The following is a 130,660-nucleotide window of genomic DNA, read 5'->3' as shown; positions in this document are numbered from 1 at the left end:
TGTGATGACCCAAAAATGTCATCTTTAATTTAAACGTTCATTTTTGTGTTCTATGAAGATATTGAGAGCTTACCTGCTATGAGTTACGTCTCAACTGAATAGTTGATGTTAATGGTGTTCCTTTTCTAGTAATATATTGCTTATGATACAACTGTCAGTATTATTTTCATGTTGTGTTACGTTGATTGGATTATGTATGTGTTGTTAGGATTGACTTCTAGGATTCTCTGGCAGGTGGATAGTCCCGGTTATAAAGAAAACTTTGGCGAAATTTTTGGAAATTTTGGAAGTTAGTAAAAATTCGGGAAATTGAAATGGGTGAAAGAAGAGATAAGTTATGTTATAATAGTACATTAACCGAGCGGCTTCCCCCGTTATTGAAAAAACTTATGTCATGTACATCATGAGTAGAAAAACCTTGGAAGAGGCCAAAACTGGTATCATTGATATTGATGCCGAAATTGCTAAGGCCCGAGAGCTTGAGTTGGCTGCAAACAATGGGCTCCCAGTGCAGTCTGATGCTCCAGGTTCTTCTAATTCCAGTTTCGAGTTTTTGGAAATTGAAGAGGGATTGGAAGGAGATGATCTCGAAGACCAAACTGGGGAAAACGTTGAGCCATCGGTGGAAACACCTACTTTTCCCGGGGATGCGTATACTTCTCTTCCTCCTGGTTCCGGAGGCGCTGCAGTTTAGCTTTTTCTTTCTTTTCCTATTTTGTACTTTTATCGTTTTGGCCCGTTCTTGTAAATAAAGACATATTTTTGCTCAAGTATCGTTTGAGTCTTACTTTCATTTGAATATCCATGAAAGTCTTTAACTTTTGCACTTGCTCAAGCATTCTGCGCATGTTATTCTATTCGCGCTTTACTATGTGTAGTCTCGGATGCCTTTTCTTCGAAGCATTTTGGTTCTGAATATTATCCCTTTTACCTAATGGTTTCTATGAATATTTGCGCAAGTTTTTCTTTTACATGAGGGTTTCTATGAATATTTGCGCAAGTTTCCCTTTTACGTCAGGGTTTCTGTGAATATTTGCGCAAGTATGCTTTTTGCGTCCTTTCCATAGGCGGCTTCGGGTGTATTTTTCTTCGATGACATTTTAGATTCCGGGCATTGATTCTTTCGGAACCAACCCTTTAACGTGAAAGTTTTTATAAGAGAGGGCCCTCTTATGTTTACGGTGCTCTTGAAGAGGATGTTTCCTATTTATTACGGCACTAATATTTGAAGTACTTGTTTAACTTTCAAATGACAAAGTTAGCTTATCGTTCGGACAAGAAACAAGATAAAAGCAAAATGATTTCATTTTATTCCCTGGGAAAGCCTTTCTGCCGAGGTTTCCCAACTCAAAGAAGAACTTAAGCGCCGAATGGCTTCCCTCGTTATTGAAAAAACTTATGCCATGTACAATATGAGTAGAAAAACTTTGGAAGAGGCCAAAGCTGGTATCATTGATGTTGATGTCGAAATTGCTAAGGCCCGAGAGCTTAAATTGGCTGCAAAAAATGGACTCCCGGTGCAGTCTGATGCTCCAGGTTCTTCTAATTCTGGTTCCGAGTTTTCGGAAATTGAAGAGAGATCGGAAGGCGATGATGCCAAAGACCAAACTGGGGAAAACGTTGAGCCATCGGTGGAAACACCTACTTTTTCCGGGGATGCGGATACTTCTCTTCCTCCTAGTTTCGGAGGCGCTACAGTTTAGCTTTTTCTTTCTTTTCCCATTTTGTACTTTTATCGTTTTGGCCCGTTCTTGTAAATAAAGACATATTTTTTCTCAAGTATCATTTGAGTCTTACTTTCGTTTGAATATCTGTGCATGTCTTTAACTTTTGCAGTTGCTCAAGCATTCTGTGCATGTTATTATATTCGCGCTTTACTATGAGTAGTCTCGGATGCCTTTTCTTCGAAGCATTTTGGTTCCGAGTATTATCCCTTTTACGTGAGGGTTTCTATGAATATTTGGCCAAGTTTCCCTTTAACATGAGCGTTTCTATGAATATTTGCGCAAGTTTGATTTTTGCGTCCTTTCCATATACGACTTCAGGTGTATTTTTCCCCGATGGCATTTTAGATTTCGGGCATTGATTCTTTCGGAACCAACCCTTTAATGTGAGGGTTTTATAAGAGAGAGCCCTCTTATATTTACGAGGCTCTTGAAGAGGACGTCTCATGTTCATTACGGCACTAACATTCGAAGTACTTGTTTAACTTTCAAATGACAAAGTTAGCTCATCATTCAGACAAGAAACAAGATATAAAAAGCAAAAGGATTTCATTTTATTCCTTTTATTTCAAATAATACATAAGCATCTTGTTATGCAGAAAATAAATTGCCATTACTTGTGGCTATCTTATACAACTTGGTACCTACGGGGCTGGTTGCGTAGTCCCCGGTCCCGATGATGCATTTTATTTCCGGATTTTTGTTTTCCTATTGACGTGGCAGTCATTGTTGTTGTATCTTCATATTATTCCCCCCCCCCCCAGTATTCGAATACGGAGAGTACGAATTGGAACACTAGAAGTCTTGTATCTTTGAAGTTTTCACCAATGAATTGCTAGATAATCCTTCACTCGGAAACATGCCTTACTTCCCCTTAGGAGTCTATGCTATCGAGCGAAAGAATACCTAACAGTTCTCTAGTGGTTTGTGCTCGTGAATGGTCGGGTAACCTTTATTCGGTAGCAAACTTAACTTCCCGGTGGAAATTTGCTATCGAACCAAAGATTATCTAATCGTCCCCGAGTGGAAGCTTGTTTGTTTGCCTTGTTATCAAAGGTCTTATTGTTGTTGTCTTCGTAGTATGCTTTCTGTCGCTGCCTCATTAAAAACCTATCCAGAAAAATCCAATTGGGACAAAAACTGAACGAAGGGAAAAGAGTGCAGCACATACTTTCTGCTTGAATAATGTTCATCAGCAATAATATCTTTTGAGGTGTGCCACATTCCAGTTGCTGGGAAACTTGTCTCCATTATAGTTCTCCAACTCGTATGAACCTTTCCCAGCGATAGTTGAAATCCAGTAGGGACCTTCCCACGTTGGACCTAGCTTCCCCGCGTTGAGCTCCCGAGTACTTTGGGTTACTTTCCTTAGAACCAAGTCTCCTACTTTGAAATAACGGAAGTTGGCTCTTCGATTATAATATCGCTTCATTCTCTGCTTTTGAACTGTCATCCTTGCATGCTGCGAACAACTAATTTTTGAACACACCCAAATTCTATACTATTTTTGTGTAAATAGTTTTTCTAGGTCTAATCTTGATATTTTAAACTTTTATATTATTTTTTAAATTTTATTTGAGAAAAATTAAAATTACAAAAAAATATTCACATGCTTATAGTATAAATTTTATTTCTATTTATAAAGAGAAAAAGAAAATTTACAAAAATATATGGTTTCTTTTAATTAGAATTATAGTAAATAAGTTAGCTTAGTTTTAGTATATTTTGGGTATCATTTAAATTATAGTGTAATAATTTAGTTTGCCTATATTACTTTAGTCTAAAAATTAGTTAGTTAATTATCTTATCTTTATATTTTATCTTTTAAAGAAAAAAACAAAAAAAGGAAAAAAAAACGAAAATAAAACCAAAAGATTAGCAAATTTCCAATCTAACTAATCACTACCTACACACAGCACTCCTCATGTCCCAACGCCATATCCCCATTTTCTTTCACACACACACCATCAGCCCCCTCTCCCTCACATCTTATTGCCTGCTCCTCCACTCATCACTTTTTAAGCACACACATTCTATATATAGTTGGCATACACTTTATATTAAAGACGAATTTTTCACATATACGGAGAGGAAGCCATTGATTATATTCCACAGAGAACTAAGTGAGAAGGATCAAGAGAAAAAAGTTTTTCTTTGAAAGAGACGAAGTTTTGATTTCGAGTTTCGGATCCGGGTTACGTTTGCTGTCTTCATCCGTTTTCTTGTTATTGCTGGGTGTTCTTTTATATTCTTGAAAGCTTCTGCAAAGGTTCATATCCTCTATCTTTGTTTCTTCAGCCTTTTAATTTGTATGTATTTTGTGTGCTTTTAATGTTTAATGTGATGTTTATCTTATTTAATATTATTTTTATTATTTAGTTATCTCCTTAGTTTCTTTTTAACGTGATTCTGATACCCTAGATAGTGCTAAATAACTTATAGTTAGTTGAATACTCATTTGCTGCTAAAGTTAAAAATTAATTATAGGAAGTATTTTATTATACAACACTAAGTATTTATTATTTTATATTCTAGTATATAATGATTTTTACTTAGTTTTCGTAAAGATTGTTAAATAAAAAATGAGAATATCATTCTTAAAGTTTGGTTAAAGTATTGTTAAGGTATCTTATACCTACTGTTTGATTTAATTTTTGTTCAGAAGTTGAGATGGTCCTTTAGCTAAATGGATAACGTATTTTTGAAGAAGAAGATTCACAGTTTGCCCGTTTCTTTATATTTTCTTATCATGGGTAAGAAAAATATATATATTAATTCAGAGGTCTCCATTAGTCCTTAAAAAGTTTTCAATTTTGCATCGTAAAAAATAATGATAATAAAACTGATTTACCTTCAATGTAGAAATCCATATAAAATTTCGCATAAGGACTTTCTTTTTTGCAAATTGCAGACTTTAGTATAGGTTGAAGTACTCTAATTAGTATATATGTGATGTGAATGTCCTTCTAGTATAACATATTAAATATTCTGTATGTGATTTAGTTTTAAGATGATTTAGCTAGTTAATTTTACTTCTTTGCTTAATTTTCACTTTTAAATCTTTAGAAAGTAATAGTAACAGTAACATATTAAATAGTTTAATCGTAGTGATAATTTTAAAAATTGCAAAAGATGATTAAACTTTAGTTGCTCTTAAATATTTTTAGCAAGTTTAGGTTTGAATTAATAAAGAATGAAAGGCTGAGCTTAAATCGATGAGAAATTAAGTATGCCAAGGATTGGTCTTATAAAATAACTTAGGATTAATAATCAAGTCTTGCATTCCAAAGCAATTAATTAGTTAACTAACTCAAACTCTTTTAATATCCTATAATTCAAGTGCTAAAAGATTATGAGAAAGCGAGATGAATTACGAATTAACTCAAGGCTCGTAGCAATAAGTAAAAGGAAAAATGCATATAAATAAATGTCTTGGATGAGAAAAGATAAATGGAATACTCTAAATATGCTAGTATGCTTTAGGTGTGTGTTAACCAATCAGTTATTGTGATTATGTACACGTTCGCGTGACATATTTACGATTTTCCAAATTAAAGGCAAAGAATGCATTCGCGCAACTTTGACAAAACAATCTTAAAAATAATATTAAAAGAAGACAAAGCATGGTTGGAAATTCCTTTTGAGGAGGAGGAGGTCCTTTATACTATTAAAGCATGCTATCCAGATAAGGCTCCAGGGCCAGATGGTTACATAATTGAGAGACTTGTGTCGCCAAGCGAACTAACTCTGGTTTTTAAGTGGAGAATGGTAGAGGGGAGGGCCCATCATTCCCGAGTTTCGAAGGCTACGGTTGGCCCAAAGGGTCGGCTCGAAATGGATTTCTCGGTAATCAAAGAAAAAATGTCAGTTTACGTCTTGCTCTTCTCCCCAGTCCTCTTCCCCCAACCACCAAAAGAAAGATGGATGGAAAAGGGTATGCTTTGAGCAGTGAAGACTCTGTCGCGATATGAAGCTTAATCCAAATATATTTGGGAAATAAGCTCGTCATTTATAGTACTTGTTTCTTTCACATGATGGTCGTAGGCCTGCCAAGAAATGAGCATGTTAGTCTATCAACATATATTCCTTCTAGTACTCAAAGCTCACTATGTAGGAGTCCATACTTGAATCGACCAAATCAAAGTTATTCAAGTTTGTTCCTTGTCCATTTTAAGTGGTTAACGATAATCTCTTTACTCTTCATGACTGTATAATAGATCCTGTACTTGCAAACCATCTTTCAGCGTCCATTTGATTTTGACTCTTGAATCGCGGTGTCTGAAGCTGTATCTGTTTTCAGGTATCTTGATCACAATCAGTTTTCTGGGAGGATCCCTGATACCTTCTACAAACACCCTATCTTGAAAGAAATGTAAGTTGTAACTATAAGCAACTAAACTTTCTGGGTACCATGCAGATACTGATATTAAATTATGTTACAGGTACATTGAGGGCAATGCGTTCCAGCGTGGTGTAAATCCAATAGGTGTGCACGAAGTTCTAGAACTTTCAGATTCAAACTTCCTGTTTTAGAGCGCTATGCCAATTATTTAGTCATGATCAGCCTAGAGTAATTACCTCATTGAAAGAAACAAAATTCATTTGTCCCTATTCTTTAGTTTCCAGCTGAATGTAGGTTATATTTTTCTGTGCAAATAAGCGTAGTCCAAAATTGTGGTTGGTCTAGCTTATAGTGCCACCTGCAATCAGCTTTCTTTCTCGCTTATTTAGTTATTAGGGTTGGTCTCAATTACACACGGGTCTCTCGTTTCATTGACCTACTCGCAATGACACGCTGATAGGACTAAACATATTGCAGAACAGACTTTAAGTTTTGTGCTCCCTAGCCAAGCTACTTGCGACAGGTTTTGATCTGCAAAATCTTTCTTTGACTTGTATTTATGGATCACATTATGTAATGCAATGTGACAGGAATTTGCTTTTTTCAGGCGTTTTTTCATTTTCTGATGGATCATAGGAAACTTTAGTCACGTAACAGGCAGCAGACTCTAAGGTATGGCTGTCTAATGGGACGGGAAAAAATTAACGGGACGGGACGATATTTAGTCGGGACGGTGGCAGAACGGGACGAACCCGCTAACAAACGGGACAGGACGGTTTCGCGGGCCTTAAGTGGGCCTTTTTTAAAAAAAAAATAATTATTTAAGTATTAAGATTGGCAATAGCTAGTTTTTGACAATGACTAAGTTCTTAAAGTTTGCAACGGCTAGTTTTTTGACTTATTTAATAAACTTAAAAGTTAAAACGGAAATTAGGAAACTAAATAAAGAATTATAAAATATTAAAACAAAAGACTTGTAATAAAATATTCTAGTAATTATAATAGAGTTATAATTTATTTAATATAATTTCAAGCCATTAAGTAACTAAGTAAGAGTGTAAGACAATTCATAAAAAAATTCAACGCTTAGAGCCTTTTATTTTATTAATAGAACTTTCAAATCTCGCATACAAATATAATTCTTTTGAAGAGCACCAAATCTACGCAACCACCTTCTAAGAAGGGTTTTGTTTGAACTAGGCCTCTTAGTAGCCAATTACAAATTATCATACTAATATTTGTAAGCTCCTATATAGCATCGTTGTAACTTATCTATAAAGCACGGTGATAAGGAAAAGTAAAAGGTAAGCCACAGACAGTCACCATTTTTGCTAAGTTCTCACCATCTCTATCTTTGTTATAGGGGCGTAAAATAGCACCAGAAGCAGGGTCAAGCTGCTGTTGTAAAAAATTAGAACCCCCACCAGATTCACTAGGAGTGCCAGTACCGGTGCTAGGATCGAGTATTTTTCCGGCTTCTATTTTAGCTTGTATCCATAAAGATTTGTGCTCCTTAACTAAATGCCTAGTTAAACCCCCCGTCCCACCACTTTTGGTGTGCACAAATCGTTGCTTACATTTTTCACATATAGCACGTTCATTGACTTTATCATGTTTAAAAATTTTTCATACAAGTGATGTTTTGGGACGTTCACCCTTAGGCTTACCCCTTACAGGAAGTATAAGGGGGTAAAGCTCCAGATCGAGATTAACTCTGAGTTAGAGCTTGTGTTGCGGGACTAGTGGGTGTTTCATCTAATTCTTCTTCCTCATTTTCTTCGTCCTCAATAAAAATATCATTGCCAAATTGTCTTTGTAAAGTTTCATGATCTAGTTGTTCTCCGAAATTAATATTATAACATGCGGGGGTTGGGAAAATGGAGTTTCATCAACATGAGTTATTTCATCTATATGTTTTTTAATTTTAGGAGAAGGATTAGGATTAGGATTAGGATTAGAACTAGGATTAGGATTACTACTACTTTTACCTTTACTACTTTTTTTAAATACGCCAAATATATTTTTAGGTGCCATAATTTAAATACGAAATTAAATTTAAAAAGTTAACACAAAAATTAAACACACAAATAAAATACGAAAATAGAACACGTAAAGTAAACACAAAAATTAAGCACTATCATGATAAGAAAAAATTATATATTAAAATTTGGACATGGAACGAGTACACCGTGATTAAATATTGAAACTTGAAAAAAATTGCCCAAAATATTGCTCCAAATACTTGACGAATTAATTTGAAGCTTGAAAGTTGCTCCAAAAATATAGATAGAATATAAGAGATTTGAGAGAAAATATTAATTTTTTATGGAAAAAAATAAAGAAGGATGGGGCTATTTATAGTAACAAAATAAGGCCAAAGTATAAATAAACTTAGGGGTTATATTAAAAATTTGGGGGGGTGGGGGGGAGGGGGAGGGGGCAAATATGGACGTTTTTGGCCGTTGGGAATGATTATATTTGCAATTGTGGCCGTTGCCCAACGACTATATTTCAAAAAAAAAATTAAAAAAACAAGTGGGACGGACGGGACAGATGGGAAGTTAGAGAGGAAAACGGGAAGTTAGAGAGGAATCATGAATGAAGAGTTATTCCATTATAATTAGAGAGGAAAACGGAATAACTCTTCATTCATGATTCTTCCAAATGACAAGTACAACTGACATATTGAAAAATAAAAGAGGGACTAGGAAACAAATAAGAAACACTATTAATAAAGATAAAGGACTAAACTGCAATTCCACTCTTATTTGTAATAATTAATTTCTAACAAACTTAGTACTCTTCTATAAGCCTAAGGTACTGCCTGGTACAGCTTGGGACCTCTCAAAATTGGATCATTACTCCCTCATTTGAAAGCTTCCTTGACCTCAAGGAAGAAATGTAGGAAATCTAGTCTTCACCACAACAGCATCTTCCTAGGTTGCCTGCTCTTCAGGAACTTGTTCCCATTGCATCAACCACTGTGTGATAGCTTTGTTACCTTTTTGAACCATTCTACGCTTTGGGATTTTTACAGGTTTTGGACAATAGGGATTAGAGATGTCTAGTATAGGGGGTGGTTAACCTGCTTAGGAATGTCATAACAAGATTTTAACAAGGACACATGAAAGGTGGAATGAATCAATAGCTCAGGAGGAAGAGCGAGCTTGTATGCAACTGAACCTACTCTGTCTGTGATCAAATATGGACCATAGTATTTGTAAGACTACTCATTGAAGTGGTGCGTAGACATCGTGATCTGCCTGTAAGGCTTCATCTTCAAGAACACCCAATCTCCAATGTTGAATTGTCTATCAGATCTGTGTTTATTAGCCTGAGAAATCATCCTTTGTTGAGACCTCACAAAATGATATTTGAGCAACTGCAATTTGAATTCCCTAGTTACTAGATTCCTGTCCACCTCCTCAATCTCAGAATCTCCAGATACATATGGCAAATAGATAGGAGGAGGTTGTCCATATAGGGCCTCATAAGGTGTGCAATGGATAGAAGAATGGAAAGTAGTGTTATAATACCACTCCGCAAAGATTAGATAATTGAACCAGCCTGCAGGTGTCTCTGAATAAAAACATCTGAGATACGTCTCCAAATATCTATTCAGTACCTCAGTTTGTCCATCGGACTAAGGGTGGTAAGCAGTTGAAGTGCTCAAGGTAACTCCTTGGACTGAAAAGAGCTCTTGCCGTAGTTTGCTAGTGAATATAGGATCTCGATCACTGACAATGTCTGATGGCATCCCATGTAACTTGTAGATGTATTCCATGAACAACTTAGCAAGCTCACTAGCGGTGTAAGGATGAGATAGGGCAACGAAAGGGGCATATTTGGCCAGTCTATCGACTACAACCCAAATAACTGATCGCCCCTTCGATTTTGGAAGGCCTTCAATGAAGTCCATGCTAATGCTACTCCAAGCGGTTGCGGATATTTCGAGGGGTTGAAGTAACCCAGGGTAAGCAGAGGTATCATACTTGCTTCTTTGGCAGATGTCACACTGTTTGACAAAAGTGACAACATCTTCCTTCAACTTCTTCTAGTAAAAGATGGAAGATACCCTCGTATAAGTATTATCAATCCCAGAATTTCCTCCTTGAGGGGAAGAATGCCACATTTTTAGGATTTCACTTCTCAGTTCAGCATTGGCCCCTACGACCAATTTCCTTTTTCTTCTTAGTTGCTGATTAACAAAACTGTACCCCTTCTGTTCTCCAGTTTGGTTTTGTAACTGATGTATGATCGTCTGAATGGTAGTATCCCCCTCCCAGCTATCCATGATTGATTGTAGTAAGTTAGTTCTAACAGTGGACAATGTCAGAGCAGCCAATTCAATTGCAGGCATCCTTGATAATGCATCTGCAGCCTTATTCTCCTTACCTCTTTTGTATTCGATTTCAAAATCAAACTGTAATAGTTTGGTAATCCATTTAAGCTGAGATCCAGTATGCAATTGTTATTCAAGCAAATACTTCAAAGCCTTCTGATATGTTCTAAATATGAAATGCCTCTCTACCAAATACTGACCCCATCTAGTGACAACCATCACCAACGCCAGTAACTCCTTATCATAAACTGAGAGTGACTGATGTTTAATTGATAATCCCTTGCTAAGATAAGCAATAGGTTGTACCTGTTGCATCAACATAACTCCTATACCAACATCACATGCATCGGTTTCCACTACAAATGGAAGAGCAAAGTTTGACATAGCCAACACAGGTGCTGAAGTTAGGACTGATTTTAGTGTTTCAAATGCTTGAGTAGCTGCTTCAGTCCATTTGAAACTATCTTTCTTCAATAAATCAGTCAAGGGTTTGCTCAATAATCCATACCTCTGAATTAATCTTCTATAATACCCGGCTAAGCCCAAGAAGCCTCTCAACTGCTTGAGCGTAGTAGGAACATGCCAATTTTGAACTGCCAGTATCTTTCTAGGATCTGTTGTGTCAGGACTCGAAATTCCCACCTTTGGGGCCGTGATGGCACCTAACATTTCACTTGCTAGGCAAGCCAACATTAGAATAATATTAGCCATTTTAAAACTATTTTAAATTAATTAATAACAAAGAAACAAATGCTAAAATCAAGTGAATAATCCATAATAATAGCAATGTCTAAATACCATCCAAGAACTGGAGTCACAAGTGCACGAGCTTCTAGAATGATACAAATAAAGGTCTAAATAAAATAAAGCTGTCTGAAAGCAAACATACAGCTAAAATAGAGTAGACGGGGACTTCAGAACTGCGAACGTTGTGCAGTTATACCTCAAGTCTCCTCTGGGTAGCTGAAATCCGAGCAAGTCTATGGTACGCCGCTGGGAGCAATTCCGAAATCTGCACAAGAAGTGCAGAGTGTAGTATCAGTACAACCGACCCCATGTACTGGTAAGTGCCGAGCCTAACCTCGACGAAGTAGTGACAAGGTTAAGGCAAGTCACTTACATTAACAAGTCACTTATTTGATTTATGTGACATAATTTCCACTTGACGTTTAGTATACTAATTATTAAAATGCTTATTACATCCTTAATTTTCACAATGAATTGCTATTTGTCATCACTTATTTTTAATAAATCATAATTATTATATGCTTGTTGTCTTATAATTTCATATTAAATATTGCATTTATTGGAGTAATTTCTTTTATAAGAATTGGTAAATGAAAATATTGGAGGAGCGGGTTGCACGCCGCAACGGAAATGAAAGTGAATATATTGGAGGAGCGGGTTGCACGCTGCAACAGAATTGATTGGAATGAATATATTGGATGAGCGGGTTGCACGCCGCAACAGAATTGATTGAAAAGATATATTGGGATCGGGTTGCACGCCGCAACGGAAATTGATCGAAATTATAATTGGTTATAACTGCTGAGTTGGCTTCAACTATTAAAATGAGTTACCTGATTTATCTCTATTATTGTTGTTATTACTATTATAACGTACAGGTTAATGTAAGTGACTTGCCTTAACCTTATCACTACTTCGTCGAGGTTAGGCTCGGCACTTACCAGTACATGTGGTCGGTTGTACTGATACTACACTCTGCACTTCTTGTGCAGATTTCGGAGTTGCTCCCAGCGACGTACCATAGACTTGCTCGGATTTCAGCTACCCAGAGGAGACTTGAGGTATAACTGCATAGCGTTCGCAGTTCTGAAGTCCCCGTCTACTCTATTTTAGCTGTATGTTTGCTTTCAGATAGCTTTATTTTATTTAGACCTTTATTTGTATCATTCTAGTAGCTCGTGCACTTGTGACTCCAGTTCTTGGATGGTATTTAGACATTGCTATTATTATGGATTATTCACTTGATTTCAGACTTGATTTTAGCATTTGTTTCTTTGTTATTAATTAATTTAAAATAGTTTTAAAATGGCTAATATTATTCTAATGTTGGCTTGCCTAGCAAGTGAAATGTTAGGCGTCATCACGGCCTCAAAGGTGGGAATTTCGGGTCCTGACACAACAGATCCTAAAAAGATACTGGCAGTTCAAAATTGGCATGTTCCTACTACGCTCAAGCAGTTGAGAGGCTTCTTGGGCTTAGCCGGGTATTATAGAAGATTAATTCAGAGGTATGGATTATTGAGCAAACCCTTGACTGATTTATTGAAGAAAGATAGTTTCAAATAGACTGAAGCAGCTACTCAAGCATTTGAAACACTAAAATCAGTCCTAACTTCAGCACCTGTATTGGCTATGTCAAACTTTGCTCTTCCATTTGTAGTGGAAACCGATGCATGTGATGTTGGTATAGGAGTTATGTTGATGCAACAGGTACAACATATTGCTTATCTTAGCAAGGGATTGTTAATTAAACATCAGTCACTCTCAGTTTATGATAAGGAGTTACTGGCGTTGGTGATGGTTGTCACTAGATGGGGTCAGTATTTGGTAGGGAGGCATTTCATAGTTAGAACATATCAGAAGGCTTTGAAGTATTTGCTTGAATAATAATTGTATACTGGATCTCAGCTTAAATGGATTACCAAACTATTATAGTTTGATTTTGAAATCGAATACAAAAGAGGTAAGGAGAATAAGGCTGCAGATACATTATCAAGGATGCCTGCAATTGAATTGGCTGCTCTGACATTGTCCACTGTTAGAACTAACTTACTACAATCAATCATGGATAGCTGGGAGGGGGATACTACCATTCAGACGATCATACATCAGTTACAAAACCAAAGTGGAGAACAGAAGGGGTACAGTTTTGTTAATCAGCAACTAAGAAGAAAAAGGGTATTGGTCGTAGGGGCCAATGCTGAATTGAGAAGTGAAATCCTAAAAATGTGGCATTCTTCCCCTCAAGGAGGACATTCTGGGATTGATAATACTTATACGAGGGTATCTTCCATCTTTTACTAGAAGAAGTTGAAGGAAGATGTTGTCACTTTTGTCAAACAGTGTGACATCTGCCAAAGAAGCAAGTATGATACCTCTGCTTACCCTGGGTTACTTCAACCCCTCGAAATATCCGCAACCGCTTGGAGTAGCATTAGCATGGACTTCATTGAAGGCCTTCCAAAATCGAAGGGGCGATCAGTTATTTGGGTTGTAGTCGATAGACTGGCCAAATATGCCCCTTTCGTTGCCCTATCTCATCCTTACACCGCTAGTGAGCTTGCTAAGTTGTTCATGGAATACATCTACAAGTTACATGGGATGCCATCAGACATTTTCAGTGATCGAGATCCTATATTCACTAGCAAACTACGGCAAGAGCTCTTTTCAATCCAAGGAGTTACCTTGAGCACTTCAATTGCTTACCACCCTTAGTCCGATGGACAAACTGAGGTACTGAATAGATGTTTGGAGACGTATCTCAGATGTTTTTGTTCAGAGACACCTGCAGACTGGTTCAATTATCTAATCTTTGCGGAGTGGTAGTATAACACTACTTTCCATTCTTCTATCCATTGCACACCTTATGAGGCCCTATATGGACAACCTCCTCCTATCTATTTATCATATGTATCTGGAGATTCTGAGATTGAGGAGGTGGACAGGAATCTAGTAACTAGGGAATTCAAATTGCAGTTGCTCAAATATCATTTTGTGAGGTCTCAACAAAGGATGATTTCTCAGGCCAATAAACACAGATCTGATAGACAATTCAACATTGGAGATTGGGTGTTCTTGAAGATGAAGCCTTACAGGCAGATCACGATGTCTACGCACCACTTCAATGAGTAGTCTTACAAATACTATGGTCCATATTTGATCACAGACAGAGTAGGTTCAGTTGCATACAAGCTCGCTCTTCCTCCTGAGCTATTGATTCATTCCACCTTTCATGTGTCCTTGTTAAAATCTTGTTATGACATTCCTAAGCAGGTTAACCACCCCCTATACTAGACATCTCTAATCCCTATTGTCCAAAACCTATAAAAATCCCAAAGCGTAGAATGGTTCAAAAAGGTAACAAAGCTATCACACAGTGGTTGATGCAATGGGAACAAGTTCCTGAAGAGCAGGCAACCTAGAAAGATGTTGTTGTCGTGAAGACTAGATTTCCTACATTTCTTCCTTGAGGTCAAGGAAGCTTTCAAATGAGGGAGTAATGATCCAATTTTGAGAGGTCCCAAGCTGTACCAGGCAGTACCTTAGGCTTATAGAAGAGTACTAAGTTTGTTAGAAATTAGTTATTACAAATAAGAGTGGAATTGCAGTTTAGTCCTTTATCTTTATTAATAGTGTTTCTTATTTGTTTCCTAGTCCCTCTTTTGTTTTTCAATATGTCAGTTGTACTTGTCATTTGGAAGAATCATGAATGAAGAGTTATTCCGTTTTCCTCTCTAATTATAATGGAATAACTCTTCATTCATGATTCCTCTCTAACTTCCCGTTTTCCTCTCTAACTTCCCGTCTGTCCCGTCCGTCCTACTTGTTTTTTTAATTTTTTTTTTGAAATATAGTCGTTGGGCAACGGCCACAATTGCAAATATAATCGTTCCCAATGGCAAAAAACGTCCATATTTGTCCCCCCCCCCAAATTTTTAATATAACCCCTAAGTTTATTAAATTATACTTTGGTCCTATTTTGTTACTATAAATACCCCCATCCTTCTTTATTTTTTTTCATAAAAAATTAATATTTTCTCTCAAATCTCTTATATTCTATCTATATTTTTGGAGCAATTTTCAAGCTTCAAATTAATTCGTTAAATATTTGGAGCAATATTTTGGGTAATTTTTTCAAGTTTCAATATTTAATCACGGTGCACTCGTTCCATGTCCAAATTTTAATATATAATTTTTGCTTATCATGATAGTGCTTAATTTTGGTGTTTACTTTACGTGTTCTATTTTCGTATTTCATTTGTGTGTTTAATTTTTGTGTTAACTTTTTAAATTTAATTTCGTATTTAAATTATGGCACCTAAAAATATATTTGGCGTATTTAAAAAAAGTAGTAAAAAAAGTAGTAAAGGTGAAAGTAGTAGTAATCCTAATCCTAGTTCTAATCCTAATCCTAATCCTAGTTCTAATCCTAATCCTAATCCTAGTTCTAATCCTAATCCTTCTCCTAAAATTAGAAAACATATAGATAAAATGACTCATGTTGATGAAACTCCATTTTCCCAACCCCCGCATGTTATAATATTAATTTCGAAGAACAATTAGATCATGAAACTTTACAAAGACAATTTGGCAATGATATTTTTATTGAGGACGAAGAAAATGAGGAAGAAGAATTAGATGAAACACCCACTAGTCCCGTAACACAAACTCTAACTCAGAGTCAATCTCGGTCTGGAGCTTTACCCCCTTGTACTTCCTGTAAGGGGTAAGCCTAAGGGTGAACGTCCCAAAACATCACTTGTATGAAAAAATTTTAAACATGATAAAGTCAATGAACGTGCTATATGTGAAAAATGTAAGCAACGATTTGTGTACACCAAAAGTGGTGGGACAGGGGTTTAACTAGGCATTTAGTTAAGGAGCACAAATCTTTATGGATACAAGCTAAAATAGAAGCCAGAAAAATACTCGATCCTAGCACCGGTGCTGGCACTCCTAGTGAATCTGGCGGGGGTTCTAATTTTTTACAACAGCAGCTTGACCCTGCTTCTGGTGCTATTTTACGCCCCTATAACAAAGATAGAGATGGTGAGAACTTAGCAAAAATGGTGACTGTCTGTGGCTTACCTTTTACTTTTCCTTATCACCGTGCTTTATAGATAAGTTACAACGATGCTATATAGGAGCTTACAAATATTAGTATGATAATTTGTAATTGGCTACTAAGAGGCCTAGTTCAAACAAAACCCTTCTTAGAAGGTGGTTGCGTAGATTTGGTGCTCTTCAAAAGAATTATATTTGTATGCGAGATTTGAAAGTTCTATTAATAAAATAAAAGGCTCTAAGCGTTGAATTTTTTTATGAATTGTCTTACACTCTTACTTAGTTACTTAATGGCTTGAAATTATATTAAATAAATTATAACTCTATTATAATTACTAGAAATATTTTATTACAAGTCTTTTGTTTTAATATTTTATAATTCTTTATTTAGTTTCCTAATTTCCGTTTTAACTTTTAAGTTTATTAAATAAGTCAAAAAACTAGCCGTTGCAAACTTTAAGAACTTAGTCATTGTCAAAAACTAGCTATTGCCAATCTTAATGCTTAAATAATTATTATTTTTTTTTAAAAACGGCCCACTTAAAGCCCGCGAAACCGTCCTGTCCCGTTTGTTAGCGGGTTCGTCCCGTTCTGTCACCGTCCCGACTAAATGTCGTCCCGTCCCGTTAATTTTGTCCCGTCCCGTTAGACAGCCATACCTTAGAGTCTGCTGCCTGTTACGTGACTAAAGTTTCCTATGATCCATCAGAAAATGAAAAAACGCCTGAAAAAAGCAAATTCCTGTCACATTGCATTACATAATGTGATCCATAAATACAAGTCAAAGAAAGATTTTGCAGATCAAAACCTGTCGCAAGTAGCTTGGCTAGGGAGCACAAAACTTAAAGTCTGTTCTGCAATATGTTTAGTCCTATCAGCGTGTCATTGCGAGTAGGTCAATGAAACGAGAGACCCGTGTGTAATTGAGACCAACCCTAATAACTAAATAAGCGAGAAAGAAAGCTGATTGCAGGTGGCACTATAAGCTAGACCAACCACAATTTTGGACTACGCTTATTTGCACAGAAAAATATAACCTACATTCAGCTGGAAACTAAAGAATAGGGACAAATGAATTTTGTTTCTTTCAATGAGGTAATTACTCTAGGCTGATCATGACTAAATAATTGGCATAGCGCTCTAAAACAGGAACTCTGAATCTGAAAGTTCTAGAACTTCGTGCACACCTATTGGATTTACACCATGCCGGAACGCATTGCCTTCAATGTACCTGTAACATAATTTAATATCAGTATCTGCATGGTACCCAGAAAGTTTAGTTGCTTATAGTTACAACTTACATTTCTTTCAAGATAGGGTGTATGAAGAGTAAAGAGATTATATATAACCACTTAAAATGGACAAGGAACAAACTTGAATAACTTTGATTTGGTCGATTCAAGTATGGACTCCTACATAGTGAGCTTTGAGTACTAGAAGGAATATATGTTGATAGACTAACATGCTCATTTCTTGGCAGGCCTACGACCATCATGTGAAAGAAACAAGTACTATAAATGACGAGCTTATTTCCCAAATATATTTGGGTTAAGCTTCATATCGCGACAGAGTCTTCACTGCTCAAAGCATACCCTTTTCGATCCATCTTTCTTTTGGTGGTTGGGGGAAGAGGACTGGGGAGAAGAGCCAGACATAAACTGACATTTTTTTCTTTGATTACCGAGAAATCCATTTGGAGCCGACTCTTTGGGCCAACCATAGCCTTCGAAACTCGGGAATGATGGGCCCTCTCCTCTACCGTTCTCCACTTAAATACCAGAGTTAGTTCGCTTGGCGCAGGGCTCGAACCTGTGACCTAAGACACAAGTCTCTCAATTGTGTAACCATCTGGCCCTAGAGCCTTATCTGGATAGCATGCTTTAATAGTAGAAAGGACCTCCTCCTCCTCAAAAGGAATTTCCAACTATGCTTTGTCTTCTTTTGATATGCTTTAATAGTCTTGATGATCTAGAAAGAATATCAGAAGAAGACAAAGCATGGTTGGAAATTCCTTTTGAGGAGGAGGAGGTCCTTTCTACTATTAAAGCATGCTATCGAGATAAGCCTCCAGGGCCAGATGGTTACACAATGGCATTTTTCCAGAAAGCATGGTTGATCATTAAAGAAGAGGTGATGGCTACCCCGAATTTCTTTCATCATAACTGTCACATGGTGAAGTCTTGCAATGCCTCTTTTATAGCCTTAGTTCTGGAAAAAAAAGGGAGTCATTGAACTCAAGGACCATAGACCAACCAGTCTGATTGGTAGTGTTTACAAAATAGCAGCCAAACTACTTGCAGAAAGGCTCAAGAAAGTGGTCGGTGGTCTAGTTTCTGGACATTAGAATGCCTTTATAAAAGGCAGACAAATCACTGATGCAGCCCTCATTGCAAATGAAGTATTAGATTGGCAATTGAAGAATGGAAATCCTGGTATTTTATGCAAGCTAGCTGTAGAAAAAGCCTTTGATAAGGTGAATTGGGCATATCTTCTAACCGTGCTTAGGAAGATGGACTTTGGTGACAGGTGGATTAAATGGATAAAGTTTTGCATTACCACTGTTAAATTCTCAGTACTTGTCAACAGAGGGCCAGTGGAATTCTTTTCCCCTCATAAAGGTCTTAGACAAGGGGACCCTCTCTCTTCTTTCCTTTTTATTCTGGCCATGGAGAGACTTAGCAAGATATTGGACAAAGCGAAGCAGCTCCAATGGATTAGTGGCTTTCAAGTGGGGCTTAACTCTGGGCCATCTCTCTCAGTATCTCATTTGCTTTATGCAGATGATACTCTGATCTTCTGTGGGGCTGAAAGATCCCAAGTCCTATACTTAACCTAACTTTGAATCTGTTTGAAGCTATTTCAGGTTAGCACATTAACATGGCAAAAACACTATCTACCCTGTAAATGAAGTCAACAATCTGGAGGAACTAGCTGGAATTCTATGTTGTGGTACTGCTGCATTACCTACTATATACCTTGGTCTACCTCTTGGAGCAAAACATAACTCAATTGAGGTGTGGAATGGAGTCATTGAAAATTTTAAAAAGAAGTTAGCTTCATGGCAAAAACAGTATCTTTCAATGGGAGGAAGGCAGACATTTATCAACAGTGTGCTAGATAGCATCCCAACATACCTGATGTCCCTCATACCAATCCCCAACAAAATTGTAAAGCAGCTTGACAAGATCAGAAGAACATTTCTATGGGAAGGAGACAGCAAAGCTCATAAATTTCATCTAGCTAAGTAGTCAAAGGTCACCATGCCAAAGTATTTGGGTGGCCTAGGCATCAAAGATCTTTCCATCCACAACAAATGCATGCTGATGAAATGGCTATAGAGATTCAATCAAGAGGAGAATTCACTATGAAAAGAGGTGGTCAGGGCCAAGCATGGGTCCAAGAATCATTGGTGTACTAAGTTGTCCAGAAGTCCATAGTCCATATGGGGTCAGTCCATGGAAGAACATTAGGAAGCTCTGGAGTGAATTTTCCCGGAACTCCTATTTTAAATTGGGCAATGGCAATCACATAAAGTTCTGGAAAGATAAATGGTTAGGATCCATCCTAATGTTTGACTTTCCTAGCCTCTATCGGATAGCTCAGAATCAAGATTCCACTATTTCTCAAAATTGGCAAGACAATAGTTGGCACATTCTTTTCAGGAGGGATATGCAAGACTAGGAGCTTCCACAACTTCTAAATCTGCTGGCAAAATTGGAAGGCCTCTCAAAGAAAATACTTTTGACAGTATAAGGTGGGGAAGTTCCAAGGATGGCTTTTACACCATGAAAGCAGGCTACACTCACTTTTGCTCCACCAATGAAATCATTGATAGATGGCCTTGGAAATACATTTGGAAGACCAAGCTACCTACAAAAATCTCTTGTTTCAGTTGGATAGCCCTAAATGAAGCATGCCTAACCCAGGACAATCTCAGCAGAAGAAGTTTTCAATTGGCAACAGATGTTATATGTGTTTGCAGCAGCCAGAATCTAACAAGCATCTCTTTCTTCACTGCCTAGTTGCAGCAGATATTTGGTGTATATTCTTTGCCATCTTTGGTTTAAGCTGGGTCATGCCTCAGAACATTAAGGATGCCTATGAAAGCTGGTCTTCATGGAAAGTTGATAAATCCATCAGTAAAGTCTGGCAGATGATCCCTTCTTGTATTTTGGGGGGAGTTTGGACAGAAAGGAATCGCAGATGTTTTGATGGGATATCAACTCCAACATACGCACTTAAGACTAGATGTCTTTTATGGTTATATAGTTGGCAGAACTTAGCTCCTGTCAATTGTCCTATTAATCTTTTGGACTTCGTCAGCTCCTTAGCTTTAGCCTAGTTTTTGTCTGTAGAGCTGACTATGTCTTTATGTATCTCTCTCTTTTGTACTTCTTGCATCTTCTCGATGCCTTTAATGCAATTCTCTTACTTCATCAAAAAAAAAAAGACACAAGTCTCTCAACCTTTGCCAGTTGGAGGCACCTAAACTGACATTTAAACCTATGTTTGGAGTTGTTAGTTGCAATAACATGCTATTGCCTAGGACAATGCATCTTCAATATTACAATGTATAGCCCTTGGAAAGGTCCAGAACAGAGGGCTGCTAAATAACTTGGAGACAAGCTTAAATGTGGGAGGGAGTTGACCATTCATCTGCAACATCATAGTGTATAGCCCAGGTAAGGTTGTGTTGCACGGCACTTTAATGGCAACTACAAATGGTCATTGTACCATGCCTGACCCTATGTAAGACACTGCAGTTGCAGACTAGATGTGCTCTAGTGCAACATGACAGATGTTGGATAGATACATGTTTGACACAAGTAAAGTGTGTCTTAACTTCTTTGATTCTTTCACTACCTAAATACAGATCATTCACATTTCCTAGGACAGTCCAGTTGTCCAAAAGGTAACTAGTAAACTTGGGGATGGAGGGAGATTTAAGCATTCATATATTAAGAGGGATTTAGGGGGTGGAGGGGATGTAACTTTTCAGGCAGCATGTGGGCTTTAAATTTTTATTAATGCAGGTATATTCATCGAACATGTTTCTTGATAAAATATCTATATGTGCATGTACATCTAATAGACACTCTAGTGTATAGTGTCACGACCCGAAATTCACACTTTCGGACCGTGATGGCGCCTAATATTTCACTTGCTAGGCAAGCCAACATTAAAATAATATTAGCCATTTTTAAATAATTTTTAAATTTATTAATAATAAAGAAACAAAATGCGGAAGTAAGGTATGAAATATAGTGAATAATCCATAAAAATAACGGCGTCTAAATACCATCCCATAATTGGTGTCACAAGTGCACGAGCTTCTAGAATAATAAAAATAAAGGTCTGAATAAAATAAAGCTGTCTGGAAATAAACACACAGCTAAGGTACAGTAGACGGGGACTTCAGAACTGCGAACGCCGTGCAGTTATACCTCAAGTCTCCTCTGAGTAGCTGAAATCCGAGCAAGTCTATGGTACGCCGCTGGGACCAACTCCGAAATCTGCACAAGAAGTGCAGAGTGTAGTATCAGTACAACCGACCCCATGTACTGGTAAGTGCTGAGCCTAACCTCGACGAAGTAGTGACGAGGCTAAGGCGGTTCACTTACATTAACCTGTACGCAATATTAGTAACAACATCAATAATAGAAATAAATCAGGTAACTCATTTATAATGGTTGAAGCCAACTCAGCAGTTATAACCAATTATCATTTCCATAAATTCTGTTGCAGCGTGCAACCCGCTCTCACAATATATTCACATTCAATTCTGTTGCAGCGTGCAACCCGCTCTCCCAATATTTTCCTTTTAATCAAGTATGTCATATATTTATTTCAATCAAGTATATATATAGACTTTTAAATAAGTTTGTTGCGGCGTGCAATCCGATCCCCCAATATTGACTTTTCAATAAGTCTATTGCGTCGTGCAACCCGATCCTCCAATATTAACTTTTAAACAAGTCTGTTGCGGCGTGCAACCCGATCCTCCAATATACACTTTTAAACAAGTCTGTTGCGGCGTGCAACCCGATCCTCCAATATATTCATTTCAATCAACTCTGTTGCGGTGCGCAACCCGCTCCTCCAATATATTCATTTACCAATTCTTATAGAATAGATTGCCCCAATAAATGTAACAATTAATATAAAATTTTAAAACAACAAGCATTCAATAGTTATGATTTAATTATGAAACAAACAATGACAATTAGCAATTTATTATGAAAATCGGGGAGAAAATAGACAGTTTAATATTTAATATGCTAAATGTCAAGTAGCAATTAATACACATAAATCAAATAGCATGTAACAATTATTGCAGGAATTCAAGAATTAATATTTGTGAAGGAATAGGAAAGAAATAATTATTATAATAATTAATTCGTGTCTTAGAACAATTTATGATTTTCAAATAATTATGCAAATAATTAATTTGACGACGTATAGACACTCGTCACCTCGCCTATACATCGTTCACATGCATTTCACGTAACAAATAATTTAAGGGTTCTATTCCCTCAAGTCAAGGTTAACCACGACACTTACCTCGCTATGCAAATTCCAATAAATTACTCGACCACAGCTTTTTCTTTTAAATTTGTCTCCAAAAGCTTCAAATCTATTCGCAAATAATTCGATATACTCAATACAAATCGTAAGATTTAATTCCATATGAATTTACTAATTTTTCGGATAAAAATCTAAAATTTACTTTAAAAATTGACAGTGGGGCCCACATATCAAATCTCGAAAAAAATTTCGAAATCCGAACACCCATTCCGAGACGAGTCCAACCATACAAAAATTATCAAATTCCGACATCGGATTGACCTTCGAATCTTCGTTTTACATTTTTGGAAGGTTTTGTAAAAATCTGATTTTTCTTCCATAAATTCATGGATTCATGATGTAAATGAGTATGGAATCATGAAATATAATCAATATAGGATAAGGAACACTTACCCCAATTTTTTCCCGTGAAAATCGCCCAAGCATCGCCTTAATCGAGCTCCCCAAATTCAAAAATAAGTAAAATGGCTAAACTCCCCGTTTTATGGGGTTTCTGGCGTTTTCGAGCGCCACAGGTAGCGTGGGGCGCTGCCTGTGGCGCACTTTCCAGAACACCAATAATTCCCAGCGCTAGGGCTAGCGCCCCACGCTACCCTGGGCACTGGCGGCTACGAAAAATCTTTCCCGACACGAAAATGGGCATAACTCTCTCATACGATGTCCGAATTCGATCATTTTTTTTGCTATGGCTCCAAAATTTCAATACGGATCTAATGCTTCCATCACAACTGAATTTGGAATTCATTTGCTTGATGGGATACCACTTATTCTTGAAGAAACGACGTCGAACGTTCTTGAAATGCCAAAATTAAATTCCGTTGACCACCCGAAATCCACCCGAGGCCCTCGGGATCTGAACCAAATATACCAACAAGTCCTAAAACATTATACGGACTTACTCGGGGTCTCATATCACGTCAAACGACGCTGAAATTACAATTCACACCTCGATTCGATCTTTTGAGTTTTCAAACTTTTCAATTTACAAATCTTGTGCCAAAACATGTTAAATGAATCCGGAATGACTTTAAATTTGGCACACAAGTCATAAATGACATAACGGAGCTATTTTAATTTTCCGAATCGGATTCCGACCCCGATATCAAAAAGTCAACCCCGTGGTCAAACTTGAAAATCTTTAGCCTTTAAATTGCTAGTTCCGTTAAATGGTCATAACTTAAGCTAGGGACCTCCAAATAAAATTCCGGGCATACGCCCAAGTCCCAAATCACGATACGGAGCTACCGAAACTGGCAAAACACTAATCCGGGTCTGTTTGCTAAAAATATTGACCAAAGTCAACTCACTTGAATTTTAAAGCTCTATTTCTCATTTTAATTCATATTTCACATAAAAACTTTCCAGAAAATTTTACGGAAAGCGCACGCAAGTCGAGGAAGGATAAATGGTGATTTTCGAGGTCTTAGAGCATAGAATTACTTATTAAATTTAAAGATGACATTTTGGGTCATCACATTCTCCACCTCTAAAACAAGCGTTCGTCCTCGAACGGAGTTAGAAAAAAAAATACCTGAGCTGGAGAAAAGGTGTGGATATTTACTCCGCATGTCCGACTCGGACTCCCAGGTAGATGCCTCTACCGACTGACCTCTCCATTGCACCCGAACTGAAGGATAACTCTTAGACCTCAATTGTCGAACCTGCCGAGCTAGAATAGCCACCGGCTCCTCCTCGTAAGTCAAATCTTTGTCCAATTGGACTGAGTTGAAATCTAACACATGGGACGGATCACCATGATATTTTCGGAACATAGACACATGGAACACCGGATGAACCGCTGATAAACTAGGTGGTAATGCAAGCCTGTAGGCTACTTCACCCACCCTTTCAAGAATTTCAAAGGGTCTGATATACCTAGGGCTCAACTTGCCCTTCTTTCCGAACCTCATTACACTTTTCATAGGTGAAACCCGAAGCAATATTCGTTCTCCAACCAAGAATGCAATATCACGAACTTTACGGTCGGCATAACTCTTTTGCCTAGACTGAGCTGTGCGAAGTCGATCCTGAATAATCTTGACCTTATCCAAGGCATCCTGTACCAAATCGATACCCAACAACCGAGCCTCTCCCGGTTCAAACCAACCAACTGGCGATCGGCATCGCCTTCCGTATAATGCCTCATATGGAGCTATCTGAATGCTCTACTGGTAGCTATTATTATAAGCAAACTCCGGAAGTGGCAAGAAATGATCCCAAGAACCTCCAAAATCTATAACACAAGCGCGAAGCATATCTTCCAATATATGAATAGTGCGCTCTGACTGTCCGTCTGTCTGTGGATGAAATGTTGTACTCAACTCCACCCGCGTGCCTAACTCACGATGTATAGCCCTCCAAAAATATGAGGTAAACTGCGTACCTCAATCTAAAATAATAGACACGGGCACACCGTGAAGGTGGACAATCTAACCAATGTAAATTTCAGCTAACCTCTCTGAAGAATAAGTAACTGCCACTGGAATGAAATGGGCTCACTTGGTCAACCTGTCCACAATGACCCAAACTGCGTCAAATTTTCTCCGAGTCCGTGGGAGCCCAACAACAAAATCCATTGTGATATGCTCCCACTTCCACTCAGGAATTTCTAACTTCTGAAACAAACCATCAGGTCTCTGATGCTCGTACTTAACTTACTGACAATTCAGACACCAAGTTACATGTGCAACTATATCCTTTTTCATTCTCCTCCACCAATAATGTTGCCGCAAATCTTGATACATTTTTGCGGCACCTGGATGAATAGAATACCTGGAACTGTGTGCCTCTTCAAGAATTAATTCACGAAGCCCATCCACATTAGGCACACAAATACAGCTCTGCATTCGCAGAATTCCATCTTCCCCCATAGTAACCTGTTTGGCATCATCGTGCCGCATCGTGTCCTTAAGGACAAGTAAGTGAGGATCATCATACTGCCTCTCTCTGATGCGCTCATATAAAGAAGACCGAGCGACTGTACAAGCTAGAACCCGACTGGGTTCTGAAACATCTAACCTTACGAACTGATTAGCCAAAGTCTGAACATCTGCAGCTAATGGCCTCTCACCAACCGGAATATACGCAAGACTGCCCATACTCACAGTCTTTCTACTCGAAGCATCGGCCACCACATTGGCCTTTCCGGGGTGATACAAAATGGTGATATCATAGTCTTTCAACAACTCCATCCATCTTCTTTGCCTCAAATTAAGATCATTTTGTTTGAACAGGTACTGAAGGCTGCGATGATCAGTAAATACTTCACACGAGACACCATAGAGGTAATGCCTCCAAATTTTCAGCGCATGGACAATGGCTGCCAATTCTAAGTCATGAACATGATAATTCTTCTCGTGAACTTTCAACTGCCGCGACGCATATGCAATTACCTTGCCATCTTGCATTAATACTGCACCAAGCCCAATGTGAGATGCGTCACAATATACCGTATACGATCCTGAACCTGTGGGTAATACCAATACTGGCGCCGTAGTCAAAGCAGTCTTGAGCTTCTAAAAGCTCAACTCACACTCGTCTGACCATCTGAATGGAACACCCTTCTGGGTTAGTCTGGTCAAGGTGCTTGCTATAGATGAAAACCCTTCACCGACGATAATAACCTGCCAAACCTAGAAAACTCCGGATCTCTGTAACCGAAGCAGGTCTAGGCCAATTCTGAATAGCCTCAATCTTCTTAGGATCCATCTTTATGCCTTCTGCCGATACAACATGTCCCAAAAAGGCAACTGAGTCTAACCAAAACTCACATTTTGAAAATTTGGCATATAACTGATTATTCTTCAAGGTGTGAAGCACACTTCGAAGATGCCGCTCATGCTCCTCTCGACTGCTGGAGTAAATCAAGATATCATCAATGAATACAACCACAAAAGAATCCAAATAAGGCTTGAACACCCGATTCATCAAATCCATAAATGTTGTTGGAGCATTTGTCAACCCAAATGATATCACTAGGAACTCGTAATGCCTATACCGAGTCCGAAAAGTTGTCTTAGAAATATCAGATGCCCTAATCTTCAACTGATGGTAACCAGATCTCAAATCAATTTTCGAAAATACCTTGGCACCCTGAAGCTGATCAAATAAGTCATCAATTCTTGGCAGTGGATATTTGTTTTTGATAGTTGGCCTTGTTCAACTGCCGATAATCTATACACATCCGCATCGAGCCATCTTTCTTCTTTACAAATAATACTGGTGCACCCCAGGGCGAGACACTGGGTCTAATGAATCCCTGATCAAGCAAGGCTTGTAACTGCTCTTTCAATTATTTCAACTCTGGCGGGGCCATACGGTATGGTGGAATAGAAATGGGCTGAGTGCCCGGAGCCAAATCAATACAGATGTCAATATCTCTGTCGGGTGGCATCCCCGGCAGATCTGCAGAAAATACTTCCGAAAATTCACGAACAACTGGTACTGAGTCCATAGAAGGGACATCCGTACTGGGATCGCGAATATAAGCCAAATAGGCTAGACACCCTTTCTCTACCATACGCTGAGCTTTCATATAAGAAATAACCCTGCTGGCAGAATGGCCAGGAGTTCCTTTCCACTCTAATCGAGGTAACCCCGGCATAGCTAGGGTCACTGTCTTGGCATGACAGTCCAATATAGCATGATAAGGAGACAGCCAATCCATACCCAAGATGACATCAAAATCTACCATATCAAGACGTAGAAGATCCACACTAGTTTCAATATTACCAATAGTAACCACACACGAACGATAGACATGATTTACTACCACAGAGTCTCCCACCGGTGTAGATACACACACAGAAGCACTCAGAGAATTACAAGGCACAACCAAATATGAAGCAAAATAGGAGGACACATAGGAATAAGTAGATCCTGGATCAAATAAAACTGAAGCATCTCTATGGCAAACTGGAATAATACATGTGATCATAGCATCAGATGACTCGGCCTCAGGCCTAGCTGGAAAAGCATAAAATCGGGGCTGGGCCCCACCACTCTGAACTGCATCTCTGGGACGGCCTCTAACTGGCTGGCCTCCACCTCTAACGGTCTGACCTCCACCTCTAATGGCCTGACCTCCACCTCTAACTGCCTGACCCCTACCTCTAGCTGGCTGAACAGGCGGTGAAGCAACCGGTGCCGGTATGATGGCACGAAAATCTTGCTGAGATCTATTACTCGCCAATCTAGGGCAATACCTCCTGATGTGACCAATGTTCCCACAATCATAACACCCATCCTGATGCTGTGGCTGCTGAAGCTGAAGCTGACCCAGATGGGCCGGATAACCACTGTAGTAACTCTGGAGTGGTGGTGCACTGATAGGAGCTGAATGTGCACTGAATACTGGCTGCCCAGAGTAAGGCATAATAGGACCGTTACTCCCTGAAGCACCGGGAGATACATGAAGTGCTGAATGAAACAGTCTGGGAAGATGACCCCTACCAAAATTACCCCTGCCTCCAGACGAGGCACCACTGTAACCACCGAACTGACGAGGCCTCTTATCGGACCTTTGCCCTCTTTCCTGTGCAAGAACCATCTCGATCCTCCTTGCGACATTAGCATCCGCCTGAAAAGATATCTCACTTCCGGTCTCCTTGGCCATCTGAAGTCTGATAGGGTGAGTGAGTCCCCCAATGAACCTCCTCATTCTCTCTCCCTTCGTAGGTAGTAAAAGGAGAGCATGACGGGCCAAATCCACAAAACGGGACTCATACTGAGTAACAGTCATACTGCCCTGCTGTAGACGCTCAAATTGCTTGCGGAATTCCTCTCTCAGTGTGATAGGGAGAAACTTCTCCAGAAATAGCTGAGAGAACTACTCACAGGTAAGTGTATGTGATCCGACTGGTCGGGTCAATGTATAATCTCTCCACCACCTCTTGGCGGAACCCGTCATCTGGAATACGGCAAAATCAACTCCATTGGTCTCAACTATACCTATGTTTTGCAGCACCTCGTGGCAGCGTTCAAGATAATCCTATGGGTCCTCAGAAGGTGTACCACTGAAGTGAACTGGAAAGAGCTTAGTAAACTTATCCAGTCTCAATAAGGCCTCAAAAGACATGGCGGGCCTATCACCGGTCTGTGCCGCAATAACTGGCTGAACTACCCCAACTGGCGGGGCTGCTGGAGCCTGATTCTGGGGAGCCATCTGCTCCGGGGCGGGAGTAGTGGCAGTTTGTGCTCCTCCCCCGGCCTGTGAGACGGCTGGTGCCACTGGAAATGTACCATTCTGAGCCACACCCTCCATAAGACTCACCAATCAGACTACAGCGTCTTGAAGCACTGGAGTGGCTATGAATCCTTCCGAGACCTGAACTGGTCCAACTGGTACATTCTGAACTGGGACCTCCTCCTGAAGGTCTACCTGAGGTTCTTCAACAGGTGCAGTTGCTCGAGCTCTGGGCTGAGCTCTACCTCGGCCTCTGCCTCGGCCTCTCCTCGGCCTCTAGCACGACCTCGGCCTCTCCTCGGCCTCTAGCACGACCTCGGCCTCTAGCACGACCTCGGCCTCGACCTCTACCCCTGGCCATAGTTGCCACCGGGGGTTCTGGTCCCTGTCCATCGGTAGAGGTATTACGCGTTTTCACCATCTGCGAGTGAATAAGAGTAGAATGATTCAATCATCGATGATAGAATAAAATCGCACGACAGAATAAGAAAGAAGTGATATTGTTCCTAAACTTCATAGTCTCTGAGAGATAAGTACAGACGTCTCCGTACCGATCTTTCAGACTCTACTAAGCTTGCTCGTGAAACCTATGTAACCTAGTGCTCTGCTACAAACTGTCATGACCCAAAATTCCCACCTTCAGACCGTGATAACGCCTAACATTTTACTTGCTAGGCAAGCCAACGTTAAAATAATATTAGCCATTTTTAAACAATTTTTAAATTTATTAATAATAAAGAAACAAAATGCAGAAGTAAGGTCTGAAATATAGTGAATAATCCATAAAAATAACGGCGTCTGAATACCATCCCAGAATTGGTGTCACAAGTGCACGAGCTTCTAAAATAATAAAAATAAAGGTCTGAATAAAATAAAGCTGTCTGGAAATAAACACACAGCTAAGGTACAGTAGACGGGAACTTCAGAACTGCGAACGCCATGCAGTTATACTTCAAGTCTCCTCTGAGTAGCTGAAATCCGAGCAAATCTATGGTACGCCGCTGGGACCAACTCTGAAATCTGCACAAGAAGTGCAGAGTGTAGTACCAGTACAACCGACCCCATATACTGGTAAGTGCTGAGCCTAACCTCGACGAAGTAGTGACGAGGCTAAGGCGGTTCACTTACATTAACCTGTACGCAATATTAGTAACAACATCAATAATAGAAATAAATCAGGTAACTCATTTATAATGGTTGAAGCCAACTCAACAGTTATAACCAATTATCATTTTCATAAATTATGTTGCAGCGTGCAACCCGCTCTCACAATATATTCACATTCAATTCTGTTGCAGCGTGCAATCTGCTCTCCCAATATTTTTCTTTTAATCAAGTATGTCATATATTTATTTCAATCAAGTATATATATAGACTTTTAAATAAGTCTGTTGCGGCGTACAATCCGATCCCCCAATATTGACTTTTCAATAAGTCTATTGCGCCGTGCAACCCGATCCTCCAATATTAACTTTTAAACAAGTCTGTTGCGGCGTGCAACCCGATCCTCCAATATGAACTTTTAAACAAGTCTGTTGCGGCGTGCAACCCGATCCTCCAATATGGACTTTTAAACAAGTCTATTGCGCCGTGCAACCCGATCCTCCAATATGAACTTTTAAACAAGTCTGTTGCGGCGTGCAACCCGATCCTCCAATATGGACTTTTAAACAAGTCTGTTGCGGCGTGCAACCCGATCCTCCAATATATTCATTTCAATCAACTCTGTTGCGGCGCGCAACCCGCTCCTCCAATATATTCATTTATCAATTCTTATAGAATAAATTACCCCAATAAATGCAACAATTAATATAAATTTTTAAAACAACAAGCATTCAATAGTTATGATTTAATTATGAAACAAACAATGACAATTAGCAATTTATTATGAAAATCGGGGAGAAAATAGACAGTTTAATATTTAATATGCTAAATGTCAAGTAGCAATTAATACACATAAATCAAATAGCATGTAACAATTATTGCAGGAATTAAAGAATTAATATTTGTGAAGGAATAGGAAAGAAATAATTATTATAACAATTAATTCGTGTCTTAGAACAATTTATGATTTTCAAATAATTAATTTGACGACATATAGACACTCGTCACCTCGCCTATACGCCGTTCACATGCATTTCACATAACAAATAATTTAAGGGTTCTATTCCCTCAAGTCAAGGTTAACCACGACACTTACCGCGCTATGCAAATTCCAATAAATTACTCGACCACAGCTTTTCCTTTTAAATTTGTCTCCAAAAGCTTCAAATCTATTCACAAATAATTCGATATACTCAATACAAATCGTAGGAATTAATTCCATATGAATTTACTAATTTTCCGGATAAAAATTCGAAATTCACTTTAAATATTGACAGTGGGGCCCACATCTTAAATCTCGAAAAAACTTATAAAATCCAAACACCCATTCCTAGACGAGTCCAACCATACAAAAATTATCAAATTCCGACATCGGATTGACCTTCGAAGCTTCGTTTTACATTTTTGGAAGGTTTTGTAAAAATCTGATTTTTCTTCCATAAATTCATGGATTCATGATGTAAATGAGTATGGAATCATGAAATATAATCAATATAGGATAAGGAACACTTACCCCAATTTTTTCCCGTGAAAATCGCCCAAACATCGCCTAAATCGAGCTCCCCAAACTCAAAAATGAGTAAAATGGCTAAACTCCCCGTTTTATGGGGTTTCTGGCGTTTTCGAGCGCCACAGGTAGCGTGGGGTGCTGCCTGTGGCGCACTTTCCAGAACACCAATAATTCTCAGCGCCAGGGCTAGCGCCCCACGCTACCCTGGGCACTGGCGGCTACGAAAAATCTTTCCCGACACGAAAATGGGCATAACTCTCTCATACTATGTCCGAATTTGACGATTCTTTTTGCTATGGCTCCAAAATTTCAATACGGATCTAATGATTCCATCAAAACTGAATTTGGAATTCATTTGCTTAATGGGATACCACTTATTCTTGAAGAAACGACGTCGAACGTTCTTGAAATGCCAAAATTAAATTCCGTTGACCACCCGAAATCCATCCGAGGTCCTCGGGATCTCAACCAAATATACCAACAAGTCCTAAAACATTATACGGACTTACTCGGGGTCTCATATCACGTCAAACGACGCTGAAATTACAATTCACACCTCGATTCGATCTTTTGAGTTTTCAAACTTTTCAATTTACAAATCTTGTGCCAAAACATGTTAAATGAATCCGGAATGACTTTAAATTTGGCACACAAGTCATAAATGACATAACGGAGCTATTTCAATTTTCCGAATCGGATTCCGACCCCGATATCAAAAAGTCAACCCTGTGGTCAAACTTGAAAATCTTTAGCCTTTAAATTGCTAGTTCCGTTAAATGGTTATAACTTAAGCTAGGGACCTCCAAATTAAATTCCGGGCATACGCCCAAGTCCCAAATCACGATACGGAGCTACCGGAACTGGCAAAACACTAATCCGGGTCTGTTTGCTAAAAATATTGACCAAAGTCAACTCACTTGAATTTTAAAGCTCTATTTCACATTTTAATTCATATTTCACATAAAAACTTTTCAGAAAATTTTACGGACTGTGCACGCAAGTCGAGGAAGGATAAATGGTGCTTTTCGAGGTCTTAGAGCATAGAATTACTTATTAAATTTAAAGATGACATTTTGAGTCATCACATATAGGCAACCCATAAAGTTGACAATAATTGAAGTAGAGGTACAAAATGTACCATGTGGCAAATGAGTCTTCTGTATTAGTCCTATGTTGTTGCTACATAGATCAAGAAAATCTTTAGTCGATAAGAAGTCCAACAACCAATGGTTTGTGTTATTCTGCATAAATTTAAACCTACTAGGATGTGAACATTCTTATGCTAAACCCTTTTCTGCTAGTTGTTACACATCAATAAATGGTAAGGAATAAAGTACAATAAGGTCGGACGAGCTAGCTCCATGTGCATCTAACAACAAGTATGCCGAAGTGTTCTTAAGCTAAAAAAAATCTTCATATCCTTAAGAAAGAATTTAAGAAAGACCCTTGATGGCATTCATGAAAGGAACTGTTGTAATGTCATAAGCAAAAGAGTTAAGAGAGTAGATAAAACTATAGAGAGGAAGACTAACAAGTTTACTTTGGAATATGAGCAATGCTAGCCGGTATAACTCCAGCCATCTTGTTGTAGGATAGGTATCTGTAATAACTAGAGATATCAAATCTGACACTAGTTGAAAGCTTAAGCATGATAATACTTGTAAATGCTGGATAGAGATAGTGGTTATTGACCAGAAATACACACTTAACATGAAGAAACATAGAACTTACAAGATCTTCAAGTTCGTCAAATTTGCAAGCTGTGCTGGAATGCCACCAGTAAGATAATTATTATTTAAGTAACTGCAAGTCTAAGTGGCAAGATGAGAAGTCCCTTTATTAGCACATCTTCGATCAAGTTAGCTGCAAGTTAAAGAGGCAAGATATTTTCAGGCAATAATCAACTTACAGGTTACGAAGGGCTGGAAAGCATCCTTCACGCGTATGAGTTCCCGAATAGTCCCAACCAAACAATTGTTACCAACATCCCAAGAATTGCATCAGATCACACTGTCAACCATGTTGGAGACAGGTTGGGTTGCTTAATTAAAATAAAGAAAGATAGAAGACACTATCTTACAGGTGCCGAAGATACTGCAAAGTGCCCAACTCAGGTGGAATTCGTCCAGCAAAATGATTTTCATGCAGATGGAGATAACGCAGCTCTGGGAGATTAGCAAGCTCCTTGGGGATTTCGCCTTTAATATTATTAAAACTCAGGTAGCTGAATAAGATCGAAGGGATTAATTATTAGTTATGACCCTAAACAGGTCAGGTCATAGATAGTAAAGACTGAAAAGGTATTGAAGTACTCACAAATGTGTTAGCTGCTTTAGTTCACCAATATCAGGAGGAATGACATCTTGCAGCTTATTCCACCTTATATTTCTGGAAGAGAAAATTCAAGAACAGGATGTAATCAACATGAATAGCAATATACACTTGGAAAGTACAAGGCTCCAAATAGTTTCACTAACCCAACAATATCACTAAAACAGAAGAAAAAAATAGCACAGGGCAAGAATCACATTCGTTAGTCAAAATCTTTAGTGCTAATAAATAACTATTACTCCGAAAGCATTGATCATGTTAATTAATTACCTAATAGTCGTTTATCTAAATACAATACAATACTTTTGATAATGCAAACCACATGAGCCTTTAAATGGTAATGCTATTGTTATACATTTTTTTCCTTTCCTTCCTATCCTTCAAATGATTAACCCCTAAAGGAGGTTGAATGACAGCAGCAAGTAAACCACAAGGTTCTGTAAGAAAAAGTAGACTTCTTACTTACTTGACAATTACGCACTTGATAATAGAAGAAAAGATACTTTTCCTTTTTCACATTAACGATTATATGTCTCCTCAATTATCAGACTACATATGATTTTGACCACCAAAAGATGCGCCTCAAATAGAAAAACTTCACTAGTTGAGGTCATTGCCCCAAGCGCAAGTATCTGATAAAGATTACGTTTGATCAGGTTGAGTTTTCATTTCTTGGCAAAATTGCTATGAATGTGGTCAGTTTGTATGATGTTGATCCAAATTTCAATAACACAGCATAGAGTCTAGACATAGTTATGATGCAAAAGAGCTACAAATTAGAGAGACATCACATGAACATTTAAAGAAAAGATGGTACAATATTTTCAGACGCTTCGAACGGCCAATTTGAGGAGGAAGTGGACCAGTCAGCTTGTTGTTATGCAGATCCCTGCCATATAAAAGGATAAAACACATTATGAATCTCTAAACCAAGAGCGAAATGATAGAACAATGCAAATGCAAAGTCCCCTAAAAGAACATAACAAAGCACTTGATAATTCTTTTTATTGGATTAACAAGTACAAACGACTGGAGAGCATACAATCACATACAGATTGGAAACTTAAAGAAAGTTTATCTGTTTGAATCAGATAAAAAGCTAGTTTAAGAAAAAAAATGGCTAAAGCTCATCAGGAATTAAATTCTGGTATAGAGCGAAGAAGAATCTTACAGCCGAGTAAGATCCAACAGATTAGTCACTGCAGTAGGAAATAGTCCAACAATGGAAACAGCATAAACTGCCATGCAAGTTTAATACTACAAAATTGTGAGGAGATGCGATAGTGATATTGGAATTTTGAAAATGACAACTATTAGATAGATATATATTATAGTACAGGTTGTTCGAACATAAAATAGAGAATGATTGGCAGATATTATATCCAAAAGCAAGAGAATGACTATTTAGAAACAAAGAGGCAACACTTACAGTTCAGTAACTACTCTATAATCACTCTGTGTGATAAATGTAACACCGGACCATGGGGGTAAATCACCATCTCCACAAGGATCATCGCCAACCCATGCATACACTACTCTCCATCCAAGAGATGACTAAATTTCATTCAAAGCTTTCACTACAATCATAAAAAAGAAACATACTTTTAGATTTTACATGAACCAACTTTTCTTTTCATAAATGAAGTGAATGACATGGATCAAATTGTTAAATTTAACATGCTTGAACAAAAACATTGAGTAATTTCACTTCGTCACGGAAAAAGTTACTCCGTATAACAAAGTTTACGTCAGAAGTACTAAAATTAAGTACTCCATTCATTCTAATTTACATGACATATTTCTACATTTGGAAACAGTTTAACTTTAAATTTCTCGTTTTACATTTAATGAGAAACTTTTGTAGCCACACAAATGTCATGACATGTTTACGACCACAAGTTATATTTGCTTTCTTAAACTCTATACTAAGTCAAACTACGTCGCGTAAATTGAAATGGATGGAGTAATTCATACTCTCTCTCTCTCTCTCTCCCTCCCTCTCCCAATTTATACGGCATTCCCAGGATGTTAACTTTTAAGATTTCAAATTCATAAAATTATTCAAATTATAAGCTTTAATGGAATGCTCTCTTCACATCGAACTAACTTTTCGACCATTCCTTTAACTTTTTACTACTATTAGTAGTATAAAGTAACAATCATAAATTAACATCTTAACAACAGTGTCAAGTCAAGTACTTTCATATAACTTTTGATAATCTGAAATGCCATGGTAAAATGGAAAAGAAGGAGTACAATATAAATATGGACACTACTACTAGCAAAATAGCATCGTGATTCGACATCATAACAAGAATTTAAGTTCTATGAACTGACAGTATAAAAAATATTTACAAAGTCAGGTCACTTAAAAAGATAATTGCAGGTGATCTTATTTTGAATAATGGTAAGTAACCTGCTATAATAATTCAAATTACCCAGTGTAAAATTATTATATGTCAGTGTATATAACTTAAATCCTTATAACAATAGCTATACTTTGACTAAATCGTCTAAATGCTAAACCTAGAAACTACTTAATAAAGTAAATTTGAAAACTTGATCAACTAATACGTAAAAAGCAGCATAAAATTTCAATAGACGGAATCATAATTACAGAAGCTAACTAAAAAACTGAAAAAGTAAATGAGGCGAGATGAGGGTGAAAAGGCGAAATACCGTCACGCTTGAAGGTTTTACAGTGAACGACGCCGTTTTTGATGTAAGGAGAGCACGAAGATCAAGAAAAACACTGAAGGTAAACGACAATGGCGCGCCATTTTAGTTAGATAATGTTAATCACACAAATTGTATAATTACACAACTTGACCGTCTCCAATTGGGGGATGGAGGGAGGGAGTGTGGGGCAAAGAATTGGTGGTAATTTAGCTATTGCAATTGCGAATTGTTATAAAAAAAAAAAACCATGAGTAAATAAATCTTGCTACTGCAAGCTGCTACGCAAGCTGTTGTGTAAGCTGCTACTGCAAGTTGCTGTGTAAGCTGCTACTGCAAGCTGTTGTGTAAGCTACTTGTAAGCTGCTACTGCAAGCTGCTGTGTAAGCTACTACTGCAAGCTGCTGTGTAAGCTGCTACTGTACCATATATAGATAATCTTCTACCGGAGTTATGTTTATCTATAATAGAGTACCAAAATGATAAACTTCTTAAGGAGGTTTATTTCCAATAAAGTACTAAATAGATAAATATATTTACGGTGGAGTCTCATATGGATAAACTTCTTCAGGAAGCTTATTTACAACGGAGTAAATGAACATCTATAATATAATATATTTATAACACTCTCCCTTGGATGTTCATTAAAAGATAATGTGGCTCATTAAAATCTTACTAGGAAAAATCCCGTGGGAAAAAAATCCTAGTGAAGGAAAAAGAGTACACATATTTAGTAATACGCATTGCTAGCTGCCTCTTTAAAAACCTTATAAGGAAAACCCTGTGGAAAAAATCTTAGTAAAGAAAAAAGTATATCGCGTATTTTACTCCCCCTCATGAAAACCTTATTTCAAATATTTGAGTCTCCGCATTCCAATCTTGTATACCATCTTCTCAAAAGTTAAAATTGGCAAAGATTTAGTGAATAAATCTACCGGATTGTCACTTGAACGGATTTGTTGCACATCAATGTCACCATTTTTCTGAAGATCGTGTGTGTAGAATAATTTTGGTGAAATGTGCTTCGTTCTATCTCCTTTTATAAATCCTCCCTTCAATTAGGCTATGCATGCAGCATGTCTATATATAAAATTGTGGATCTTTTATCACATTCCAAACCACATTTTTCTTGAATAAAATGAATCACTGATCTCAACCATATGCATTCTCTACTTGCTTCATGAATAGCTATTATCTCAGCATGATTTGAAGAAGTAGCAACAATAGATTTCTTTGTGGAGCGTCATGATATGACAATACCTCCACATGTAAACACGTATCCGGTTTGAGATCGAGCTTTATGGGGATCAGATAAATAACCTGCATCTACATAACCAATAAGATATGCACTACCTTTGTTAGCATAAAACAAACTCATATCAAGAGTTCCTTTTAAATATCGCAAAATATGCTTAATCTCATTCCAATGTCTCTTTATAGGAGAAGAGTTATATCTTGCTAGTAAATTAACAGAAAATGCTATGTCAGGTCTTGTAGCATTAGAAAGATACATAAGTGCACCAATTGCACTGAGATATGGTGTTTCAGGACCAATGAGTTCCTCTTCCTCTTCTAGAGGTCGGAACGGGTCCTTATTCACTTCAAGTGATCGAACAACTATTGGTGTACTCAATGGGTGCGCTTCGTCCATGTAAAAGCGTTTTAAGACCCTTTCTGTATAGGCAGATTGATGGATAAAGATCCCGTCCGCTAAATGTTCAATTTGCAGACCAAGACAAAGTTTTGTCTTTCCAAGATCTTTCATCTCAAATTCTTTCTTAAGATATTCAATTGCCTTTTGGAGCTCTTCTGGAGTTCCAACAAGATTTACGTCATCAACATAAACAGCAAGTATAACAAATTCGGATGCCATTTTCTTTATAAAAATACATGGACAAATAACATCATTTATGTAACTTTCTTTCAGCAAATATTCACTGAGACGATTATACCCCATGCGCCCAAGTTGCTTTAAACCGTTCAAAGATCTTTGTACTCTGATTTAGTACATTTCCCGAGATTTTGAATATGATTCAGGCATTTTAAATCCTTCAGGGATTTTTATGTAAATCTCATTATCAAGTGACCCATACAGATAAGTTGTAACCACATTCATCATATATATTTTAAGCCTTTCACGTAAGGCTAAACTGATGAGATATCGAAATGTTATGGCATCCATAACGAGTGAATATGTTTCTTCATAATCGACTCCAAGTCGTTGTGAGAATCCTTGTGCGACAAGGCGAGCCTTGTACCTTTCAACTTCATTTTTGTCATTCCTTTTTCGTATAAAAACCTATTTATGACCAACTAGTTTTATACCAGCAGGTGTTTGGACTACTTGTCCAAAGACCTCTCTTTTAGCAAGTGCGTTCAATTCTGATTGAATTGCCCCTTGCTATTTTGGCCAATCAGATCTTTGTCGACATTCTTCGACAGATCAGGGTTCAAAATTCTCACTATCTTGCATAATGTTAAGTGCAACATTATAAGCAAAAATATTATCCACCACTATTTCAGATCGATTTAAATTAATCCCATCACTAGTAGAACTTATTAAAAGGTCCTTGCTCACTGAGTCTTGGGTTCATTGATTTCTTCAGGAATCTCAGAACTAATCAGTTCTTGGGTCTCTCCAGGAGATCCCTTCATAGTATCATTATCATTTGTCGATTTTCTTTTTCGAGGATTTCGATCCTTAGAACCCAAAGGCCTACCACGCTTCAGGCGTGCTTTAGGTTCACTAGCTCTCATGCTACTAGATGGTCCTGCCGGAACATCAATTCGGATAGGCATATTCTGTGCAGGGATATGTGACTTAGTTATCCTATTCTAATCAGTAAATACGTCTGGCATTTGATTTGCTATAGTTTGTAAATGGATGATCTTCTAGACTTCCTGATTACATATAGGGGTACGCGGATCAAAATGAGATAACGATGAAACTTTTCACACAATTTCTCTTTTGATTTCCTTTATCTATCCCCCTAATTTTGGGAAATTTATTTCATCAAACCGACAATCTGCAAATCTAGCAGTAAATAAATCTCCCGTTAATGGTTCAAGATAGCGAATAATAGAGGGTGATTCAAACCCAACACATATTCCTAACCTTCTTTGTGGGCCCATCTTACTGCGTTGTGGTGGTGCTACTGACACATATACAGCACATCCAAAAATTCGTAGATGGGCAATATCTGGTTTATGACCAAAAACTAATTGTGACGAAGAATATTTATTATAATGTGTCGGTTTGAGACGGATAAGTGATGCTGCATGCAAGATAGCATGGCCCCAAACAGTAGTGGGCAATTTTGTTTTCATAAGTAGTGGTCTTGCTATCAATTGCAGGCGTTTAATAAATGACTCTACAAGGCCATTTTGAGTATGAACATAAGCTACAGAATGTTCAACTTTTATCCCAACTGATATACAGTAATCATCAAAAGCTTAAAATGATAAATCTCCAGCATTATCAAGGCGAATAGACTTTATAGGATAATCTGGAAATTGTGCCCTTAATCGAATTATTTGGGCTAATAGATTTGCAAACGCCAGGTTGCGAGATGATAGTAGACACACATGAGACCATTTTGAAGATGCATCTATTAGGACCATAAAATATCTAAACAACCCACTTGGTGGGTGAATAGGTCCACATATATCCCCATGTATACGTTCTAAAAAGCAGGGGATTCAATACCAACCTTCATTGGTGATGGTCCAGTGATCATTTTGCTTTGATAACAAGCATCACAAGAAAATTCATTATTTGTAAGAATCTTCAAGTTCTTTAATGGATACCCACTCGAATTTTCAGTAATTTGTCTCATCATTATTGATCCAGGATGGCCCAAACGGCCATGCCAAAGCATAAAAATATTTGAATTAGTAAACTTCTGGTTTATGATAGAGTGTGCTTCAACTGCACTAATCTTTGAATAATATAAGCTGGAAGATAAAGTTGGTAACTTTTCTATAATGCACTTCTGGCCAGAAACATTCTTTGTAATACAAAGATATTCCATATTCATTTCATCAGTCATCTCAACATGATACCCATTTCGGCGGATATCTATAAAACTCAACAAGTTTCTTCGGGACTTGGAGAAGAATAATGCATTATCTATTATAAGTTTTGTTCCCTTAGACAGAAATATAATGGCTCTTCCAGAGCCTTCAATCAAACTTATATTACTAGAAATTGTTGAAACATTTGCTTTTTCCTTATGCAAATAAGAAAAGTATTTCTGATCCTTGAATATGGCATGAGTTGTTCCACTATCAATTACACAAATATATTCATGATTGGTCTTTGATCCAAACATAATTTGAGGATTATCCATATTCTTCAAAATGACATAAATAAAATATGTTATAGTAAACATCATTATCAAAGCATAACTTTTATTTATGTACAACAATTACATAACCATACTATCTATTACAAACAACCAAAATTAAAATATTTACATTTTTACAGATTCACCACCGATCATATGACTTGTTTCTCCTTCTGGGAGTGCAAAGTAATCAGCCACATCCAAATGCATGAAGTCTAAATTATCTTCAGAAATAAAATTTATTTCAGCATTTTTCTCTGCCTTCTTCAGGGAGGTTTGATAAAGCTCAACCAGGTGCTTTGGCGTACGACAGGTACGTGACCAATGCCCCTTTCCTCCACATCTATAGCATGCATTTTCTGGCTTTGCTGCTTGCATCGCTTCATGCTTTTGTTCCTTCCTTTTCCACCGCTGGTGGTGAGGAGGGTTCTTTGGTGCATTATTATTACCATAATTAAAGTTTCTTCCCCGACCACGGCCATGACCACGACTGGGGTCACGTCCTCTTCCACGCTTAGCTTGGTGGAAGTTCGTCTCATTCACTTCAGGGAATGGACAAGAACCAGTAGGTCGGCTTTCATGATTTTTCATTAATAGGCCATTATGTTGCTCGACTACAAGAAGATGTGAGATAAGTTCAAAATACTTTTTGAATCCCATCTCTCGATATTGCTGCTGCAGGAGCATATTCGAGGCATGAAAAGTGGTGAAAATTTTCTCCAACATATCATGATCAGTAATATTATCACCACATAATTTCAATTAGAAAATAATTCTGAATATAGCAGAATTATACTCACTGATAGATTTAAAATCTTGTAGCCTTAGATGAGTCCAATCATAGCGTGTCTGTGGAAGAACGACCATCTTCAAATGGTCATATCTATCTTTCAAATTATTCCACAGTATGACTGGATCTTTAACAGTAAGATATAGCTCTCATCAAGGTGATGGCGTAGAAATATCATTGCTTTGGCACGGTCTTGGTTTGATGCCTGATTTTTGTCCTTGATGGTGTCTGCCAGACCCATCACATCAAGATGAATTTAGGCATCAAACACCCAAGACATGTAGCTTTTGTCCGATATATCCAGGGCTACAAATTCAAGTTTAGAAAGATTTGACATTGTTTAGAAAAGGAAAGTTCATACCTCTGATACTTTCAAAGTTTTTGCTCGAGATGGCAGAGTCTCGTGCTGATAACGTATTATAAAATAAAAACTGTAAAGTAAATAAACCGAAGACAAGTATAGAGAGAGATTGATATATTATTCAAACTTCAAACTTATGTACATAATGAACTGAAAAACTCCTCTATTTATAGAAGAAAGGAAGTTGTTGTGTAAGCTGCTACTGCAAGCTGCTGTGTAAGCTGCTACTGCAAGCTGTTGTGTAAGCTGCTACTATACCAGATATAGATAATCTTCTACCGGAGGTTATGTTTATCCATAACAGAGTACCAAAATGATAAGCTTCTTCAGGAGGCTTATTTCCAATAGAGTACTAAATAGATAAATATATTTACGGCGGAGTCTCATATGGATAAATTTCTTCAGGAAGCTTATTTACAACGGAGTAAATAAATAACTATAATATAATATATTTATAACACGAATGACTTTTTAAATTCTTTATTTTTTTCATTTTTATATTTCTTATAGACACATTTTTTTTGTCACACATTACAACTTATTTACATGTTTATATGAAACTAGTAAATTTGTTCGCGCTTCGCGGCGATTGTAATCATAATGAGTAAATTTTCCTAATTTTATGATTTTATTGAGATAAAATTTTAATTTAAATGCAGGCAAAAATTAATTCTATGAACTAATTTAAGAACCAAAAATAATATTTAACTTCATCGAGATGATCAATTTTGCTCGAGGATGTTACTTACCTCGCTTAATTAAAGTGGATAGTTTGAGCATTGGCTTGACAATAATATTGAAATAGCCGACCTCTTTAATCGACTTTGTGAAGGTATCGCTTATACGCATCTTTAATAGGTTCTACCATACAAAATGTATGTTCTAATGTATACTTCTAGAATTTTAATGAATTTGCTGATTTGGTTATTTAGAAATTTCAAGCAAGTGTAGATGAACTAAGACACGAGAAGAGAAGATGTTGCACCACTGGTTATAGAAAGAAAAATGTATGACTTAAAGCCATTTAACCTTCCCTTCCTAATTAAATGTTGTATAAATAAGATAAGAATGACATTTATTAGTAACTGTATGAGACGTATTGGGTATACGTACATTATCTCTCCTTCATTTCATGTTTAAATATTGTCAAAATAATAATATTCATTATTAATAAAATAATTAATATGTATTTATACGTAGTTGTATTTAGCTACTTTGAAATAGAGAACAATAATCTATTTTGGATATGTTTAAATTCAATAAAAAAGAGAGACAAACTTAGTAGAGTAGTAGGTTTTTGCATTCTTACAATGTTTAAAAATAAAGTTGGGTGCAAACTTTTTCTCAATAGAATAAATTGAAGTAGTTCTCTCTTGTCAAAATGAAAAGAGAAAATTAATTTTCATACGAGAAAGAAAAGTAAAAGGTAAATCGACTTAAGTTTAAAAAATAATATCAACAATGTCATATCCCAGTAATTATAACCATAATTAAGTTGCAAAAATATGAGCTTGACCCAAAAATTAAAAGAAGAAAGAACCAATTTGTGAAACAAAAAATATTCCACTCCTTACCTTATTACAATTAATCTTACAACTAATGAGCTATTATTACTTATCCGTGAACCAAATGGCCACCCCCAAGTAGAACTATTCTATTTCCAGATACCATGGTGTTCGCTTTTTATATATTTGAATAGAAAATTGATATTGCCCAATATTTAAACGCAAAAAGGAAAATATGACAACAAATGCACACCAACAAAATGCATGGATAATGAGATTATTTAACAGCATAAGTTATAAGTGCATGAATTAAATTTGTCAATTCTATTGCAACTTACTCTAGAATTTCATCCCTTGTGACTGGTTTTGTGCCAAATATAATGTCCTAATGTTGATGTCTTGCATGTACAAAAAAATAAAAGATTATCATTATTTCTAACGGAGCGAACACAAAATAATAAAAGGTGATTAATAACTGAAAAATAATCATTTATTCAAGTATTTATTTTTTTGTGGATTAATATTGTACCCCACACTACAATTGCACAAAAATCTGGGCATTTCAAATGACACATTTGTGAGTTACTGGAAGAAAATGACGGCAACGCATATGTATTGATTTCTTGCAACTATAAAAACAGAAAATAACGTAGCATCAATATTTCTAAAGGAGCAAAGCACTTATACCAAATAATAACAATGGAGCTGAAAACAGAAAGCCATGAAATCCACTAACAGATACAAAACCAAGCTAAAGATGAGTCTCTATATATAGTGGTGGACTAATGTTTTATGTTTAATAACGGAGAACCTGTTCAATTCCCTTAATTAATTGATGGACCGTTTTCGTCATCAAATTGATTGTAGAATTTGTTTAGTCATTCTCTCTAAAAAGAAAAAGCAAGTATAATTTAAGCCTTTCATAAATGACAGTAATAGGGATGACATAAATATGATATATTTACTGTTGTACAGATTTTTTAGACATCAAATAATAGATAAAAGCCAAAAAAAGGAGAAAAAAGATAGAGGACTTTCTTGAGCTATGAGAGGTGCCACATCATCTTTCCTATTCCTAGATAGATAGATAGATAGATTTTTTAATTTAGTGTTAATTTAAAATAAAAGAACATCAAACTAATAAAAAAATATGTGTCTATAAGAAATACTAAAAATGAAAAAAGAAAGAATTTAAAAAGTCATTAGCAATTACACCATATTTACATATTTATATGAGAAAGTTAATTCATAATTTATTTGAAATAAAAAAAACATCAAACTATGTAATTTTCATGTGCAACTAAATGTAGCACTGGGAATTTAAATGTAATTTACTCGTGTAATCAAGCATGACATTCTAAATTAAATTGTAGTTATATTATGCCAAATAAATAAGTCATTGCAATTATTATACTATGTCATCAAACATTTAGCGGTATCATTCCCATCTTCCAAATCAATTAAAGCACTTAATATCCAAACAAAATAATTGCAAAAACCATATGAACTAAGTATTACATAAGTAAAATTTCACCATTATTGGAAACTTATTTTATATTCATAGCCGCACAAAGATTTTGACAAAATTGGAGAGCTTTAATAAATTTTGACTGGAGGTTTTTCTGGCAAGCCTCCATTTTCTCCTATTAATCTTCAACCACTTTCATTCATCGTTCCTACAATAATCTCCTTTTCAATGCTACTGTATTCCTTGGTCAAGTTGGAAAATAAATGAGGAGTTTTTATTTCTTAAAATTTTTGTGAATTTTTTTTTAAAGGTTTTTCTCTTACATGGAAGCTAGATTGGGATCGGACCATCCCTTCTTCAATGTCTATTGATACTAGCTATTTGAATCGATAAGGGTATTAATTCCACTCTAAATAAAGTTAGAGCCTTAATTAGAGGTATAAGAAGACTGAAAATTAAAGGCTGCAATTGACTTTCGATACAAGTTTAGAAGTAAAATATATATATGTTCATTAATTTACTTTTTTGATATAGTAATCTTTAGAGATGTATAAAGCAGTTTACTGGTTGAATCAAATGTTAATGTGCTTGTGGTCCCACATCCCAATAATAGGATTGAAAGAAATAATATAATCAACCAAGAGCTCACCACCTCGTTTACTCTAATCCAAAAATATTTACTTGCTTCCAATGTTTACATTAAATCAAAACTTTTAATTTTGGTAATTAAAATTTGAAATGAGGATACATAATACTTATCCATTGATGTGATAAATGCATATACTCCTCCCATTTCAATTTGTTTGAACCTTATCGGAGTACGATGGTCAAATTGACTAATTTTCGAGGTAAATTAAAACATACTTTCTTTAATCTTTTGAAATTAAATTTACATATTGAGAAACTACATAAAAGTAACTATAGTCACAAAAGTTAATAATTTAAAATACTTAAAACTAATTGCATGATCAAAGAAAATTTTATTGGACTCTCAAAATAGTAATATATTTATTCTTTTTAAGATAGATGTAATGCATTTTTTAGTTGGTGTAAATGCTAATTGCAACTAAGTTTTGTTTATACTCTTAAAAAAGTAACCATATCGTAATATATTTTTTTCTTGATAAAAAGACTTTGGAAAATATGGCCTTGGGTCAACGGCACAATTGTCAATTGATTAAGCAGCTTATATTCGTTTAACAAAACTAGAATTATAGATTACTTGTTTGACTCTACTTTTCTTGTTGCCTTTCTTACAAGTTACTCCCTCCATTTCAAATTAGACGAAATACTTTTCTTTTTAGTCTGTTTCAAAATAAATGATATATTTTTAAATTTAAAAATAATTTAATTATAAACCCTTTATTTTATTCATTTTACCCTTAATGAGAAACTTTTATAACCACACAAATGTTATGGTCCCACAAAGCTTTTAAGACCACAAATTTCAAAAAAAAAATAATTTAAACTTTGTGTCAAATCAAACTAGCTCATCTAAATTGAAACGGATGGAGTAATTAACTCTACAATATCAACAAACTTATTCAAATTAAGATTAGATTAAAACTGGAAGTATATATACGTCTCTCTCAGCCAAAACAATGATCCAATATTAAAAATTGTAGCTTCTGACAGCCAATTCATAAATGCCAATACCTAGGAATCTCATGCAGTGCATGAATTCTTTTACTGACACATTGATTAATTTCTCTACATATTTGTTCCTCTCTTTTCTCTTTATGCCACGTAACCATAGGAAAAAATAAATAACCAAATAGCTTTTTTTGTTTCCCACCCATTGTGTTCTTGCATTAGGGCTCGGATAAATTCGAATTCATATCGAATCCGATTAAATTCGAATTCGCACTAGAAAATTTCGCATTGCAGGTAAAATATTTTTTAACAAAGGTAACTCCATAATCAAACATTATAGTTTTTTTTTTGTTTCTCATCCGTTGTGTACTAACATTGGGACCCGACTAAATTCGAATTCGCACCGAAAAATTTTACATTACGGGTAAAACGCTCTCTAGCAAAGGCGACTTTATAATGAAACATCGTATGAAAATACAGAAAGTGAACTCATAATGGTAAAACTTTGAACTAAGATTAGAAATTCAAGTTGAATAATACAGGTCAAGAAACTATATATACATGACTCTATTTAATGTACTAGTAGTAGTACTACTACTTAACTAATCCATTAAATTGGCACCACTTGATACCCCTCTCAAACAGCTACCTCAAATTTAATGTAACTCATGGACTTCTCTTGAATAACTTCACCTCCAATATCACAGAAGCTAATACTTTGATTTCTTGACCATACTTCAAATAGTAATAATTCCACTATTTCCAGACTTGTTTTTGCCATTAATATGCCATAAAATGCAGGTCTAAAAACAAAAATGGAAATAGCTAATTAGTTATAGTACAAATTAAATACAAACAAAACAAGAACTCTGACTTACTATATTACTGACAAATAATAAACCTCTGATGACATAACTGAATCGGTTTCTTCTTCAACTTTTCTGACTTTGGCCTTCAATGTGAAATTCAACTAAGTAATATTTATGCATTAAACTGAAAAGGGTATCTAAATAATCCAAGAAAAGTAAAGAAAATGACCAAGAAATGAAGTAATTTAGAGCTTTCTTGAAATTTAGTTGTGTAGAGGATTAGGACCAGAAGGGACTAATCTTTTTTCAACACCATATCTTGGGTCAATTTCATCCAGTGATGAAGATGACGGCGGCGACGGCGGCGACGGAGACAGCGGCGGAGAAAATGGGGGACAGTGGCGAATTCTTTGGAGTTGATAGCAAATAACAGCAGCTGAATAGCAATTTTTTTGGTCAGTATTGCAAGAATGAAGATGATCTTCATCATGTTTTTTGGTTAAACGTGCAATTGGGAATTTTTGTGTTTGTGATATAGCCATTATAGAGAAAGGAAAAAGGATCAAATAAGCAAGAAATATACACTTATACGCCATTCTTGAACTTGAAGAAGAAGGAGCTGTTTTCATGGCTATTTCTGCAATTTGAGAGGCAAAAATAGAGAGGAAAAGAGATCGAGAGAGAGGTTTTGTTTATATGTGAAAAATAAAGAGAACGTTTTTATATATGAAAAGGGAGAGAGTTTTTGAGAACTACACGTATCCAAAGGGAGAAATTAAGAGTTTCTTTTTTTATCAAATAAGTCACGCAATTTTCCGGTTGAGTTGAATTCTTTGAACTTTGTAATTATTTAGAGATCTAATCTTGGGTTTGAACTCATTTATAAGTTTATAAAATAATGTGAAAATGCCCTCTTATTTAATTATAGCGACTTAAAAATGACTTGTAATTAAGGATGTGGGTGCAATATGAGAGTTGTCAAAGGCTAATTAATGAAATGAAGATTATTAGTATAATCTCTTGTAATGAAGTTGATCTAAACTTTCTCCTATTTTCTCTCTCTTATATTGATTAATATGTGGTGAGAATTCACATTAGGAATTTTCAAACTTAGAAATGGTACTTATTGTGATAGCTGTTTGTTAACTTGTTTTTAAACGTTTTCTCAAGTGTTTAAGATAACCTAAATTACAAATTACAATTAAATTATAGGATTTGAAGGCGACAAAGTTTTCACTAATTTAATGGCATGTCTTTACTATCTAGTCTTAAGCAGACATTATGCGTTATTTTGACATTAGCATCATTAATCCGCTACTTACCATCATACTTGGTTAGTAATATATTTCGAAACTATACGTTTTGGAGCGAAAATAGTGCTGGTAGAATGTAATTGCTACCCGATAGAAGCTATAGGTTTAGATTTTTACCCAATCATACTTGGCTAAAATATTATTGTAAAAAACAAAAAAGATGTATATCAAAATAGTTTAAAAAAAGTATCTCGCACCGAGTAATATATATAACACTTGGTAAATAGCTGTATGTATTTACTCTGAGCTATATAGTATGTAATTGTTGATTCATATAGTTGCTCCACGGTAAATATTTAGTCAGACACTTTATCTTTATCAAGTCAACCAATTTAACTTTAGCAATTAAACATTGAAGTGAGAATATAAATGACCTAATCATGATTAAGTGAGAATATAAATGACTTAATCATGATTAAGTGAGAAATATTGTATAAAAGATAAGTGTGTTGAATTTATTGATCTGGTGTAAATATTAACGATCTCATGCCGGGGCGTTCGACTATGAAAGTCATTCACTTTGTGAGGAGATTGGTAGAACGGTAAAGGGAGATGAAGAAGGACTTGCATATGGCGTTCATTGATCTAGAAAAAGCTTATGACAAAGTCCCGAGAGAGGTACAATTTGGAGATGTTTGGAGGCTAAAGAGGTCCAGTAGCATATATTAGGGTGATTAAGGACATGTATGATGGAGCCAAGACTTGAGTTAGAACATCGGTAGGAGACTCAGAATACTTTTCGATTGTGATAGGATTGCACCAGGGATAAGCTCTTAGCCCATTTCTATTTTTCTTGGCGATGGACGCATTGACGCGACACATTCAAGGAGAGATGTCATGGTGTATGTTATTCGCTGATGACATAGTTCTTATTGACGAGACGCAGGGTGGTGTTAACGAGAGGTTGGAGGTTTGGAGGTAGACCCTAGAGTCTAAGTGTTTTAAGTTGAGCAGGACCAAGATGGATAACTTGGAGTGTAAGTTCAACAACGCTACACAGAAGCAGATATGGAGGTGAGGCTTGATACACAAGTCATCTCCAAGAGAGGTAGTTTCAAGTACCTTGGATCTATAATACAAGGTAACAGGGAGATTGATGAGGATGTCACGCACCGTCTCGGAGCAGGATGGATGAAGTGGAGGCTCGCTTCCGGTGTCTTGTGTGATAAGAATGTGCCGTTGAAACTTAAAGAGAAGTTCTATAAGGTTGTAGTTAGACCGATTATACTGTATGGAACAGGGTGTTAGTTTGTTAAGAACTCTCATGTCCAGAAGATAAAAGTAGCTGAGATGAGGATCTTAAGGTGGATGTGTGGGCATACCAGGTTGGATAAGATTAGAAATGAAGTTATTCGGGATAAGGCGAGAGTAGCCCATATGGAGGATAAAATGCGTGAGGCGAGGTTGAGATGGTTCGAGCATGTTAAGATGAGAAGTATAGAAGCCCCAGTCAGAAGGTGCGAGAGGTTAGGCTCAGTGGATATCAGGAGGGGTAGAGGTAGGCCTAAGAAGTCTTGAAAATAGTTTATTAGGCGGGACATGGCGAAACTGGAGCTGACTGCGGACATGGCCCTAGATAAGAAGGTGTGGAGGTCGAAAATTAGGGTAGAAGGCTAGTAGGTAGTCGATCATTTTTCATTGTCGTACTCAGTTCACTAGCATTAGTATTAGTATAATATTATTTTATTCATAAATTGTTATTACTACCTAGAGTTTAACTGCTTTCTTAGCTTCAGTCTTTTTATCTTGTTGTTATTCCTACTTGTTGCTATTACTTTTTTCATTCGTTATCTAACCGAGAGTCTATCGAAAACCACATATCTATCCTTCCATGACAAGAGTAAGGCTGCGTACATCTTGCCCTTCTTAGACGATCCTACTTGTGGGAAATTAGTGGACTTCTTGTTGTTATTGGTGTAAATATTAAAGTCGGTGAATCTTTACCGTTGTTCCACATGGGTCGTATATTTTAACCGGTAGAGGTCTTATGCCACTCATGGCGCGCCGATTCGCCGAACCATAACGCCACTAAAGCCAAGGCTTTAAACACAAAATAATAAAGGCCCTACAATTTATCTTACTATTATAATAATTGTTATTATTAAAAAGGTTTTGAATTTTATTTTTTTTGGTTGGATTTGGATGAAATTTTTCGAATGAGTGAGCAAAAATCTTTTATTAATTAGTACATGTAGCTCTCTCTCTCTTTATTCTTCCGCAAATTCATTCGTTTTTCCTGTTTAAAATGGATTTACTTTTTAATTTCAGTTTGTTATAAATATAATTATATTTAAGGTGAATGTCTATATTTTAAAATATCTATTTTAAAATGTCTCTCTTTAGGGTTTGTTACTTTGTGGTTAGTTCTTTTTTCCCCTATAAATAGAGGGGTTCTATTCCATTGTAAATCATCTCAAATCAATAAGAATTCTCTCTCCCTATTTTTCTTTGTAATACTCTTCTTCTTCTTTTATTGTTTTATAACACGTTATCAGCACGAGACTCTAACCAATTGAGTAGAGGACGGTTGTTTTAATTTGTGGATATACTATTAATTAGTTATCTAGCGTTTGATAAATTAAACCCTCTTGGAGAGAAGACATAGAAATTTGCGTGAGACTCTTGGGTGAATACATTGATATTCCTATACTAGGAATCTGCTTCGGTCACCATGCTTTGGGATACATGCATGGTGCTCAACTTGTACATAATATTGAGCATAATGATAGTCAGTTGTTCCATGAACTTCCTTCAAAAATAAATTCTTGACTTAAGGTAAGTATTTTAACATATTTTTCTCTTTTAAATTCTTGAAATTTTATAATTTGATTTTAAATACAAGTAAAGACAATAAATTTTGATATAACTCTAATGGAGTTTGTAAGAAATTATAACCACCAGAAGTGATAAAAATTCTCTGTCTTGCAATGATCAAATTCATGTATGATTGTAGGCACAAGAAGTGAAAACTCGTCCCATTGAGTTTGCTTCATTCTCATTCCCTTAAGAGAATGTGATAGCAGTATATGATAAGTCTGAAAGAACACAAAATTATTACCATGAAGGTATCAATGTGTGAACGTGGCAATAGACGAAATTATAATCGCCATCATTGTGGTAATGAGAATAATAAGGATTCTCAAAATAATCTTTCACTCTGTGAAAGTAATATTTGTCATTGATTTGACATGAGATTTTGTAAAGCACATATAGGTGATTATGGTCCATTCATGATGTGAATGCGACAACATGATTTATGAGTACATATTTATTTTTGTAAGCATATGAACGTGCTAGTGGTAGTGAATATACCACACTCACCTCTAGAAGAAGGTTTGAGATGAAATAAGAAAATAATTTCATTATTATGGCATGAATGGTCATTGATCACGTACCTATTGTGATTATCCCAAAATATTATAGCAATGTGATTATTACATGGCATAAGTAATGGAAGAAACATATCTTGCCTATAATGATTTTGACCATGACCATAATGGTATAACTTTCTCCTTGAAAGAGATATTCACCATATGAATATTGATGAATATGTGGTAGTACAAAAGTAATCGAGAGCTCTAGAAGAGCCAATTATTACTATTTTGGAGGAATAAAATTGATTATCAATAAGGCATTGTGTCGTACTAAGTCTCAAAGAAACTTATTGAGTTTCTAAAGTATTCGCGAAAATAATTGGTTATATTGAGACTATAAATAAAATAAAGATTTAATATCGTTTATTACTACAACTTGTATCGGGGTAATATGTATGTGAAAAACTACCCGTTTTATTCTCCAATTTATACTACACAAATAAAAGAATGACATGATAAAGTAGAAATTTATTGATATAAAATTTATATCATAATAAACTTGAAGTTTATTGATAATTGCACATGTCATGGTGTAAATCTGAAATTTATCAATATTGATAATTTATTCAGTTGGCATAATTGGTTTAGCCATGTTAATTTAAGTATAATGTGCAAAAATAAAAGAGAATCCATATGGGTAAATATTAAAGAACTAGAAAGTTCTTTACGAATTCCTTTATGTTACTTGCTCTCATTAATTAATAGACCAACTAAAATTGGGATTGAATCTCATGAATGTTGGAAATATCAAAGGTGAATATGAGCCAATTCACGTGTCATGTATGCCACATAAGATGCATCTATGAGATGGTTACATGTGCGATTATTATTAACCCACAACATGGTGTTTGCAAGGTATTTTGCTCAATAATTTAATTTAGAGCCTAATTTTCAGATTTTTTATTCAAGACAACTCATTTTGATAAGTTGGTTTACATCACATTTAGTTTAGAAAAATAATTTATTGAGTGCCTCCACTCTTAGCTAAACTATATCTTATGAGAACAAAGTTATCTATATCAGTTTGATATACGTTATATATGAAAATATATTACATTCCCCCCTCATAAGTAATTTACAGTCATGAACCAAATAATTTCATCTTATTATTTTTGACGTGCGGTATATATTTTAATTAACACCATAACACATAAATGTGGATTTTCAAGTTAAGAAAGCAAGTTAGTTTTTCTAACATGAAGGGAGATATATAAACAGTTGAGAAAAAAGTTACGTAAAATGAATTATCATTTGTACATCTAGATCCTCGAATAAGATAATTGTAACGACCCGACCGGTTATTTTGAGAATTTAAGCCCCGTTCAGCAGCATAAGGTCTTGAACAGCTTCGTATTATGTGTATTGACTTGCGTGCATCGTCGAGTTTAGTTACCGGATGATTCGGAGTCAAATCGAAAGAAGGATTCAAGTTTTGAAAGTTTAAGCGGTAAGAGTTGACCGAAATTTGTCTTTTGAGTAAACGGCTCCGAAATGGATTTTTGATGATTTCAATAGCTTCGTATGGTAATTTTGGGCTTAGGCGTGCGTCCAGATTTGGAGGTCCGTAGGGTAATTTGGAGCATTTAGGCGAAAGTTAGAAAAGTTGAAGTTTTGAAGGTTGAGAGGTTTGACCAATGGTTGACTTTGGTGATATCGGGGTCGGAATGCGATTCCGAGAGTTGGAACAACTCCGTTATGTCATTTGGGACTTGCCTGCAAAATTTGACGTTATTCCGGGTTGGTTTGATTAATTTCGGCACGAGTTTTCGAAACTGGAAGTTTTGGAAGTTCATAAGTTCGATTCATGGTGCGAATTGTAATTTCGGCGTTGTTTGATGTGATTTGAGACCTTGAGCGTGTCCGTGTTAGGTTATGGAACTTGTTGGTGTGTTTAGACGGGGTCCCGGGGGCCTCGGGTGTGTTTCGGATAGGCTACAGGCCATTTTCTCATTGTTTGGTATAGCTGTGCTGATATCTGGTGTCCCCTTCTATGCGATCGCGTAGCTGAAGCCGCAATCGCGAAGGCTTGTTTGGTGGGCTGACCATTCCTTCTTTGCGTTCGCGTAGTCCTGTTCGCGATCGCGTACGTGTGCTTCTGCCTTCTTCGCGTTCGCACTTCATTGCCCGCGTTCGCACTTCATTGCCCGCGTTCGCATAGCTCAGCTGTAGCAACTGGTGATTTTCCCCTTCCCCTTTCGCGATCGCATGCGAACTTACGCGGTCGCATAGTGTAATACTGCTATTCCCGAAATCTCACCTGTCGTGATGGCGCCTATTTCAATACTAGGCAAGCCGACAATCTCAAATAACCACCATATCTTTTAAGTTTGAAAAACATAATTTCTAAATTCAGCGGAAGAAAACTCACAAATACATATATAAATACTCACAAAACCCGGTGTCACTAAGTACATGAGCATCTAAATGAGTACAAGGTCTGACTGATAAAATCACGGTCTGAAAATACAAAATAGTACAATAATTAAAAAGGAAGGGAGTCAAAGTCTGCGGACGCCAAGCAGCTACCTTGATAATCTCCACAAAATAAATTCAGAAATCTAGCAACCGCCGTATCCGGGAGCACCTGGATCTGCATACGAGGTGCAGAGTATAGTGTGAGTACAACCAACTCAATAAGTAACAAGACTAACCTTTGGGCTAAAAGTAGTGACGAGCTCAGCAGGTACAGTCCTGTATAAAAATAACAATACAAAAATGTAGGCATGCTTTCAAGTTCAACAGTTACTCTCAGTACAAATAAAGTAGATCAATTCTGAACAATGTGAGGTGTATGACATCTCTGTATCTATATGCCAATGCACATACTGTATGTGATTCACCTTAGTGAAAACTCTGTGTACTCACGATCTAAAATACTCAATCACTCAGTACTGTATATGACCAATCCAGCCCAGGGAAGATCCATCCCAAATATATATATGTATATCTATCAACTGACAGTCAGTCACTCAGTACTGTATAAGGTCAATCCAGCCCAGGGGAAGATCCATCCCCAAATATCAATGATTCGGACAAGATCCATATCCAGGGAAAATCCACCCCTCAATATAAATACTTCGGGAAAGATCCATGCCCAGGAAAAATTCATCCCTCAATATATATATCTATGGCAAGATCTATGCCTAGGGAAGATCCATCCCCCATATATATATATATATATATATCAATTACGCTCATTGTAGGGGTACAGACTCCGGAGGGGCTCCTTCAGCCCAAGCACTATAATAGCCACATCCAGGCATAGATAATTAAACATAACTATCACTCAGAATCTCCAGTCTCTCGGGCTCTCAATGACATGAAAAATCAACCCGACATGATGATATGAAGTATCAATGAATGATAACAGAGACTGAGATATGATATGCAAGTGATAGATGTGACTGAGTGCAACATTGTAAATTTAAACAAATAGTTCAATAACAATATGACCCATGTGGGTCCCAAAATATATCGGCGCGTAGCCAAATCATGATCTTTAATATGAGTCCCAGCTCATTTTCTCTAACACGTGGAAGATGTGCGGATAATGTCATTTATGTAATTATGCAACTCCACGGAATCAATTAAGTCACAATTCCTATGATGCACGCTCACACGCCCTCAACTAGCGTGTGCCTTATCTCCAAACATACAACATGTAATTCAGGAATTCATACCCTCAGAACCAAGTTTAGAAGTATTACTTACCTCAAACCGTGTAATTCTTAATTCCTCTATGCCATTGCCACGAGAATTAGTCTCTAAAAGCCTCGTATCTAGCCACAATCAATTAGATTCAGTCAATACTAATTATTGTAATAATTCCATAAGGAAATACTAATTTTTCAATAAAAATTTGAAATTAACTCAAAAATCGCATGTGGGGCCCATATCTCGAAACCCGACAAAAGTTACAAAATATGAACGCCCATCCAACCACGAGTCCAACCATATAAATTTTACCAAATTCCGACATCAACTAGACCCTCAAATCTTAAGTTAAAGTCTTTGAAGATTTCTACCATTTTCAACTCAATCTTTACCCATTTGAACTCAACAATCTTTTCACAAACTTTATTGGTATATGTATGTATAAATAATACTTTCACACCCAAGAATCATACTCTTAATCACCCATCTTTTACTGCAAACCCGGAATTGAAGAATTGGGGAAAGAAATTCTTACCTCTTTGAAGCCCTAGCAAGATCCTTGTGAAATCTTCAAACTTTGAACAAGAATTGATAGATAAATGACTAAGTCTTCATTTTCTCTCTCTAAAATGCTCTCACCTCTCTCTAAAATATTAGATGAAACCCTTCAAAATGACCCCCAATAGTGTTTTATAAGAATGGGTCGGATTTATAAAATCAAAAAAAATTAAGCCCCGAGACACACTATGCGGTCGCATATGCGATCACATAACGCTTCTGCGGCTCGCGAAATGTGACCTCCGGAACTGGGCAAGGCTGCCTCGGTATGCGGCCGTTATGCGGTTCGCAGACCTGTTCTGCGGTTGCATAATGCGCCGCAAACCTTTGTACTAATTAATCTACCTCGGCACCACAATACCTTTTCAACTTAAGTTTTAAACCTTCGAACTAAGTATTCTAAATCATTCCAAACTTCACCAGAACCGAACCAATTAACCTGATAAATCATAAAATAACTGAAAAACATAACTTGAGCAGTAAATGGGGAGACGGGGTTGTAATACTCGAAACGACCGGCCGGGTCGTTACAAGTACCTGACCCCAACATTTTTCCCTCTTCGCGATCGCACTGTTCCTTACGCGATCGCATAATTCATTTCAGCCGTTGCTATTTTTCTTCTTCACTATCGCACTATTTGTTCTGTGATCGCGATGTACAAATATTTGGGCAGAATATAAAGTTCTCTATTCCGAGGGTTATCCATTTTAAATATTTTTGGAGTTCTAGAGCTCGGTTTTGAGCGATTCTTTGTGGGTTTTTTAAGCAAATCGATTGAGTAAGTGTTCTTCACCTAGAATTTATTATATTTCATGATTTTATATTTATTTTTATCATTTAATTTGTGTTTTGAGTTGAGAAAAATGGAGATTTTTGAAGAACATTTTCAAAATGAAAAATCATGATTTGGGGGACGAATTGGTATCGGAAATTGATAATTTTAGTATGGTTGAACTCGTATCGGAATGGGTATTCGGGTTTTGTAAAATTTATCGGGTTCCGAGGTGCAGTCCCGGGGGTCGACTTTTGGGTCGATTTTTAGATTTTGATAAAGATTGAGGCTTTATGATCCGGAATAGTTTCTTATGAGTCTTATTTGTGCTTTGAAGTTATTTTGGTTAGATTTGAGCCGTCCGGAGGTTATTTCACCCGAGAAGTTTATTTTAGAGTATCGGTTTGTCTTCTTTGAGGTAAGTATCTCACCTAACTTCGTGTGGGGGAACTACCACTTAGGATTTGAGTCTTCTATCCTAATTGTAGTCCGTGTACGTGAGGTGACGAGTACGTGCTCAGACTTATTTGTGAAAAATTAGCCTTTTAGGGTTCTTAGGCCCTTGTATTCACTGAATATGCAATTGCTCTTGTTATGATTACGCCTCTTAATTATTAGTTTCACCTCTACCTACTTAATTAGAATTAATTACTTCATGATTCACTCTTATTGCTTATTTGATTCATATGTGCCTTAACTGAAATTGTTACCTTTCTATTGCCATGTTATTCTTTCCTTAACTGTTTATCTTTATTTGAAATTATTACTATCTCTTCTATAATTATTTAGCCTTAATTGAGGTTATGGTTATCTTTCCGCTGCTTCTTCTTAGCTGAATTTGTTGTATCTCTTTCCTAATTGCCCAACCTTGAAAGAAGTTAGATATCCTATATTTTAGTTGACTTGTCCTTATTTGAAATTATTCGACTTGTGTTAGCTCCCTCGTTGTCGAACTGTATATTGTGGACCGTTGTTACATAGTATTTCCTTTCTTGTTGAGCTGTTCTTATTATGACTAGCATTCCCGATTGTGGCTACTCCTTGTAAATTAGTTCCTCCGTTTCTTTGAGTTCTGGAATCTCTGAGTTGAATTATTTATCATACCCTTGTATTATTGTCATTGTTGCTGTTGTACTTGTTATTGTGATGCACAATTTTTCTGTCGTGTGGTTGTTGTTATTGTGATGCACGAGGTTTCTGCCGTGCGAATGTTATTGGGTTGCACGAGGTTTCTGTTGTGCTATTATTACTATTGATATTTGCACATGCGACGTGACAAGGCGGGATATATATATATGTGGGTTGCGCATATGGCGAGACAAGGTGGGAACATTATTATGCACGTGTGGCGAGACAAGGCGGGTACTTACTATATTATTGCACACGTGGCGAGACAAGGTGAGCTGTGTCAGGGATTGATTTGTGATGACTTGAGATGGTCTGGGGCATTCTTGTTGTTGATGTTTGTGTAGTGGTACACTTATCTGTATGAGTTTTATCTTGTGGAAAGTTATGAGAAAACATTTTACGTGCTGTTCTTTTCCTATACTTACTAGCTGGCATGAACCATGTTAGGACACTTGCACAAGCATACATGTAGTTAAGCACTCATATCGGCTAAAGAAGTTTTCTTGATATTGTTGAGTATAGATGAACACTCGTGTTTACTTTCCTTCTATGTGGGAATGGCTCTATTTGGCACGTGAGTCGTCAGTGCAGTTATGAGTGAGGGCACAGGATGCTAAGTGTTAGGGTTCAGGTATTAGAACCCGTGAGTTGTGGATCGTATGAAGTTCGGTACCCCGTGGAGTTTATTGACTAAAACCCGGTGTGAAAGTTGTCGTATTGTTGAGTTGTTACTTGTCCTTTCTTTATTTGTGATTATCGGACTTAGGCCGTATTTTCGTTCATTCTTCTATGTCATTATTATGGTGTTACGCTGATAGTTGTTGTTTTCCTTCCTTATTGCAATTACCGTATTAATTGCCACTTCGCGTAGTCTCTATGTAGATATCATACTTTGTTGTTTCTATACTTATACTTATTCTGGTTATTTAGTCCAGTAGGTGTCTTGACTTTTTCTCGTCACTACTCTACTGAGGTTAGTCTAGATACTTGCTGGGTACTGCCATGGTGTACTCATACTATACTTCTGCATATTTTTGTGCAGATCCAGGTATTTCGAAGTCAGTTGATCATTAGCTAGTTGTGCGGACTATTGTTGTGGAGACTCAAGGTAAACCTGCTGCTGCGTTCGCAGGCTTCAGACTCACCTTCTGATTTGTATTCATACAGTTACTTTATTTTATACAGTTGTATTTAGAAAAATTATAGCAAACTCTGTAGAACTTATGACTTGTACTACCGATTTTGGGAATTGTAAGTTTTATAGAGATTTCTATTTCAAAAATTGTTAGATGTTACATAATTATTGTTGTTATTCAGTAAATGTTAGGCTTACCTAGTCCCTAAGATTAGGTGCCATCACGATACCCAACGGAGGAAAAATTGGGTCATGACAATAATATGGACTTGAAGTTCATTAAAAAAAAGAAGATAATTCATCTGCAATATGTTGCAAAGCATGCCAGACACATTTGCTGACCCAAAGAAAGTAACATATTCTCACTATAAATGTTCCTATTAGAATAAATCCTAGAAGGATAAAATCTATGGTACGCTTAAAGCATAAAGACAAATCGGTTTCAAATAAATTTCTTGAAATAGAAGATGAGCAAATGATCATAATGATTATAATAAGGAGGCAAGTGATCTAGAAGATCACATGACATAACATTTCATAAAATTTCAGTAGAGGTTCAGGTGACTGAAGATATAAATGAAGAGATCTTTATGTTATGTCATTATGAGAAAATATTAGAACAAATATAAAATGTTCGTCGATAACATCTACCATAGCGCTAAGTATAGATGAGGACCTTAAGTCTGTCGAATACAGACACAAAAATATTTGCCAAATGGAAGAGATACAATTCGAATAGAATTGGTTTCATATGAAAGACATGTAGTTTTGGACATGTAGTTCAAACACGTGAAAGTATAAAGTCAATGGGGTGTGCAATAACTTTTATCTATCTAATATGTCTAGCATGACATGAAAACTTGATATGCATCTAAAGTCGATTTGTATGGATTATATGACAATCTCTTAAGGATTTAAATCGCTTAAAGCATATACAATTCTTGATTCTGATGTACCACATCCTAAGTGCAATTTGTGCACATATATTTCTTGCTATAACTATAAGCATGATAATATGATAGCGGGAATCTCTGTGGAGATATTGAAAAGGCCATTTCACGATATTATATGAAGACATTATATATCTATCAAGAATGATAATTTCAATGTGCAACATATTCATACAAGTTGATATGGTTGATTTGTTTATCGAATCTCTACCAACGATCTTTTGAAGATGGTGCACAAGATTGGAATGCAAAGACTTAAAGATATGAATTGATGCTCTGATTAGAGGGAGTTAATGCATGTTATACTCTTTTTCCCTTACAAGATTTTGTACCACTGGGTTTTCCTTGCAAGATTTTTAACGAGGCAACCAAAAGGCGTATTGTTAGATATGTGTACTCTTTTTCCTTCACTAGAATTCTTTCCCACTGGATTTTATTTTAGTTAAGGTTTTAATGAGGCACATTATCTGTTGAATAGACATTCAAGGGGGAGTGTTATAAATAGAATTATATTTAAGGTGAATGTCTATATTTTAGAGAGATTTTAGGGTTTGTTACTTTGTGGTTAAGTCGCATTTCCCCTATAAATAGAGGGGTTCTATTCCATTGTAAATCATCTCAAATCAATAAGAATTCTCTCTCCCTACTTTTCTTCTTCTTTTATTGTTTTATAACACAATTCGATTTTTATAGATTAACTATTTTCAAAAATTGGAGAGCAAGTCCTTTGAGATTATAAAATCAAGATACTTGTTTTTATATCTCAATGAATTCAAGCATAAAAATGTTGTAATATAGTTGTGAAACTCAACTTGCTTTTCTCCAATTTGAATTCGACACTATTATTTTTTTGGTCATACTTTGAGATACACAATACTAGAACGTATACTGATAGTTAGATATATTATTAAGAAATAATGGTTATAATTTCTATAATGTTGACTTAATAAAACCAATTTTAATTTTTAAAACTAAAATTAATAACTTCTTACCTAATTTCAAAAATGTCTTAACGAAGTGATATAATTGTATTGAATATATTGTAATTGTAAAGAAATTTTAAAAGAAGTTGAAAATTTAATGACTTTATATTTCAAAAATATAGAAGAATAATTTCAAAGAAAAGTCTATAAGAATTTTGTTAAATAAAAAGGTTAAAGCATCTCCTTGAACTTTGTCTTTGGGCTACAAATTCGTTCAGCTACCTCTGTTGACACTAAATTCATGAGTCTTTAATTTTTGATTGGATGATCAAATACTCTCACATTGTATCACAGCCTAGAGCCAACCCTATACACTCAAAAGTCCGCATTAAAATCCATTTGAATTACTTACAATTTCTTTACTCCTTTTTTTGCTTAACTGTTCGATATTCGATAAACAAGAGGACTTAACCCTATGTTTCAAGAGGGAATGAAAAGAAAGGAACATAAAATAGTAAGGAAGAAGTAGAGGAAATTTGGCCCAATAGGAAGCTTAAAAAATGAGTTTGCCCAAGATAGGGTGTCGATGAATATTTAAAAATTCACTAAACCGACGGAACCGTATCGCACCAAATCGATTTTTAAGTTTCTTTTAAAAAAATCGTAGGTTTTTATATAAATCTATAACCGTACAGATAATTAGGGTAGGTTTTTCATTTTACAAAAATAAACCGAAAAAATACTGAACCATACCGACATGTGAAAAATATATTTATATAGTAAATTTAAAAATAATAAAGTATTAAATTTTTCTTTGGACCTTGGAATTATGAAAGCGGTTATAAGTCAACGAGTAATTATTTAACTCAAAATATTAATTCTTAAAACCTATTATGCTACTTCTACTTAAACTAAGTTATTTCCAGCATCTTCATTAGCAAGACACAAAGTATTTTAGTGATTATGAGTAGCAAACTACAATGTATTGAATATATTTCCTTTTATAAAATCTAGATTTATCTTTTTGAATATTTAATCTTCTATAGACTTTATTCTTGAGTCTCAGCTTGGTTAATACCTTTCCGCTCGTGTGATTTATATTTTCTTTGTCTTTGCTTGGTTTCTTTTATGTTGCTTTAGAATAGTTGATGGATCTATACTCTGGCCATCTTTTATGTTTTTTTAATTCATCACTCTTTTAACAATAAAAATATCTAGAGAGTTTTGCTAAGTCCTATAAAAGAACATATGTGATTGCATTCTAGTTCTACTGATGACTTTTACATGACATTTTAAAAAATACCGAAAATTAACCGAACCGTACCGATACCGAAGAGAAACCGACATGATTCGGACGGTTTCGAAAAGTCTAATTTTGGTTATAAATAATAGAATAACCGAAAAATTGATATGGTACAAATGTTATAAAATAACCGGCCGAACCGAACCATTAACACCCCTAGCCCAAGAGAAGACTTACTTCTCTCCCTCTCTCAATTTCCTTTCCCGTTCCTACAGTTAATTAGGGCAGTCCGGTGCACTGAACTCCCGCATTTCCGCAAGAAGCTATTTTCACGGCTCGAACCCGTGACCTCCTGGTCACACAACAACAATTTTACCCGTTACGCCAAGGCCCCCTTATGTTCCTATAGTTAATTATCCAACACAAATTAGAAAAGAAAGGTTATGTGGTCATTCTCCATTCATTTCTCTTCTGTTCTCTAAGTTCCAAGGAAAGCATAAATGATTGTTAGTATTCCTTTTTATTGTCTTTGTTGATAAAATGTATAGCTATATGCAGCATCCTTGCTGCTACAGTAGCAAATGTACAAAGGCCTATTTGATTATTTTATCCACAAATGAACAATTAAACAATCCAGTAAACTAGGAATGGAAAATGTTATATTAATGACAAAAAAATGAATGGAAAAGAATACAAGAAACAACCAAAACTTCAAATAGGACTTGAGCCAAATGCCATAAACTTCAGTAAATCTGATGTTGTAGCAAGAGTTCTTTCTCACTTCCCAACTATTTGACGTGCACGTCGATTGGCACCTTTAACTCGAGAGTTTAATTCCTCCACATCTTTGTCAAGATCATCAATAGCTTTGTTTTGCCTGCATTTATCAGATTTCAATAAAATCTGTTATTAGGAGAGGAAAAAAAAAACAAGACTGCGAAAAAGAAGAAGTAATGCCTTAGTCAAGCAGAAACACAGCATACACAATGCTATATTTGATAAATAGAGTACCATTGCCACCACCCCGAGCTACATAACCCGCCAACAGAAAAAGAACACAACAATAACAACAACAACAAACCCAGTGTAATCTCACAATGAGAGGGTAATAATGTGTATGCAGACCTTACCCCTACATTATGAAGGTAAATAGGTTATTTCCGATAGATCCTCGACTCAAGGAACAGTGAACAACAGAAAAAGAATGAAATTACATTTTCACCAAATGCTATAGTTTAGTTCAGTATCACATACTAAAGTTGACAGTCGATTCACGGCTTCCCTGTTGAACCACATTTTAACTTCAGAAAACTATGGCTTAATAAATCAGATTCATGCTTTATGATTTTGTCACAAGAAATTAGCACTTTATCACATTTCCTTTAACAGTTAAGTGAATTAAGAGGTTCTTGTCGAAAATAGTTACGAAAAAGTTGATCAGGTTAGTAGGATTATCCTTCCATCTACCTTCAGGATGAAACTTAACGACATGATAAAGAAGAAACACATCAGGATTAATGCTAGTCAAGTTCAAGGAAATTTACTTGTCAAGCTCAGATCCCATGTCAACAGCCATGCCTTTTAGATCTCCCAATATGTTGCTCAGATCGGAAAGCGCATCATCTTGCTTCGCCTTCTCCAACTGGTTAAACATAAACATGGGAAGAATATAACATAAGTTAAGCCGCAAATTGCTATAGATTTTGTAAATACAAAATGTACCTCAACTTGCTGCATAGCGTTCATCGATTCAGGAGGAGGTGTACTGGAGGCTGACTTTCCTTTTTTACCATTCGACAAACCTAATTTTTCTCTTTGATTTGCACTACTTTCTTTCCCTCTATAATTATCATCTATAAAAGCCAAGAGATGAAAGTCAGAAAAATTATTTACACTTAGAAGTAACTCACAAGTATTATATCCACTGTTATATTCTCTGTTAGCAATTAAAATTAGAGAAAGAAGAAGAGTGAACATGATATGAAGGATAACAGAAACCTTTTGAAGTTCGAGGCCCTTTTATGTCGTGGCTCTTCTTTGGCTTCCAAGTCATAGAGAACATACCACCAAGATTGTTCAATAACTTCTCCCCCTAGAATGCAGAAAACATGTTTCGTCATTGTCAACCTAATTCATGTCACATGGAACATTTGTCCAACTAATACCAAATAATAAACATATCGAACGAGCTAATTAAAGCTAATTAAGCCACGCCCTCAGATTTAAAATGGTTGCATGACGCAAATTGTTTTGACTTAGATTCCTACACTTCTGTTAAAACCCATGAATTCAGAAATTGAACTTGTAGTGAAGAGAAAGAAAAAGGAACTCGCATTGGCTAAAGAAACATGAAAATTGCAAAAGATTGATAAGCTCAACAAGATAAAGCTTTCCCATTAGTGATAAGCTGAAGAAGAATTCAAAATAAGATGACTCGCAACGTTTGAAGGACAAAGAAACTCATTGTTCACAGAGAGTATTACTACCAGTTTTCACTGCAAAAAGGATTTGTGTTAACTTTATATTACACTATCAAAATTGTATTTTAACATGTTACTTCAGGTTATTTGATGTATTTTCTAAGTTGTCATATTTGACTTGCTAAGAATAGTTACCACTTGTCTTAGGTAACTTGACCTGTTGGTGTAAAATATCTATATAATGTAAGTGCACAAGAAGTAAATTGAACTCTTTAAAAAAATAGAGAGCAATAGTAATTGAAGTGATCGATACCTTGCTTAAATCGCGGTCCATATCAACAGCCATCATGTGAGTACGATGAATTTGCTCGCCTTGCTTATGCAATGTATCGAGTGTCTTAGCACCATCCTGTCTAATATCCTCAGCTATCTTCAAACAGTTATTCACCGAACTCGTGGTCTCCTTAGCTTGATTTACAGCATAGCCTTCCAATTCTTGCATAGACATGTTATCGAAGTCCTGTGTCGTACTTTTATTTTTGTTCCTTGTACCTGACGATGATGATGTTCCAAAATCATCATCATCTGGTGTGACAAGAGCTGGTTCGGAAGAAGTTCTACGAGCATTTTTAGTTCCATGTTTTTCATCAGAATGTGAAGGGGTTGTATTTGTAGTAGCAGGGTCTGGTTTAGCTTTTCTGAAGCCAAACATTTTTGGAAATGAGTGGAATCTGCTTTTTGGAAACTAAAGGGATTTCTCTAAAGGATCAGTATTTTACACTTAATGGGATCACCTGAAAAGCAAACAATTTCAAGATTACAAACAAAGGGCTCGCATTTGCTTGTAAACCAAAAAAATATCCCTTCTATATCACACATAAAAACCAATAGCAACAAAGTAGTAAGACTTCAAACAATACAACAGCTTTTCGGCCAAACGATTAGTTGGAATTTCTGATAGTTTAACATGCTATTAATGCAGTGGCGAAATGGTCTAGTGCACAAGCATCGTAAACTACTACAGTTCAGTATATAGAGGAGATATGCATTTGACCCTTCAACAATTTGCATATAGAGAAGATATGCATCTAATATCAATTAAGCCGTTAACAATTTCATAGAGAGAAGATATGCATGAATAAACAAGTCACGTTACACGGATTAACATATAGAAAATATATCTACCGTGGATCATTTCATCAAGTAAAGTAACATATAGAGAAGATATATATATAAGGCATGTATACATTCCGGAGCTAACATATAGAGAAGATATGTAGCAAAAAATCATGTATACATCCAAGGAGTTTGTAAATAGAGAAGAGATGCAAAGTCCAACCACTGATCAGTTTTCCATAATCCACGTCAACCAGAAACCTGTCGTTTTCTCACAACCCGTGTGTACGCCATCAAGAGAGAGAAATATGAGAGGGAGACCTTAGGGGGATGAATCCTTATCCACACGCTGCACGGACAACTCACGTGCCATAATCATAACAACCGCACGGATAACTCATGTGCTATAATCATGCCATAATAACTCAACCCGCACAGACCACTCACAACAAGTCAAGTGAATGAATTTTAGCAGAAGGCCATCATTTGCACAATAACGAGAACCATTCGCAAAATTCGTGATAAAAATGACCAAGATAAAAAACAAAATACACATACCACAATGTTGAGTTAGAAATGATCACCAAAATATGAATTCATTCGAGGAAAAACCCATCATAATTAGTCAAGGAAGGAAGCTAACATCAACAAAATGAAAAAGGAGAAAAGGGCAGTACCCAAATTTCAACAAAATTTAATTTAGAAGACGCAGAATTCATAGATTACAACGTGACTAAAATGAGAGGAAATGTACATACGAGCATTGATGCACAACAAACCATGAATTCATTTGAGAAACCCATCTAAATTAATCAAATGAGGAAATCATCATCTACAAATTAAAAACAAAAACGAAAAAAAGGAGAAAAGGGTGGTACCCAAAAATGTTGTCTATTTGTAGAGGTATGAAAATGGAAAGAAGGGAGGCAATGGAGAAGAAGAAATACTGAAATTACAGAAATTTCTTCCTCTCCAACGCGCAATTAGAATGAAGAAATGATGGACGCAAAGAGTCTCTCTTTTTGAATGGATCAAATATGAAGGGAGAAAAGTGGAAGGTCCCGCGAAAAACCAGGTTTTCTACACTTTCTTGACCGTTGGGATTTTTACATTTCTGTTTCTACATCACATTTTCACCTCTTTGTTTTTTTCTTTTCGGGCTAATTCGAGAATATTATTTTCCCTTTAATTCAATGTGACTTTTATTTGGGCTCCAAATAGCAGCCCACCCAATCGTTTAAACAAAAAATAGTGAGTTGGGGTATAATATATGCATAATTTATGTATTATATGTAGTGACAGATCCATGATTTTGTGCAAGCGGATTCAATCTTAGAAGTACATAACTTTAGTCGTAAAATAGTAGTTGTCAAGTGGGTTCAAATAAAATATTTATACAAAAATTATGCAGTTTTAATCGTAATTTATACATATACACAGTATTTTTTTTGACGAATCGGGTTCAGTTGAACCCGCTATCCACCATGTGCATCCGCCACTAATTATATGTATATAATTGTGTATAATCAATGCATATGACTAAAAAAAGTAAACAATAAATATGACAAGCTATTTGTTTAAAGGTTCCATGTAGTCAAGTGTATGTACTATAGAATTTAAATTGTATGCATTTTATAAAATCAAGTTACTTAAAAGATAAATGCATAAGTACCCCTGACCTATAGTCGGGTTTTTAACTACAATACTTAAACTTTGCGAGGGTCCTATTACCCCTGAACTATTTAAAAATGGAATAAATTTACCCTTAAAATATCACAAACACATCTATGTTGTATGGTGGAGTACACGCGCCTCAATGTTTTTTACCACTAAATTTTATTTTTATTTTTTTTCAATATTCTACTTTCTTTCTCTATTCTATCCCTCACCTCCATTATCAACAACCCCAAAAATCACCATTATCATACTTTCTTCACCGGACACTATATCTTTACCCTCTCCAAGAGAAAATTTTGACTTCCACTATTTTTATTTTCACCTATCATTGCATCCGCCGCCTCCATTCCCCCTGAACCATAAAACTTTGTTAAATTAATACAAATATAATTCCAACTAACGCCGATCAATTAAAGTAAAACATAAAATAAAGGCAGATCTTTAATCCTCGAGAACTTTTTAGAGGATAGTACAAAAATAAAAATAAAAATTAGAATCATTGTCGTTGCCGGAGACAAAATCGTCGCCAATGATTTTATATTCTCAAGTTTTGGATCGGAGTTCTGTCAAACCATTATTATCTTCATATTTCAATTTCATAGTTGGTAGTTTTTATTAGATCTTTGTTTTTGCTGCAAAAGGGGAATATGCGAGTAAAAATAAAAAGTGGAGGAAGATGAAAATGGTGAGCTGCATGGACTCCATTTTTTCCGTCGAGGAGTTCACCGGAGTTCTTGTAGGAATCCTTATAGCGAGCGGAAAAAATTAAATGGGTTAAAGATCGTTTTATTAATAAAATGTAACTAATTGTAAAGTATCCAATGGTAAAATGACACATATAGACATTAATAAATTTTAAGGCAGTTCTATGCTCTCACATGTCTCCAAGAAAGTGAACACACTTTTTGTGCCATGCCATCTCTCTAGCAATAGGACCCCTGTAAAATTTAAGTGTGTAGTTGAAAATCCAGCTATAAGTTAAGAGATCGCTTATACATTTTCCCTAACCAAAAATAAATGGTAAGTAATATGCAATAACATGTTAAATTGTAGTATTAACGTAAAAAAGTTATTGTCTAATTTGTTTTTCACCTCATTGTTGTACTCGTGTAGCAATTTTTTTTGTGATGATTTATGACCCTTCTTTTCACTAATGGTAGTAATATACTAACATAGTTTGAGAAGTACTAGTGTATAGCAATTACTTTCATCGAAAAAATAAATAAGTTCATAATGAATATTCTCAACCTCTAGAAGCATACTTCATACTTGTAACAAGATATCGTGTCTAAATTTTGTCAAAACATTGTCCTCTAAAGGCTTCTTATGCCATATATGGTGTAGCATACGCATTCCCTTCAGTAATATATAGATTAGTCTAAGAGCAGAATCTAATATTTAGTGTGAATACGAACTCTCTTTTTAAGTAAAGTGAAAGTGGAAAATTGGATAATAACAAATTTTATTTATTTAAAATAGTTTATATAGCTTCTAACAAACACTAGTTGAGGGGAATTTGTGAAATAAGAACTTCATCTTTCTTATTCTATCCTTGTAATATGCGGATAGGAAACTCTTCTTATATTTGTGACTTGATAAACATTATAGCTAGTAATTCCACTTTTCATGATCCATTCCGTCAAAGGATAATTCGGTACACTAAATTTCCACGCACAATTTTATTAAAACCATATTATATTATGGTACACAATTTTACATTATATTTTTGTAAGAGACCTATGGAATTTAACTCAGTAATTTCTCCTCTGGTCACCATCAGCTTGTAGAAATTAAGCAAAATTCTAACTCCCATAAAGTAGCAAAAAAAATAGAAATATCTACATGGCCAAAATGGTTTGATTACTACTGTCCGCACATTTCCAAAAATATCAAAATCAAACAAAGATACCTGTTTCCAAGAAAACGACGAATCCGATTTAATATCTCATTTTCAACATGCAATACTCAAAAGAGTGTTAACATTCACTTGTGCTTTGCCCCAAATGTTCCTCCTTCACCAACTCCAGTATCTCTCTGCTCTTAAAATTATTCTTTTTAGTTAGATTATTATATCTGAAATAGTGAGAATTTTAGTATTTTGGAGGCATTGGAGTGTAAAAAAGAAAACTGTTCAGAGACATGGCTACTTCGGCAGTCTCAGGAGTGAACTCAATTTCATGCACTACTTCCATTTCAAGCATTTCTAGCTTTAACAATTTCAGGAGCAAAAACCCAAATCTTTTGTTGGGGAAAATGAGTTTTTTATTATATAATTGGAGAAGAAGAAGCTTTTATGTTAGCAATGTGGCTAGTGATCAAAAACAGAAGATGAAGGATTCTTCCTCTGATGAAGGTACTGACATAATTTTCATTGGTCATGTACTAAAATTTTTGAAATTTTGGAGTTCATGTTTTAGAGTCTAACATTAGTTAAATGAATGAGTTGTTGTATTCTTAGTATGATTTTTCGGACAATCCACCTCATTAGCTAATCTTTAATGTTGACTTATGCCCAAGATTCATTTATTTAATATGACATCAGAGACTCATCCTAACTTTTTATTTATCCAATGTTGGGTCCCCATTTTCAGAGTCCTTGATTCAGGATTTTAACTTTATGGATTCGAGATGCCGTTGAACTCACTAACCATTTGAGTTATTAGATTCGAAATTTAATATTTGTATGTATTTAGCTGATTTCCTAACACATATACATTGTCTAAGCCAAAGCCGACCCATAGCTAATATGCTACAATAGCTCATGTTCATCTTATATTATCCACACTCTAGATGTCCCGCATGGACATGCGGGGTGTTAGACTCTTGCATTGGTGGGATGTTAGAGTCCTGCATTGGCGGGGTGTTAGAGTCCTGCATTGGCGGACGGAATAAGTTGTTATCTCATTACATGGTCTTTGGAAATTCTCATTTCATGAGCTAGCTTTTGGGGTTTGTCTCTTTATATAGTCTTGGACAATACTCATCTCACTCACGAGCTAATTTTTGTTGTCCCCTTGACTGTTACAAATACTATTGATTCAAATTTCACTTCTATAGCCTTGTAACTTTAGTGTGACTGATACATTCTTGTCTCTACATTATCGGGGATTCTACTATAAACTGAATCTCACTCTCTTTCATGAGCTAAATTTTGTGCTTGTTTAGCGTGGTGGAATTTGAGAAATTCAAATACAGTGGCATTCTCACTCCTTGGTGGCTATTAACATAGAGGAAGTGGAGAAGCAACAAACATTATTTGGACCCTTTGTTAATTGGAACAATTGAACACCTTCCAGTTATCTCTTTTTGGTTATTTCAGGATTCACATTGGATGTTTTTCAGCCAGACTCCACATCTGTTTTATCAAGTATAAAGTATCACGCAGAGTTCACACCATCCTTCTCTCCTGAGAAGTTTGAACTTCCCAAGGCATACTATGCAACTGCAGAGAGCGTTCGTGATATGCTCATTATAAATTGGAATGCAACATACGACTTATACGAAAAGATGAATGCAAAACAGGCATATTATTTGTCTATGGAGTTCCTTCAGGTTAGATTAGCCTTCCTTTTATTCGGAGTATAACTTCAGAGATTGTTCGTTGGATTGAGTTGTTTTAATATGCTTTTGGTGCTTACAGGGAAGAGCTTTACTTAATGCAATTGGAAACTTGGGGCTAACCGGACCTTATGCAGATGCTTTAACTAAGCTCGGATATAGCTTAGAAGATGTAGCGAGACAGGTCTGATGTCTAAACTTATTTTTGTTGATGGTTAGCCACTAAACAGTAGTTTCTGTTCAATTGAATCTGTGTCTTGTTTTTATACAACCTGATTTGGCTATTACTGACTCTTAAACTTTGCTTTAAAATGAGAAACGTTGAAGAGCTACTAGCTTTTGTTTCTGAATAGCACAAGTTCTTGATTGATATGCTCTCCGGAAAGATCTAAATAACACATCAACATAGTTGAGGACGTGTACCTTCCACTTAGGAATTGAAGCATAATCTGATGTGTGACATACTAGGGATAGTAGTCTACTGAAATTAGCTTAAGCTGTTCAATGTAATGACTGACAGGAACCAGATGCAGCTTTAGGGAATGGAGGTTTAGGACGACTTGCTTCTTGCTTTCTGGACTCAATGGCGACGCTAAACTACCCTGCATGGGGTTACGGACTTAGATACCGATATGGACTTTTCAAACAGCTTATTACAAAAGATGGCCAGGAGGAAGTTGCTGAAAATTGGCTTGAGGTACGATATGTCGACTATTCATACTTGTCGCAATTTCAAACACTGAATGATATGTTGACTTTTCATATTTCAATAGATTTTATATGTTCTTTGGCTATTCTCCAAAGTAATAGTACTTTTTATCTTAGATGGGAAATCCATGGGAAATTGTGAGGAATGATATTTCATATCCTGTAAAATTCTACGGGAAAGTCATTGAAGGAGCTGATGGGAGGAAGGAATGGGTTGGAGGAGAAGATATAACTGCTGTTGCCTATGATATCCCAATACCAGGATATAAAACAAAAACAACGATTAACCTTCGACTGTGGTCCACAAAGCTAGCTGCAGAAGTTTTTGATTTACGTGCTTTTAACGATGGAGACCATGCCAAAGCATACGAGGCCCAGAAAAAGGCTGAAAAGGTGTACTTCTGTTTGTCTTATTAATACTGTGCTAATCCAAAGCATGAATTTGCATCTACTGCAAATTCAGTTTATTCACCAAATGAAGAGTATCCACTAAAGTTCTGTGTCTTGTTGTATTTTGGATCAGATTTGCTATATCTTGTATCCAGGTGACGATTCACTTGAGGGAAAGACGCTTAGGTTGAAGCAACAATACACACTATGTTCTGCTTCTCTTCAGGACATTATTGCACGGTTTGAGAGGAGATCAGGGAATACAGTGAACTGGGATCAGTTCCCTGAAAAGGTTGCAGTACAGATGAATGACACACATCCAACACTTTGCATACCAGAAATATTAAGGGTATTGATAGATGTTAAAGGTTTGAGCTGGAAGCAGGCATGGGAAATTACTCGAAGGTTCTCTCTTTCCTTATTTTCTTCAGACAAATGCTTTTTAGCTGAATAATCAGTTCAATATTGTGATTATATTGCCTTTGGATTTGCTTGAATCACCTGCACTTGGCCTACAAATTCATCCAAAACATAGATTGGAAGTCTTCAATGATCAAGTAGTTTTAAGATATGAGCATATATGATTGTTCACTTGTAAGTATTCAAGTAAATTCAGCAGCTCTATTCCTGTGACACTGTTTTATCTTTGACAGAACTGTGGCATACACTAACCACACTGTTCTACCTGAGGCACTGGAGAAATGGAGTTTGACACTTCTTCGGGAACTGCTTCCTCGGCACGTGGAGATCATAGCAATGATAGATGAGGAGGTAAAAGTTGAAACTTCATTTTAGTTCTAGGATTAAGTTGATTATACATTTTCAACAATAGCTATTATATATTCAACGCCACCACCACCTTCTAAGGATGAATTTGGTGCTGCTGCATATTATTTTTGCTTCTTTCTTTCTGAGAACTATTTCCTGTGGATAATTCCCTGGACTTCGTGATGTTTGCTCATACGTACAGTATGCTTTTAGAGATTTTTCCTTGACTTCTTGATCTATAAAACTGAATGGGAGGGGATGGTTTTGCAGCTCTTGCATACTATAGTTGCTGAATATGGTACTGAAGATCTTGACTTGTTGCAAGAAAAGCTAAACCAAATGAGGATTCTGGAAAATGTTGAAATACCGAGTTCTGTTCTGGAGCTGCTTATAAAATCCGAGGAAGGCAAAGAACAAGCAGAAGAACAAAAAGAAGAAGAACAAGAAGAAGGTAAAGATGACAGTAAGGATGAGGAAACTGAGTCTGTAAAAGCAGAAACTACGGCCGAAGAGGAGGAAACTGAGGTTAAGAAAGTAGAGGCGGAGGATCCTCAAGCAAAAATAGAACGGATATTTGGGCCGGATCCAAATGGACAACAAGTGGTTCGCATGGCAAATCTATGTGTAGTTGGTGGGCATGCAGTTAATGGTGTTGCTGAGATTCATAGTGAAATAGTTAAAAAGGAAGTTTTCAACGAATTTTACGAGGTACCAAGATTATATCACACGCCTAGAAGTGGCGGATATCATTTCAGTTCTCCACTACAGTGCTGTTTTGAATGATCCAAACACTTCATTTCTTGACAGTTATGGCCAGAGAAATTCCAAAACAAGACAAATGGAGTTACCCCAAGAAGATGGTTAAGTTTCTGTAACCCAGAGCTGAGTGAAATTATAACCAAGTGGACAGGATCTGATGATTGGTTAGTAAACACTGAAAAATTGGCAGAGCTTAGAAAGGTAAGGAGTTGTATCTGGCTTGTCGGTTTTCAACAGCTTTTTGAATGATCCTGTTCAGTAGAGCTTTTTCTTTTCGTTCTTTATTTTGGTCCTTTTGAGTGGAACAAGATCTAAATAAACATGATATGAACATATCAAATGTTTGAGTAAGTAAAGCTCATGAATTGATCAATACAAAGCTGTCTTACGAAACTTGTCAATTGAATTTTCCTTGTACTTTCATAATGTAAGCATAGGCTAGCAGTTAATCAGTTATCTAAACTAATCGCAGTTTAGTCAGTTGCTATAGCAGTGAGTAGTTTGGCCATTAACTCTTCTACTTGGAAGAGATGAGCAAGAACTTGGTGTAATAAGGCCTTTTGTTTGGTTATCATTTGACAGTCAAAACCATAAAATGTTTAGACTGTTATACAATTATTACAGCCAGGTAAGTGTAGCTCGTACGAACTGAGTAATTACTCTATTCTTTTTATCATAAGTGAAGTATCTTTCTCAAAACAATTTACAAAGGACACCCTATATTGTGTATCCATTTATACAAAATTTACATGAAAGAGTTATGTACTAACTTCAGGCATTTAACTTTCAACAGTTTGCTGATAATGAAGAACTCCAGTCTGAGTGGAGGAAGGCAAAAAGAAGCAACAAAATGAAGATTGTCTCTCTCATTAAAGAAAAAACTGGATACGTGGTCAGTCCTGATGCAATGTTTGATGTTCAGGTGAATAAAATCTGTTGTCTCACTTGCCAATTTTACTTTCAAATATTTTGACTCTTTGAAAACTAAATATTGAATCTATGTGACACTTTCTTCCTCTATTGTTAATTCTTTCTAGATTTCAAACATAACCATGCTTCTCTATTTCCAGATCAAGCGCATTCATGAGTATAAGCGGCAACTACTAAATATATTCGGAATTGTTTATCGCTATAAGAAGATGAAAGAAATGAGCCCTGAAGAAAGAAAAGAAAAGTTTGTTCCTCGAATCTGCATATTTGGAGGAAAAGCATTTGCTACATATGTTCAGGCCAAGAGGATTGTAAAATTTATCACTGATGTCGGGGCAACAGTGAATCATGATCCTGAGATTGGTGATCTTTTGAAGGTATGATTTGGACGAGTCAAACCAATGTTTGCTTAAAGATTTCAAAGAACTTTCTAACCATTTTACCATTAGTTAACAATATATGCCTTAAAAGTTTGTAACCTTTCAAATAAAAGTATGATAATCTTTTAGCAAAATATAGCATGCTGCGGTTGAAATTATATGCTTATGTACATCTGCAATTATAGAAGTACTTGAAACTGGATGTTGTAATCTGGTAATCTGCTCGGGTAACAAATTAAATTCTTTTGAGGTTTATCTATGTGCCTTGCAGTCTTGTAGAATGTGATTTTTATGATGGTTTCTCATTGAATCAGTACCTACCTCATATATTAACTAGTAACACTCTTGTGGTTATACCTCTTATAAGTCGAAGATGGTACATTAGATTTGAAAGTTTATTTGCTATCATTTCAGGTTGTCTTTGTCCCTGATTACAATGTCAGTGTGGCAGAAGTGCTAATTCCTGGTAGTGAGCTGTCCCAGCATATTAGGTACTTAATTCACTAGTTCATATATATATATATATATATATATATATATATATATTTTCAGTTCGCATCTTAAGTTTAATGGTTGAAAATTTGTCACATGTGTCTATACTTCATAATGAGCATTACCATACCTTGAAGAGATTCGGCTTTGTGCATTTTGATGCATTTTTTGTTCATTTAATTAGCTATGAAAATATGGGAGCATTGCACCAAGTGCACATTGCAGTTTTATCTGCAGTTATTACTGGCCTACACTTCTTTAGTATGGTATATACATCAATTTGCATACATACGTTATACTTCAAAATTTGAATGCTAAATAGTCTCATTCTAGAATAGTATGGTTTAAATACTTAGAACTTAGAGAGAAAACATGCAATTGCACATCCAAATTGGTTATGTATAATAGGCAAGGCGAGTGTACTGTAGGACTTATGTTGCATAACAAACTGACTGCTATATACCTATTAACTTATAATACAGCTTTTTGCATGAAGTCACTATTTTGTATTGAGCTAACATGTCATATACCTCTCTGATATCTCGATATTACTTAAAATAGCACTGCTGGTATGGAGGCTAGTGGAACCAGCAACATGAAGTTTGCAATGAATGGCTGCCTCCTCATTGGGACATTAGACGGTGCCAATGTTGAAATAAGGGAGGAAGTTGGAGAGGACAATTTCTTTCTCTTTGGAGCTCATGCTCATGAAATTGCTGGCCTACGTAAGGAAAGAGCCGAGGGAAAGGTGAGGTTGACCATAATGAATAGTTTTTCATCCTTCATCAACAAATTATATTGCACAAGCACAAGCTCATAACAAAGCTATATATTTTCAAGTGAATTCTTGAACCAAAACAAAAGCTTACCTTATTTTTCTTCATGTAGTTTGTACCGGACCCTAGATTTGAAGAAGTAAAGGCATTTGTTAGGACAGGCGTCTTTGGCCCCTACAACTATGAAGAACTCATTGGATCCTTGGAAGGAAATGAAGGCTACGGCCGTGCTGACTATTTTCTTGTAGGAAAGGATTTCCCTGATTATATAGAGTGCCAAGATAAGGTTGATGAAGCATATCGAGACGAAAAGGTATACCCTTTCTCATAATAACTCACATCCCCGTTGCATAATCTGCGTCTTGTCTTGACTACATCCCTTCCCATAAAGCATAATAGTCTTCTAAAAGTCAATGCTGTTAAACCATGTCTTTCTCTGTTTCATATTAGTTGCTCAGAACAGTTGGCCAAGCACAATGGTATCTGTGGCTGGCTGTGTTGGGCTCAACTAGCCCGAAGATACTTTTAACATGGTGTGATATTGTCCGCTTTGGGCCAAGCCCGCACGGTTTTTCCTAAAAGGCTTCACACCAATAAGAGATCCATATACCTTATATATAGGCTACCAATCTTTTCAACTACCAATAAGGGACTTTGTTCGCATACCCAATTGGCTGCTGTAGAGGATTGGATTTCAATGCTTTTCTTTTCTTCTTTTTCTATAATCAAACTGGTTGTCACTTTTATAGCTACTGCTATAAGTAGACAATTAGAAGTCAAATGGAAACACCTGCACCATATGATTAGCATTGCATTAGGGTACTATCAAGCTTATCTTTTCGAAAGATCATGCCTATGATTAGGAAAGAGTTCCTTTATGTCATTCATTCGAACGTGAAGAGAAGCTTGGGTAGCAATTGGTATTGTCTCTAAAACATGTGTCGTTGAAATGAATGCAGAAATGGACCAAAATGTCGATCTTGAACACAGCTGGATCGTCCAAGTTTAGCAGTGATCGAACAATTCATCAATACGCAAGAGATATATGGCGGATTCAACCTGTTGAATTACCTTAAAGTTAGCCAGTTAAAAGGGTGAAGCCAAATTTTTTCTGAGGTTCTTCTCCCTATCCATAAAGATGGGAAAATCTTGCCAACTCTTGTTACCATAAGAGAAGCTCCTAAGCTACTGAAATTTAATCATGTGTTAAAGAGTTCATTTATTGTTTTTCTATCTATTTTCTGGTTCTTACGTTGCTGGTATTATCTTTCTAGCTTCTGTTATCACTGATCTACAGTCTCTTGTCGTCTTCTTGAGCCTAGGGTGTATTGGAAACAACCTGTCTACTCCTCCGGGGTAGGGGTAAGGTTTGCATACACACTACCCTCCCCAGATCCCACTTGTGAGATTTTACTAGGTGGTTGTTGTTGTTGTTGTTGTTGTTGTTGTCGTTGTTGTTGTTGTTGTTGTGTTAAGAGTACATTTGAACTTTATTGTCAATAAGAGCAAATTCAATTTGAAATCAGTGCATTTTGCTTTGAACAGTTCCAGTTTGAGCAGTTTAACATTGCATTTCCTTGTAAATTAAATAAATCCAAATTGGTTAAAGTAACTGCAAGTGTCTAATGGACATAAAGGCAAAAACATCTATAAAAATATATAAACAAAAGGATATTCTCAACATTTTAATTTTATATTTAAGAAAAGTTGCAATGAGAAGAAATTTTAACTGTTTCATTCACTACCTAAACAAATATTAATACTGGTAAGAATAAACATGACATGTGTTTACAAATAGTGAAACCCGAGAAGAATTTATCCGTACAAGTGTTTATACCAAACTAATTAATGAAAGACTTGTTTCTTATATATACTACATATAATTTACTTTTTTAATAAATATAATTAAAATCCCATCTCTTTACCCTATCTTATCTTTTTTTATCATCTTTTGCATATTAGGGCAAGTATCTGGTTAATACATTCACACCAGATTTTGGAAGAAATTCATGAATAATCGTATTTAGAACCTGTTGAAAAATAATCATAGTTAAGTCACCATCTTTATTTGATTTCCATTCACCAGCAGGACAACCAGAATTCTATGGACGAAAGCCCTCCATTTCCCTAGATTCCATTTCAAATGCAAAGTTTCTCTTATGACTGCTACTCGAGAAAGATACGTCATGTCTTCTTCTTATTATCAAAAAATAATTTGATGCTCTATATATGTTGCATAGTTCATTATTTTATTTTATTTTCGTTCTAATACTCTATCCGAGGGTTAGGTCGACTGCCCTTTATTAATTTCGGGTGGCACATTCATTTGTTATATATACAATGCCTAGTTATTTTTAAGTAACCTAATTGTATTGTAAATCTATCCATATCTATCTATATATTATTAAAATGAGAGAAAATACCCCCACATTAAGTCAAGTAGCAGCCCCACAATAGGCTACTTGATATTAGGACAAAGTTAGTAATGTTAGGTAATAATTAGTTTCTTTTTTAATTTGACTTTTAAAAAAATAAATTATGCATTATGTGTTGTTAATAATTAGTTACTATTTTTGAATATGAATTTAAACATTCTTAACTATTTTTTTACGGAAACAATAATTTTTATATATTAAAAATTATTTATTCTGAAACTTATTCTATTTTAAATCGGGAAGTTGCCAACATATAATATAACTTCATATATTATATTAAAAGAATGATAGTGAAGCGTGATCAAGCCAAGTGTCATATCGAGAAATGCTACTTCGCACTTTAAAGGCAAAATTTAACTAGATTTTATGACAAAATCTAATATAAATATATATATTATAGATTTGTATATACAATTTGAAATGCTAAGAGTAATTGAAATAAGCTAAACTACATAATTTTTAATATTCTTATTAAGTTATTATTAAAAGAAGAGGAAAAAGCCCCCACATTAAGCCAAGTGACAGCCTCACAATAGAGCACTTGACAATTTAGGACAAAGTTGGTTAGGTTAGGTAATAATTTTTTTTTTTTGAATTTAAAAGAATTTAAGTAAATAATAATTAATATATTATTGATAAATTTAGACAATTGAAGAATTAAGAAAGATTGAAAGTGAAGCCAAGTGGCAGTCAAGCTTGATATGAAGATATTATATTAAAAGTTATCTAAATTATATTAAAAGGATAGTAGGAAAGCTTGATATGAAGCCAAGTGGCGTATTGAGAAAAAATAAAAAATAAAAAATAAATATAGAATGATAAGACTTATTTAAATTTGAGATGAGAAAATGATTTTTGAATTATGAAGAAAAAATACAATAGATAATATCACGTAATTAAAATCTTAATAAAATCAAAATCAAATAATATTGAACAATGAAAGAATTTGAAGTAACGGATAAATAAACTTACTCATAAGAAAAATAAAAAATTTTATTACAAAATTGTAGAGATAAAACTTATTTGAATTTGAGATAAGAAAGCATCTTTTAAATATAATGACAAAATTCATACAAATAATACAACATAACTAAAACTATAATAGATAAAGTCAAAAATAAAAAAGATATAGAACAATGAATGAATTTCAAGTAAGAGAGTAATAAATTAATAATAAACTTTGTTAGGAGTAGGAAATCTAAATTATTTATGTTATATTAAAGGAGATAATAAGCAAGTACATTAAATCTAAAGACAAACTAATAAAAAATTCACATGATAGTGCAATCATATCGAGCAACGAATAAATCAATAACGATAATCGATGAACAAAAGAAGAAAAAATGCTACAGAATATAAAATGATAATACAACAACATACCCAGTATTATCCCACATCGTGGGGTCTGGAGAGGGTAGTGAATACGCAGACCTTACCCCTACATTGTGAGGATTTCAAATTACAAAATGATAATATGTATTAAAATTTCAAATCAAAAAGCATTTTTGAGTTATAATGACAAAACTCATGCATATCTAAAATATCGTATAACTTAAATCTTAATAAATAAAGTCAAAATTCAAAAATATTAGATAATAAAAGAATATCAAGCAATAAAGCATAATTTTAAAAAGTAATTAGATTTAATAATTAAATCTTAAAAATCAAAATTTTAATAAGAAGTCAAATGAGAAGAAAAACTTAATTTCTAGGCATATAATACAAAAATACCAATTATTTAAAAAATTGGTAGATTCATAACTAATAAAGAAAAATTAGTTTATATTTTTGACGAATTCAAATGAAAATGTACAATGGAAAAAGTGTTTCAAGAAAAAGTTTTAGGAGTAAGAAATATATATATATATATATATATATATATATATATATATATATATATATATTTATATATATATATATATATATATATATATATATATATATAATATTAAGTCAAGCAACAAGCTAATAAAACGTCATAATAACAAATAAAATATTAATAAATATAGTAGATTATGTAATAAAGAAAAGTAAGGAACTGAAAAGTTATTCGATGACCACATAAATCTTTTTCTAGTTTCATCTTTTTTTCTTCTTATTGGTCATGTTTCATTAGATAAGAAAAAAAAAATTGAAATTTAATTCAAGCAATATGATATAATATTGTCAAACAAATTAGATCACACAACATGATTTATATTCTCCGCGCATCGCGCGGGTGCTATACTAGTTAAATTATTAAAAGGAGAGGAAAATGCCTCCACATTAAGGCAAGTTGTAACGACCCGACCGGTCGTTTTGAGCATATGCATTTCGTTCAGCTATTTGAAGTCTTGAGCAGCATCGTATGATGTATTATGACTTGTATGAATCTTCGATTTTGGTTTTCAGGTTATTCGGAATTGATTTGGAAGAATGAATTTCACGATTGAAGATTTAGATTTGGAAGAGTTGACCAAGTTTGATTTTTTAGTATTTGACCTCGGATTGGAGTTTTGATGGTTCCGTTAGGTCCGGATGGTGATTTAGACTCGGGTGTATGCCCAGATTTACATTTGGATATTTCAAAAAGGTTTCGGTGCTAATTGGCGAAAATTAAAAATTTAAAGGTTTGGAAAGTTCATAAGTTTAACCGAGAGTTGACTTTGAAGATATCGGGTTCGAATTGTGGTTCCGGGAATTGGAATAGCTTAGTTATATCATTTGGGACTTGTATGCAAAATTTGTGTTCATTCCGAATTGATTTGATATATTTCGGCGCGAGTTTTCGAAGTTGAAAATTCAAAAGTTCATTAAGTTTGATTTGTGGTGCGATTGGTTGTTTCGATGTTGTTATGCATGATTTGAGGCTTCGAGTAAGTCCATGTTATGTTATGAGACTTGTTGGTATGTTCGGACGGGGTCCCGAGGGGCTCGGCTGAGTTTCAGATAGGTTTGGGTTGTATTGCACTCGTTTTTTATGTTTCAACGTCGTTTCTTCAAGCATAAATGGTACCACATTAATCAAATGAGCTCCAATTTCTATTTTTATTGAAGCATTAGATCTGTATCGAAATTTTGGAACCATAGCAACTGGAATCATCAAGTCTCGCCATCGTGTGAAGAATTTATGGTCATTTTACTAAGAATTGAGTTGCCAGTTTTTTAGAGTAATTACAAAATTGCCACTGAATTCGTATTTAAAAATCTAGCCTATTCCCAAATATTGAAACTAACACATCTCCTTCATTATAAGTGTAACGATCCGACTTGTCATTTTAAGAATTTACGCCCCGTTCAGTGACTTAAGGTCTCGAGCAGCCTCGCAATATGTATTATGACCCGCGTGTGTGGTCGAGTTTGATTTACAGATGATTCAGAGAGATTTGGGACACTTAGTCCTTGAGATGGAAGCTTAAGCCTTGGGATTTTTATCGTAGTCGGAACTGTGTGAAGACAACTCCGGAATAGAGTTTTGTCGGGTCCGTTAGCTCCGTTGGATGATTTTGGACTTAGGAGCATTTTCGGACCGTGAATCTGAGGTCTGCAGCCAATTTAGGCTTGAAATGGCGAAAGTCGAATTTTTGAGAAGTTTGACCGGGGGTTGAATTTTTGATATCGGGGTCGGAATGCGATTCCGCGAGTTGGAACAACTCTGTTATGTTATTTGGGACTTGCCTGCAAAATTTGAAGTCATTCCGGATTGATTTGATGTGTTTCGGCACAAGTTATAGAATTTAAAATTTTCAAAGTTTATTAGACTTGAATTGGGGTATGATTCATGGCTTTGATGTTGCTTGATGTGATTTGAGGCCTCGAACAGGTTCGTGTTATGTATTGGGACTGGTTGGTACGATTGGACGGGGTCCCGGGGACCTCAGGTTTGATTCGGGGTGGTTCCGGACCAAGTTTGGGTGTTTTGATGTTGTTGGTTGCTGGTTCTAGTGTTGTTCTTCGCGTTCGCGAAGAAGGATTTTGCAGTTAGGACTTTGTTCTTCGTGTTAGCGAAGAAGGAAAGTTTATTGTTCGTTGTTTGACTTTAGAGGCAGATATTTCACAATCTATAACGAATTTGGAGATATCCAAAAATGAAAGTTGTAGTCCTTTGTGTCTAGTTTTCAGAAAGGTAAAACATTTGACCCGGTATTCCAAGTGCTTGAGCATCTACTAAGGAGTACAATAATAATACCACATATGTCTGGAATATAAAATAGACGGGATAAAGTAAATACATAAGATAGACACTCTGAAGGCTGCAGTGCGTAGCATAGAATACAACTTATCATAAATTCCTCTCATCAGCTACGCCCACGCGCCAAGATGACCAACAAAGGAACCTTTCAAATCCTACACATAAAGTGCAGAAGCGTTGCATGAATACGTAAATCAACGCGTACCCAATAAATATCTAGCCTAACTTCGGATAAATAGTGACGTTGGAGTTGTGTACAAAAGGGTATGGTTGATATACTATAGGCTATCCGGGAAGAGTTTGGAAATCTCTGTTGCACAAGGCTGACTTTGGAAGCTTATATCTCATAATCTATAAGGAATTTGGAGATGAGCAACAAATAAAAGTTATAGCTCTTGGACTCTAGTTTTCAGAAAGTCAATCCATTCATCATTTGGAGGTTTGTACAAAACGTTATGACCATTATACTAGAGGCTGTCTAAGAAGAGTTTGAAAATGACTTTTGAAGAATTTGTTCTTCGCGAATGCGAGGGGAGTCTCGCGAATGCGAAGAACAAACCCCTAGGCAGTAGAATAAAGTCCAAATTCGTGTAATTCTTCCATTTTTGGATAAAGGAAGCTCGGGTGAGGCGATGTTTCGAGAGTTTTTCAAGGAAAACATTAGGGTAAGAATTCCTAACTTGATTTTGGTTAAATTACATGAATCGATTGTTGTTTTTATCACTAAATTAGTGAATTGAATTGAAAAATTTAGAAAACCCTCTTGGTTTCAATTTAAGATTTGGAGGTCGATTTGTTATTGGAATTCGATAAAATTGGTATGGTTGAACTCGTATCGGAATGGGTGTTCGAATTTCATGAAAATTATGTCGGGTTCCGAGGGGTGAGCCCCGCGTTGACTTTTGTTGACTTTTTGGAATAAATTTTTAAGTCGACGTATTATTATCCGGAATTATTTTCGATGAATTTTAATAAAGTTATACAATTAATTTGGATAGATTTGAGCTGTCCGGATGTCAATTCAAGCAAGAAGGCTATTTTGGAATATCGGCCTAACTTCAAAAAGGTAAATTTCTTGCTTAACCTCGAGTTGGAAAAATTTCCCTTAGGCATTGAGTCTTATGTGCAACTTGGGTAATTGAAAACCATGTACGCGAGGTGACGAGTACGTACTTGGTTTATAAGTGCAAATCTTATTGAGTTAAAGTCTTGAGCATATTGTGTAGTAAATTAGATAATTATTGGCATATATTTAATTATCTACTTGTCGTGCCTAAACCCTTGTTGTTGACTCTATTGTTATATTACAATGTGATGTGATTGTTATTTGATTATTTATGAAATTTCGTGAATTTGCTTGTTTGATAATTATTGGAATTTAATTTCATCTTGGATTTTTTCCTCTGCAAATAATTAATTAAATGAGCTTAAGAAGATTTATTTATATAATTATTGAAAATTTGATCTTTTATGAAAACTTTGCTTTATGTTGAGTAATTTCTATATCTATTGATTGTTTTTGGGTGTTGTACACATTGTGTGGAGCATTTGGCTATTTGCTGTGAAATTAATTGACTTGGTTGTAACTTTGAAATTTGGTTGTGTCCATTGGGCAAATTGTGATATGAATTAATTTTTGTTATGTTGTTGTGATAACTTCCTGTGTAAATTGTTGTGTTGTGTGAGTTGTTATTTTGGGGAGATAAGGGTGGCATTTCACCGTTGATATTATGCGATTATAAGGGTGACATTTCACTATTGTATTTGTTGGCTATTGATATTGTCTGGGTGGAGCGATAAGGGTGGATATAGGAGTGATAATGATGGCAATATGAGCGATAAAGTGGCTATTGATATTGTCTGGGCGGAGCGATAAGGGTGGTTATAAGAGCGATAAGGGTGGCAATAGGAGCGATAAGGGTGGCTATTGTCAGGGACGATATGTGATGATGTGGGGTTGTGGTGTTGACATTTTTCATATGATGTTGTGATTTTCTTGTGTTTATTTTATACCTTGTCTTGTTGTTAGTAAATTGATAATAATTTGATTTATATTGAAATTGGGAGCCTGTGGCTATTGCCAGGCAGTTTATAAAATGAAATGTGGGCACGAGGTGCCGTGAATTATGATATGAAATTGGGATATTGACACGTGAATTGTCTATGCAGTTGTGATATAAAATGTGGGCACGAGGTGCTATGATGAAATGATAATGATATTTGGCACGTGAATTGTCAGTACAGTTGTGATATGAAATAAGAGCATGAGGTGCCGGGCAAATATGATGATTTAATTATGGGCACGAGGTGCCGTGGAAATATGAAAATGGGCTGAGACCCGTATTTTGATGATTCTGAAATGAGGTGTCACATGGTGACTTTTTAATTGAAAGAATTATATTCAAAATATTTATTTGAAAAGATTTTTACTTAGAAAGTATTATATAAAAGAATTATATTTTGAAAGATATTTATTTGAGAAAATTGTATTTGAAAAGATTTATGGAAAGAATTATATTTGAAAAATAATTATTTGAGAAAATTATATTTGAAAGAGAGTTATCTGGAAGAACTATGTGAAAGACATTTATTTGAAGGGCTTGATTTAATTGGGTGTAATTGTGTTTATTAATTGTTGAGTGATATTAATGGTATTCTTGTTGTCTGTTCTGCATATCACTGGTTGTTTTATCCTGCCTTTATTATTATTTATTTCCTATTATTTTGTATATTATATTGCACAAGTTATTAGACTAGTGAGTGTCTTGACTGTACCTCGTCTCTACTCCATTGAGGTTAGTCATGATACTTACTGGGCACCGTTGTGGTGTGCTCACTCTACACTTGTGCACATTTTGTGCAGAGCCAGGTATTGAAGATAACAGACTTGAGCAGAGTTAAAGCGGGATCGTAAGGATTCAAGGTAGAGCTGCTTGGTCGTCGCAGTCCCTTGGATTCCTTTCATTTCATTGTACTGCTAATTTGTAATCAAACAATATTGTATATTCACTCCTCGTGATCATTCCATGTATTTAGTTAGAGTTCGTGACTCAGTACTACTAGTCTTGGGAGGTTGTATATTCATATTTATTCCGCACCTGTTGTTACCCCCGGATTCCAGGAGACCTTAGCACAATTCCTGAGTATGTTTGGTACATTAACCCAGGCGGGATTGATCTCTGTTGCACCAAATATTTCACAGATTGGGGGAGTAGCTCAGACTCCTACCACAACTCTAGAGCATCAGGTTCACGTTGGTCAAGTTTCGGGTGAAGTACTGGTACAACCTGTTATTTCGATTCTGCCTGAGGTCAGGCCCGAGGCATCAGAAGAAGAACAAAAGAGACTTGAAAGGTTTAAGAAGTATGATCCACCAATTTTCAGTGGCACAACCATAGAGGATGCCCAAGAATTTCTAGAGAATTGTCACTGTATTCTCCGCACCATAGGTATTGTGGAAGTGAGCGGAGTTGCCTTTACTACATTTCAACTGTCAGGCACGACGTATCGGTGGTGGCAAATCTATGAAGAAGGTAGACCAGTCGATGCCACACCACCAACTTGGGCTCAATTTTCGAAAATGTTCTTAAAAGAGTTTGTTACGCAGGCTCTCAGAGATGCGTGGCGCACAGAGTTTGAACGGTTGCGTCAGCGTACTATGACAGTGTCAGAATATGCTATCAGGTTCAGTGAGTTAGCCCATCATGCACCTATCTTAGTTCCGACAATCAGAGAACAGTTTCGTAGATTCATTGAGGGGTTCGATTATGATATTAAAATATGCATGGCTAGAGAGTTGCAAACTGATGCTCCATTTCAACAAGTAGTGGAGATTGCAAGGAAGATTGAGGGTGTTTTAGGCGAGGAAAGGGAGTCTAAGGAGGTCAAAAGGTCTCGAAGATCTGGAGGATTCAGTGAGTTTTACTCTTCATCTAGAGCCCATTATAGCGGAGGCTCGAGCAGTCGGTCAGCTCAGTCCATACATCATATTACTCGGAGTGCTCCAATTTATAGTGCACTACCTACACAAGATTATTACAGTGGTTATTCCAGTTATACGATACAGATTCAGTACGAGCAGCCGCGACCTCAGAGGGGTTGTTATGAGTGTGGTGATACTAGGCATATCATGAGAGATTTTCCCAGACTTGAGAGGGGTGGATTTCATCAGAACACTCCAGCTACAAGCTTTATTCCAGTTGATACTCCACATGCACAGTCAGCTAGAGGTGGAGGACAGACGGGTAGTGGGCGCCTAAGAGGTGGAGGCTCGACCTGTTGATTTAATCACTATGATTTGGCCGAGGCCAATACACCAGATGGTGTCGTTACAGGTACGATCCTGATTTTTTATTATAAAGGATAATTTCCCTTAATTTTATTCGGTTCTGAATATTGAGGTGAGTCCTCCTATTATGCTCCACTTATGGGTGAGCTTCATAAATTTGTGACTCACTTATATGTTTATCCCTATGGGTAGATTTAAAGATGTGAGCCCGTGTATGTCATTTTATTTTTGGTATACCATTAAGGGCTATAAGCCCAAAAGTAATTTTTATTATTCACTACAGTGGGTTTAATGTATTTTAGAATAATTGATTCCAATCTGTTTTATGAATTATATGCCCTACCGGTAGGAGGGTTCATTATATGTTGTGAAAATTATTTATGAAATATATTGAAAAAAAGAAAGAAAGGAAATTGAAAATTTTAGTTGGCACAATGTGCAAAAATACTTGTGATTAGGAGTTGAGGACGAGATCCTCGAATTTTATATATGATGTGAAATATTTAAACCTGGCTGCAAGTCGCGATGGAAGTTATGTAAGGACGAGGTCCTTGTGGTGAAATATTTATGAGTTTAAAATTTTTCCCTTTGTGAAATTTATTTGTGCAATAATATTAATAGGGAGTCATGCATGTTAGGCTTATTTGATAATGCTTGTATATTTTCTGTTCATATTCATCCATTTTGTGTTGTAAATATTGAGTTTTAGCCCATGAGGTGAGTGCCCAGGTGGCGTTAAATGTGACTCATTAATCCGAGTAAGTAATCATGAGGTCTTCATGCCTCACGTACTGTTGTCAGTATTGTGAAAATTCGAAATGAGGTGATGGTTAATATGAGATTAATTGATGATGTTGGAATTAATTATGAACAGCTTTTAAGACTAGAGATGTGGTGATGAGCATACATATGATGTGCTTCATGTCCTAATATCATTATGATCAAGCAATGCTGAGATTAATGTTATTGATATATACCCTGTGATATTTTGTTGGGTTGTGGATATGTTGTTAGGAGTTGTTTGGGTGTTACTCTGGCAGGTGGATAGGATAATTACAGGGGAGACTCTGCCGAAATATTTGAAAAATTTGAAGGATTGAGAATTGCAAAAGAAGAGATAAATTATATTATGTGTTTGAGGGCGAATGATCCTAAGCGGGGAATAATGCAGTACCCCAAAGGAAGTTTTGAATTACTTCAACACTATCGAGAAAATTGATGTGTGCATAGGCACGAGTTGCTATTGCCAGTTGAGACTAATATTGTGCGTTGTTGTGAGAAATCATGCCTTTTGAAAATATTGGAGCGTAAGAAAATAGCCTTAAAGTTTACAAATATGGATAAAAGAAATAATCTCAAGTGAGATGATGTTGTAGGGCTTATCTCAAATGCGGTAATGTGGAATCAACCGTGAGTTTATGTGTAAAAGTAAAATTATCAACTCTGTAACCTCAGAACAATTCTTAGCACGTTTGAGGACGAACGTTTGTTTAAGGGGTGGAGAATGTAACAACCCGACTTGTCGTTTTAAGAATTTAAGCCCCGTTCAGTGACTTAAGGTCTCGAGCAGCCTCGCAATATGTATTATGACCCGCATGTGTGGTCGAGTTTGATTTACAGATGATTCGGAGAGATTTGGGATACTTAGTCCTTGAGATGGAAACTTAAGCCTTAGGATTTTTACCATTGTTGGAAATGCGTGAAGACGACTCCGGAATAGAGTTATGTCGGTTCCGTTAGCTCCGTTGAGTGATTTTGGACTTAGGAGCATGTCTGGACCGTGAATATGAGGTCTGCAGCCAATTTAGGCTTGAAATGGCGAAAGTCGAATTTTTGGAAAGTTTGACCGGGGGGTTGAATTTTTGATATCGGGGACGGAATGCGATTCCGGGAGTTGGAACAACTCTGTTATGTTATTTGGGACTTGCCTGCAAAATTTGAAGTCATTCCGGATTGATTTGATGTGTTTCGGTACAAGTTATAGAATTTAAAATTTTTAAAGTTCATTAGGCTTGAATTGGGGTATGATTCGTGGCTTTGATGTTGTTTGATGTGATTTGAGGCCTCAAGCAGGTTCGTGTTATGTATTGGAACTGGTTGGTACGATTGGACGGGGTCCTGGGGGCCTCGGGTTTGATTCGGGGTGGTTCCGGATCAAGTTTGGGTGTTTTGATTCTGCTGGTTGCTGGTTCTGGTGTTGTTCTTCGCGTTCGCGAAGAGGTTCTCGCGTTCGCGAAGAAGGAAAGTTTACTGTTCGTCGTTTGATTTTAGAGGTGGATATCTCACAATCTATAGGGTATTTGGAGATGATCCAAAAATGAAAGTTGTAGAGTTTTGTGTATAGTTTTCAGAAAGGTAAACTATTTGTCATTTGGAGTTATATACAAAAAGGTATGGTGGATATACTATAGGCTGTCCGAGAAGAGTTTGGAAATCTCTGTTGCAAAGGACTGTCTTTGGAAGCTTATATCTCATAATTTATAAGGAATTGGGAGATAAACAACAAATGGAAGTTATAGCCCTTGGAGTCTAGTTTTCAGAAAGTCAAACCATTTATCATTTGGAGTTTTGTACAAAACGTTATGGCCATTATACTAGAATCTGTCTAAGAAGAGTTTGAAAATGACTTTTGAAGAATTTGTTCTTCGCGAACGCGAAGAACAAACCCCTGGGCAGTAGAATAAAGTCTAAATTCGTGTCATTCTTCCATTTTTGGACCAAGGAAGCTCGGGTGAGGCGATATTTTGAGAGTTTTTCAGGAAAAACATTTGGGGTAAAAATTCCTAACTTGATTTTGGTTAAATTACATGAATCTTTTGTTGTTTTTATCACTAAATTAGTGAATTGGGTTGAAAAATTTAGAAAATCCTCTTGGTTTAAATTTAAGATTTGGAGGTCGATTTGTTATTGCAATTCAATAAAATTGGTATGGTTGAACTTGTATCGGAATGGGTGTTCGAATTTTATAAAAATTATGTCGGGTTCCGAGGGGCGGGCCCCACGTTGACTTTTGTTGACTTTTTGGAATAAATTTTTAAGTCGACGTATTATTATCCGGAATTATTTTCGATGAATTTTAATGAAGTTATACAATTAATTTGGATAGATTTGAGCTGTCCGGAGGTGAATTCAAGCAAGAAGGCTATTTTGGAATATCGGCCTAACTTCAAAAATGTAAGTTTCTTGCTTAACCTCGAGTGGTAGAAATTCCCCTTAGGCATTGAGTCTTATGTGCAACTTGGGTAATTGAAAACCATGTACGCGAGGTGACGAGTATGTACTTGGTTTATAAGTGCAAATCTTATTGAGTTAAAGTCTTGAGCATATTGTGTAGTAAATTGGATAATTATTGGCATATATTTAATCATCTACTTGTCATGCCTAAACCCTTGTTGTTGACTCTGTTGTTATATTACAATGTGATGTGATTGTATTTTGATTATGTATGAAATTTCATGAATTTGCTGGTTTGATAATTATTGGAATTTAATTTCATCTTGGATTTTCCCCTCTGTAAATAATTAATTAAATAAGCTTAAAAAGAGGTGTTTATATAATTATTGAAAATTTGATCTTTTATGAAGACTTTGCTTTATGTTGAGTAATTTCTATCTCTATTGATTATTTTTGGGTGTTGTACACATTGTGTGGAGCATTTGGCTATTTGCTGTGAAATTAATTAACTTGGTTGTAGCTTTGAAATTTGATTGTGGCCATTGGGTAAATTGTGATATGAATTAATTTTTGTTATGTTGTTGTGATAACTTCCCGTGTAAATTGTTCTGTTGTGTAAGTTGTTATTTTGGGGAGATAAGGGTGGCATTTCACCGTTGATATTATGTGGTTATAAGGGTGGCATTTTACTATTGTGTTTGTTGGCTATTGGTATTGTCTGGGCGGAGTGATAAGGGTGGATATAGGTGCGATAAGGGTGGCAATAGGAGCGATAAGGGTGGCTATTGATATTGTTTGGGCGGAGCGATAAGGGTGGCTATAGGAGCGATAAAGGTGGCAATATGAGCGATAATGGTGGCTATTGTCAGGGACGATATGTGATGATGTGGGGTTGTGGTGTTGATAATTTTCATTTGATGTTGTGATTTTCTTGTGTTTATTTTTATACCTTGTGCAACTTGTCTTGTTGTTAGTAAATTGATAATAATCTGATTTATGTTGAAATTGAGAGCCTGTGGCTATTGCCAGGCGGTTTATAAAATATAATGTGGGCACGAGGTGCCGTGAATGGTATATGAAATGGGGATATTGGCACTTGAATTGTCCGTGCAGTTGTGATATAAAATATGGGCACAAGGTGTTGTGATGAAATGATAATGATATTTGGCACGTGAATTGCCCGTGCAGTTGTGATATGAAATAAGGGCATGAGGTGCCGGGCAAATATGATGATTTAATTATGGGCACGAGGTGCCGTGGAAATATGAAAATGGGTTGAGACCTGTATTTACAAAAAATATAAAAATGGGCTGAGACCCGTATTTTGATAATTCTGAAATGAGGTGTCACATGGTGACTTTTTTAATTGAAAGAATTATATTCAAAATATTTATTTGGAAGGATTTTTACTAAAAAGTATTATATAAAAGAATTGTATTTTGATAGATATTTATTTGAGAAAATTGTATTTGAAAAGATTTATTGAAAGAATTATATTTGAAAAATAATTATTTGTGAAAATTATATTTGTAAGAGAGTTATCTGGAAGAACTATGTGAAAAACATTTATTTGAAGGGGTTGATTTAATTGGGTGTAATTGTATTTATTAATTGTTGAGTGATATTAATGGTATTCTTGTTGTCTGTTCTGCATATCACTGGTTGTTTTATCCTGCCTTTATTATTATTTATTTTTTATTATTTTGTATATTATATTGCACAGGTTATTAGACTAGTGAGTGTCTTGACTGTACCTCGTCTCTACTCCATTGAGGTTAGTCTTGATACTTACTAGGCATCGCTGTGGCGTGCTCACTCTACACTTGTGCACATTTTGTGCAGAGCCAGGTATTGAAGATAACAGACTTGAGCAGAGTTAAAGCGGGATCGTAAGGATTCAAGGTAGAACTGCTTGGTCGTCGCAGTCCCTTGGAGTCCTTTCATTTCATTGTACTGTTAATTTGTAATCAAATAGTATTGTATATTCGCTCCTCATGATCATTCCATGTATTTAGTTAGAGTTCGTGACTCAGTACTACTAGTCTTGGGAGGTTGTATATTCATATTTATTCCGCTGTTAGTTTTGGTTACTTATTTAATTTTTTTTAAAATAGCTTTAGAATGTAATAGAAATCGGCTTACCTAGTCTTAGAGACTTGGTGCCATCACGACGCCTGTGGTGGGATTTTGGGTCGTGACAATAAGGTCAAATGATGTGAATATGGCCGAACAAAATGAGGCACTTGGGCCTGAGAATGGTTTTAGCTGGGGTCAAATGATTAAACAACCCAAAACAAGGTTATTGGACTACCATTGGGACCCAGGTTGAAGTAGACGTGTCAAAGAGTTACTCTGCTAGAGGAAATGTAGTTGTCAAAAGAGGGCATGCGAATGGTGATTATTCTTAGGCAAGGTCTTTGCTCCTCATCCTTCTAATATCTGAAACTTCTCATCCCCTTCTATTTATCCTTTTCTTGTTCCGTTAAATCCCAGTTAATTGTAGTTGTTCATTCTAATAGTATTTCCTACTTGAGTGTAATTCCGTCCAGCCATTATAATATACAAGTCTGTGTTTGTGTTGAGAATTGATTTGTTACATTGGTGCTTTCATTCACCGTACTCCAATGGAGGTACTAGATCGATTCAACGGTAGCGGCAACCTCGAGAGTTGGATTTGTTGGGCCGGCCAGTACTTTGCCTACCTTGGCTTCTCCGAGAAAGATTGGCTATCTCTTCCTTACTTCTACCTTGATGGTGAAGCTCTTACTTGGTTCACTTTGTTGCATCGGACCAAACAATTCCTGGATTAGAAGCATTTTACGACAAAATTGTGATTACGATTTCCACAACGGAGCTTGGCAGGTCTGGTGGTGAGTTTGGCCGATCTGTCACTGGTCTGGTTTACTACTGAGCGATCAGATTCTAACGTCCTTGCTGATGCTATGGAATATGATTCAAAAGATGCATCTTCAAATGAGATCCAGGTGTTCGATAAATGCTCTCACCAAAATGAGGTTCGTGCTTTCATTACACAATCTACCCATATCTCTGAAGATCTCGTTTTGGAGAGTAACGCTCCAATTAAGGGCAAGGTGTTTGATGAAATTCTCCAGAGTACTGAACCCGACATGCCTTGTCTATTTGCAAGCGATAACGCACTACTCATTTCTCTTGCGGGACATGATCATCTTGTACCTAGTGAAATTGAGCCATTTGCTTTTTCTAGGGGTTTGTTTGTTGAATCTAAGGAGATTTTGAATGCAACAATACTTATCTGTCTGATGAAGTCTGATTTGGAAACTGAAAATTTTGGGAAAGCCCAGATGTTTTCTCTAAGTCCTCAACGAGAACAACTCAGTCACTCTACAACTATGTTTATAGATCCTTTTGCTTGCTTGGTCCCAAGTGATAAGTTTCATATCAGTCAAATACTTGTTGTGCCTGTTAGTGACACTTTTGACGTTGGTCGTATGCTTGATACTTGTCTTGGCTGTCATACAAGGGCTTGCACATATCTCTACTATGCGTCCGAATCAATAATAAGGACTATCACATTTTCTAATTCCATGGACTATTGGCTTGACACATGGCAAGGTTTTAAGGATGATCCATGTGTGCTTTTATCTGTTAAATATGTAGATTTTAAAACATATTGATGGATTTGTTCCACTTATCACCAAAACGGATTTAGATGGTGAATGTGACGAGATTGCACAGTTTTCTCCTTGCTTATTAGATCGATCATCTGTGTCCTTGGTGCCTGATGGTTTTCGGAATGTCGCAACACATGAAAGCTTGAAAAATAGAGGGGTATTCTCTGTATGCCAAGCTTCAAGAGGTACACAAATTTGTATAGTGTCACATGAACAACTGGACCGCAATATGTCATTGAGGTACATAGATGCCTCCTCTGTTGATAGCAGCCCTCCTATATGGATAATTGAATTGGAAACCTTTGTCGGCATGTATCTTGCTGAATTTTTTATGGACCCTATAATTTTTGAAGATCAGTATCTTGATAATTTTGTTATGGAAAAAGAGGGTGCCATTCTAAGTACAAGGCATTCTGTTAAAGTACTTCTTGAAGATGTGAATGGTTCTACTGGGGGATTCATTGATCAACATATTTTGAGTCAATTTTCATTTGTTCATTCTGCTAATTTCTTTTTAGTAACCATTCAAGCAACTACAGTGGCTCTTTGTGTATGGGATCCTGGAATAAATTTCGTGCTCTTAACAGAGACAGGTTCTACAGAGAATGTGGAGGCACTACTGTTGCTGGGATGTACTGGGAAAATTTGCTTCATCGCTTATTCTAACTCTAAGACTAGAGTGTGGGATCCCGGATAACCATGGCTTGTGAAATTCTACAATTTGCACTCTGATTTGGCACTGTTAGTTACTCGTTTAGCATGCTCTACTCAATGTTATATTGTTGATTGGATTTGTGTGAGGTCTCAAGCACCTCTGGCATTTGCTTTACCTGGTAGCTCTTCTTATGCTGACACAAACCAGCTTTTTCTTCCATGTTCACTGAAGATAGTGGTATTCCTTCTTGTAACTGATTCCTCTGGTGAATTATTTTTGGCCAATGATGACATTGAGTTGTTACGAAACGTCGATTGTATAAGTACACGAGTTGCTATAATTGGGGACATGCTTGCACTTGGTCCACCTAAATCCACGTTCAATGAGCTGATGTTACAAATTTGATGTGATGCCCATTTTAATGTCGTTGGACTTGTTGGAACTAGGTTTTTCACTGCAGCTGGGAATATAAACTATGCTGAGGAGATAAAACTGGTATACACCAATGATGCTCATTGTATGACTTCTGAGATTATCAAATTTCTACATAATAGTGATGTCTTCTTTGTCAAAGGCTGTTAGTCAACGGCAATTGGGAGTAACTTTGGCTTTTGTAAACTGTTGTTCTCCTAAAGAACTATGTTGTGCATTAGTGAGAGGGAATAAGTCCACTGAAACATATCTATTAAGTGTGAAATTTTGCCAAATGAGCGTAATACATGTATCTATTCTTGGGAGTGGTCATATGTCATATGTACACGAGGGTTGCTCTCCTTTTATCAATATATATAGGTGCCATGATCCTATGTGGACAAAGAGTTCTTTTACATCACCCCAAGATCACCCTTCTTCTTAAAGCAATCAATGCTCTTGATGCTGGTTGAGAGAGAATTATCCATGAAGCTTAAGTCAAGTGTGACCCTCTCCTTGCAAAGCTCCTCACTTGCTGCCTTATGGTTTGGAGAGAATTATCCATGATTTGTGGTGATGTTGTGCCAAAGGTTGTCAATACTACAATGACAACCATATCATGTCACATTGCCAAAGTTGTGATAGATCAACTCTTTTTATTCTAAAGGCAATTAGCGGAGTGTATGCTACTAACACTATTCTTAACCCGAAACTTGAGGACAAGGTTCTTATTGAGGGCGGAGGTATTGTTGTGAATATGGCCGAATAAAATGAGGCACTTGGGCCTGAGAATGGTTTTAACTGGGGTCAAATGATTAAACAACCCAAAACAAGGTTATTGGACAACCATTGGGACCCAGGTTGAAAGTACATGTGTTAAAGAGTTACTGCGCTAGAGGAAATAAAGTTGTTATAATTATCAGATTGTGTAAGGAAGAGGGCATGCGAATGGTGATTATGCTTAGGCAAGGTCTGTGCTCATCATCTCTATTCTTCCAATGTCTGAAACTTCTCATCCCCTTCTGTTTATCCTTTTCTTGTTCCTTTAATTCCCAGTTAATTATAGTTGTTCATTCTAATAGTATTTCCTACTTGAGTGTAATTCCGTCCAGCCATTATAATATACAAGTATGTGTTTGTGTTGAGAATTGGTTTGTTACATCAAATGGAGTAATTCAAAAGCCTAACTTGACTGGAATTTCACAAGGAATCCATTGGAGGCATCAAAAGTAAGTTTTTGGGATCGTTTGGCACATGAAATGAGGCAGAACAGCCGGGCAAAAATATTTGATATCGAGAGTTTGTTCATTTGGTCATATTTTGAGTTGGGGAGCTCGGATTTGGGCAATTGTTTAGGCGATTTTCACCATATGGATTGGAGTAAGTATTCTCTACTCGGTTTTGGTTATATTTCATGAATCTATCTTCATTTTTGGTAATTGGATTGTGAATTTTAAAGAAAAATTAGCGGTTTTACCTAGAGTGAAATTTTGAGTTTTGAACGTCGATTCGGAGTCGGATTTGAGTGAAACTAGTATGGTTGGACTCGTAATTCAATGGGTTATTGGATTTTAGTTGATTTTGGGGTTTTGATTAAAGATTCGACCTTTATCATTTGGAATTATTTTCTTGGGCTTTATTTGATGTATTTGAGTTAGTTTTGGCTAGTTTCGAGCCATTCGTAGGTCGGTACACGCGAGATGGCATTTTTGGAGCATCGTTTGGCTTGCTCGATATTGGATTTGGCTTGTTCGAGGAAAGTAACACTTCTAAATTTGGTGCTGAGGGTATGAAACTACGAATTACGTGTTATGTAATTAATGTTGAGGTGGTGCGCATGCTAGGTGACGAGCGTGTGGACGTGCACCGTGTGAATTGTGATTAAGTCGATTCCGTAGAACTGTGTATCTATCTTATTTCAATATTTTTACTGTATTCTATGTGTTGAAGCACTTGAGTTGTAATATATGCTAGAAATCACATTTAGGCTATATGCTGGTACTATTTGCTTAATTGCAGTTATGTACCCAGTCGCATTCATTATTTCATATCATATCTCAGCCTCTGTTATTGTATATTATCACATCTCATATAATTGATTTGGGTCGCTAAGCATGAGTGTTGTGATCCTAAGAGACTGAAGAGATTGATGACTGAGTGAGGCCGATGACCTAATTGTGAGGTTATTGATACTATAGCACGTGAGCTGTCCGTGCAGCATGTGACTTGTCCGTGTGGATCCTGATGTTGATACTATGGCATGTGACTTGTCCGTGCAGCACGTGAGTTATTTATGCAGATTCATGCCATGATTGGATCATTATAGCGCTTGGGTGAAGGAGCCCCACCGGAGTCTGCACACCCACAGTGAGCGCATGTACATATTGAGTGCGAGTGCCGAGTACCAAGGGATTGGGAGGATTGAGTGATTGTGAGGACTGAGTGGATTGATACTCTGAGAATATGTATATGGTTATTCACTATGTTGTATTGTATTCGACATGCACACTTGACATACATGCATAGAGATGCATTTTTCCTCATGATGTACGGTATCACGTCATTCATGACTTCTCATAAACATTGACATGTAGGCATAGAGATGCATTTTTTCTCATTCCATTTGATGATGAAACATTTACTTGTTGAAAGGTTTTGGAAAGAAAATCATGATTGTACAAACTTACTCATATTTTGGTGCTTTCGGTAAAAAATTTGGGTTTTTCACTGTGATACTTGAAAAGCATGCCTATTTTCTGGAACTGTGAACGAGCTGAACATTATATCTCTGAGTTATTTCCTGTACCACTTTTATTATATTATTATGAACTGTCGTTGGCTATTGGTGTTGGACCTTGACCTTTATCCCAACTCGTCACTACTTTTAACCTAAGATTAGGTTTGTTACTTATTGAGTACATGGGGTCGGTTGTACTCGTACTACACTTCTGCACCTTGCGTGCAGATGTTGGATATTGATGTTGTTGTGCACGGAGGGAGCTAGATTTGAAGTTGTACTGGCGTTCCAGTTACAATTGCCTATTGTTCATAGTAGCTCTAGACTTATGAAAATCTGTTTATGTACATTCGGACATATGATGTATTTATTTCATACTAGCTTTGTAAACCCTAAATCTTAGAAGCTCATGACTTGTACTACCAATCCTTAGGGAGTTGTAGAAAATTCAGTTATCTCATCTTTGATTCACTTCATTGTTATTATATTATGTTATTTTGTTAACTGGCTTATCTAGCGGGTTGGGTTAGGTGTCATCACGACGATTTGGATTTTTGGGTTGTGACAAGTTGGTATTAGAGCTCTAGGTTAATAGATTCTACAAGTCATGAGCAAATGTCTAGTAGAGTCTTGCGGATCGGTATGATGACGTCCATACCTATCTTCGAGAGGCTACATGGAATTTAGGATAAACTTCCTATCTTTCTTTCCTTATCGTGCGACATTGATTCAACTTCAAGCGTATCTTATTGAATCCCTTCCATGCATTCGTATGCGCATGTGAGCGCTCAGTATCAGTTGTACATCGATGGCTTGTGATTCCATAAATGAGATGTGAGATGTGATTTTGGCGTGCTGATGATAGGCCAATCTGGAAGACTTGAGGCCGGGTTTTGGCCGTAGATTGAGCATGGGGATTTCAACTGTGTGAGCACGTGCTTTTGGACTTATAAGTCCGATAGGGTCCCTATTAATAAAATTTGTGGCTCGATGAGTGGTTGGATGACCATATGGTGAGTATGATGTGACTGCGGGATGTGTTCAGATGGTTTGAATGTGATGGGAAGAGTTTTCTTGGGATGTGAGAAGGACTATTGGGTGCTTGATTTTCATCTTGATGTGACGTATAGTCTCGAGTTACAAGTGTGTTAAAAGATTTTTCATGTTGTTTAATTGTGGAACGAAATAGATTTTCGTGTCTTGTTGTGAGTTCAGACTCAGGAAGATTAAGTGATGGCGTAGTAATCGTGGTTGCGAAAGGGTATGGCAAGATTCCAATTTGAGGCTAAGCATGTGGGTTATCTCATGCAGAGTAATCTACAGAGGTGTGATCCTTATGATGTTGTGTGGATAGTTTATTTTCTATCAGCGGGGTATATGTGTTGAGATTTAAATTTGAATTTGGTTGAGAAAGTTGACGTGATCATCATGTGGATGTCTGCGAGCTTAGTAGATGATTTGAGGTACTATAAGGTTTGTGTTATGTGAGCTTATGAAGGATTTAGTTGAACTTCGGTTCGGAATTATGGCAGTAATAGAGTATGGGTATTATAAGTTATCGAGTATTTTGTTCTATTGCTTTGATCCAAGTGGGGAAGTCTATTATCGACGATTTGATTGCGTGGTTATGTGTTGTACTGGTTTCGGTTTGAGGCATACTTGTCAATCGGATATGACTTGCAAAGATTAAGATCGAGGGTGACTCAAGTAAAGGAATTTATGGATACGGGTTATGTTACACTTTATGGGTATATGGGAATCATGGAATGATTGAGTTGTTATTGTGGAAGATATAGTGCACATGGAGTAGGACTTTGCTCGGTCGCGTTAAGGCGGGGTTACTTCTTTGGGTGTTGTCATGGTAATAGGGCACATATCGTTCAACCCATTTGATCAGTGCAATTGAGATTTGCGTGGAGTGGATAACTCTCGAAAAGGTTCTAGGGGATTCAATATTTATATGTAGCAATTGAGAATTTTGTGGATTGGTATATGGTAAGAAACTGAGATTTACATTGGATGGTATCGGGACTCGCAATATTTCTATATCATTATGGATTTTAAATTTCAGTATCAGAAGGTGAAAGAAACGACTTTAGACTCACAGAAGGTCTCTTTATAGTTGGTGTCTCGGTTGTGATACTTTTGGGGTACTTAAGGGGGAATACATCGGCTTATGGGCCTTAGGGCGGTGTGATTTTATTCTAGGATCTTGTGGGGTGAGTTTTGGTTAAGGATCATGGTGTTCTGGCAAGGAGAAGTGTCACCTTGAGGGTAATTTGGAAGGAACTCAGAGAAATATGACAATTTGATAGTAGGTTGGATCAACACGATAATGGGTATGATCGGTTCTTTGGGTACTTATGATGTGGTGAGTCTCTACAGGTGTTTCATGGCAATGCTCTTAGGTTTTGGCGACCTGCGTGGCTTGGTTGAGTTAGAGGGATTCGGTTCTGATAGCTTGGTTATGTGCAAATGGATTCCAAAGAGTTCTTGATGAATTCTATCACGGTTCAAGGTGGATATTTCCTACTGGCATGAGGAACATGTGGCGTATTGGGATTTTCTCCTGGATGAGATCAAATTAAGGGTTTCTGGTTGGCCGAGTCTGTATTCTGCTTGTGACTCAGAGTTGATTATGAGGTTCTCATACTTTTCATATGATGGCATGATATATGCATGTGCAAGGTCATGGTTTAGTTTTGAAGGGAAGGTCACGAATTCTTAGATAACATGGACGGTTTCAGATGACTAGATAAATGCTATTACTACTTGGTATTGCCTGAGAAGGGTACGCATTTCAGAAGGAACACTGTGTTTTGACTTACGGATGCTTCATTGGTATTGCGGTACTCTCCTGGTTTCTCATGGGGATGATTATGTAATAGAGATATGTTATTCATTGGAGTGGTGGAGTTGGTATCAGCTATGGTGATTCATGTGTTCTATGGATTTGGAGACTGGGAGTTCTCAGAAGCAGATTGTTTTGGGTTGAGGACTGTAAAGATGTGGACAAAGTTAGCTAGATGGTAGTACGTGCTACAGTTAGGTCATTATGGACTTTTGGAGGGCCAGTAATCCCTTTGAGGATGACCGAGGTTGATTTGGGGGCTCAATGAGGATGTGTATTATATACCAGATCGGATTTGTTGACTCAACACCGTTATTGTTGAAGGGTGTGTTATTCGGTTAGAGTTGAGCTTGTTCGTGTTCTAATATGTTCTATGTGTTACTCTTCTATGCTACGAAAGGTTGTGATTTGTTGGCTATATGCACACATGGTGTTTGGGCCTTATAGCGGACTTCGCGTGATTTGGTGATTGGGGTGTGGAATGGTCAATTACGCCTTGGTTATGGTCCTTTCGGGTTTGTGGTATTAAGTTATTTGCTTCTCCGTGATTATGGTCATGCACCTTGGATACTTGATGTCGATTTGCATGTAGTGGTTGATTTTGAGCATGGTGGCTTGAGGTATTTCATATGGACCAGTGTTTAGATGGGGTCACATATTGCATATGGGTTATGTTAGGATATGATCCCTTGTGTTAGATCCGTGTGTTTTTGTCCTACGGTGTGATAGGTTCTTAGCATTGTGTTGTGGTGGTACTTGTTGAGTTTGTGGGACGATTCTCTCATTTGAGTTATTTTCCATGATTGAGTACATTTGAATTGTTGCTTATTGGTGCACAAATTGCACGGTTTGTGTCTTAGGGTTGTATTGGTGTGGCATGTCAATAGAATGGTTGTGTTTGATGAGATGGGGTCATTGGACCTAGAATGGGTACTATCAGATTTGATTATAGTATGGATGGGAAAATACTATCGAAAGTCGGCTTAGCGTTTGGCTTTGTTTCTTATCGGACGAGAGAGGTATCCATGACTTGTTGATCCGATAAGTGGTTACGAGTTTCTGCGTGTTTCTTTCATCATCGGCAGTGTATGAAGGTTTTAGAATGGGTTTTTGTTCGATAGGAGGTTTATTGCAGGTATTGGGTTATTCTGAGCAACTACTGTGATTAGGAGTTATTGCTATGAGTAATGGAGTTATGTAGTATATCATGTGATTGTGCCTTGGGTTATGGTTATGGCTTGATGCAACTTGTTCATGTTTATATAGGGTGTAGATGCGAGATTCAGGCCTTATAGGAAATTCCAGATATTGGAAATTCGATTATAAGGTTTATGGGCTAAAGTTGAATTAAGGATCTTCAGATAGGTTGTGTCGTCAGGCGTATATGGATTAGGGTGACATGGGATCACTCTCGAGTATGTGCATGGTAAGGTTACACAGTGATTTGACGGCTTAGGAACAACTCTTGGCACGTTCGAGGACGAACGTATGTTTTAAGTGGGGGAGAATGTAATAACCCGACCAGTCGTTCCAGTCGTTTTGAGTATATGCATTCCATTCAGCTATTTGAAGTCTTGAGCAGCATTGTATGATGTATTATGACTTGTGTGAATCGTCGGTTTTGGTTTTCAGGTTATTCGGAATTGATTTGGAGGAATGAATTTCATGATTGAAGCTTTAAAGTTGGAAGAGTTGACCAAGTTTGACTTTTTAGTATTTGACCTCGGATTGGAGTTTTGATGGTTCCGTTAGGTCCGGATGGTAATTTTGGACTCGGGTGTATACCCGGATTTGCACTTGAATATTTCAAAAAGGTTTCGGTGCTAATTGACAAAAGTTGAAAATTTGAAGATTTGAGAAGTTCATAAGTTTGACAGAGAGTTGACTTTGAGGATATCGGGTTCGAATTGTGGTTTTGGGGATTGGAATAGTTTTGTTATGTCATTTGGGACTTGTGTGCAAAATTTGAGTTCATTCTGAGTTGATTTGATATATTTCGGCCCGAGTTTTGGAAGTTGAAAGTTCAAAAGTTCATTAAGTTTGATTTGAGGTGTGGTTCGTTATTTCAATATTTTTATGAGTGATTTGAGGCCCTGATTAAGTTCATGTTATGTAATGGGACTTGTTGGTATGTTCGTACGGGGTCCCGAGGGGCTCGGGTGAGTTTCAGATAGGTTTGGATTGTGTTGCACTCGTTTTTAATGTTTCGACGTCGTTTCTTCAAGCATAAATGGTACAACATTAAGCACATGAGCTCCAATTCTATTTTGGTTGAAGCATTAGATCCGTATCGTAATTTTGGAACCATAGAAACTGGAATCATCAAGTTTCAACATCGTATGAGGAATTTATGATCATTTTACTAAGAATTGGTTTGCCAAATATTTTCAAAGTAATTATGAAATTGTCATTGAATTTGTATTTAAAAATCTGCACTATTTCCAAATATTGAAACCAACATATCTCCTTCATTATAAGGTCCAATGGAGTGATTCAAAAGCTTAACTTGACTAAATTTCACAAGGAATCCATTGGAAGCATCAAAAGTGAGTTTTGGAATCATTTGGTACACAAAACGAGGCAGAATAGGTGCACAAAAATATTTGATATCGAGGGTTTGTTCATTTGGTCATATTTTGAGTTGGAGAGCTCGGATTTGGACAATATTTGAGGCGATTTTTACCATAATAATTGGGGTAAGTGTTATCTACTCGGTTTTGATTATATTTCATGAATCTATCTTCATTTTTGGTAATTGGGTTGTGAATTTTAAAGAGAAATTGAGAGGTTTTGCCTAAAGTTTCATAGAGTGAATATTTGAGTTTTGAACGTCGATTCGGAGTCAGATTTAAGTGAAACTAGTATGATTGGACTCATAATTCAATGAGTTATCGGATTTTGTGAGTTTCATCGGGTTCTGTGGTGCGGTCCCGAGATTGACATTTTGATTGACTTTGGACTTTTGATTAAAGATTCGACCTTTATCATTTGGAATTATTTCCTTAGGCTTTATTTGATTTATTTGAGTTACTTTTGGCTAGTTTTGAGCCGTTTGGAGGTTGGTACACATAAGATGGCATTTTTGGAGCATCGTTTGTCTTGCTCGATATTGGATTTGGCTTGTTCAAGGTAAGTAACACTTCTAAACTTGGTATTGAGGGTATTAAACCTCAAATTACATGTTATGTGATTGATGTTTAGGTGACGCGCATGCTTGGTGACAGGCGTGTGGGTTTGCACCATTGTGAGTTGTGATTTAGTCGATTCCGTGTAACTGTGTAGTTATCTTATCTAAACATTTTTACTGTACTCTATGTGTTAAAACACTTGAGCTGTAATTTATGCTAGATTTCATGTTTAGGCTATATGCTGGTACTATTAGGACCCACAGTGGTCGTTCTCGGTTGTTGAGTTATTTGCTTAATTGCAGTTATGTACTCAGTCGCATTCATCATTTCATATCATATTTCAGTCTCTGTTATTGTATATTATCACATCTCATATTATTGATTTAGGCTGCTTAGCATGAGTGTTGTGAGCCCGAGAGACTGAAGAGATTGATGACTGAGTGAGGCTGATAGCCTAATTGTGAGGTTATTGATACTATAGCACGTGAATTGTCCGTGCGGATCGAGATGGTGATACTATAGCACGTGAGTTATCAGTGCATCACGTGAGTTGTCCGTGTGGATCCAGATATTGATACTATAGCACATGAATTGTCCGTGCGGATTCATGCCATGATTAGCTCATTATAGCGCTTGGGTTGAAGGAGCCCCTCTAGAGTCTGCACACCTACAGTGAGCGCAAGTACCTATTGAGCACGAGTGCCGAGCGATTGGGAGGATTGAATGACTGTGAGGATTGAGTGACTGGGAGGACTGAGTGGATTGATAATCTGAGAGTATGCATATGGTTATTCACTATGTTGTATTGCATTCGACATGCACACTTGACATACATGCATAGAGATGCATTTTTTACCTCATGATATACGGTATCACGTCATTCATGACTTCTCATATACATTGACATGTAAGCATAAAGATGCATTTTTCCTCATGCCATTTGGTGATGAAACATTTACCTGTTGAAAAGTTTTGGAAATAAAATCACGATTTTACAAACTTACTCATATTTTGGTGCTTTCGGTAAGAGATTTGGGGTTTTCATTGTGATACTTGAAAATCATGCCTATTTTTCGAAACTGTGAACGAGCTGAACATTATATCTCTGAGTTATTTCCTGGACCACTTTTATTATATTATTATGAACTGTCGTTGGCTATTGGTGTTGGACTCTGACCTTTGTGCCAGCTTGTCACTACTTTCAACCTAAGGTTAGGTTTGTTACTTATTGAGTATATGGGGTCGGTTGTACTCATACTACACTTCTGCACCTTGCGTGAAGATATTGGATGTTGATGTTGCTGTGCACGACGGGAGCTGGATTTGAAGTTGTACTGGCATTCCAGTTACAGTTGCCTCTTGTTCATGGTAGCTCTAGACTTATGAAAATATGTTTATGTACATTCGGACAGATGATGTATTTATTTCATACTAGCTTTGTAAATCCTAAATCTTAGAAGCTTATGACTTGTACTGCCAGTCCTTGGGGAGTTGTAGAAAATTCAGTTATCTCATCTTTGATTCACTTCAGTATTATTATATTATGTTATTTTGTTAACTGGCTTATCTAGCAGGTTGGGTTAGGTGTCATCACGACAATTTGGATTTTGGATCGTTACACAAGTGGAAACCTCACAATAGGGCACTTGGCAATTTAGGACAAAGTTAGTTAGGTTAGGTAATAATCGGTTTCTTTTTTAATTTAAATTTTATAAAAATCAAATTATACATTATGTGTTGTCAATAATTAGTTACTCTTTTTGAATTGAGTTTAAACATACTTAACTACTTCTTTTATGGAAACAATAATTTTTATATAATGAAAATTATTTATTCCGAAACTTATTCTATTTTAAATTGGGGAGTTGCCAACACATAATATAACTTCATATCATTATATTAAAAGAATGATAGTGAATCATGAGGTCAAGCCAAATATCATATAGATAAAATGCTATTTCGCACTTTAACGACAAAACTTAACTAGATTTGTTTACCAAATCTAATATAAATCTATATTATAGAATTGTATAGACAATATGTAATGCTAAGAATGTATTTGAAATTGAAAGCTAAAATAAACTATCTTTAATATTCTTATTAGATTATCATTGTATATATTTGAATTGATATACACAAATATTTAAATTGAGATAAAGCTTATAAATTTGAATCGAAAGACAAAAATATTTTAATTTAAAGAATAAAATACATTCTCCTCTCTTCCCCCATTTTTATTGGTCTCGCAAGTCATTATCAATTCATACAAAATAAAGGTTATATAATAATAAAATAATTACAAGCAACATAGTAAAAATATAAAAATAAAACTTTATATTAAAAATAAAATAGAAGAAAAGTCTAATTGGTTATTTCATATAGTGTTAAAAACAATTAAAAATATTGATATATTTTATAAAAAAAATAATAAAAGAACATATTTTTTTGGATGAAGTAACAAATCAAAATTAGTATCAATTATGAAATTATTTTAATTATATATTATAGATAAAATATTAAATTGAAAAAATAAAAGTAAGTAAGTAAATAAAGTGATATAATATTGATAAATTTATAAAATTGAAGAATTAAGCATGCTTGAAAGTGAAGCCAAGTGGTAGTCAAGCTTGATAAGAAGATAATATATTAAAAGTTATTTAAATTATATTAAAAGAATGGTAGTCAAGCTTGATATGAAGCCAAGTAGCGTATTGAGAAAAAGTTTCCCGTGTGTTAATTCTGTAGCCAGTTTTAGGGGAAATTATGGATCTTTACATAAATAGTCGGTCATTTTTATTGTTTATTTTTCTTAATCGTTATATATAGATTATACACTAATTATACATAGTTAAATATATATTATAGATATACTATACATCTGCCAGTTATTTTTAGTCTAAGCAATGGGATTAGAGGCTATTAACGTTAAATTCTTCGAAAAGAGGAAACTATAGCTTAGGCTTGAGGTTTGATTATCATAAATTTTGGGCTCCTAAACCTAATTGTAACACTTATTTACTGGGCTCAGAATTGATTACCAATTCCATTTCCCAGGTATTGGAGTCTTAGCTGGAATGGGCTTCTTTCCTCATTCAGAAGGTTAAATTATGAGGCCCACATTTTTCACAGGTTATTACTAATCTCTTAATTTCGTTTTAAATCTGTCACTTTCCTGTAATCGATTGAATTTCTACAATGGATAATAATTCTAAGATGAACTATTCAACCTTAGACGTTAACTTCTTCGGGAACTATTGATACATAAATGATAAATCACGTCAAAACTAAGACCAGTTAACGTTTGAACAATTTAATTGCCATATATTACGCATTAATTAATACTCCCTCCGTTTCAAATTATATGCGGTACTTTTCTTTTTAGTCTGTTCCAAAATAAATGATACATTTCTAAATTTGAAAATAATTCAACTTTAAACTCTTTATTTTACTCTTTTTATCCTTAATGAGAAATTTTTATAACCACATAAATGTCATGGTCCCACAAAGCTTTTACCCCCTAACCTTTTAAGACCACAAGTTTTAAAAGTTCTTTTTTTTCTTAAATTTTCTACCGAATCAAACTACCTCGTCTAAATTGAAACGGAGGGAGTAATTTTTTTGAGCCGATGATTTATCCGAAACAACTTCTCCACGACCATAATATACTATTCTTCCCAGATTTCAAAAGTTATATATTATGCATTAATTGATTTGGTATACATATAAAGCGGGGTAAGTTTTTCTCATGATTTGAGTATTTGAAAAGTTAATGCGTTTAACTTGGTAAATTCTTTTAATTTGATTATAGTAAAAAACTAAAAAGTAGGCTGTTTGACTCGTAGGAGTGTTAGGCATGAAAAGACTTTGGGATTTGCGGTTCACTTTTGGTGCATTTCAGTTCCCAGCAGACACGCATAAAGTGGAATCATTTGCAAAAACATTACTACACACTTTTGGATGTTGAAATTTGCACCAGAAAAGATATCAAAAGGGAACAATGGTCGTCATTAGCGGGGAAACTAAACTTTACTTTCCCCGTCCCCTTAATTGATTTTTTTGTTTTTTTTGTGATTTATAATATTTGATTTTATAGATATTAAAAAGAAATTAAATTTTTTTTTAAAGTTGTCATTGGAGTAAAAAGTCAAGCAGTATTTGTTATATTTTAAATAAACTAATTAAGGTTAATATGATTAATTTTATTACTAATTAATGTTAAAAGATAATTTCCTTAATACGTGTAAAAACAAAAAAAACATAAAACAATTAAAATGAAACAGAGAGTAACAATTTGGATTTGTGCAAAAACACATACGAACATTGGAGAATGACCCTAAGTACAAGGCAATAAAGTAGCTTGAAGACACAAAAATAAAGGTACCATTACCAAAATTTAATTAAAGACAGTAAAAGATATTTAACCCTACCTTTTGCCCCCTTTTTAATGTCAAAATATCATTAGGAAACATTGAGAGTGCTATTACTGAAAATGAAAAGGTGTATTACTCATTTCTTCACTATTAAGTCAATGAAACCAAAAATAACCACAATCAAAATTATGGCTGCAGAATGTTGAGGCACTAATGGAGGAAATGGGTATCAAATGGTTACTTTTGGGTCAAAACTTACCCGCATCTTTGTTTTCACTAAACCGTATTATTTATCATAATTAAATCATAAAATTAATATAACAATATGTATTAATTAAGTAAGTATGATTTAGTGATACTCCCTCCCGTCTATATTATTTGGTGTTTTTGCCTTTGGCACGCCTTAAGAAATTACTTAGTCCTAAAAATTAAAAAGAATTTTTACTACATTTTCCTTAATTAAATTTGCATTTTCCTAAGTTGATAAGTATAAAGAGCATAGGAATTTGTATTTTTCACGTTGGAAGCATAAATAATCAAGGATAAATTTGAAAACATAAAATTAATACTTTCTTGATTATATAAGATACCACTTATTTTAGACCAAAATGAAAAGGTAAAAATACCAAATAATATGAACCGGAGGGAGTAAGAATATACAGTCAATCCTCTCTATAGCAGCCTCGTTTGTTCCGATTATATACACCTATAACAACATTTGACATTTAAATATTTTTTGGGTGAAAATTATTTACACCCCCTAACTTTACCTTCAAAATCAAACTCCCCCTCAATTTTGAACAATAATCATTCTTCCCCCTTTATGTTAATTATTTTTTTAAAATACTCATTTTACTCTCACATTCTCAAAATTTGTCTTTCTTTTCTCTTTATTTATAATTATAACTTTTTCCTTTATTTTCAATCTATGTAACAGACTTAAAAAATAATTTCAAGAAAAAATTGTGAAAAATAGTATATTTAGTTATATTTGTAAATAACATCCTATTATAAAATAAATGAGCAGAACAAGAAAAACTTAATTTTATAAATACTAATAAAAATATAATATTTATTTACACAAATAAAAAATAAAAGAGAGTGAGAACTGTACAAACATTTTTCAATGTAGGTAAAACAAGATAGTTAATAAGATTAGAGGTAGATTTTAGAATCCTTTGTTTCAATTTTTATTAAAATAGTTGATTGGGCACTGAACATAAAAAATAAGTGAATACTTTTGAAACTTGTGGTTTAAAATGAGTTAGAGATTTTTGTATAGTTGTAAATCATCTCATAAAGTTAAATATTATTCAAATATAGAAAAGGGATCATTCTTTTAGAAACTGACTAAAAAGAAAATAGGTTCACATAAATTGAAACGGGTGATGTATGAAATTTATATATATATATATATATATATATATATATATATATATATATATATATATATATATATATATATATATATATATATATATATATATATATATATATATATATATATATATATATATATATATATATATATATATATATATATATATATATATATATATATATATTATAATAAAACAACAATAGTAAAAAAAATAACGGTAGATTAAAACAAATCATAGAATGATTATTCTACTTATAATGTTAATGAATTTAAATAATATCTATAATAAGATTTAAAAAAATTATTTATTCTATATATAAAATACCTAGGTTAAAAAATAAAATATCATATACAATATAAAAAGGTAGTGCACAGAACTTAGAAGAAGGATTAAATATGACAAAGGCAAAATAGACATTATATTGGATAAAGGGGGGAGAATGACTATTGTTCAAAGTTAAATAGGGAGTTTGATTTTGAAGGTATAGTTGGGGGGTGTAAATAATTTTCACCCAATAATTTTTGGCTGTTATAGATAAAAATTATCCAAAAATCAATTATCTTTTCTATTTTAATGTTACATATAAAATATAAAAAAATTATTCAAATTTAAAATCTCAAAAGATATGTATATTTCACTAGTTAAATATTAAAAAAATCTAATACATTATTAATAAATTCATAACTAAATGTATAAAGATTTAAACTCTAAGGCAGACATTTTAAAACTACCTAAAAAAATAAATTCTTTCAAGATTGAGGGAAGAAATTTGTAATTGTAGTTTGTTTCGTAGATTTCATTCTCTTACTAGCGATATAACGCATGAATTGGCGAAGATTGGTTTCCAAAGTTTCATAAAAAAGGTATCCAATAGCTTTCATAAAAAAAGGTATCCAAGAGCTTAACACTTAAATTTTCTTTCTAAATATTTTTTGGAATTTGTCCAATAGAAAAGATATCATGTGCAAATCTTCAAATCTTATATCTTATGCAAGATAGAAACTTAGTTTAATGAAAATGATTGTGCGCATATTTTTAGAATTACTAGTAGTAATCTTAAAGATGATATATGGATGTTATAGAGGGGTAATTTTACAAATAGCGTTCTGCTATAAATATGGTTGTTATTGTTATAGGTGTTTACCCTAAAATTTGAGTGGTAACTAAACTTATATTGTGATTTTAAGGATATGTGATTTAACCCATTACCAATTGATAAACAACGAATTAAATAGATAAATTGGACAATAAAATAAATCAAACCGGTCTGCAAACAATGCCTCGACCTCGATTCGAGATAGTCTCGAGGTTAGTTAATAAGAACAGTAGAGGATGGAACAAACAATGATGAACAGTGATGAACAGTAAGTAAAACAAAGAAAGCAGCAAACAACAACAACAACAACAACAACAACAACCCAGTATAATCCCGCTAGTGGGGTCTGGGGAGGGTAGTTTGTACGCAGACCTTACCTCTACCCTGGGGTAGAGAGGCTGTTTCCGGTAGACCCTCGGCTCCCTCCCTCCAAGAACTCCCTACCTTGCTCTTGGGGTGACTCAAACTCACAACCTTTTTATTGGAAGTGGAGGGCGCTCACCACTAGAGCAACCCCTTCTTGTCAAAACAAAGAAAGCAGTGTATGTGTATATTCTTATCAATGAATAATGATTATCCTCCTTACAAGTGAATGAAATCCCTTTTTATATAATAGAGGAATCCTAAATAAGGTACAACTCTAATAACGGAAGTAGATCCCATGATTGGCACTAATAACCGCTTTGATTTGATCTGTTCCGGGATTTTTGTTGTGATCTTCGACCGGTTACTGATATCTCGCCATTCCGTTATTACTCCTTACTCGAAGTCAGTCATGCTTGATCTCGATTGTTGCTGGCCTCGATCTCAATGAACAATTCGATCTCCAGGCTTGACGTTCTATGATCGAGCTCGAGTCCGATCTATTATGAGGTTACCCTCGGGGCAATTCCCCTGCCAACGAAATCAGGTATGCCCGATTTCGATCGTATACAGATAGTCCCCTCATTTTTTGGAGTGTAACGAGAAAAAATAAATTTGAGACTTCGATTTAATACCTCGATCAATTATGACATCAATATTGTGATGTAAGCGACAGAACCGATTGAAGCATCGCGTCTGCACAGTTCCCAAGGTCATTAATTAACGCAAGCTGATGGTTGGCCACCGGTGCTTTCAAACCTTCAAAGTGGATATTATAAATAGACCACCTTCATAATCTTCTCAAACTTTACTTTTAAACTTCTTCTAATCTTCAAAAGACCTTTGTTTACTCTAAAAATTGAGTAACAACTAAACTTATATTGTGATTTTAAGGATATGCGATTTAACCCAGTACCAATTGATAAACATTGAATTAAATAGATAAATTGGACAACAAAAAAAATCAAACCGGTCTGCAAACAATGCCTCGACCTTGATTCGAGATAGTCTCGAGGTTAGTTAATAAGAACAGTAGAAAATGGAACAAACAACGATGAACAGTGATGAAAAGTAAGTAAAATAAAGAAAGCATCGTATGTGTATATTCTTATCAGTGAATAATGATTATCCTCCTTACAAGTGAATGGGATCCCTCTTTATATAATAGAGGAATCCTAAATAAGGTACAACTGAAATAACAGAAGTAGATCCCATGATTGGCACTAATAACCGCTTTGATTTGATCTGTTCCAGGATTTCCGCCGTTATCTTTGACCGATTACTGATATCTCATCATTCCGTTATTACGCCTTACTCGAAGTCAGTCATGCTTGATCTCGATTGTTGCTGGCCTCGATCTCAATGAACACTTCGATCTCCAAGCTTGATGTTCTATGATCGAGCTTGAGACCGATCTATTATGAGGTTACCCTCGGGGCAATTCCCCTGCCAACGAAATCGGGTATGTCCAATTTCGACCGTATATAGATAGTCCCCTCGTTTTTTGGAGTGTAACAATAAGAAACGAATTTGAGACTTCGATTTAATACCTCGATCAATTATGACGTCAGCATCGTGATGTAAGCGACATAAGCGATTGAAGCGTCGCGTCTGCACAGTTCCCAAGGTCATTAATTAACGCAGTTGATGGTCGGCCACCAGTGCTTTCAAACCATCAAAGTGGCTATTATAAATAGACCACCTTCATAATCTTCTCAAACTTTACTTTCAAACTTCTTCTAATCTTCAAAAGCTCTTCTATTCTCTTCAAGTTCATCAACTTTGCCTGTTTTCGTTTGCCATTCCCTTATTAAAACACAAATTCCGCCTTCTTCTTCCTTAAACCTCATATAGCAATGGCAAAAACATCAAAGACCATTCCTCAAGAAGAAAAAACCTCTTCATCGCGGACGGCCGGTGATAAAACACCGGTGGAGCTACGTATCGAAGTGTGCATCCCCGGGCCATGTGAACTTATTTTCGACTTTAAAGTCAAAAAACTCTCTTCGGTTCCTGGCCGATGCGAGGCCATGTCTAGATACATTTGTTCGATATCCGAAAGTGATCTCGAGCAGGTGAAAAAAGACTGCCACTGGAAGAATAAAGAGATGGTGGTTCCTACCCCCCAGGAGGATATCACCATTTATGTGAAAGTGTTCTTAAGTGTGTATACTTACCCTTTCACACTGGGTTCCATCGATCCTGTCATAATCGACTTCTGTCGCCAATACCGGGTAACCCTAGGCCAGATCTACCCCTCTTTCTGGCACATTGTCGTTTTGCTTAGATTTTTCTCAAGCAAGGTCGAGGGGATGTCTTTCACCCTCGATCATATCATTAGGATAGATAGCCCGTGTTTATCACCGCCGAGAAGATGCCATTCCCCGAAGAATGGAACATGAAACGTAAGTAGAACCTTACCGATAACGTTTGATTACTTGTTATGTTTCCTTTACCTCTTCCTATCTATATTCTTCTTTATGGTGCAGCTTCCCCCTGGTTTCCTGGTGCAGTCCCGGACCTTGCAGGCTGGGTTCAATAACTGGTTTCAACCTCTTCGTATGCTGAGCGCTCGTGGCGCGATTTGGCCAAGGGTCGATGGGAGGACAAAAATCATGGTAAATTCCCCTTTCCGTATTTGATGCTTTCCTGTGAAATACTTATTTTTAACTTGATTTATTCTCATACAGGTCTTAGAGACAATGTTGTCATGAGGCCGCCTCCCCCCGGGGAAGAGGAGGTCCCGAAGCCGACCAAAGACAAGAAAAGGAGAAGGGCCTCGCCTCCAGATACCCCAAAGCCCAGGAACTGTCTGTCGATGTACTCCAAACACTACGAGATAAAGATGAGGAGTGAGAAGATGTCGACTACCTGCTGGTGGCTCGGAAGAGGGGAGGCATCAAAGCTTCGAGAACTGTTGAGCCGATGTCGGTCGAGGAGGTTCAGCCGCAGACCGAGGTGATCTCGGAGGAAAGTCCGAGCAGAGTCCCCGAGTCATCGGGTATTGATGATGCCTCCTGCCGTGATGAACAACCAGTGGATTTGCCCGAAGGGTCTAGTTCTGAGGCCCTTCAAAGAGAAGAGAATGCCCCAAGTGACTCGCTCGGGGCAATTAACATTGATGATTCACCGCCCGGCCCCACGTTCTCTAAGGAGAAGTTTCAAGATGCCCGGTCCATGGGGATCCCCGATGTGGGGATGGCCCCGAAGGGGATGATATATTCTATGGCTGCTTTGTGGGGGTCGATGATGTTCCCGACCTGGACGCATCACTCATTTTTGATGAGGCTCAGCGGCTTGTGAACCAAGTGAGGTTTAGCCCATGTTACCATGTTTGTGTTTGTTCTTTATTTCTCTAAGTCTGATTTTCTTCATTTTTGTACAGGCTACAACGCTCCATCGAGAAGTGTCCTCCAAATATTGAGCTGAGCTGGCCCGATGTGAGGCTGATCTCATAAATCTTACGGAGGAGAGAGACGCCCTCAAACTCCTCTATGTGCAAAATGAAGAGGAGATCATGAGTATTCGAGCCGAGCTGACAAGATCTCATCAAGATCAGACCGAGCTCATTAAACGGATAATGTAAATTTTTGGGAGCTTGTTATATATTAACTTGATATTGGCGACTAACACTTTGATCCTGTAGGTTCAGCAGAAGGCCAAATTGGTTGAGCAGCTTCGTGAGGAGGCCAAGATGAAAGAGGTAGAAACTTTGTGGTGGAAGCAGAACATGGATCGTCTCGCCTTGGAGAAAGATGCATTTCGGGCCTAGCTGTCTTCGGTTGAGCGTAAACTCCAAAATGTGGAGGAGGAGAACTTGGCCCGAGCCCAGAAGGTTGAAGAGCTCGAGACTCGGTTGGCCGCTGAGCTTGCAAGGTCCACATCCGAGGCGGAGGCGCTCGTGGCTTCCTACCGAGCCGACGCTGAAGTCGCTAACACTCGGGCAAAGGAAATTTTTGACGCTGCTGAGGTTAGGTTATCCCGTGTTGCCGAGCATGCTCGGCGCCAGTATCTAAGAGAGACTCTTGAGGAGGTACATGCTTGTGGATTCGACCTCACTGCTGATATCAAAAGTGCGAAGGTTTTGGAGGGCTTCAAACGATGCCTAGCCCAGACCCCTTCGCATTCGAAGCACCGTATATGAAAAGGGTCCATACCCCCGATGATGTACCTGATTTTAACAAGAGTTCCTTTTCAACTTCGGGTACGAGGGTTGGCGTGAAATCGGCCATGAAGTCCGTTAAAATTTGAGACATGATGGTCGTCCGGGGTTGATATTCGATATCGTACCCACTAAGTGCGACGTCGCATTTGGCCAATCGTCCCGATCGTACGGGCTTGTGCAAAATATTACGAAGTGGACAAGTGGTTAAAACGCATATGGGGTGACATTGAAAGTATGGTCTTAACTTTCTAGAGGCGCTTATCAGTGCAAGTTCCAAGCAAAACCTGTCTAAATGGGACCAAGCAAAACAATCTATGTTATCAATAAGAAATTGAATAAGGTTTTTCCTGAGTTCGGGGGTTAATCCCGTTCCTAGGTATACCTTTCGCTCAGACAGGTACTCGATCAATATAACCTGTTCTAGCTCTTCGGCCGTTGATTTGGTGGCGTCAGAATCTTCGGGAACAATATAAGTTCGAGGGGTCAGAAAATCCTCCTCTTCTTCTTTTATCTCCTGCTTCCCCGATTCGGTCGAGGCTAGTGGCTGTGATTGCTATTTGACTTCCTGTTTACCTTTGATGCTCGACCTTTCCGAGGTTTATAGTGTCGATATCGGCGTTACCTCATCGACCGCAAATATTTCCTTTGCAGCATGCTGCTCCCCGTATACTATTTTACACCGTCCGACGTCGGGAATGTTATCATTTGGTGGAGAGTCGAAGGGATTGCCCTCATATTTTGAATCCAAGGCCTTTCGAGTAGGGAATTATACCTCATGTTGCCCTCGATTACGTGGAACTTGGTATCTTGAATGGTTCCAACCACGTTCACCGGTAGAATAATCTCCCCTTTAGTTGTTTCACTGACCATATTGAAGTCGTTTAAGACCCGAGCTGCGGGCACGGTTTGATTTTGTAGGACGAGCTGCTCCACGACCCTCGATCTGATGATATTTGCCAAGCTACCTGGATCCACTAAAACACGCTTAACTTGAACTTTATTTAATAAGATAGAAATTACTAGAACGTCATTGTGGGGCTGAGAAATGCCTTCTGCTTCTTCGTCATTGAATGATAAAGTGCCTTCGGGCATATAATCTCGGGTTAGGTTTTCCCTAGTGATTGATACCTTAGTGCGTTTGAATATGTGTCCCTGTGGAATGTCGACCCCACCGACGATCATATGAATGACATGTTGGGGTTCCTCCTATTCATTTTTCCTATTGGCGTCCCTTTCTCTGAAATGATTCTTGACTCGATCGCTGAGGAACTCTCGAATGTGGCCCTCATTGAATAGACGGGCTACCTCCTCCCTTAATTGCCTGCAATCCTCGGTCTTGTGACCATGCGTGCCATGATACTTGCACATCAAATTTGGGTTTCTTTGGGAAGGATCGGTTTGTATGGGTCTGGGCCACCTAGTATCTTTTATCCTTTCGATTGCCGATACAATGCCCGATGTATTGATGCTAAAGTTATATTTCGATAACCAAGGTGACTCTGTGGGATCGGTATACTTGTCAAAACCACTTTTGCTCATAAGTCCCCGAGAATTCTGTCCTCGATCACTTCTTCGATCGTTCTGGGCGGAATTACGCCCTGAACCATTGTTGCTTCAATATGCGGTATATGGTTGATATCGGTCTCTGTTCGATCTTGGCTCCCTATCGACGTCCCTCTGGTTTTTAACTGCCAACCTGTTTGGATGTACTGAACCGGAAGGGGCTCCTAATTGGTCGTCCTCGACCCTGATCTTCGATTGATATTGATTGTGCACATCTTCCCAAGTTACAGCTAGATACTCGATCAAATTTTGTTTCAACTGACGTGATGCTATTGAACTCCGCTCGTTCAACCCTTGGGTGAAATTTTGAACGGCCCAATCATCTGTGACCGGTGGCAACTCTATGCGTTCCATTTGAAATCGGGACACGGACTCCCTCAGCATTTCATTATCCCTTTGTCTTACCTTAAAAAGGTATGATTTCCTCATTGCGACCTTTATGGCCCCGGCGTGTGCCTTTAACAAAGAATCTACTAACATGTCAAATGAGTCGATGGAATTTAGGGGCAGGTTGTGATACCAAATCATTGCTCCCTTCGAAAGGGTCTCTCCGAATTTTTTCAACAGCACAGATTTGATTTCATCATCTTTTAAACTGTTACCCTTGATGGCGCATGTATATGAAGTAACATGCTCGTTGGGATCGGTGGTTCCATTATATTTGGGTATGTCTGGCATACGAAACTTCTTTGGAATATGCTTTGGAGCCTCACTTGGAGGAAATGACTTTTGTACAAACTTCTTCGAATCCATCACTTTCAAGATTGGCGTTGCCCCCGATATCTGATCAACTCGAGAGTTGTATGTCTCCACTTTTTTATCGTTGGCTTCGATTCTCTTATCCCTTGATTCAATTCTTTTGGTGAGCTCTTAGAACATTTTTATTACCACAGGATCAGTCCCCGATTCGTTACCATTCGACCTTTCTGGTACTGGCTCGGTACGACGAGTAATTTCTGGCTCGACCCTATTCAGAGCTCTATGTTGATTTTGTAACTAAGCAATAGCGTCTTCTGAGCCTGAAGCATCTCGAATATCACTTAGATACTGACTCATTCGTCTCTTCTGCCCTGTATTCCTTAGTCACTAGATCGGCCTTCTCTGTGTACACTCCCATCGAGATCTCCGCCTAGGTCCGTATTTAGAGCAACGTGCGAACTGACATCGACTGGGTTGGCAACTGGTGCTCCCCCGAGATTAGTCTGTGGCACCTCGACTCCTGAAGCAATCACATTTTCGTTTTCACCATGGAATTCGAGGCCATTGTCACCGTGTGTGGATGAGTTTTGTGAGTTTGACATGTTTTAACCTGACAGCAAAGATACTTGACAAGAACAAGCGTAAAATAGTGTGTTTCACCAGAATCACTATTGAACAATCACTATTATCCTTAGCCCCACGGTGGGCGCCAAACTGTTTACCCTAAAAATTGAGTAACAACTAAACTTATATTGTGATTTTAAGGATATGTGATTTAACCAGTACCAATTGATAAACAATAAATTAAATAGATAAATTGGACAACAAAATAAATCAAACAGGCCTGCAAATAATGCCTCGACCTCGATTCGAGATAGTCTCGAGGTTAGTTAATAAGAATAGTAGAAAATGGAACAAACAACGATGAACAGTGATGAACAGTAAGTAAAACAAAGAAAGCAGCGTATGTGTATATTCTTATCAGTGAATACTGATTATCCTCCTTACAAGTGAATGAGATCCCTCTTTATATAATAGAGGAATCCTAAATAAGGTACAACTCTAATAACGGAAGTAGATCCCATGATTGGAACTAATAACCGCTTTGATTTGATCTGTTCCGGGATTTTTGCCGTAATCTTCGACCGGTTACTGATATCTCGTCATTCCGTTATTACGCCTTGCTTGAAGTTAGTCATGCTTGATCTCGATTGTTGATGGCTTCGATCTTAATGAACACTTCGATCTCAAGGCTTGATGTTCTATGATCGAGCTCGAGCCCGATCTATTATGAGGTTACCCTCGGGGCAATTTCCCTGCCAACGATATCGGATATGCCCGATTTCGACCGTATATAATAGGTAAAATACTATTATAGAAAGGTAAAATATAACTTAAAATCGGTTCTTAGAAAAATTTAGCTTTTATAGTGAATGACTGTTATATATGAATGATATTATAGAAAGGTCTGATTGTATAAAAATACATGTGCCATATATTTATTGATTTAACGTAAACAACGAATGACAGTACATTTTTACCTTACTCTTGTTTATAATGAAAGCCAGTTGAACATTTCAACGAGCTAAAAGATACTACCTTACATCCTTTTTATCACCCTCTTTAATTTAAAAAAAAAATAGAAAATCAAGTAAATATTAATTTTTTCCCCAATTCCAATTATTATTCAAGAAGGGACATAATTTTCATTTCAGGAAAAAATTAGATAAAATAATATTGTTAAACATCTCTATCGATGTTGTTAAATATATTTTTCGATAGGTGTACCGAAGACCTTAAAAGACAGATAAAGAAGGACCCAAAACAGATAATAAATAGATGGTTATTATGCTTCAAAGTACAACAGTATTGACATCGGAATTTGATAATTTATATATGTTTGGACTCGTCTCAGAACGGGTGTTCGGATTTCGTAAGTTTTTTTGAGATTCGAGATGTGGGTCCCACTGATGATTTTTTAGATAAATTTCGGATTTTAATCCGAAAAATTAGTAATATCATATGGAATTAATTTCTATGATTTGTATTGAGTATATTGAATTGTTTATGACTAGATTTGAGGATTTAGGACACGAATTCGCAAGGCAAAGGTTTATTAGGTTCTTGAATTTGGTTGTAAAATGAGTAAGTGTCGTGGTTAACCTTGACTTGAGGGAATAAAACCCTTAAATTATTTGTTATGAGAAATGCATGTGAATGACGTATAAGCGAGGTGACGAGTGTCTATACGTCATCAAATTAATTATTTGCGTAATTACTTCAAAAATTATAAATCATTTTAAATCCTGAATTAATTATTATATTAATTGTTTCTCTCGTGTTCTTTGCTCAATATCATGCCTTGAATCCATGCTATAATTGTTACATGCTTATTTGATTTATGTGACTTAATTGCAACTTGACGTTTATCATACTAATTATTAAAATATCTATTACATCCTTAATTTTCATAATTAATTGCTACTTGTGATCACTTATTTCTAATAAATTATAATTATTGTATGCTTGTTTTCTTATAATTTTATATTAATTGTTATATTTATTGGAGTAATTTCTTTTATAAGAATTGGTAAATGAATATATTGGAGGAGCGGGTTGCATGCCGCAACGGTAATGAAAGTGAATATATTGGAGGAACGAGTTGCACGCCGCAACAGAATTGATTGAAATGAATATATTGGAGGAGCGGGTTGCAAGTCGCAATAGAATTGATTGAAATGAATATATTGGTGGAGCGGGTTACACGCCGCAACAGAATTGATTGAAATGAATATATTGGAGGAGCGGGTTGCACGCCGCAACATAATTGATTGAAAAGATATAATAGGATCCGGTTGCACGCCGCAATAGATTTGAATATGAATATATTGTGGGATCGGGTTGCACGCCGCAATGAAAATTGATTGAAATAATAATTGGTTATGACTGTTGAGTTGGCTTCCACTGTTAAAATGGGTTACTTGATTTATTTCTATTATTGTTGTTATTACTATTATTGCGTACAGGTTAATGTAAGTGACCTCCCTTAGCCTCGTCACTACTTCGTCGAGGTTAGGCTCGGCACTTACCAGTACATGGGGCCGGTTGTACTGATACTACACTTTGCACTTCTTCTGCAGATTTCGGAGTTGGTCCCAACGGCGTACCATATACTTGCTCGGATTTCAGCTACCGAGAGGAGACTTGAGGTATAACTATACAACGTCCGTAGTTCTGAAGTCTCCGTCTACTTTATTTTAGTTGTGTGTTTGCTTTTAGACAACTTTATTTTATTCAGACCCTTATTTGTATCATTCTAGAAGTTCGTGCACTTGTGACTCTAGTTCTGAAATGGTATTTAGATATCGCAATTATTATGGATTATTCACTTTACTTCAGACTTTATTTCCTCATTTGTTTCCTTGTTATTAATTAATTTAAAATTTTATTAAAATGGCTAATTATATTCTAACGTTGGCTTGCCTAGCAAGTGAAATGTTATGCGTTATCACGGTTGCGAAGGTGAGAATTTCAGGTCGTGACAGAATCCGAATTAATCGAAGTCCAATAAAAATATTAGCCACCGAATGAAAAACAACTTAAAAAAGAAGACGACACCACTCTCATATTGGTAGTAGTTTTCATAAGTAGTATAACTTTTATACCGGCGTTACATTTAAACTTTTTTGCAATATCGAGTAATAAATTAGAGAGTAGAACAGCACACTATAGGTTAATTAAAATACAATGATGATTTAAAATTGTTAGGCTATCAGCATATACAAATAAAATTTAGTTTCAATTGATGATTTGATATTGGCTTTGGGGAAAGACCTTTTTTGAGAAACTAACTTATAGCCTATTTGGCCAATATTCATGTTTGGTCAAGCTTCTCCACGCAGAAAAACATCTTTTATCTTCAGAAAAAAGTATATATTTTTTTTAAAGATAAATTGTTTGACCAAACTTTTAGAAGAAAAACAAGTATTTTTGAGTAGAAACAGAAGCAGTTTTGGAGAAGCAGAAAAAAGTAGTTTCTTTCGAAAAGTACTTTTTTGAAAAACACTTTTGAGAAAAATACACTTTAACACCTTAAAAGTTTGCCCAAATATAAATTGCAACTTAGAAGTACTTTTGAAAATAAAACATTTCTCAAAATAAGTTGGTTTTTCCAACTTTGCCAAACAGACTCTAAAATCTGCTTAGTTTGAGAAGTGATTTTCAAAAAAGCATTTTTTATGAAAAATAGTTTGTGTTTGGCCAATTAATTTGAAATGCACTTTTAAGCAAAAATTATTATTTGGTCAAACTTTTAAAAAGTGATTCTAAGTATATTTGTCTTTAAAGTGATTTTTAAAAAAAAGTGCGTTTGGAGAGAAGTTTTTTTTTTTTTTTTAACTTCTACTCAAAAATATTTTTTTCCTTCAAAAAGTTTGGTCAAACACCTTAATTTTGGCACAAAAGTACTTTTGACTGAAAAAAAAAAGTATTTTTGCCCAAAAAAAATAATCTTGGTCAAATAGGTTATTAGCAATAACACATTATTCACCGGTAAAAAGCTATGCAAGTTTTGACATATATATGTGGTCCATCAATAATCTTTTCAAGAGTGACCCTTTTTGCTTAAATGGATGATGATTTCTTTCTATGTAAAGTTGACGAAAATTCATAATTTTTTAAGAAGAATTAACCTAATGCTCACTTAATCAGTTAAATTAAAAATAGCTACCAGATATATAATATATGTATTATTTATACATAAAATGTGTATAACCGTGTATAGTTATTGTATAATTTTTATATACCGACTAGAAAAAATAAATAATAAATTCGGCCGGCTATTTGTGTAAAAATCTCATTTTTTAATTCTTCGCAAGTCTCGCATGATTATTGGCTTTTCTCAATTCTCAAGTTTCATGAGTGTTTATGTACCAGACTAAGATTGTTGTTTTTTTAAAAACAAATGTGTGTATGAACACGCTTCAGTGAGGTATCTTGACAATTAATCTTATTTTGAAAATAAAAGGTAATAATCATATGCAACAAGAATGATAAGTTTTAAATCAAATGGTAAAGAAATTATCAAAACGTTAAGATTCCGTTTATACTGGAAAAGTTTTCGAAATCGATCTAAAAGACTAAAACAAAGTTGAAATGTTTTTTTTTCTTCTTGTTTCATCTATGTTGAATGAGAAATAATTATAATACCTCCATTTTCATCTTGTTTCATCTATGTTACCAAATATCTCCATTATATTTCAAAGTATTGAACATATATTAAGCAAATAAAAAAGTTTTATCTCTATTAAATTAAAATTTAAAATAAAATGCTCATCTATTTCAATATAGTATTATTAGATCGCAAGCAAGCGATCCTAATTTTGATTTTTGAGTCTTATTGTTATCCATTATTTAAAACAAAAATCATGTGAACGTGTTACTCCCTCCGTCTCATATTAATAGTCATGATTACTAAAATTAGTTGTCTCAAATTATTTGTCATTTTAGAAGTTCAAGACAAAATTGATTGTTTTTTTTACTTTTTTACCCTTAATAAAAATTATTCTTGAAGATAGAGATAACAAATAAATAGAATAAATATTCAATGAAGAGAGATTATATCTTAAGATATAAATAAGGGTAGAATAGTCTAATCCATTTCTTAATTAATATTTCTTAAGGGATGTGTAAAATAAAAGCATGACACATAATATGAGACGGAGCGAGTAAAACATAATTAAGTAAAAGCGATACACATGTGCACTCTCAAACTATCAGATGAAATGATCACATAAATTTACATATAATTATGATATTTTCAGGGGTAATGAATGACAGTAGAAATGTCATTTTCAGAAATAGTTTAATTATTTTTCCCTCCAAGGGAACATGAGATGGTCATTCAAGAATCATCACCTTAGCACCACTAACTAATATGATACAAATATTACTATCTTATACTTAGCACCAAAAGATACGCAAAACAAAGAGAGTGAGAGGAAATTAATGGATTAATAATAAATAGTACTAAATCAATTGTTATATCATTCAAGATTCAATGTCCCTGCCTATGACACCATTATATTTTTATGCCCCACATATCTTGTTAATTAACTTTCATTAATTACTTTTTCTTTTGTGGGTGTCGGCTGGAGCTTTTCCTCCGTCTGATGTTTCACACATTTTTCTCACTTAATTATCCTCTTTAATTAGCGTCGATAATTAAGTCGTCACTGTTGATAGTATTACATATTTGTTTGGATTTAACTTGGATGCATTGATAAATAATGTAATCTTTAAATTAATAGTATGATTTAATCTAGAAAATATTGACGAGTCAGGTAAATTGATTTTTTCTTCTTATTTTTTTCCATGAAGGAAGGCGGAACTAGCCTATTAAGTGCGAGTTCGGCTAAACACAGTTACTTTTGCTTAATTAATATATTTGTATTAAAAAATTATTAAATATGTATAAATATTTAATTATAAACTCAGTAATTAAGATAAACTATGAGTTTCCTGACAAATTCAGAACACGTGAACTTTAAATGATGACTATGCCTTTGGTTCCCTTGGAGCTGCACCTGCAAATTGAATTTGTTGTCCATAAAGAGTTGACAGACAGAAGTTGGCAAATTAATCAATACCATTACAACAATAAAGATTCATGTACCACTTTGTAATTAATCCATTAATTGCTGCGTCTTTCGGTGTCTAATAGCTTACATGGTGGCCAATTCGCGTTTCACGCATTCACAATTACTATAATCTAGAAAATTCTTTAATTTGGCTAACGGAACGTTCTAACCAGTGTTTTGAAAGATTTTTTTGGGAGGAGACACTATCATAACGTCCTTTGACTCATGCGTGAGGCTTAGATCCTTATGCCTTAAGCGTCATACTGTTCGTCCTAAACACTTCTAACATCCAACGCTCGGGACTCGCTCAATAATTTTTACTTAATCATGCATTAAATTTGATAATTAGTATTGTTGACCCTCAAAATTCTTTAACAAAAGAATGATCATAGTAATATTAACATTATTAATTGTTTATGTTGGTAAAAATATGCTAGATGGCTGACACATGATTTGAGTAATAACTGTTGGGCAAACCTCGATGGTCTAGGCGTTAGGTGTATTTAAGGCACACAATCGGATGTTTGAGGCGTAAGCCTCACAAAACTAAACCCACGTACAAGTCTCAGGGCGTTTTGATAATGCCCCATTCCGAAAAGAATCCCAAAAAACCTTTTAAAACACTATGGCTGATAACAAATTACGTATATGCATAGAGTTCCAAACTCGAAAAAGATCACACTGATTTCCATAGATCTTGTACATGAATACAAGATACACAAAGTTCTGAAGTGGGGGAGCCCCCACCCAACTTGCTAATATATCTGAGTGAATGTCAACTAGTTTACTAGAGGAAGGTACATCGGTGAGGGAGATCATGAGTTACGTTTTTTTTTTTCTTTTTTTTCTTTTTTGATCATGAGTTACGTTAGTTTCTTCCATTGCCTTAAGGCTTGACGTTAGGTACTTTTTTTTGGAGATCTTTATATAAATAGCCAGCTGGATTTACTGTTTACTTTTTCTAATCGGTATATATAAATTATATAATAATTATATATATATTATACATGATTATAATATATCTGTCAGGTATTTTCAGTTTAAGTAATTATATATTGTTACATGTGGTTGTGATCCACGTTTAAAGTTGATAATCAGATTACAAACATAAATAGCCGACTGGTTTTATTGTATACAGTGTGTTTGTCGACGATCGAATTCTTGGCCATATGTATGACAGATTGACAGCTTTGTTGTCGCATAGGTGCGATGTAGAGATCCCTAAACAAACATCTCAAGATCTGTACTCTACATTAGCTGAGCAGAGAGATACAATAGTTTTTGTTTTTTGGATTTCCAATATATGGGACTACAACGCCAAAGCACAAAAAATGTTATGGAAATTGGAAAAGGATAATAATACCGGGGTTACGATTTTGAGATGATTGGTGGAATAAGGGATTACAATTTTGAGATGATTGTGCAATTATTTTATTCCATTTGGTACAAGCTTTGATCCAGAGATTATCAGTCCCATGATTGTTTATATCACAATTATGCTATTATTTCTATGCCACATACTCAATGTTGGATAATAATACCGGGGTGTCACGATCCGGAATTCCCACCCTAGAGATCGCGATGACCTCTAACATTTCACTTGCTAGACAAGCCAACGTTAGAATAATCTTAGCCATTTTAAAACCAATTCCATTAAACGAATGTCAATTGCTGAAATAACTGTAGTGAAACTGAAATAAAGTGTAAAAAACCATAACAACTTAAAAATTTATATACATGCCCGAATCTGGTGTCACAAGTGCACGAGCTACTAGAATAATACACATAAAGGTCTGAATGAAGGTAAAACTGTCTGAAAGAAAATACACAGCTAAGGTAAAGTAGAAGGGGACTTCAGGGCTGCGAACGCCGAACAACTATACCTTAAGTCTCCGTCTAATAGTCAACCCGAGCAATCTACAGATCGCAGCTGGGACCGACTCCAAATCTGCACAAGAAGTGTAGTATGAGTACAACCGACCGCATGTACTCTGTAAGTGTTGAGCATAACCTCGACGAAGTAGTGACGATGCTATGCTAGAACACCTACGTAAACAACCTATACAAGTATATATATATATATATATATATATATATATATATATATATATTAAGCAGATACAAACACAGTGATTAACAATGTACAAATTGGGAGAGAACATGCGAAAGGGAAAAGAGTGATTATGATGGTCGGAGAAATATCACGTAACAGTCAAATAAATCATCAACAATAAAGACAGGTAGCTAATAATATAAAAAATGGCACGACACCACCCTTCGTGATTTTACTCTCATTTTTATCATGAAATGATGTCATAAGTAAAATGAAATGGCACGGTATCACCATTCGTGCTTTAACTCTCTTCCTTGCCACAATATAATGAATAATTGACATAACTGGCATGGCATCACCCTTCGTGCTTTAACTCTCTTCCTCGCTTTATAAATCAATAAATGATAATATAAAAATGGCACGGCATCATCCTTCATGCTTTTATACTCTTCTTATCGTGGAGCAAGGATTATATATCTTCGGGAAAATAATTTAAATGCGGGGATTTGTATATACCGTTCAATAACATACCAGGGTACCAACCTCAACTTCCAAAATATTTGGCAATTATTAAATGAGAAATAAATACAAGAATTAATATTCAAACAAGTATTAGCCTAATCTAAACATAGATATCGTAATTAAATAGGCAATAAATTACAAAGACACAAGTTTCACCCGCATGCTTTAATTCAACTACAATACATAAGTACTCGTCACTTCACATATACGTTGTACCCGCATTTAATCACCTAGCAAATAGGCAAACAAATCTTATTCCCTCAAGTCAAGGTTAACCACGACACTTACCTTACTTTACAATTAACTCAAAATTCCAATAAGCCCTTGCCTCGCGAATTGGTATCCGAACGCCTCGAATCTAGTCACAAACAATTCAATATACTCAACTCAAGCTATATGAATCAATTCCATACGAAAATGCTATATTTCCAAATAAAAAACCAAAAAGTCAACTCAAAAGTCAACATAGGGCCCACATCTCGGAACCTGACAAAATCCGAACATCCATTCCGATATGAGTCCAACCATATAAAAATGATCGAATTCCAATATCAAATCGCCCTTTAAATCCTCATTTTCGTTTTTGAAAGATTTTTACAAAAATCTCATTTTCTTCCAATCAATTCACTAATTAATGATGTAAATAAGTATAAAATCAAGAAATATAACTAATTTCGGATATAGAATACTTACCCGATTCAAACTCGTGAAAAATTCCTCTGAAATGGCCCAAAACCGAGGTCCAAAACTCTAAAAATGAACAAATATGTGTGACCCTCGCACTTAAGAATTATGCCCAGCCTTTTCACATCTGCGGACTGGTTTGCGCTTCTGCGAGCTCGCATTTGTGAAGCCAGCTTGCCAGGCCAAAATCCGCACTTGCGGAATTTCAGTCGCATTTGCGACTGCACAAAAGCGCTGATGAAGCCGTATAAGCGACAAGTTTCGCTTTTGCGATCCTTGCACCGCAGAAGTGAGCATGACACTTGCGCTCCAAGCTTTGCAGAAGCGAAGCTTCTTCCTGGCCTCAAGGTCATAGAAGCGACACATTTCATGAAAAGTGGAGCTGCACCTGTGGTCCAAAAGTCGCAGGTGCGAAGCACTAGAACCACAATTGCCTCCTTGACCAAAAATGATCTGAAACTCGTCTGAAACTCACCCGAGCCACTCGGGACCCCGTCCAAATATACCAACAAGTCCCGTAATATAACACGGACCTACTTGAGGTCTCAAATCATGTCTAACAATGTCAAAACTACAAATCGCACCTCGATTCGAACTTAATGAATTTATATAATTTTCAATTCTATAACTTGCGTCGAAACATGTCAAATCAATCCAGAATAATCTCAAATTTTGTATGTAAGTCCTAACTCACATAACAGAACTATTCCAACTCTCGAAATCGCAATTCGATCCCGATATCAACAAAGTCAATTTGTGGTCAAACTTTAAAATCTTTAAACCTTTAAATTTTTAGCTTTCAACAAGTGGCGATAATAAGCTAGAGACCTCCAAATTTAATTTCGGGTATACGCCCAAGTCTCAAATTATGATACGGACCCATCGGGACTTTTAAAATACTGATCCGGATCCATTTGCTCAAAACGTTGACCAAAGTCAACTCAAATGAGTTTTAAAGTAAAAGTTCAGATTTATATCAATTTTTCACGTAAAAACCTCCCGGATTAAGACACGGACTGTGCACGTAAATCGAGAAAGGCTAAATAGAGATATTCGAGGTCTCAAAATATATAAATGAAGGTTAAAATTAAAGATGACCTATCGGATCATCACACGGGGTTACTAATCTCGAAATAAAATAATAAAATGATAATTTTGCCCTTTTTCAAGGCTTTTCGTCCAAAGTTTTGAAAGACAAGGTTAAAATTGACAAAAGTTAATTTATCCCAATTTATCTAGTTTAAACTAAGCACATATTTTACATTATATCCCATGATCTCTTCCAATAAATCAAACACCTACCAATTAAAATTTACTCACTAAATAATTTTAGCATTATTTAATCTTGTTGTTATAATCTCGAAATAACTTAGTTTACACCAAACGACCTTAAGGTTCTTATATATCCCTATGTGGGATGTTGACTCCTTACAAGATTCCAAAAGCACTTTAAGAAGAAGTCATCTTTGAATAATTAATCAGTTATTATAACAATGTTCCCCTGTCATATATTGGTACGTGCCTGTTTACTCTCAAAATTGGATAACAATTGAATTTGTAAGTGGTTTTAAGGATATGTGGATTAACTTGACACAGAACAATAAATTAGATTGCAATTGAAATAAAATATGATAAAGTAAATAAAAACCACATGAATTGAACAGTCTTAGCTTTGGAAGGTTAATCACCCTCGACCCAGGTGCGCTTCGATCGGTGTCAGGATACAGAAAAACAAGAGTTTAAAGAATAATAATGAAATATTTCTTTGAGATGCGTGTTACAACGTGTTCAATGAATTATCAGACCTCCCTTTATATAGTAGAGGAGTCCTACTTTAGGTACAATTCTATAAAAGGAAAAAATCCCTTGATTTGTTGATTTTCAGTTCCTCACTGATACGCGTCGAGATTCCCGCCGCAACATCTGCCCTGTTACGAATATTTCGTTCTTCCATTGGTTATGCTAACAATGTTTCTCCGAGCTCGTTCGGGGCTAGGGTCAACTCCGGGGTCTCGTACTGAATATTCTCGAAGGCAGGTGTCCTGACTCCGGGTTCTAGCACGGTGCGACTCGGGGCCGATCTTCAGTCTTGCATTGTCATATTCCGAGCCTGTCCTTTCATGTCGTAGGCGAACTTGATCTTGACCGTATACAGATAGTCCCCTCGATTTTCGGAGAGTAGATGACAAGAAACGACATGAGCTTCCGATTATTTATTCGACACCACACGACAGAAACGATAAAACAGTCGAAACGTCTTGTCAGTCAAGTTTTAATGGCATTAAATGTTCGTCAGTTGCTGGTCGGCCACTCCTGGATGCGAACCGTCATTTGGAAAACTATAAATATCCCCTAATTTGCTTATTTAAACTTTACATTCAAACCTTCTGCCCTCGTACCTTAGCAATCTCAATATTTTCAGGCACTTATATTTCGGTTATTTGAGATCTTTTTATAAGAACTTTTGTTTCGTCTTCATCCTAAACCATCAAGTGTACTCTTTTAACTTCCTGTTCTTCCTCTTTTTTCCTTTATTTTCAATGAAATGGCGAAGACTTCAAAAACCGTTCCCCAAAAAGAAACTCCTTCTACCTCGCGGCTGGATACCAAAGAGACCATTTCGCGTACTGCTATTGAGGAACCAATACCGAAACCTCCTCTAAAAATGTTCATCCCGGGGGGGTGTCCCGGTCAACGCTGATTTTAAGGTCGAAAAGCCCTCCTCCGTACCAGGACGGTGCGAGGAGGTCTCGAGGTACATCTGCTCAATCACCGAGGATATTCTTTTTCAAGATAAAAAGGATTGTAACTGGGTCGACAAACATGTGGTAGTTCCCAAACCTGACGAAGTCATCACCACCCACGTCGAGGGATTTTTAAGTGTTTACTTATCCCTTCACGCTGGGCCCCTTGGACCCGGTTATCATCAACCTTTGCAAAAGATACAAGGTAACCATCGGTCATATTCACCCTTCTTTCTGAAGGATCTTAATCCTCCCCCGTTTCTTTGTAAGTAAGATCGAAGAGTGCCATTTCACTATCGATCACCTCATGCGTTTATACAGTCCCCGACTATACCGGGGGGAGTGATCAAGCTCGCTCGTTAGGCCAGTAAA

At 36.0% G+C, this 130,660-nt stretch overlaps 3 protein-coding genes and 1 long non-coding RNA gene across 14 annotated transcripts; 2 read left to right on the top strand and 2 right to left on the bottom strand.

The window, feature by feature from the left end:
• Positions 1–21,548: 21,548 nt before the first annotated feature.
• LOC107773401 (uncharacterized) lies at positions 21,549–36,823 on the bottom strand. Of its 11 annotated transcripts, none has more exons than XR_012706792.1 (10): positions 36,613–36,823; positions 35,363–35,510; positions 35,105–35,190; positions 34,751–34,822; positions 33,919–33,990; positions 33,683–33,826; positions 33,512–33,536; positions 33,334–33,413; positions 33,135–33,202; positions 21,549–21,732 (listed from the first exon to the last, which is right to left on the bottom strand). XR_012706792.1 is itself a non-coding variant. In XM_075248327.1 (8 exons), exons 3-7 carry the CDS (start codon positions 35,176–35,178, stop codon positions 33,515–33,517), a joined length of 384 nt encoding a protein of 127 aa, XP_075104428.1. In that variant the 5' UTR covers positions 35,179–35,190; positions 35,363–35,510; positions 36,613–36,823; the 3' UTR covers positions 32,765–33,413; positions 33,512–33,514. The 11 variants fall into 11 exon arrangements, 2 of the variants coding, with proteins under 2 accessions (XP_075104428.1, XP_075104429.1); XR_012706793.1 differs by lacking the exon at positions 21,549–21,732 and adding an exon at positions 29,581–30,122 and having other exon boundaries at positions 33,143–33,202; XR_012706789.1 differs by lacking the exon at positions 21,549–21,732 and adding an exon at positions 29,584–30,122.
• Positions 36,824–63,022: 26,199 nt separating this feature from the next.
• LOC107771408 (putative SNAP25 homologous protein SNAP30) lies at positions 63,023–67,086 on the bottom strand. The gene is made up of 6 exons (XM_016590765.2): positions 66,947–67,086; positions 65,266–65,746; positions 64,531–64,624; positions 64,255–64,385; positions 64,077–64,174; positions 63,023–63,409 (listed from the first exon to the last, which is right to left on the bottom strand). The coding sequence occupies exons 2-6, from the start codon at positions 65,662–65,664 to the stop codon at positions 63,310–63,312; spliced, it is 822 nt and encodes a 273-aa protein (XP_016446251.1). The 5' UTR covers positions 65,665–65,746; positions 66,947–67,086; the 3' UTR covers positions 63,023–63,309.
• A 2,581-nt stretch (positions 67,087–69,667) lies between these two features.
• Positions 69,668–78,031, top strand: LOC107771409 (alpha-1,4 glucan phosphorylase L-2 isozyme, chloroplastic/amyloplastic). The gene is made up of 15 exons (XM_016590767.2): positions 69,668–70,098; positions 71,065–71,297; positions 71,386–71,487; positions 71,824–72,000; positions 72,129–72,404; positions 72,535–72,806; positions 73,055–73,172; positions 73,440–73,877; positions 73,977–74,129; positions 74,722–74,850; positions 74,999–75,235; positions 75,653–75,729; positions 76,292–76,478; positions 76,619–76,819; positions 77,466–78,031. Exons 1-15 carry the CDS (start codon positions 69,885–69,887, stop codon positions 77,580–77,582), a joined length of 2,931 nt encoding a protein of 976 aa, XP_016446253.1. The 5' UTR covers positions 69,668–69,884; the 3' UTR covers positions 77,583–78,031.
• A 14,921-nt stretch (positions 78,032–92,952) lies between these two features.
• LOC142178541 (uncharacterized) lies at positions 92,953–97,366 on the top strand. Its single transcript, XR_012706739.1, has 2 exons — positions 92,953–96,673; positions 96,962–97,366. It is a non-coding gene; the product is annotated as an uncharacterized LOC142178541 (long non-coding RNA).
• The last annotated feature ends 33,294 nt before the right edge of the window (positions 97,367–130,660 follow it).

The sequence above is a fragment of the Nicotiana tabacum genome, chromosome 24 (assembly GCF_000715075.1).
Source record: "Nicotiana tabacum cultivar K326 chromosome 24, ASM71507v2, whole genome shotgun sequence".
NCBI lineage: Eukaryota > Viridiplantae > Streptophyta > Magnoliopsida > Solanales > Solanaceae > Nicotiana > Nicotiana tabacum.
The sequence above is the reverse complement of the archived record's forward strand: the minus strand, read 5'-3'. Positions and strand labels throughout refer to the sequence as shown.

Bases quoted from the DNA above. Each gene is read 5' to 3' on its own strand.
- LOC107773401 (XM_075248327.1), bottom strand. From the start codon at position 35,178: ATGGCAGTTTATGCTGTTTCCATTGTTGGACTATTTCCTACTGCAGTG. The intron at 34,823-35,104 runs GTAAGATTCTTC...TTTATATGGCAG, and splicing joins CTGTTGGATCTTACTCGGCT to GGATCTGCATAACAACAAGC. The intron at 33,827-33,918 runs GTGAGTACTTCA...GATCTTATTCAG, and splicing joins CTAAAGCAGCTAACACATTT to CTACCTGAGTTTTAATAATA.
- LOC107771408 (XM_016590765.2), bottom strand. From the start codon at position 65,664: ATGTTTGGCTTCAGAAAAGCTAAACCAGACCCTGCTACTACAAATACA. The intron at 64,386-64,530 runs GTTTCTGTTATC...TGGCTTTTATAG, and splicing joins AGGGCCTCGAACTTCAAAAG to ATGATAATTATAGAGGGAAA. The intron at 64,175-64,254 runs GTACATTTTGTA...ATGTTTAACCAG, and splicing joins ACGCTATGCAGCAAGTTGAG to TTGGAGAAGGCGAAGCAAGA.
- LOC107771409 (XM_016590767.2), top strand. From the start codon at position 69,885: ATGGCTACTTCGGCAGTCTCAGGAGTGAACTCAATTTCATGCACTACT. The intron at 73,173-73,439 runs GTAAAAGTTGAA...ATGGTTTTGCAG, and splicing joins TAGCAATGATAGATGAGGAG to CTCTTGCATACTATAGTTGC. The intron at 76,479-76,618 runs GTGAGGTTGACC...TTCTTCATGTAG, and splicing joins AGGAAAGAGCCGAGGGAAAG to TTTGTACCGGACCCTAGATT.